This window comes from Alosa pseudoharengus, unplaced genomic scaffold (genome assembly GCF_046254945.1).
Source record: "Alosa pseudoharengus isolate Yale_2024_CS ecotype anadromous, Long Island Sound unplaced genomic scaffold, YU_APseudo_1.1 YU_APseudo_1.1_scf_15, whole genome shotgun sequence".
NCBI lineage: Eukaryota > Metazoa > Chordata > Actinopteri > Clupeiformes > Clupeidae > Alosa > Alosa pseudoharengus.
The window spans coordinates 14237251-14365998 of record NW_027468620.1 but is presented as its reverse complement, the minus strand read 5'-3'; the positions used below and the strand labels follow the sequence as shown (position 1 = coordinate 14365998).

Genomic DNA, 128748 nt, shown 5'->3' with positions numbered 1-128748 from the left:
TCATCTTTTGGTAGTAGTATTTATTGTTGTAGTATTAGTTGTTACCTAAGGTCCACTGCATTGTAGCTTGAATGTTATTCCTCTTTTGTAAGTCATTTAGTTAAATGCATCTGCTAAATGAATAAATGTATGTAAGTATGATGGACTTCTGCACCTTTACGTAGGTTTTAGGTACAAGCCCTTTGTTCCCCTCTGAGTCCTGTGCGAGCCACCATCCATCTTTGTTCTTTTTAAGGATGTGCAGCACAGTGCCCGTCTGAGGACAGAAAAACAAAATTGCATTGTTTGTATGATTATATGATAATATTAGTATGTACATAAATTCATACTACTATAACACAAATATAATGTGTTATATAAATGTGTAGCATGATTTACCTCCATGGTGAGGTCTCCATCCTGTTCTCCTTTGAAAGCGCTGATGGCAACAACTCTCTCCATCAATGCATTTTCCCCATCTTTAACATCATTCCTTTCTTCCTGTTCTTGCTCGTCCTCATCATCATCATCATCGTCATCATCGTCATCGTTGTCCTCATCTTCACTCTCCTCCTCTTCCTCACTGTCCTCTTCACTCTCCTGATCTCCTGATGGACCCTGGGTTGACAGTCTCTCACTAAACAGATAAACAGACAATAATATCTGAATAAATATAAAGCAAAATGTTCTAAAGTGTAACACTTAAATTGAACCCTACCCAAAACAGCCACGATATCCTAAAGTCGGCCTCCCTCCCAAACTGAGGCCTACACCTCCTGTGGCCTCTTGCATAAACTTCTACTGCAACACAAGCACGCTCCAAGAGCCGATGGGTGGGGCTGGGGGCCGGGAGGGGCTTCCTGTGTGTGTGTGTGTGTGTGTGTGGGCAGGGGGTTGTGTGAGCTACCTGGCCTCTGACGTCTCAGGGGACTGGAGGTTGAGCTCTAGGGCACGGAGCTGGTTGTGGAAGTCCTGCAGGCGTGTCTCCTCCTCCCGCTTCCGCAGCTCATAGTTGCCCACTGGTGCAGGCTCATCTGCCTGAGCAAAAAATAAAATAAATAAATAAATAAATGTTAAATACTGTATTTGCTTAGGTTATGATTTATATGATATCATTATAATTGCAGTTAAATAAATAACAATAATCAATTAATTACAAATACAAATCCTACTAATTTACTGAGATTTTTCAAGGTAAATTTTTCCCATACATTGACTTATTTGTGGCGGCCCACCACAATATCAACATTGACCACCACACAATGATTTTCCAGGTTGTACTAAATTGTGCTTAAATCTGGTTAGCATCATAACCACGCTGTGCTAATTTGTCAAAAACTGTTGCATTTAAGTTAATTCTGTGTATGTTAGTTTAAGGAGAATGAAGAGGAGTCAGAATTTATACTTTAGTTAATTTCTTCAAAGCCTGTGTGGTCTGCTCAACTGCACTCAGCAACTCAGAACATCTGTGGAGAGAGGAGGAGAGAATGAGAAATGGGAGCCACAGTTCTAACCTGTCTCAACAGAGGGCTGATTTGAAAGGATGCAGACAGGTAAACAGGAGGGAGAAAATCCCACAGTGCCATCAAATGCAGTGTCTGTGTTTGTGGTTTGATAAGAGATTTGGTAACCATCCACATCTGGAAAAATTATGAATGCAAACCAGGTAGGCCTAAACTGAATCATACACTGCATAACTTGTGTATTGTTGTCATGCAGGACAACACGCACATGCATAATAACAGAAGTAGAAACCAGACATTATCACTCAAAGGGTTCGTCAAATACGTGAAAATAGACGGAAATTCATTACACTCTTGGATATATTATGTAGCCTACATAGAGTAGCCTATACATCACACTTCCGTTAATCTAGCAATGTACGTTAGTCTAATATTAATGTACAAAATTGTGTACATACCTCTGTCTTAAATCAGCACGGTTATGTTCATTAAGCTGGTTGACGTCAACCACCAAACTGTCCAGCTGTGGGATACAAAGAATAGAATAACATTTAGGCTAGGCTACAAATAAGTAACGACAACGTTGGATGACTTCACAGGCCTGATTGAAAATAATCTAGACACTACTGCTACATCACCTGTAAATCATCATAACGTTTGATAATAGCTGATAGGCTACCGTTTTTGACACTATGTAATATCGTGCTAATCGACGTTAGTAACTGTATGTAATGTAACAATGTTGTCGATTTTAAGTCTAAAATGTAGCAATCTCCACTTTCAATAATAACGTTAGCCTAAGTTACCCCGATGGCTCATTAACTGAAATCCACAAACCATCTTCTTCAAACCATCTGCAATACAAACCTTCGTCTTCAAGCCATCCGCTTCTCTTTGAAGGTTTAGCAATGGCCCTCTCCGTTTGGGTGGCATTGTGTTAGCTAATTCGTTCAGATGCAGTCAAACTGACACAATAAAGTAGTCCTTAAAATATCCATATGTCATCATCAAATAAAAAGACGCACTCGATTTACTGGAAGCATCTGCAACAACGTAACCACACGGCAGACGCTACCGAGTGGTCGCTAAGATATTTAAACTGCGACGGATGTGTGTCGTCATAGGCTTGCGTCCGAGATTGATTGTGTGAGCGTACAAATCAGCGTTGCGTGCCAGTTTTGGATGTCGTATTACAGTGTTTTTGTTTGTTTGAAAGTAGATTTTATTAGATGACAATAGATGGAATGGAATGCTACTACAAATTGTACAGAAATCAAAATGTATCTAAACCATTTTAGTCTTACAGTGATGAGCGATCAGAAGATGTGAGGCCACTGACAGCGCCAAAGCGAAGACAACAAGGGGTCGAAGCATTTGCAATCAAACATGTCATAGTTGTGGAAACATGGGCACCCTAGCCCGTTATATCTGGGGGGTGATTCCAGTTTTGCGGTGGCATTCCTGCCATGATTTACATCCTTTTAATTGTTTCTAAAATGAGACAAAGATCCTATTTCCAACCAATTGATTTAATAATAGCCTATGAAGGTGATTATCTTCAACATAGATCAAAGACATTTACAAATATTTAGGTATGTTTTAGATATGGGGTACCATATGGGGTACAGTTGAGACAATGCACCTTCTGTTTATTAGCTAATTGTGGAAAATATAAACTACTTATAGGTATTATTGATTGATATCCTAGTACAAGCAAAGGAAATATGATGCAGAAACATGATGATTTCAGTAGTTTTTGGGTGGTAGTGGAAAAAACTAAAAGTTGATAAATGAAAACAAAGAGATGATAAATGACCACTATCCCTAAATAAAATAAATGTTTTATGCATGATCAGTCATATTTTCCACAACATGGCCAATTTCACAAATTCTGCCAGGGTAGCCCATGTAAACTTATGAGCACAACTTAATGTGTCAATGTCTCATTTGTAGAGCTTGTAAGACTTGATGTTTCAATCCATGTGGTAATAAACATTCTTGGTGCATTCTTGATGTTAGCAGTGGGATATGAGTGGTGATGGGGGAGGGTATGTACATCACTGGGGTCATCAGGTGGGCACCCTCCTTTGTCATTTTGTTGATGAACACACGGCAACTTCACCCCCCCTCTGTTCCATACCCTCCTTTCCTTTTTAGCCAAAGCCAATCCAATCCAAAGCTAATTCTCCACTGCACTTGACAAGGACTTTATTGCTTGTTGGTTGTTGGAGGGTCCGACCCCTCAACCCCATTTCCTTGTTGTAGACGGACAAATCTCCTGACCCCTCAACCCGTCTTCCTTGTTGTGTAGACAGACAAATCTCCTGCATCCCACCTCTACAAGGAAAATGTTGGTTCTCCAGCCTCTCTGATGTACAGCTACAGCTGCCAGTTCAGAATTTTTTCTCTCACAGGCCTCTTCAACAGTATTTTCCCATCGTACCAACAGTTCCACAAATATGCCTACTTGGCTGTTGTGGACCACAGCACCATGTCTGACTGGAGTGCTGTAGGGGGAAACACAAGCTTTTTTTCCAGATAAATCTCTTTTTTTCAGCCAGCTTCTACTATAGGATGTTTGTGTTCTTTGGTGTTCTGTGGTGCTCTGTAGGGTGGCTTGCTGGTAAAAAGAGTGTGAAGTAGACCTTTCCCACTTGTGGGAGGGAATTGATGGTGGTTCATCTCTGTTCCAATATTGACACCAGTTGCATGAGAACTTCAGTACATCTCCAAGCGTAACGCTCTTGAATGAGGCTTGTAATGCATGCAGATAAAATGTGATGTGATCCAAACCACTGCTTCAGGTTCTTGGGTGTGGGTAGGACGTTATGATCACATCACTCACATCACATTTTATCTACATGCATTACAAGCCTCATTCAAGAGCGTTATGCTTGGAGATGTATAACATGACTCTGATGACAAAACTTAGCCGAGATCCCTCCATCTCCCAGATGCCATGCCAACAGAGATTTATTTTTTCCAAGCTCTATCAGTTAGTCTATTAGCCATGTTTTGCCATGGAGACTGCCTTGGCATGTTGCTGTCTCCACCTTAAGTTTTCTCTCTTGCCTTGCTGTTGCCTTTTGGGCCCAAGACTAGCTCTCCCATACAAAACGTGGCCACATCCCTGAAGGGAAGAACAGACTTTGCATTTTGAATTGCTTCAGATGGGGGACCACTTCCTCCCTGTTGTCACCCGAGGGGCCGCTTTTCAAATAACAGCATCTTCAGTGAAGGTCATCATGAGTCAGTGAAGGTCATGACCAGCCTTGTTTTGGTGCATATTAATTCTTCCACACGGCTTGAGATGGTACAGTAACTTCAATTTGCTATTCCCATTGAGTCCAACTGGACTTGGACATTGTGGGAGACCAAGCCACTGTTTGATGTGTGTGCTGATCATTCTTTCCAAGTTTTCCACATTGCTGATGGAGATTTTGTTTACTGCTACTGTACAAAGCCACATGAGTCGCTGGAGAATGCCAAATTGGAAGCACCACAGCTTGAGTTTTCTTGGTAGCAAGGTCTTGTTGATGCAAGTAGAATACATGCAGGTGTCGTTCCTGAGTTGTTCAAATTGCTCGGTGTCATTGAGCTTTGCTCATACCATCGGCTCAAGCTTTTCACTGGTTTCTCTGAAACAATTGGGATTGGTTTTCCGTTAATATGTCTTAGTTTTCCATGATCTGGCCTTTCACAATTAGAGATGCTTCTTCATTTGTTGGGCTTGATTTTCATGTTTGCCCATGGGATGTTTTGATGCAGTTTCTCCAGAATTCTCTTGGTGCACCTCAATGTCAACCGACGAATGCAACGTGCGTCCAAATTCACACCCATTCTTCTCTGTTGAATTACTCATTAAGTAGCAATTATCAGATATCACAGATAGGACCTACATAACACGTGAAAGAGCAGAGTGTTCTTCTTTTAAATGGTGCTAGCCACTAGTTGCTGTGAAGCGGTTCGCAAGGAAATGAACTTTGAGAATGAGAATGAATTTTTATGTATTTATATTCTGCATTCAGCTCTACATTTATCTCCACACCCATTTGTCCCAGTGGAATATCTCACAAACTCTTCACTTAATACATGACAAACCATATATCAAAACAAATGGCAATCCATACTGAATACAGATATGTAAAACATTCCTCTGTACAATTATCCATTCCAGAATAATCTCGTTTTGAAATTGTAGCAAATTTCTACGTCTCCAACTTTGGTTTGGCTGAAATGCTAATGTTATAGCACCCCAACATTTGCTTTCCATATCAAATAATCAAAAGTTTGTCATAGCAAGTAGATCAACTGTGTGCTACATTGGGCTACATGACCAGTGTTGGGCAAGTTACTGAAAATTAGTAATTAGTTACAGTTACTAGTTACTTCTTTCAAAAGTAATTCAATTACGTTACCAATTACTGTATATCAAAAGTAATTAGTTACTAGAGAAAGTAACTTTTGAGTTACTTTTAAGTCTGCTTTTAAAATGTCAATATGAACAGTACTGACAAGTCACACACACAATAAACCTAATTTTTGGACCTATTTATTGTAGTTTCAACGGGCCTTCAAATCAATAGCCTTGTGCATGAGTTCTCAAACTTTTTCCGACCACAAAACATTCTACAATGCATGAAGGCCTCCCTGACCTTGTTTTGCGCCACCCTCACCATCTAGGTGGTTTGATAGATATGTACAGTACACTGCCTACTGCTTGCCTACTACTTGCCTTCTGCAATATAGTAATAAGTTGTTATTATCATTATTATTGCAATCCTTCTCTAGGCTACATGGAATTCGTTCAATGGGATGTAATGTGAAACAATGTTAAATGGCCTATTTTCAAAGCAGTTATTGTCTGCTCACACACGCATAACCTTAGGTTATCCTCATCCTGCTTTGAACACAGTTGTATTATATAGCATTTTAAGCACCACCAGTTTGGGAAAAGCCTGCGCTGCACAAGTGCTGACCTACCGAAATAAGTTCTAATGCATCCGAGAGTTTGGGATTGTCGCGCACTATGCAGAAGGTTACTCTTCAGCTGATAAGGTGTTCCAGAGAGAAGTTGCATGTTCCGTCGCAGACAAATGAATCCACACCATGGACGTCAATTCCGATGTAAACATAGCATACTGTGCAAATAACTCAAGTCGCTGTTAAGTACGGTAGGCTATTTGGAGGTTTCTTTATCTGGTAAGTGAAATCTGCATTTTCCTCTCGAGTTAAACGTGTGCTTGTTTGTGCCAAGGCTATATATAGGCTACCGTAGCCTATTGGTGTTGTGGCGTGGCTATGTTGTAAGAATGAGAAATTGATACAAGGAGGCTTTTGCGCAATAGGCGAAAAAGAGCGGAGATAAACAACACTGCGATTTTACTGTAGTGGAGCTTACGAGATGGAAACGAAAGGGAAAAGGCTTTTAAGATGCCCATTTAAATTGTAGCGTAATGCACTCTTGTGTGTTTTAGCATAAATCCGAAATAAGGAGGAATGTGAGGAGGCTCCTATTAACTGTAAAGAATGCATCTGCAATCTAAACATGAAACACAATCGCTGGAAACACAGCTAAGGTCGGGAGACAAAGCAGCAAATGTACATCTTGTCTGCAGTCAAGATCAACAGAGTAACGCAAGTAACAAACTCTTTGAAATTTCAGTAATTGTAATTGCGTTACTGGATTTACAAAAATACTTCGTTACATGCTCGTTACCACTAAAAGTAGTGGAATTACAGTAACGCGTTACTTTGTAACGCATTACTCCCAACACTGTACATGACATACAGTACATATATGCTAGCACAGGTTACTTCAGGTCAAATGCAGAGTATAAGGGACATTCTTCATCCATGGTTCAGTGACAAGACTTCAGTGAATAGAACAATTCATAGTGAGTAAAATGTGTATGTCAGTAGTACATATAGTTTTGTCTATATGTTTGCTAAGTGCAATTACTAAGTGCAAAGAGTATCCCATCATCATGATTCTTATATTGCCAGATTCCAGACAATCCCACCTACACAAACATGAATGAATATATTCATGGTGACATGAAATATATTTTGTGAGACACAAAATATGTTTTATAAGACACATGAATCATGAGACACAAATTACTTTTCCTTGAAGTAAAGGCTGGCATAAGAAATATGCAAGTATTATCACACGGGTATATGTCCTGAAAAAAAAATAGTTGTTTGTACTATAGTCCTCTCTCAAGATCCATCTCCACTTCATTCCTCAAATGTACATTTCCATCTGGATTGTTTTGATCCAGATCCACTGACCTCTTTCTCTGGCAAAACCTGTTAAACAAACAAACCAAACTTCATAAAAACATTCAGTTGAAAATGGGAAGACCAAAGCATACAGTAAATTCAGCAACATTACCCACCACTGAAGCGGTTTAACTTGACTAATGAGTTCTGGTAGTTTTTCGCCTTTGGTCTCTGGTAACAGCAGGCTTAAAATACCACAAACTATAGAGATACCACTCATTAGAATATACGGCAGGACCTTGTTATATGTCCCTAGAAACAAACAGAAGAAATTAAATTACTCAGTTGACAAAAATAACATAAAGGGCCCTATCATGCACCCAGCACAAGGGTGTAAAGCGCGATGCAAGGCTTATTCTTATCTTACACTCAATAAAGTGAGGAATGTGCTCCACTTTTATTAAACCTTCCGCCCAGGGGTGTGGCTATTAACGACATAAGGTGTGGTCTGGCGCATGATCCAAAAAACGCTATTTTACACCCTCTAAATTTCAGAAAAAGCGCATACAGTATAAAGCACAACTGAAGACGCACTATCACAAGATGTAAGCAGCAACTCCTCTGCAGAATAAAAATCCTTAAGATTATTATTCTGTTTTTCAAACATTATTGGGTTAAGTGTTGCTTTTCTCAGGCTACGTTTTCGATGGTAACCCATTGTCATTCAATAGTGAAAGTAATTAACTGTGTAGAACTGTTTTGTCGTTGACTATGAGACCACGGTGAAGTTCACTTTGTCTATGAGTTCAAAAAATAGGTGAGTGGAGATGTTTGTGACTACCAGAGTATAGCCTACATGCAGGTTTTAGTAAAGTGCAAGCACTTCAAATGTGCCACTTCAAATGTGCCAGATGCGCTGTTTAAAGTTGTCCTGCTTGCTGTTAAAGGGAATGACAGATTCTCATTGGTTTAGAGGGTGTTGTGCCTAAAACAGACCTATGACTGAGATTAAGAAACATAAGAACAACCCTTTCGCACCCAGCATTTGATCACAAAATTGCGCCATTCAATTAGTGATTGTAGACTGGCCACACCTTTAATGTCTATAAACTTTGCGCCTCTGACCATCCATTGCTGATTGTCAAAATAGGGCCCAAAGACAATTTGTGCTTCGGTCAACTGCTTTTGAGGATACATACCCATATAGGCTATATATGGGGAGAGTGCACTGCCAATTCTGGAGGCCATGGAGCTGACGCCCAATCCCATATTACGCACAACAGTGGGGAAGAGCTCCGTGGAATAGAAATAAACAAAGGTGAAAGCCCCAGTCACACAAAGCTTCCCGATCATCGCTAGGGTGACCGTCAAGACATTGAGATCTGGGGTAGGGAAAAAGATTGGGTTCAGTCAAGTCAAGTCAATTGATTTCTATAGTTCAGTTTAAAACAACCTGTGGCTGACCAAAAGTGCTTTACACAGTAACAGGGATATAGTTATCCACAAAAGCATACCTCAAGTAGTCACAAAAACCTGCTTTCTGTTGCTTTGAGATGTAAAGGCATGAGATAATATATAATATACACCACAAGGTACCATAACCAATGTACACTCAATATTGGATCAATTCAGCCTGGTGGTGAGAAGCTCAGTCCTTCATAGATATTACACTGACTACAGAGCACCGTAATATTCTGGCGTTCCTTAAAGTACATGATTCCAGACTGAAACATTCTACACACCTTCAGGAACAAACTTGATGAGCAGCAGCACTGCCCCACCAACAAGAAGAGTTAAGGGCAGAGTGAAACGACGTGGAGCGTAGAGCGTGGTGAACCACACAAAGATGTTGCCAACAAACTCAGTACTCGCAGCGATCAGGCAGTTGAGGTAAGGATCTCCATCCAAATTAGAGGTGTTAAAGGACAGTCCATAATATGTCAGGGCTATGGCTATCCTGTAGAAAGAGATATGATGACATTCATACTTTTTGTTGATGTGATTATCTGCCATATTTATGCTCTATGTCTGTTTGGAAGGGTAAGACAACAATCAATTGCCATTTTAAATAGATATCATGCAATATTCACTGGGAGTAGATGTCATTATGCTGCATTACCTGTCTAAAAGAGAGTCGAAAGATTTCTGCCCCAGTGCGTGTGTTTACATACAGCACTATGAAACACATATTTTCAAAACAGAGACATAAAACTACAAACCTGGATATGTACGTCTTTTTTAATAAAAATGTTTTTGTTTGTTTTCTGGTTAGCAATTTCGATTGACAAGATATTCAACTGTGCCTGCACAGTAGCTTGGACGGGTAGCCTAATCTGACACAACACAGTCTCTGTGACTACCCTCTTTGGCAGAAAAATTTGGGGGCCACGTCGACCCCCTTTCTGCCTCCTTCTACTTAAAAAAGGACAGGCGTTCCGCAATGAAGACATATACAATCACAGAAAATCTGCCAGTGTAAAAGGGGCTAATATAATTATTATTAGGTGCAAACTATGTTCATTCTTGTCTAGACTCCCTAAAAAGGACTAGGGACGAAGTGCAAGTACATAAAAGTGTTTCTGAAAGTTAAAACTGTCATGTCACAGCATGCAACATAGGCCTATCTATGTTTATTCACCAAATAAAGATGTTCAGAACTGTGATGTTCCTTATATTTTTAGTTTTCAGGAGATCCAGCCAGCTGTACTTATTCTGACCACTTAATTCAGGCTCAGTTATCTGGGGGAAAAACAGTAGAGAAAGACAGATTAATTATTATATTGGACACCACTGGTTCACATCAGTCCAAAAACACAGCATGTAGGGTGATGACACTAAAATGAATAAGTTAGATTGTCAGGAATCACCTTTGCATCAGCGCAGTGCTCTAGCTGAAAGATGTCCGCAGGAGAAGTGATGCCGTTCTTCTTGGCAGCAGCTCGAATGATGGCCTCAGCCTCTTGAAACCGACCCTGAGAGATCAGCCAGCGAGGAGACTCAGGTATAAACCTGAAGTGAGCAATAAAAGAGCAGAGAGGGCTGAAGATTTGAAAAAAGAAATTACTCTCTCAAGGGCCTCATTGATTAACTATGGGCTAATATAGGACACAGGGTTCAGGTGTGTGAGAGAAAATAAAGGACACACTGTGGCAATGCATTATGTAAAGAGCAGTTCAACAATGTACACTCTTAAAACGAATGTGTTAAAAATCAACACATTTCTTGCGTAATGGTGATTTCAACAAATGTTGTGTTAAATCTCAGCAATTTTCTGAGGAAAACTGCACAGAAGTTCTAGCCTACACAAAAATGTATTAAATGCAACGGCCAATCAAATCATCAGATGAGCCAGATTGCTGTATCCAGATGCGTGAGAAGAACCGGCTGCCTCCTCCTCAGTTTGATTTCTTACAGTAAGTGAAGCTGACATTAACTTAACAACGTTTATAATTTACTACCTAACAATTTACACTGCTGTATCGTAAATGAACACGAATATATTAGGTTTAGACCTACTATGTTTTTGGCGTACTGGTGTAACATACTGAGAACATAGTGTTAATCGTTCAATGACTGCACGCTAACGTTAGCAAACTAAAGGATGTTAACGTAGCTAGATATAGCTAGCTTCTAGCCTACAAAAACGTTGAGTTTCACCAGGCGATAATAGGGCTGTTATAATACAACATTAAGGCTGCTCATTTACGAAAGTAAGCCAATGACACTAATTGATAAACCTATTCAATTTTATGAACACGTTTGTTAGTTTGCTTTCGCATGCCTTGGATGCTAACTAATTTTACCTCAGTCAGTAACGACGATGTACTTGTGTCACACTGCTAGCGACATTTTGTTGCCTTGACATTAGTCGGCTTTACTGACTTTAGTTCGCATTAGTTCGGTAAGATAGGTAAGTTAACGTAATGGAGTTTGGCCAAGTTAGGATGTGTAAGCTATTTGCACAATACATTGTCTTATGAATACATTTGTCTTTTGTAGGTGTGTTTTTTTACAACTTGTTGGCGGCGCCATATCGGGACTTCCACAACCAAGGTATGATGTATTTGCAAAGTACATTGCCTTATGCTTAAATTCGCCTTAGATTGCCTTAGATGCTAAAATTGCCTCAGACAGCAATGTTATACTAGTCATGCTGATGACTTGCATTACTTTGCCAAACCAAGGGGGTAGGCACTACCTTGAGATGAGGTACGAAAAGAGCCATATATGTCAATGTATTAATGCAAACAGGAAGTTGATAGGGTAGTAAGCACAAATTCAAAATGAACTTGTGCATAGAGTGTATTAATTATGTTTCAATGTTTAATGTGTCTTAATTGTAAAAATTTGGAGGAAAATGTAATGTAAAGCTCTGAAAGGGGTGACGTGAACATTAGAGAAGCTTAAATAATCTTATTAAGCTGTCTGGTTTGTGATTTTTTCTCTGTAGAATCAAAGTGCTTTAGAGGTCTCAAGATGCTCACCTATTATCTGCCCCTGTGAAATGTAGCGTGAAGTCCACTCTGTCTTACATCTTGGACATACAGCCAGTAAGTTAACTTTAATGTCTGAATCAGTCAACTTTTAAAGATTTGTCCTTCTGTTACATGGGATAGGCATGGGGCGGTGGTGGCGTAGTTGCTAAGGAGCTGGACTAGCATGCCGTAGCCTAAAAAGTTTAATACCTGACTTTCACCGCTGTGCCCTTGAGCAAGGCACATAACCCCGAGTTGCTCTGGGAACAATGGCCTGCGTAAAGTAATTTGACATATGCAAGTCACTTTGGATGAAAGTTAAATATTAAAAAAATAAAACAAATAACTAAATGTGTGTTTTGTCTGCCCTTTGTATTTTTCAGACTGGAACAAGCATCAGTAATCTGACAAAATCCTGACGCCAACCCCGCCTTGTCAGTTTAGGACATCCCAGCACATCACCCCAATATGTCATCTTACCCAGAAGTGATCGCGTTGCAATTCCACTTCTGGATGAGGGCCTAACGTGCAGTCTGGACAAACTGTTTGAACTGTATTGGGTATGCAACCTGGCCTATCCTGTGCAACTTGCCTCAGTCTTTGGGTTCATGCAGCATGTTTATGGCCTGCCGATAACCTCTGGTGGGAAGAGGTCCAGAATCATGAAGCTTGCTGCAAAGCTCCAATTACTGTGAGTGAAGTTGCCATGTCCAAATGTGAGACAGATCTGGACAATTTTGACTGTACCACTGTGGACAATGTGGACATGTCTGTGTGTGAAAATGTACTCTTCATCTAACACTACACTGACTGACATTCAAAAAAGTATAACTTGCACCAAAGAGTTGCTTGTCAAAACACTGGACTGCTTAAAAGAAAAAAAAATATTTCTGTGCTTAATATGTACTCCCGTACTAACCGTTAATATGTACTAACCGTTAAATATTTTGAAGAGCACCTCCACAGGTAATAGAGACAAAATTTGAAAGATGTTGCTGACATCTTACTAATTTATTTATTAACTTATTTATTTAATAGTGATTCTGAAATCCACATAAATGAGATAAAAAGGTTTCATTGTATGATTAGTACTATTACTAATAAAAAATGATGGTAAATGTATCTGGTTTGTTTGTGATTTGTTTTCAATGGTAGTAATTATAGTAACTAGATGTACCGCATAGCGGTACATAATATGACCGCCGCTCAGTCCTGTACATCCGTTCTGCGAAAATAAATCACACTTCAATTTGTCTCCATATTTTACTCCATCCCCCACTCTTGAAACTTTTGTGTATGCTTGTTTGGCATGCCTGAGTGTGTGTGTGTGCGGCTGCACAGAAAGTAGTCTGCTGGTGCTGAAAAGGTGAATAGATTGTAGAATAGCCAAAGAAGATGTAGCATTGTTATAAAACCTTTAAAATCTCTAAACAATCACAAGTAGGGCAGTTCATCACAGTTCATCCATTGCAACTGGATTGATGAAAGGTCACTTACACCTGTAGGCTACATTGTATTTGGGAAAAGCAAAAGGTATCAGCATAATTTTATTTATTTATTTATTTATAAATAAACAAAAACATCTCTGTCAGTTCCATGCCGTTTTCAACAGCTATCAAAAACAAAGGTCATTTTTGGATGGATGGATTTTTTGTGAATGTTTCTTCTTCTAGGCTACATAAGATTTTAGTCATCTTTAGTTCATGTAATACTTTATTGTCAATGCACAAATTATGTAACAGTCTGAAACGTTATTGTTAATGCACAAATTAAGTAACAGTAGTCTGAAACGAAATGCTGTTTTACATCTAACCAGTGGTGCAAATAACTGACATGTCCAAATGGGCCTTGATGAAATGCGTCGCAGACTGTTCATACACATTTTAACGGGCCAAAGTTAAAGAGTTGTTGTCCGTTATTGTTAGTGCAAATATAGGCTGATTCGTGTTCCCTTGCATTGTGTAACTGAGGTCCATGGCTAGTCTGGCTTTCACCAGACCAAGCTCAATCTTTTAAGAAATCAAAAAATAAATAGCGGGCAGATCAGGCTGGGTTCACCCAGCCTAGTCCATAGGCACCCGATATTGTTTAATTTTCCGATTGAGATATCCACGCTCTGGCTATTCTAAATGCAAAAATGCATCAGGGAGTTATGACAAAGCTGTAACTAACAAACTAGATCCTAATAGAAAGCTGTTAGCTTCCCTAAGCTACAGGTAGGCTTATAAGGTAGGCCTATTTACAACATAAATTGTCAATAGGCTAGGCTATGCTGGCGACACAAATAAAATCTCCTTTGGAAACCAATGGCTTACGCCTTACAGTATCAAGCGGACTTAAACTGCCATATCGTGGCGAAAAGTTGTAATAAAATTCACGCAGCTCCATGAGTCAAGGAAAGCGCAAATGAAGTAGCCACTTCTAAATGGGACCCACTACACAGTAGCTTAAGGTGTGTTGCTAAAGCAGCCATAATGAAATCAAGGTGTTTGGATACTTCACACACACGTGCTTTTTAATTTCACAGACTACAACTACCAAGTTGGAATCAAAGCACATCGATTCCCCTCTCACACCCTGCATGCACTTAAAACAAAATAAACAGGCGTCTCAGTCTCACGCATGTATAGGCAAAACTGTATCAGACCGGTGTAACGTTGGTAAATCTTTCATTGCACAGAATGATTTTTGTAGCACGTGCAACAAATGACAGTCGAAAGATACAATTACAGTGCTGCTATCAATTTGCTTGGTATAACCGCATTTATAGTTTTCTACAAATGCAATCAATCAAATTGGCCTCCATCACTCAACCAACGCTAACGGTAACATTACCTAGGTCCTTATTGATATTATAAGATTAACGTACCTGCAGTAAAAACCAAGCATGTCCGATAAACATCCTCAGATTTATTTCGGCTTCAAGAAGAAATGGGAATTACATTTCATGTGAACATTGTCCTATCCTTATTAGACGTTCTCTGCGGTAAACAGTCCTTGTAGGAAGTCACTGTTTTTCCAATCCAACAAAATTACGTCTCACTGCAACGATGCGCCATCTAGTGGACAAACGACTACTTATCGCCAATACTGGAAATGCAGCCATGATGATGATGATGAATATTTATTTTTATTTATTTTGGCTTTCTTTTAATCCTACTGAATTTGTAATTATGTATCGGCCGTTCTAATACCGATAGTATGTGGGTGCCTGTGTGTGTGTGCATGTGTATATGTGTGCACCGCCATCTACAGGCCAATGAGTGTACAGTCACTAAATGTACACATAACCTAATTTTTTTAGGACCCCCCCATGGATGAAATTCTATGAAACTTGGCATACCCCCAGAGAATGCCAGGTCAATCATACACATAAAATTTGGTGCAGTTCTGAACATCTTAACTGAAGATAGGGGCAATTAAAGCAAAATTATATTGCATTTTCATTTTTTACCGGGGGGGTGCAAATCACAAATGAGTGATTATGGGCCAGGTTGATGTGGGCCCTTGAGACCAACATACCATAAAAGATTCTTCATCCTCAGTGCCACGGTTCAGGTAGTTATTTAGGAAAAACTGTTTTTTTTGCGGTTCGGGGGGCCCAGCACGGGGAGGGAGTGGCCCCCGGGGACGAAACGAAATTTTTCCGTAAAAGTCTAGTGGGGCTACATACCCACCAAATTTCATGTGCCCCGGTGGTTCGGTGTCCCGGGTATCGTTGACCAAAAATTCAGGAAGTAGATGACGGGAAAAAAAAAAAAAAAAAAAAAAAAACTTTGACAATCCCTATATGACCGCTTCGCTAGCTTCGCTAGCGGCGGTCATAATAATTACAGTATTGTAGTAGTAAATTTAGTAATTCAAGTTGACACACACGTGTTGATTTTGTGTAAGAATAACGCAAAAGTGTGTTATAAACAATTACACAAAAGCTGTGTAACACAATGTGACACTAGTGATGTGTTAGAAATAACGCAAAATGTGACAAGGGCCCTATCATGACATTCTAAAGTGCATCGTCACTCGTCAAAAGTCTATTCAAATTTAGTAGGATGTCCAGTTCACATTGGGAGGGTTTTCATCAGTGGCGTAACTATAGTAGGTGCAGCAAGTGCAGTCGCACCAGGGCCCGTGACCTCCCGGGGCCCGTCGCTACCCCCGCCCTGCCTCCTTTTTTTTTTTTTTTTTAGAACTTTAGAATGGCACGGAGAGTGAAGCGTCACTTTGACGATTCTATCGGAAGATGAGCGCTTAAACGATGCAGAGAGATACTTCAAAGTGCAGGTATTTAATGCAACTCTGGACATCATAATCAGTAAGCTCTCCCAAAGATTTGCAAGTAGCCTATGCGGGAAACTTGTCATGTGTTTGAGTCTTTACGTCCTATGACCCTTCAACTCGCAGGTGATGATGAACTGCTTGAAAAGGCAAGACGTTTGTCAGACCATTATAGCAGGGACATTGCACCGACATCCCCAACACAACTCCTCTCATTCAGGTCTTGCTTTAAAGCAGAGATTTCACAGAAGTCATCTATTTTTCAACTTGCCAAAATGCTGGTGGTAGATTATGACAGTGTAACATCCACATTCGGGGAAGTGTGTAGCCTACTCGTGTTGTTTCTGACATTGCCTGTGACTGTGGCAACAGCTAAGCGATCTTTTTCCAAACTCAAACTTATTAAGACCTATACCTAAGGAGCAGCATGGGGCAGGAGAGGCTCCGTGGGTTAGCTATCCTGTCCATTGAAAATACGAGAGCCAGAGCATTAAATATTGAGAACATCGTTGACGATTTTGCACAACGAAAGGCTCGTAAGATGGCCTTCTTCTAATGGCCTAATTCACGCATATTGGGGATTGTATGCATATGAATGATTTTATTTGGTTTCTGGACGGTTAAATAAGTTAGGCTACATTAAGTTTTGTTTCTGCGCAGTGCGAGTTTATAAGCAAGCAATCTACGCTTGCAGTTTCAGCAGAGGGTTGAAGAGGCGCATTGAGTGTTCCCATAATTCCATGCGAGTTGATGTTAATGCAGTAATATTAGATTACCCTGGCCTGCAGGCTGTCAATAAAATTATTTTTAAATGTTTTCACATGTAATGGATATGTAGTCGTGTGTTTTTTATTTGAAATTGTAATCTGTAACTACTAAACTACTTCGGTGCCTCAGGCACTTTACATAAACAATTGATGTCACCCTTAATGTGTATTGCATGTATCAGAGCTAATTCATCCTGGGCCTAAGTTTGTTAGTATGGGGCCCGCGTAGCGCTCTCGCACCTGGGCCCACCATTGGCTTGTTACGCCACTGGTTTTCATCCTCAAAAGTGGAGCGCATGGCGTAACAAGGTGTTAATAGGTCTTTTAATCAGTCATATGGGTGTGTTTGGGGCGTAACATCATTTTAAACCAATGAGAATGACATCTGTCATTCCCTTTAACAGCGCAATATGTCAAATAAATGCATCGGTATTTTGGCATTCAACGGCGCATTTGAAGGAGGCTGCTTGCGAGACCGTATGGAATAGTCATTCTTAAACCATGCTTTACTAAAACTTAGCATAGCCTTCACGCATTTGCACTCGTCTATTATTTGAACTCATTGGCAAAGTGAAACTAACTTCACCAAGGAGTCAGTCAACGACAAGACAGTTATATGCAGTTACTTTCACTATTGACTGACAATGGGTTACCATCGAAAACATAGGCTGGAAAAAGCAACACTTACCCTAATGTTGCTCAAATGACTGAATAAAACAACATTTATCCTGCAGAGGAGTTGCTTATATCTCGTGACAGTGCGTCTTCAGCTGTGCTCCATACGTGTCTCTCGCCTCTCCCCTAATCACTTTTAACCGTCATTACCAATTTGCAAATGATGGTGAATAACTACTCATCATGAGATGTACAGTATTTCGTAATATCTTTATTCTAATTATGTTTACCATTGTAATCGTGCAATTTGTAATGCTTTGCATGGACGTGTGCTGGTGTGCGTTCATGAATGATAGAAGGATGGTGCGTGCACCTGCCAATATGACTGTTGACATGCGCTCTTAAAATAGCATATGAACAACTCGCCATTGACTTCTGACCAGGTTTAGGTGGTGTATGATAGCGATTTTTAGACAACGCGCCAGGGCCCGCCCTAGGTTGTTAATTGCCACACCCCTGGGCGCAATGCTTAAAAAATAAAGGTGCAAAATACCGAATTCAACTTCGCGCGACTGAAAAACGAACTGTACGCCATGCGCTGGTGCCCCAAAATATAGCCCAGAGATGTGTTAAAAAACAACACAAGTTGTGTTATTTTCAACACATTCGTTTTAAGAGTGTATAATTTCTATATGCTCAACAACACATTTGATAAACGAGTGTTAAAGAAAGATGTAAAACTTGTGTGTACTATAAAATCACTCATTAAGTAACTAAAGAGTGCAAGTTTGGTAGTGATGTATCCCTGACAAATATGGTAGAGCATGCATAGTATTGCGCGATAGGATTGCGCAGAAGGAAGGTGTAATCAAAGGCAATACATGGGCAGAGAGTAGAATATTACAATAGTAGGCCTAGCTATCAGATAACTGTAGGCCTAGCTATCAGATAAAAAATCGGAATTGGGTCACTGTGACGGAATACCGTCCACCCTGACTGCCATACCAATGGGCTTGGCTCTTTAGCGTTGTGGTCAAGCTGCAGGGTTAGTACCCCACAGACCCGGGTTCAAGACTGGGTGGGGTCACTGCTCCCTCCCATCGCTACATATGGTGTCAGAAGTGGGATGGCTTGCTGTGAGTTCATCGGAACCTTACCCAATGTGTGAGCTGTAGGAGGGACCTCATGAACTTTTTCAACTGTGCTTGTGGTAGGTATATTTTAATTAACAATTGTCACATTGAGATACTTTGAATAATGAGGTGAAACCTCTCTGAACTCCAAATATAAATTCAGCAAAATAAAAAAAAAGGTTGGCTACCTATTGTTTTGGACACCCTGCCATGACACGTTGATGATAGACTATTTGCTGTCAATATTGCGTAGGTATTTTGGCTATAGCTCATGGTCTTAGTATTTCACATTGGACGGCAGAATGTCCCATACTTACCATAGAGGCACGGACATTTATTTCCCAATAAATAGATCAGAATTTAATATGCCTGGGCGGGAGAAAAGCACGTTTTCACCAGGATACATCGCTGCCAAACTCGCACCTATAGTGTGTGTGGGTGTGTATAAACTTACCACCAGAGCGGAATGTAAAGAAATCCCACCATAGACAGTGCTAACTGTAGCATTCTCCAGCTCCGGATGAAGTAAGCGAAGACTGGCAGAATGGCATAGCCAGCGGCATAACATGAACAGACTCCCAGAATCCCAAAGCTCATGCGGGCTGACTTACTGAGGAGCTCTGTGCCTAATGGTGGGAAAACGACAGGAATGTATGATGTGATTTATATCAATTTATTTCACCAGTCAAGGTCTCCTGAAGGTTTGAACAAACATTCCCAGAATGTATCATTATTGGCAAATTAGAACACACATAATTTACATTTACATTTATTCATTTAGCAGACACATTTATCCAAAGCGAATTACAAAACGAGGAAGATTTAAAGGAACCATATGTAAGATTGTGTCTAAAACTGGTACTGCAATCACTTTCAAATTACTGTAGAGCGGTGTATCCCCTCCCCCTCCCCCCTGACTCGAGGTTGCCAACTCGGATGCCGAAACACTACTGACTTTGTGATTAGTAGTTAGGTGGAGGGTGGTGCATCAGGCCAAAACATGACATGACATGACATAACAAAACACAACATCAACATCAGTTGAGGGCTGCAACTTCACTTTTTAATATCCTGGCCGGACTACTGTTGTCAGTGATATAAGTATTTGAAATTAACATGATTTCTTAATGTCTAGTGACATATCAGTAGCCTGGCCCTTACCGCCTTTGACTGCGTTTCTCTTCGTCATACAGTCTGGAACAAAGTAATAATAATCTGTCTCCGTAATGGGCGGATGCTTATTTTGAGGTTTAAAATCATTGGAGTTCCCTTAACCAATCAGCAACGTTTGGTAATGACGTATGCTGTGCGCCGGAGTTCAGGCTTTTACGCTTCCTACTTCTGCTCTCAGTTAGTGGTGTGCGATACTGTAAAATTTGGTTTCGATCCGATACCAATTAAATATAAGGCCTGTATTGCCAATACCGATACCAATACTGATATTTGCAACTAAAAGCAGTTTATGTACTTTTATGTAGGGGAGAACAGTGTGTCATGATTTATGGCGTGAATAAAACATCAATATACTACATTTGAATACATTTCCATGACCACTAATGATTTTATGATTTCCACTGTTAATAGTTTACAAACATTTCAGCAACAAAACATTGCAAAGCGGGCATGCAAAATGTGAAAGGAATGTTTGCATGACTGTAGGCTAGCCCTTGGTGAAACAGGAACAATGCATTTTGCACAAATTAAGAGATATTGGAAGTGAACTCAAATTAAAGTATCGATCTCATCGCGCTGGTATCGATCCGATACCAATACCAATGTTGGTATCGATACTATCGATATTTGGATCGATATGCCCACCCCTACTCTCAGTAGTAAACAGACCGCTGGCTAGTATGCAGGCTACCTGACCGCCAGGGCAGTCTCTTCGTAGTGGATATATCTCTAACTTGCGCCAGCCACAGAACGAGAGTTCTATACCAAAAGCGTCACGTCGCCGAGATTATATCAGCTCTTGTCACACGCCAGTTTTCCCTCTTATCTCTTCTCGCCGCTTATCAGACGATTGTTGTTCTACGCAGCCCGGTGGCTTCGTCGGAGCTTACTTCGTTCTCCACGGGCTGTTCAGACTACACTCTCGGATAAGTTGGATTGTACTGACGACCTACGTGTTATTTAACCTGGAGCTTGCTGAGTTAAACTAACAGTTGTTCGGCATAAAACAACGCAGCCTACCTTGAGCCACGCTCGGTGACTGGCTAACGTTACTGTCCACAAGCACGGTAGCCTCGCCTGGAGCCCAGCTCGGCCACACTAGCCTCTGTCAAACACGGAGCGGTTTACCTTGAGCCCAGCTCGGTAACCGCTAGTTCCAGTCAAGCACAATCACAGCAGCCTTGCCTTGAGCTCCGCTCGGTAACCGGCTAGCTCACGTCAAGACACACCGCCTCGCCTTGAGCCCCGCTCGGTAGGGTAGCTAGTAGCTAACATTCCATTCCTTAAGTAGGCCTATGCTGCATTGATTTTGTTAAGGTAATTTGAGTGTAGGGGGGAGAATAACGAGCAGCAAACGTTTATTTGAAAACATAATAAGTAGTGATGCATGTACAAGACGTCCTTGCCATTTATAAAATTGACAAGACAAGCCTCTTGTTCCTGCCTTAATTGCGTGATGCCCTCGAAAGTTGAGACTACTTCGCGGATAGCTTCTAGCGTCTCTTCCTCCGTCGCCATTGTTGCTGTGCTGTTGAACTACAAGCTTCGCTGGACTACAAGCAACTCGGCAGGCAAGTTCCGCGTCATCACTCAACTGTTCGCTGATTGGCGCGGCCGCATGCGAGCCGTATAGAGCATCACAGTCCCGCCCACAGGAGTTTCCGGAAGTAAGAATTCAATGCAATTTCTCCATTGACAATTCGGGTATAAGCCATACAAACTTAACTGCACATGGTAGACTCAAAACCAGCTACGGCTGTACTAAGCGATTGTGTATGCTCATATAGACGCCAAAAGTTCACGGGGCACTAACCTCGTTTTGAGATAAATGTCTTTTATTCGCGATGTCTTGGATAAGTACTTCATTACCCACAATCCTGAACAATCCCACAATCCCACAGTGATGCCTCTGATTGGTGGAAAGGCCGTTCAGTCATTGAATCAGCGAAAATTATTGACAAAGATGGCGAAAATCTTAATGTGAATAAAAACTTTCTAGACGAACATTGGTACTTGTATCAACAAGGATTGTGGTTTATATATCACACGAACTTAGTCAGGGCCAATACACCATCAAATAGAACACTGTAAATGCTAGTTTGAACACTTAACTTTTCAGGTAGCCGATAGGCTAGCTAATCATTAGCCTTTCAGACATTAGAATGTCATTATAATGCTGCTAACATTAGCCTACATGCTGCAACACAGGTATGAAATATATTATGTTTTAGTGACCTTGTTGTTTCTATGAACATGAATTGTTGTTTATATGAAACATCAACTTAGACGAGGCATAAAAAGCCCTGTATATCCCCATTAAGAACTTAAACCTTTCAACTAGCTAGCTAGCTGATAGCAAAGCTGGATGCTACCACCTGGTAGACACTGCAGTAAAATGGTTAGCAAACCGTCCATGCCCCCGGCCCGTGAATATTTCAGTTTCAAGGACGAAATCAAGAGTGTCCAAAGGGGTGAAAACCACTTTAAATCGGGTCACATTATTGACTGTTGTGTGTCGAGGGTCAGCTTGTGGGTTATGTATGGGCCAGCATGAGGAACAAGACCTATCAAACCTACGAAGTTGTGTGGTGAGTTTTGCAGGGAGGTTGGTAATGCTAGTTAACATTAGCTAGGCTACTGTAGCCTTCATACTGTACGAGCCATATCAATCATTAACCTAGAAATACTTCTTCGTACATTTAATGAACATTTTGTGTAATAATTCAAGTTAATAAACTGAATATGGTGGTCCAAGAGCAGACCATGCACCGGCCCATGCATCAGGATGGCAGTCAGATACGAAGCACTGCACAATGTTGCTAACGTTAACGTTAACCGCTTTCACACACACGATATAAAATACACGATGGTAAATATAACATTCAATACCAAAACACTATTATTTACACGATTACTCCTGAAATAACTGCTATTAACTATATAAAAATCATTGTTTGGAGGAGAGGGTTCGCTGCTGTCGCCGGTTGGAAATGAATAATTTCGCGCTGGTTCGTGCTGCTTATATATTTTTCAGTGAGGCCCGGTGGTTTATGGGATGAGTAGTTCCTTCGCTCGGAAATTAAAATATGTACACAGTCTTGTACCTTTGACTTTTTTTGGACTTTCTCTTCGTTTTTTAACTCGAAATGATATGTTGTGTGCTTATGAGTTACTCCGTAGCTGGATATCCTAAGACATGCTCTAAAACTCTTTAAATACGGATTTTTCCAGAACGTCAATGGGAAAAATGAATGGGAAAGCTACTTCCGGAAACTAAGCTCTCTCGGAGGAGGGGCGGGACTGTGATGCTCTATACTGTAGGTTGGGCCAGACTACGTGCGAGGCTGAAATCAAATTTTGGCCGGAAGTACGTAGGATGGTAACACCAGGCTAACATGTCATGGCTATTTTATGATTAATTGAAATACATTTCTTACATACGGTTCCTTTAAGCTACAGTGCAGAGGAGACCTATTTCTTGAGGATGAGAGTGCAGACATTACAGGCACAGGCATGACCTACCAAGAATAAAGGCAGTACAGTAACTGGAAATGTCCATCATTCCCACAACAAAGTAAAGAACACAGAACATTTCCCAGCTGTTGGAGACATACAGGAGTAAGGTGAAGATAGTCTGCAATGCCCTGGTGGAAAAGAAGGTGATCTTCCTGCCAAACCTGAGGAATGCGGAAGGATTGTTTTCAGACAATGACAGCATTCAGGTATGTCCAACTTTACTTATTTGTACAAACTTTTTTTCTGTCATGACTTATTGTAGTGTAGCCAGGGACTACGCCCCCAATTGATTACATGGACCGGCCCCATAATTTACATCACATGGCGTAAATCACTTCCTCATTTAGCCTAGGCCTTAAATCGCTATAACCCAGATAGCAAAATCTCTGGCCCACTACCTTGCCTCAGGGTTTTGTGAGTGTTGGCCCAGTTCTGGCTGGGCCTCCGGCCCAACAATGGCCCAGTTACTGATAACTGACACAAAGAATTTCCTCTGGCCCAGATGTGGCCCACACACTGCAAAATGACTCTCATTGTTTCTGTTGGCCCAGGTCTGGCCCACACACTGTAAAATGACTCTTATTGGAACTGTTGGCCCAGGTGTGGCCCACACACTGTGAAATGACTCTTATTGTTTCTGTTGGCCCAGGTGTGGCCCACACACTGTGAAATGACTGTCATGCATTCTGTTGGCCCAGGTCAGGCCCACACACTATATAACTGAGTGTTGGCTGAGTGTCGGCTGGGCCTTTGGGCCTGTACTGGCCCACACACTATAACTAGGGGGGGGGGTGTTATTTCATGAAAATGTTCAGATTCAACTTTAGCCCAGATTTTCTAATGCTCCCATGTCTTGGGAATACATTGATGTGAAAAAATTTCAAATCAAGCCCGAAAACCCCCCCCTACCCTGAAAATTACTTTTTCAACCCTGAAAATGTGTGTTTTTTGCCAACTTTCAAAGTACATAGTGGATTTATGTTCATGCTGGGTCCTTTAAAGGTATTTCATGTGGCATGCAATGCCGTAAGAGCACTTTGCACTACAAATGGTATAGTGGCAAGGTCATATTTTAGGTCAAAGGTCACAAAAATGGCTCAAAATGCCTATTTTTTGCAAATAAACACACAATATTCTAACATTTTGTTAAGTTCAATGTAGAGAAATGTTCATTATGGGCCCTTTGACGGTCTTTCATGTGGTATGTCATGCCATGAGAATAGTTTGCATTATAAAATATCCTATTTCAAGGTCATATTAAAGGTCAAAGGTCACCCAAAATGATCCAGAATTACATTCAATAAGAAACATTAAGCAGAGATCATTACAATGCACAATGTAAAACAAAGTTGACCTCAGTCATAATGTTCTGCATGGTTCACTTCAGCTTGAGCAGTGGAGATGTTTTACGAGCAGATTTACGCAAATGCTGATAACTTCTCTATCACTGTCATTGCTGTCAGTGTCCGTGGCAACGTGTACTTTTCTCCTTTTGGACTGGAGTTGCTCAGTTGCAGGGTTGTATGTATCATCCTTTTAGGCAAGTCCCTCCACTCGGCGGCCATATTGCAACGCTTTTTGGGCACTCATTGGGCATCCTATTCGGCAGAAATGCGTGTGCGCAAGGCTTCACGACACCAACCTTGCTCCAGCGGCGAGTTCACAACACATGATTGGCACGTTGTCTTCACAACAAACCATATGATTGGCTCACATCACACCACATGATTGGCTCAATGTATTCACATGTCGACGTTTTGCCGAGGAAGGGGTGGGATATGTGTAGACAACGGCCATGTTGGCGTTACAAACTAGCCCCATGCATTTCTATGGAGGATTTTTTGAGTGCTGTGTCTCCTCATTAGAAAGTCTCTGGTATCATCTGCTGTATTTACCTGCTCTGAGATACTATCAGTAGATTCAGTGGTGGTCTCTATGGTTGCCTCCCCCATAGCTTCTTCGTATGTTGACCCAACCAATGCTGTATCAGCCCTCTTCCGTTCCTCTTCCTTGTTCTGCATGGCCTGCAGGGCCTTTTCCCTCGCATTCTTTCGTTCCATTGTTCGCTCCCACTTTCTATCAACCTGCTCCTCACAGTAACCTTTGCGACCATTACGCATGGAATGCAAGAACTGCCATTTCTCATCCCCCATCTTGATCCCAAAAAGGTTTTCTTGGGACACTCGTGCCGATTTGTTCTCACAAAAAATGTCAACAGATTTTCCATATCCCCATTGTACTCCTTCATGTCAGTTTTCCATTTCTCACTTTGTTTGGACTGTGGCCAATTCATATTGGCGAGGAAGCGGGTATAACGGCTTCTACACACAGTTGCGTTCCATCAAGTGGGTGTTCCCGACGGTAGCTATGCAAATTACTTGAAGTATAACCGTAATTTGATTGGTTGGTGCCGTCCGTCGATTGGCTTGATTGGCCGGTGCCGTCTGTCAGTGCAGCAACAGCTGAACTTCTCAATGCGAGCGACGGAAGAAACGCGACGCAACGGACCCACAATGCAGTTCGGCAACGGATGACGTGAGCCCATGTAAAGTGAATGGGATGCGTCTCCAGCACTGCAACACACGCAACTGTGTGTAGGAGCCGTAAAGGGCTTCAATTCTGCTGGCAATGGTGTATATGTTGCAGAACAACCAGTGGTCTTTTAAAACAGAGGCGAGAATCTTTGCCGCCATAGACCTGGTTCGCAGGACTTTACCGGCCCTTGCAGGGCGAAGAAGATACATCATGCATTCAATGATATCCTTCTTACGGGGCAAGACACCATGAGGGAGGTCAGATTCTTCTATATAGGCCACATCTTCAAGTTCCTTCTTGGATTTTGACCTTGTTCCATGAATACAAATCGCCATTGTTAATTTGTTCGTCAGTACTGGACATGCCAAACTTCAGTTATGGTGAATGTGGGTTTTGTCACTGAATAAAAGCCACATCACATGAGACTGTTTTTTAGAAACAAAATATCTTAAGTGGTATGACACTTAACTTTTTCTGCCAGTACTGTGACACATTTCGACGAGAATCATGATTTGATAAAGTGTGGGAATGTTATTGATTTTTTTGGGGAAAAAGGCATTTCGGTGACCTTTCACCTACAATATGACCTTGACATTAGACTTTTCATTGTGCAAAGTACTCTTACGATATAACATGACACATGTGAGATCATTAAATGGTCCAACATGATAATATTTGTCGGTTGTAATAGGCCAAAAGTGGAAAAGTTGTGAAATATGGCAAAAAACACACATTTTCAGGGTTAAAAAAGTAATTTTGGGGTTTTTGGAAGAAAATTTCAAAACAATTACACAGGAGTGCTTAAAACATCTTGTTGCATCAGGAAATCAGGGCTATTGTGGTATTTGGTATTAACACCCCCCCCTACTATAACACTGATCTGACTGAGTGTTGGCTGAGTGTCGGCTGGGCCTCTGGGCCTGTACTGGCCCACGCACTATAAAACTGATCTGACTGAGTGTTGGCTGAGTGTCGGCTGGGCCTCTGGGCCTGTACTGGCCCACGCACTATAAAACTGATCTGACTGAGTGTTGGCTGAATGTCGGCTGGGTCCCCGGGCCACATGTGGCCCATTAACTACCAAAAGTACTTGAAAATAAACACAAATCCAGAACTAGTAATTAAAAGCACAAGCTACTTTTATTAACAAGTTTGACAAACACAACCTTGCAAATAAAAGAAAACATTTAAAAATTATACAAGCTTTTACATACACTTAAGAAATTTTAGAAATTAAACAAGTTAAAATATACAATCTACTTTTATCTACAACAATCGACATCTTTCATATACAAAAACACAAACAATTAAACATTTTAAAACTGTATAATGATTCAAAGAAATAAATTATTCTAAATTAACATTAAACATTTACAGAAATATTCTATCTCTCTCCCTCACTCACTCTAAAAGAGTAATTCCATTGTCAGTAGTTGTGGGTTGTGAGTTAAGTGTTGTGCTAGTGCTTTAAATTCTGTATTTTTGTACCATGTACCATGACCTACCCAGTTACATACATGCACACATACTCACTCTCAAAGTATTTTTCAATAGCAGCAACCTTTGCCACCTGCCTTCTCTTTCTGTTGCCGCTTCATTGTTGCCTCCACCAGTTTCAGCAGCAGGGTGTCTCCAAACTGCATTTAGGTATAAAAGAATATTATAAGATCATTATGAGGTCTAAAGCAAGATTTCAACATGTCATCTCTCAGAGAAGTTCTGTTTGTCCACTCAAATATACTTACAGATAGCCACCTCAGCTCTCTGTGGGGGTTGATCAAAGAGTTCTTTCCATCCATCCTTCAATTTGAGATGCATGGACAGCATGTCATTTCAAAAGAAAAGAAAAAAATCATTAAACTATTTATCCTTTACTGTCTGACAAAATATTACTAAAGCCCAGTCTTGCCACTCTGCAGCTGTCTTGGTAACACCTCCCTGGTAGTTATTTTGGGCAACATTGACATTGTGTGATTGTTAAATGCTGATATATTACCAATGACAATCACCAAGAGCAAGACATATTTGTCAACACATACAGACCTGAAGCACAAAGGCTTGTGGACTTCCTTCACAAGAGCCTTGTGGATGCTCCAGTTGGTTGGCCATGTTTTCAACAGCGCATGTTTCCTGCCCACTCCTGTTCTTTGCTGACATAATGGATGAGGCAAACCAAAAGCATCTAAAAATGACACATCACAAAACACAGGCCTAGATGAAAGCTGATTCCTATGATTTGGCTCATCTAAACAAAAAACGTATTACTTATTCTATTAAATCAATGTACAACTTACCAAGAGCTCTTCAGGTCTCCTGTTTTTCCAACACAAGAAATGGTTCACACATGTATACACGGGTAGCCTTCTTCATCCAAAGGAGTGCAGGCAGGTCTCTGGTCAGTGTGGCCTGGATTCTGAGGTGTACATTTTAAAAAAAAGTCACTGTAATGTTAGGTTAATGGAAGTATATGTGTTCAAAATGATTACATGATCATAAACAACCCCTCAGTACAAAATACAGAACGACCTTAAAATACAGATTTTGATGAGCTTTACATGACCAGGACAGGACCCACCCTGCTACCATCTCTCTCTCTCTCTCTCTCTCACTCACACACACACACACTCTTAAGGCATACAGTCTCAGTCCTGCCTGCCTAGTGCCTGAAGTTGGATAGATAACGACGAAATGCCCAATTACCAATCGCTATATTCTAAGTCATGCAATTAGGGGTTTGCAAGGCGTGTCATCTGATCTGGACGTCGCCATATTGGAGATACTCGCCTCATTAGAAAGCATTAGGCACTGAAGTAAATCCCTAAGATTGTCAAGGAAAATGGTTAATTATTGCCGTGTTTTAGGTTGTACCAATAGGTCAGACTGAGAAAAACATCTGGTGTAGGTATCGACTTCCACAAGTTATTAAAAAACCAGGGAGAAAGGAGAATAATGACAGAAGTTATCAGAGGAAGGGGGGCGCTTGTGGTTGAACTTGGTACTTCGTCTCCCTCACCCAACTCATATGGATCTGCGCTGCCAATAAACCGTAATTTCTCGAAATATCGCGCCTTTTCTTGTGGTCCAAGTCCTGCCCTATATGCCTTTGCATCTTACACGCATTTTGATGAGCTTTTCTGTTGTTTAGACACGGCTACAATCACGTAAGATATCCAAAGTGCATAATACTCCATTGTACTTCATTCACTGAGTACCGCCAATATGGCCGCGCGTGCTGGGTTACCATAGTTACCGGCCAGAACGTGACGTCCGTGCAAACCCCTAATAGCCTACTGGTTAACTGTTAAGCTATTTCTAAAATGATTAGATCACACTTTTCTTTGAAAACCACATAATTATGCAAGTATAGCTAACGTTACAGCACTGAACGTTTTTGACTAACCACCAACACTGACGTTAACGGTAAGTTAATTAGGCCAACAAAGTAGGCTAGGCTAAGAAATCATAACGTATGTTACCGCTAGCTTCGTCATCGTCAAGGGGGTTAGATTGAAACACCCATTCTTGTTATGCTACTTGTTAAACTTTGTCTGCAATAATAAGCCTACGTACATTCATAATGATTTACATGCAATAACAGGTAAAGGTAAAGTTGCATGTTACTTACCACAGGCAGTGTCCAAAACGAGACAGTTTCGCGCCGTCCTGCTGGTTTCAAAGTGAACAGTTGCTCTGCTCGTGGCTCTTCAACATGTAATGGGCCGACAGTCACTTTACAGAATTGGGCCATGTACGTTTAGCGTCCGGCTGTCGCTAAATGTTTCATTTTTGCCGCCAACAGCCGCGATACTGATCATTGTTTGTTCCTGAAGTATCGGGCCACACACTGTATGAAATCCGTCTGCCAAAATTTGATTCAAAAACTGGCAGTAGCCCATCAAACCTGTAGTAACCGAGTCCAATGTTTAATACTGGCTTTTATTGGTAAGACCATGTAACAAGGAACAGTATCATCTTGCAGCTTCTAGCTACTTCTTAGTCACTGCATTCTAGAGCACAGCCCTAAGGTTAACCCACCCAATAACTAGCGCCATCTAGTGGACAACAAAACATTTCAAAGAAAACCCACTTTACTACATCTCCCCCCTCTTAAGCATAAACATATTACCAAAGTTACGTATTAACCAAAATGACGTATTACCAAAAATTACAACCTCCTGTAACCCACCACCCACTGATCAGTATTAAACTTCAAGTTCTATATATATATATATATATATATATATATATATATATATATAGTCCATTTGTATTCTTTTTTTAGTTCATCTCAAAATCTCTCAAACGTGCAGGTGGTCTTCTCAAGCGGTTTGAGTGTCTTTCCACCTCCTGAGGTTTTTTCATCTCCACCTCCTGAGGTCTCTCCCCTATGTGTGGCACCGGCTCTGTCCCTGAGGTCTCTTCTGGATTTGCTGTGTGTTCTGGTGAGACGGGCTCAGGTAAAGGTGCTGATGGAGCTGTGACTAGACCAGGAGAGGCAAAGCTGCCGACGTCTGCATCCTGGCTCACTTCAGGTGACTCTTTCCGCGAATGAATCTGGTCCACATGCCTTCTAACTATTCGCCCATCCGCCAGCATCACCTTGTAGGAGACTGGTCCAGTCACTGCAAGGATGTTTCCTGGAACCCACCTCGGCCCCGGACCAAAATTCTTTGTGAGGACTGGATCATCATATTCAAAACTGCGTGCTTTTGCCCTCTGATCATGATGTTCTTTCAATCTCCGTTGTTTCCCTTGTACTCTCTGTTTCAGGTCAGGATGTATCAAATCCAGAGTGCAGCGCAGTTTTCGACCAACCAGTATTTCTGCGGGGGACACCCCAGTGGTGGTCTGAGGAGTTGTTCTGTAGCTGAATAAAACCCTTGCCACTTTTGTTGTTATTGATCCTTCTGGACACTTTTCCATCATCTCCTTAAATATCTGCACTGCCCGCTCAGCTAAGCCATTGCTAGAGGGATGGTAGGGTGCTGAGGTCACATGCAGTATTCCATTTGTACTGAGGAACTCCTCAAACTCTCCACTCATAAAACAAGTGCCATTATCTGAAACTAAAAGTTCAGGTAACCCATGGTTACTGAAGCTAATGCGTAAGCAATCAATGGTGGTGGCTGAGGTGGCAGAATTGACAGGATATACATCCATCCACTTTGAATGGGCATCAATCAGGATAAAAAACATCTTTCCCATGAACGGCCCCGCATAATCGACATGTAGCCTTTTCCATGGTCTATCTGGCCAGTCCCAGGGGTGTAGTGGGGCTGCAGGTGGATTGTGTCTCTGCTCCTGACATGTACTGCAGCCTTTTACCATGCTCTCCACATCATGATCCAGCTTGGGCCACCACACGTAACTTCGTGCCAATGCCTTCATACGGGACACCCCAGGATGGCACTGGTGCAGCTGTTTCAAAACATCTCTCTGTCCTGGTTTAGGTACAATGACCCGTGCACCCCAGAGCACACACCCGTTCTGCACACTCAATTCATGCTTCCTGACATTATATGGTTTAAACTCCATTCCCTCTAATTCATGTGACCACCCTCTCTGTACCATTTCTCTCACTCTCGCCAGCACTGAATCTCTGTTTGTCCATGCTCTCACCTGGTCTGCTGACACCAGTGTTACATCCGAGTTCTCCAGCATGAGTACTCTCTCTTCCGGAGCCACTGTTTTTGGTCCTTCTGGTAACGGCAATCGGCTGAGGCCATCCGCGTTTCCGTGCAGTTTCCCTGGTCTGTAATTGATCTCATATTGATATGCCCGTAAGGTCACTGCCCACCTTTGGATTCGTGGAGAAGCCATCTGTGGCACTGCCTTCAATTCATTGAATAGTGACAGCAGAGGTTTGTGATCAGTGACAATGGTAAACTTTCGGCCATAAATGTATTTGTGGAACCTCTGAACCCCAAAAATTACTGCTAAGCCCTCTTTGTCCAATTGGGAATAATTTATTTCTGCTTTGCTCAGAGTGCGAGACATGAACCCTATTGGTCTCTCTTCTCCAGTTTTCATCTTGTGAGAGAGCACCGCTCCTACACCATATGGAGAAGCATCACACGACAGCACAATCTCTTTTTCTGGGTCATAATGAACTAAGACCTCAGCAGACTGCAACAGTCTCTTTGACTCTTGAAAGGCAGCTTGCTGTTCTGTTCCCCAGTTCCATTTTGTCTCTTTACACAGCAACTTGTGCACCGGAGCCAAAATAGTGGCTAAGTTGGGCAGGAACTTATTATAGTAATTTAACAGTCCCAAATAAGCCTTCAGCTCGGTCACGTTTGATGGTGGGGGGGCATTCTCGATGGCTTGTAATTTCTCTGAGACTGGATGTAGACCCATGGCGTCCACCTTGTGCCCGAGGAAGACCACTTCACTCGCCATGAAAGAGCACTTGCTTCTTTTAAGCCGCAGCCCAGCATCCTGTAATCGCTGCAACACCAACTGCAGTGTCTCAAGGTGCTCTTGGTCATTCCGACCTGTCAGGAGAATGTCATCCAAACAAATGGCTACATGGGGGATGCCCTGCAACACCCCCTCAATCGTGCGCTGAAAAATCGCTGGACTGGAGGATATTCTGAAAGCTAGGACTTTATAGGTGAATAACCCCTTGTGAGTGTCTACCGTCACATACTTCTTTGACTCCTCATCCAAAGCAATTTGGTGATATGCGTGACTCATGTCTAACTTGCTAAATTTTTCTCCCCCTGACAGGTTTGCAAACAAGTCCTCTAGTCTGGGAATAGGGTATTGCTCAATTTTTCACACTCTGTTGACAGTCAATTTATAATCCCCACACAACCTTACTGAATTATCTGGTTTCAGTACTGGTACTATGGGAGCTGCCCATTCTGAATATTTGACTGGCTCAATTACCTTCTCTTTCAGGAGCCGGTCCAACTCAGCCTCCACTTTAGCCCGCATGGCATATGGGACTGGTCGTGGTTTAAAAAATCTGGGTGTTATCCACATATATCTTTGCAGGTGGTCCCCTCAGCTTACCTAATTCTTCTTTAAAAACCTCCTCATTTTGTGCAATGTTAGCTTTGTTGTGCCAGTCATGTGATTAATTGCACCCCACTCCATTCCCAGTTCTTTTATCCAGCCTCTCCCAAGCAGGTTTGGTCCAGTGCCTGGTACCACCACTAGTGGTAATTCTTTAATCGTCATCTTGTGCTTCACCGCAACTGTCACTGTACCTAGTATGTCCACTTTCTGTCCGGTGTATGTTTTCAGTTTTATGGGGCACCTTTTTAACTCTGGCAATCTCTCACTATTCCACAATTTCCGAAAGTCAGAATCCTTCATCACTGTCACCCCACAGCCTGTGTCCACTTCAAAATTTATTTATTTTTCATTCACTGCCAAAGTCATTGTGAGGGGTGCTACTTTTGGAATTCCAGTGTCCAGTATGCTATTCATAACAAACATGACATCCTCATCCTCCGAATCATTTTCCTCTCTCCCACCTATATGATGAGTTTTCTGTGTTTGTCCCCCTCTACTAGTCTTCATTTTCCTTTTACTTTTCCCCTGCGACGGCCCCAATGAGACTGTAGATCTACACATCTTTTGAATATGCCCCTTCTTGCCGCAGTTATGGCATTTTTCTGATATGAATCGACACTCATTTGCAATGTGTTGCTCATTACCGCACCTGTAGCATGCTCTACGGCGCTCACCACTCGCCTCTGATCGCGCAGTAGCCATCTTGTGCACCTCCTGGTGCCTTGCAGACAAAGTCGACTCCGAAAATTGAGCTTGAAGTTCTTGCACATCTTTGTTTGCTGCTTCCATAGCCTGCGCTATTTTCAGTGCTTTCTCAAAAGTCAGTTTGGCTTCTGACAATAATCGGCGTTGTATACGGTCGTCTCCAATCCCGCAAACCAGTCTATCCCTCAGCATTTCAGTCAATTTATCTCCATACTGGCAATCGTGCGCCAATTTTCTCAGTATAGCGACATATTCAAGCACTGTTTCCCCTTGTTTCCTCGTCCTGGAGTTGAATTTGAAACGCTGAACAATTTCACTTGGTTTTGGATTGCAGTGGTCTTTCAAACGTTTTACCAGTTCCTCATAAGTTTTCTCGCCCGGTTTGACCGGGCTAAGTAGATTTCTAATCAAACTGTATGTCTGACTTCCCACTGAACTTAACAAAATAGCCCTCATCCTCTCTGCTTCCGTAATCCCATTTGCTTCAAAAAATTTTTCAAGAACTTCGCAATATTCTTCCCAGGTCTGTTCCTGGCTATTGAATGGCACGGTGCTTCCTACCAAACTCGCCATGCTGCTCCTTTCAGTAGAATAGTCCAACGGCTAGTGTCGTGGTGTAACGTTAGGCTCCTTAACTCCCCCTCACGACAAAAACACTTTTCAGGCTAGATTCTCTTCCTCCAGATTAATCCTCGTCGCCATTTGTAGTAACCGAGTCCAATGTTTAATACTGGCTTTTATTGGTAAGACCATGTAACAAGGAACAGTATCATCTTGCAGCTTCTAGCTACTTCTTAGTCACTGCATTCTAGAGCACAGCCCTAAGGTTAACCCACCCAATAACTAGCGCCATCTAGTGGACAACAAAACATTTCAAAGAAAACCCACTTTACTACAAAACCCCAATCGGGCCAAATAAGACACTCAGTAATCAGCCCAACTACTGCGTGTCGGTGTCGGCCCATTCAAGGGGACAGTGCCTCAGCCGACCTGAAACTCCGCCGACAGTGGCAGCACTCAGCCAGGATCGGGCCGACTGTGTTTACTGTGCTTCAGCCGACTCGGACCTCAGCCGACACTGCCAGCACTCAGCCAGAATCGGGCCGACTATGCTTGCTATCTGGGAAGTAGCAGCGTTTGGATGTTGGTGTGTTGCTCGGCTCTTTCGGAATATAATCCTCCCTCCCCCCGATCGCTGCATGGAAGGTAAGCCAGGGGTTATTTTGGTGTCCAGCGGACGCTCGTATTAATTCCCCCTTAATTCACATTTATGCATTCACTCATTAGATTGCAGTTGTTGACGGTGAGCTTCCAGCGAACACTCGGCCACATTCCTCCCTTGTTCTAAGCCCTTCGGTCTGCTGATAAGGTGCGTTTTAATTCTCTGAATTTTTGACTAGATGATTCATTGTGTGTGTGCTAGTTTTAATATTATATTCTGGGAATGGTTAACAGGTGGTTTCAGCAACTACGACTGGTCGAATTGGCACTCAGTTTAGCGTGGATGCAAGGTAATACAGCATGTACTGTCATGGGTTGCATTGCGTACCTGTTGCTGTTCAAATGTAATGCGAATGCTACTCTGTTTGCCCTCAGGAAGAGCTACCTAATGCCATTGCTGTTTTGCCTTGTATTTTATTTATGATTTCTACAATTTGTTTTGTTTAAGTGTAGCCTACTATATCCCGCACACAGACGCGGCTGTCTGGGCTTGCTGATTGTGGGTGATCTGTCTCGTTACGCCTGCATGTCCGTGTGCTTTGAGAGGGGGGGGTTGTGTCTTGGCATCTTGGCATCTTGGATCATTTTATTGTTTGTTTTGTTTGTGACCAACAGTGTTCGTCTCGTAGATACAATTAAGCTGCATCAGCATCACCCTTAGTGGCTGTATATCGCCACAGCTGGAGATTGGTCGGGCCCACTGGTTGTTGGGTACTCTTTGCTCCTCCTTATTGGTCACCTGCATGCTTAGTGTGTTTCCTTATAGCGTGTTTGTGTACACTCTTAACTGCGTGTTTGCACCACCCTTTGCTGTGAGTGTGGCTATCAGCGTGTGCGTGTGTGTGACTATTTTTGCACAGGTAAATTGGTGTCTCTCTGGGTGCTTTCCCTCCCTCCAGTGGCCCACCTGACACACTTTCCCAGCTGGTTCAGTATTTATATCGGACTGTAAACTGTTGTGATAGTGCTTGATTGTAAACTACCTATTTAATGAACTCAATTTAGTGACAAATCTAATAAAATACATATATATTTTACTAACCATTTCCCTTCCAGCAGTTGATTTGTTTCCAAAAACATCAATAAAAGTTTGCATGAACTTGAGAATTGGGTCTCTGCTCTCTCTGTCCATATAAGAACTTGGGCCCTATCATGACATTCTAAAGTGCATCGTCACTCGTCAAAAGTCTATTCAAATTTAGTAGGATGTCCAGTTCACATTGGGAGGGTTTTCGTCCTCAAAAGTGGAGCGCATGGCGTAACAAGGTGTTCCTAGGTCTTTTAATCAGTCAAATGGGTGTGTTTGGGGCGTAACATCATTTTAAACCAATGAGAATGACATCTGTCATTCCCTTTAACGGCGCAACGCGCGATATGTCAAATAAATGCATCGGTATTTTGGCATTCAACGGCGCATTTGAAGGAGGCTGCTTGCGAGACCGTATGGAATAGTCATTCTTAAACCATGCTTTACTAAAACTTAGCATAGCCTTCACGCATTTGCACTCGTCTATTATTTGAACTCATTGGCAAAGTGAAACTAACTTCACCAAGGAGTCAGTCAACGACAAGGCAGTTATATGCAGTTACTTTCACTATTGACTGACAATGGGTTACCATCGAAAACATAGGCTGGAAAAAGCAACACTTACCCTAATGTTGCTCAAATGACTGAATAAAACAACATTTATCCTGCAGAGGAGTTGCTTATATCTCGTGACAGTGCGTCTTCAGCTGTGCTCCATACGTGTCTCTCGCCTCTCCCCTAATCACTTTTAACCGTCATTACCAATTTGCAAATGATGGTGAATAACTACTCATCATGAGATGTACAGTATTTCGTAATATCTTTATTCTAATTATGTTTACCATTGTAATCGTGCAATTTGTAATGCTTTGCATGGACGTGCGCTGGTGTGCGTTCATGAATGATAGAAGGATGGTGCGTGCACCTGCCAATATGACTGTTAACATGCGCTCTTAAAATAGCCATTGACTTCTGACCAGGTTTAGGTGGTGTATGATAGCGATTTTTAGACAATGCGCCAGGGCCCGCCCTAGGTTGTTAATTGCCACACCCCTGGGCGCAATGCTTAAAAAATAAAGGTGCAAAATACCGAATTCAACTTCGCGCGACTGAAAAACGAACTGTACGCCATGCGCTGGTGCCCCAAAATATAGCCCCTTGTGTCTAAGGTGTTATAATTGAGTAGGGTACATTTCCCAGTTTCCCTCTGGGTGGCGTAGTCGGGTTCCTTTGCGTGACTTTGGACTCTTATGGGCCCTGGTCACAGTAGAATGTATACTTGATAGGCCGTGAAAAGTCAAGGAAATTGCATTCAAGGAAATTGAAAATTGCAAGGGTGGGAAACCTGTTGACGGAAAAAAATTAGTGATATCTCAATGGACCACAACAGATGGTGTGTTTGAATTCCCTTCCTTGTAGCATCCACTTCTACATTCCACAGTTCCCCTCATTTAAATAAAACAAATGATTTCCTTCTTGGCAGCATAGTTGAAGTTGAAGCTGTTTAGGCATGTCAAGTTTGTCAACTTTTAAAGAAGCCCTATGCAACAATTTTAGCAAAAATGACCTTAATTATGCAGGTTGAGAGTCGTTCTGATGGTTCTACAACACTTTCTGGGTTGTTTGGTGGGTGCTTTGTCTCCCTCTATCGCTTCTCCACGGAAAAAACGAATATGCAACTTTCTGAACCCGGACCAGGTAAATCCGGATGTGACTCATTGGAAGTATCCAATCGCGCCTGGAAAATGTAGTCAGATTGTAGTTTCTAAGAAGACTGCAAAACAGACGCAGACTTGGCTTTGTTGCTGTTGAAATTGTAAGTAGCCTATCCTTGGGTGAACTTCGTCTTTGTAATGTGGTTTGATAGTCTCTTGAACAATGTGTGTTCTCGACCATTTTATTGTGAGCCCTGTATGTGTTTAGCTTGATTTCTTGATGGCTAGCTTGCTAGCTAGTGGGGGGTTAGTGTAGCAGTCACTTGCTACCGACGCTGCAGGGGGAGCTATGTTGGGGGAAATGCGAGCCCAAATCCGGCGAAAACCCAAAAACAGCGACGGAATAACCAGACCTGCATAGGGCTTCTTTAACTCATTGAATGCCAAGCTGTTTTCGGGAGCTTTGTCCTAGAGTGCCAGCAATCTATTGTTGATTTTTGTTCAGCCACAGCATATTCTGTGTCATAGCTATGAACACATACGATGGCTCGTTTAAAAGGTGAGACTTTAAGCTCTCGGTGGGTGCAAACCGTGTATTTCTTCACGCCTCTGTTCCTGAGAAATCCCAAGCTAAACAGTGGCTAGTTTTCATCAAAATCGCTGTTTTTTTTTTCTAGAAATGGAGATATAACGTCTTTCATGAAATATGAAGTGTTGCCTGTCAGCGAGACCTGGTGAGACTGCCACCTAGTGATAGACCCACAAAAATGGCCTGGTTTTGACCTGATGTGCATGCGTCACTGATTCGACCCAAAGCGGCAACAGAGTTATGATAAAATGTCCAGATAAAATGTCCAGATTGTGCGTTTTCATGAGTTTTTTTTTCGATCGTCATATATTTAATTTCCATTAATCACAGAGTTCCCAAAATCACATATAAGGTGTGTTAGAGTGTTAGAGCGAATATTACGTTTTTGGCACTCAACACATGGGAAGGAAAAACGTAATATTACGTTTTTGGCACATGAGTTAATTGCCTCACGTAGGCTAACAAGGCCAAGACTAGAAGGAGAGAGGGATATATTGATGCAACTGTATGTGCAAATAACACTGATTTGCACAGAATCAGTGTTTGCATATTTAACATGTTTTATACACTCCTTGCAACACTACATCTGCATTTTGGTCATTGCTTTTACCTTATTGTGTAATTAATGGATCTGTGATTTTAAAATTAAGTTTGGTCAAGCAAATTCTGTGAGTTTCCCAGGAGAAATAACAAAACAAGAGGGAGCCGGGATATGACCTTGTAATACGGGAGAAACCCGAGAACACGAGTGTTGGCAGGTATGAGGTAAGCAATGACGTACACCTGAACGTGTATGGAAGAAATGTCCATAGATAGGAAATGCCACTGAGTCTCAGAAAAAGACAATCAGAAAAACAACTGTCAGCAAGTTACTTGGGATAACACTACCAAGCATGGAACATATTTACAAAGACAGACTGGTGAGAAAAGCCAATAACATTGTATGTGACTACACACACCCCCTGGCATCTCATTTTAAACTGCCATCTAGGCGTCGTTTCTGTCCACCCCTCCTGACAAAGAACAGATCCAAATTCTCCTTTATACCACAAGCCATAAAAGCTTTAAATCAGTCAAAATAAGCTAGATGTCCAGCTGGCCTGGTCATACCCAAGGATGTGTATTGTAGTGTGTGATGTATGTTCTTCATGTTATGTCTGTGTCTGTGTACTGTATGGACTATTTGTTTGGTGTCATATGTCTGATGTCCTGTCATTAAGTGCCTTGCGACTGTGCCGCAAACCCAACTGCCCCACGGGGACAATAAAGTTATCCACTACTACTACGTTTTGTCACGTCTATCATAAGGTGAATGTTGCATAGACATAAGCAAATGTTACATCTTCAGCAGACATAAAGAAGTTGACAAATGAAATCTTTATGGCACAGTGTGCAGCAGTGGTCCACACCTTCACAAACTCTTCATGAGAGCATAAAAAGCATTTGTGCAGTGAGCTAGTTTGCTCATGCGTGTGTGTGTGTTGGTGTGTGTGTGCACGTGTGACCAAGAGACCAAGACATTTGTTGGTATTTCATGTGTAGGCAAGCTTTTCATCTGAGATGTAAATACTGTATGACATTAATGGCTGATCTTGTTGGCATGCTAGTATTGACCAGCTTAAAGGCGATGAATGGGATTGTTCGAGGGATTTGGCACATACCTGTCTGATATGATGCCTGAAGAGAATGATCCAACCAGAAATCCCACGAAAAATATAGTGAGCGTGAATGGAGCTCTCCAGGCATCATCACACACCAGATTCCACTGTGCATAGTGAGAAAAGACCGTTTCAGGAGGAGATGATTAAGTGCACATAAGTTCAGGATAGGATAGGTAGATTGTCTGCACAAAGCATAAATAGATATATATCTTAAGGGTTAAAAATGACAATTGATGATGACTATGGTAAATTATCAATTATAATTTATGATAATTATCAAGATATTTGATATTTGACAGCTTTTATATTTTTATTGCTGGAATCTGGAAATATAACCCTTATAGTAGTTTAGTTTTACTCTCAAAATGAAATATACAATTACATACAGTTTGCACATGCACTACATGCACATAATGTCATTTATAAATTAGGTATTAGGTATTAGGTAAAATCATTTGACCTTTCTTGCACAGATTACCACCTAAAAGTAATTGATAATATTTACCTCAGTTACAATAGTAGACACATATCTCTCCTTACTAAACACCCAGCCATCCAGACAGCGCTCTGTGCTTTGATTAGACTCTGCATCCAATCCCTCATGTGCAGTGTAGCGTCTGCATTGACTCAGAATGATTTCTCCTTTCACCTCTTCGGTTGGGATGGACAAATTGTAGCCCAGTCCTCCATAGCTGCTGCTGTTCAGGGATGGTAACCTGCAGTGGTGAGGAGGAATATCTGCCAGGAAAACCATGGATAATCGTGTAAACCCACAAGGGACAGCACTGAGACTCAGTAGTATGTAAATGAGCCTATCAAAAGGCCCCCACTGCCCTAAGAATGCAATTATTTCTTCATAATCAATCATCATGTGATTTCAGTGAGAGTGAAACTTCTTCGACAGAGTCTAAGACCTATTTCAACCTAAAAAAATCTAATCTAATCTATGCCCATTTCAGACTCTAAATATTTAAGTATGGAAAGGACAGAGGGGTGGAGTTCTATAATAGCCTACTCCCATAATACTACTATACTACTATGATGTAGATGTGAGTTGTGTGTGGGCACACTAAACCATGCTTTAATAAAACCTGTTTGTGACTAGCAGAGTGTAGCCTACATGCATCTGCAAAGTGAAACTAACTTCACCATGGACTCATAGTCAACAACAGTCTTTTCTAGTAGGTAAAGCAACTTCCTGGCTAGAAACATGCCAAGTTTAAAAGCTCTCAGAGCTTGTGTGATTGATCTGCACTAATTTATATGCCTTAACTCCAATACGGACAGGCTATATTTTAGTCCTTTTTTGGTTTTGGGTTGTATAACAATATCTGTTAATTAAACAATCTTAGCAGTAAAATAGTTTTAGCCAAGAATCCATTTCATATATGGGAGATCTTAGAGATGAGGAAAAACATTGTTGGGTTTAGTTCTACCTCCGGTTGAGGTATCTCAAAAATGTGGGGGGCACTGTGGTGCAGCAGGCTACAGCGCCCGTATACCATATTGGCCCGAGTGCCCACTGGGACCCAGGTTCGAATCCGACCTGCTGTCATTTCTTGATCCCGCCCCATCTCTCTGTCCCACTTGCTTCCTGTCACCCTCCACTGTCCTGTCCAAATAAAGGCAATGACTTGTCTGTCATGACTTATTGTAGAATGTATATTGATAGGCCGTGAAAAGTCAAGGGAATTTCATTCAAGGAAATTGAAAATTGCAAGGGTGGGAAACCTGTTGACGGAAAAAAATTAGTGATATCTCAGTGGACCACAATAGATGGTGTGTTTGAATTCCCTTCCTTCTAGCATCCCCTTCTACATTCCACAGTGGGCAGAAGTTCCCCTGGTTTAAATAAAACAAATGATTTCCTTCTTGGCAGCATACTTGAGGTTGAAGCTGTTTAGGCATGTCAAGTTTGTCAACTTTTAAAGAAGCCCTATGCAACAATTTTAGCAAAAATGACCTTAATTATGCAGGTTGAGAGTCGTTCTGATGGTTCTACAACACTTTCTGGGTTGTTTGGTGGGTGCTTCTTCTCCCTCTATCGCTTCTCCGCAGAAAAAAACGAATATGCAACTTTCTGAACCCACAAAGCCCATCATTGTCACTAGCCTACAGCTGCCATTGAAACTTTACTATTTGGTATCACAGGTATCACAACATTTTTTTATTATTTAAATATTAAAGGGCCTTGTTAATGAGTATGTGTGACGAATGACATACTGTAGATTTATGTTGAGAGTTTAGCACTGTAGCTGCCTGGCTACTCTAGCTGTTGGCTGCAGCAACTAGAGCTAGGTAGAACCCAGGTACAGAGTGGCCATCGGGACGATCGGGAGTTTTCCCGGTCGGCCGCCGAGGAATGTGCACGGTGCGGGTCGGCCCATAGAGCCTTTAACGCGACCGTGAGGCGTACGCGGCCATTTTAGTGCCCCACTCCACCCAGGGATGGGCAGTATTTCTAATACATGTATTTAAAATACGTATTTCTAATACAAAATACTAATTTGTAATTTGTATTTTATTGAGATAATGAAAATGCCTTTGTATTTTGTATCAAAATACTTCAGTGTTGTGTATTTTTGTATAAAGCACAGAATTTCTGCATCTGTCTGTCTGTGGTACCCTTGCATGGTCAAGCCCCTCTGCTTCAGTAGAGAGTTTATTTTCCTTTGCTGGACTGATTTTTCTGGACTTTAAATTTGTCTATGTTCTCTGACCTGTGAAATATTTCAGTGCTATGGTAACTAAGATACCTCAAACAATGACATTTCCAATTTTGCACATTTTAAATAAGAAATGGTTGATAATGTCATAATAACTAGATGTACCGCAGAGCGGTACAAAATATGACCGCCGCCCAGTCCAGCACATTTTTTCCACAAAAATAAATCACGCTGAAAGGCCTATATGATTCTAACTGTCTCTCTAAATTGCATTATCCACACTCAATTCTCACTGATATCTGCTAGACAACTAGATGTACCGCATAGCGGTACAAAATATGACCGCCGCTCAGTCCTGTACATCCGTTCTGCGAAAATAAAGCACACTTCAATTTGTCTCCATATTTTACTCCATCCCCCAAACTTTTGTGTATGCTTGTTTGGCATGCCTGAGTGTGTGTGTGCGGCTGCACAGAAAGTAGCCTACTGGTGCTGAAAAGGCGAATAGATTGTAGAATAGCCAAAGAAGATGTAGCATTGTTATAAAACCTTTAAAATCTCTAAACAATCACAAGTAGGGCAGTTCATCACAGTTCATCCATTGCAACTGGATTGATGAAAGGTCACTTACACCTGTAGGCTACATTGTATTTGGGAAAAGCAATAGGTATCAGCATAATGTTATTTATTTATTTATTTATTTGTTTATTTATTTACAAAAACATCTCTGTCAGTTCCATGCCGTTTTCAACAGCTATCAAAAACAAAGGTCATTTTTGGATGGATGGATTTTTTTGTGAATGTTTCTTCTTCTACATAAGATTTTAGTCATCTTTAGTTCATGTAATACTTTATTGTCAATGCACAAATTAAGTAACAGTAGTCTGAAACGTTATTGTAATGCACAAATTAAGTAACAGTAGTCTGAAACGAAATGCTGTTTTACTAGTGGTGCAAATAACTGACATGTCCAAATGGGCCTTGATGAAATGCGTCGCTAGACTGTTCATACACATTTTAACGGGCCAAAGTTGAAGAGCTGTTGTCCGTTATTGTTCGTGCAAATATAGGCTGATTCATGTTCCCTTGCATTGTGTAACTGAGGTCCATGGCTAGTCTGGCTTTCACCAGACCAAGCTCAATCTTTTAAGAAATCAAAAAATAAATAGCGGGCAGATCAGGCTCGGTTCACCAAGCGAGCATAGGCACCCGATATTGTTCACGCTCTGGCTATTCTAAATGCAAAAATGCATCAGGGAGTTATGACAAAACTGTAACTAACAAACTAGATCCTAATAGAAAGCTGTTAGCTTCCTTAAGCTACAGGTAGGCTTATAAGGCTAATAAGCTATGCTGGCGACACAAATAAAATCTCCTTTGGAAACCAATGGCTTACGCCTTACAGTATCAAGCGGACTTAAATTGCCATATCGTGGCGAAAAGTTGTAATAAAATTCACGCAGCTCCATGAGTCAAGGAAAGCGCGAATGAAGTAGCCACCTCTAAATGGGACCCACTAGCCTACACAGTAGCTTATGGTGTGTTGCTAAAGCAGCCATAATGAAATTAAGGTGTCATTGTTTGGATACTTCACACACACGTGCTTTTTAATTTCACAGACTACAACTACCAAGCTGGAATCAAAGCACATCGATTCCCCTCTCACACCCTGCACGCACTTCAAACAAAACTAGATGTACCGCGTAGCGGTACAAAATATGACCGCCGCTCAGTCCTGCACATCCATTCCGCGAAAATAAATCATATTAATGAATTTGTCTCCATCTTCTACTCCATCCCCCACTCTTGAAACTTTTGTGTATGCTTGTTTGGAATGTGTGTTTGCACACATTCCGCACACAAAGTAGCCTACTGGCGCTGCAAAGGTGAATAGATTTGTTTCTGGGCCAAAAAATCTGTAACATTGTTATAAAACCTTTAAAATCTCTAAACAATCACAAGTAGGGCAGTTCATCATAGTCCATCCATTGCAACTGGACTGATGAAAGGTACACCTGTAGGCTACATTGTATTTGGGAAAAGCAGAAGGTAGCAGCATAATGTATTTATTTATTTATTATTAAACTAAAACAATCCCTGTCAGTTCCATGCAGTTTTCAACAGCTATCAAGAAGAGAGGTCATGTCATGGATTTTTGTGAATGTTTCTTCTTCTACATATGCATAGGTTTAGTCATCTAGTTCAAATTATATTCAGCTTTATTGTCAATGCACAAATTAAATACCAGTAGTCTAAAACAAAATGCCGTTTTACCCAGTGGTGCAAATAACTGACATGTCCAAAAGGGCCTTCATGAAATGCGTTGCGAGACTGTTCATACACATTTTAACGGGCAAAGTTGAAGAGCTACTCTCCGTTATTGTTTGTGCAAATAATATGCTGATTCATGTTCCCTTGCATTTTGCAACCATGAGGTCCATGGTTAAGCTCAATCTTTTGACGCAATCTTTTGATTTTCACCCAGCCTAGTCCATGGTAGGCGCCCGATAGAAATATTGTTTAATTTTGCGATTGAGATATCCACGCACTGGCGCCCCCCCTGCGACGTGTTCGCCCCCCGGTTTTAGAGCTATTCTAAATGCAAAAATGCATAGACATTGCATGACAAAACCGTGACTGTTAACAAACTATAAGCTATATAAGGTAGGCCCTATGCTAGGCCTATTACACAACACAAATTGTCACCAGGCTATGCTGGCGACCCAAATAAAATCTCCGTTGGAACCAATGGCTTACACCTTACAGTATCAAGCTGCCACCTCTTGGCGAAAAGTTAATAGTTTTGCATATCAGTAGTAATACATTTCACGTAGCTGTGAATCACGGAAAGGGCGAATGAAGTGGACACTTCTAAATGGAACCCAACCCACTGTACAGTAACTCAAGGTCTGTGGCTAAAGCAGCCATAATGAAAGCGTTATCATTGTTTGGATACTTCACACACACGTGTTTTTTAATCGCATAGACTACAACTACCAGCTGGAATCAAAGCACATCGACTCCCCTCTCACAGCCTAAACACGCACTTCGAACAAACAAAAAGCGCCTCAGTCTCACGGAATAGCCATAGGCAAAACTGTATCTGACCGGTGTAACGTTGGTACTAAATCATCCATCGCAAAGAATGATTTTTGTAGCACGTGCAACAAATATGTGTAGGTACAGCCCTGCCCTGAATACATCTCAACGTGCGCTCTAAAACATCTGGTTTAAATGGAGATGTAGATCATCACGGGATCATAGACAGGTTATCTTTCAGGTAGCCTAGGCCTATATATTTTCCATTAAAAAACCATCACGTAGCGAACGTGTTGTGGCTAACTCACTTAGCTCCTGTTAGTAGCCTAGGTTATGGTCATAAGCAAATGAGATGACAGTCGAAAGATACAATTAGTGCTGTTATCGATTTGCTTGGTAGCCTATAAACGCATTTATGGTTTTCTACAAATACATCAATAATCAAATTGGCCTCCATCACTCAACCATGCTAACGGTAACATTATTTTACCTACGTTCTGCTATTGATAGGATTAACGTAGCCTACCTGCAGTAAAAAACAAGCATGTCCGATAAACATTCTCAGATTTATTTCGGCTTCAAGAGGAAATGGGAATTACATTTCATGCAGAAATCATCCTACCCTTAGACGTTCTCTGCGGTAAACTACTGTAGCCTACAGTCTTGTCCTTGTAGGAAGCATAGTGTCTTTCTAACCCACTTTAGATTAACTTCCAACAAAATTACGTCTCACTGCAACGATGCGCCATCTAGTGGACAAACGACTACTTATCGCCAATACTGGAAATGCAGCCATGATGATGATGATGAATATTTATTTTGGCTTTCTTTTAATCCTACTGAATTTGTAATTATGTATCAGCCGTTCTAATACCGATAGTATGTGGGTGCCTGTGTGTGTGTGTGCATGTGTATATGTGTGCACCACCATCTACAGGCCAATGAGTGTAGAGTCACTAAATGTACACATAACTTAATTTTTTAGACCCCCCCATGGATGAAATTCTACGAAACTTGGCATACCCCCAGAGAATGTCAGGTTAATCATACACATAAAATTTGGTGCAGTTCTGAACGTCTTTACTGAAGAGAGGGGCGATTAAAGCAGAATGATATTGCATTTTCATTTTTTACCGGGGGGGTGCAAATCACAAATGAGTGATTATGGGCTAAGTTGATGTGGGCCCTTGAGACCAACATACCATAAAAATGTCTTCATCCTCGGTGCCACGGTTCAGGTAGTTATTTAGGAAAAACTGCATTTTTTGGGTTTCGGGGGGCCCAGCGCGGAGGGGGAGTGGCCCCCGGGGACCAAACGAAATTTTTCCGTAAAAGTCTAGTGGGGCTACATACCCACCAAATTTCATGTGCCCCGGTGTTTCGGTGCCCCGGGTATCGTTGACCAAAATTTCAGGAAGTAGATGACGGGAAAAAAAAAAAAAAAAAAAAAAAAAAAAACTTTGACAATCCCTATATGACCGCTTCGCTAGCTTCGCTAGCGGCGGTCATAATAAACAGGCGTCTCAGTCTCACGCATGTATAGGCAAAACTGTATCAGACCGGTGTAACGTTGGTAAATCTTCCATTGCACAGAATGATTTTTGTAGCACGTGCAACACATGACAGTCGAAAGATACAATTACAGTGCTGCTATCAATTTGCTTGGTATAACCGCATTTATAGTTTTCTACAAATGCAATCAATCAAATTGGCCTCCATCACTCAACCAACGCTAACGGTAACATTGCCTAGGTCCTTATTGATATTATAAGATTAACGTACCTGCAGTAAAAACCAAGCATGTCCGATAAACATCCTCAGATTTATTTCGGCTTCAAGAAGAAATGGGAATTACATTTCATGTGAACATCATCCTATCCTTATTAGACGTTCTCTGCGGTAAACTATAGTCCTTGTAGGAAGCGGCCATTCTTATTCCAACCCACGTTTAATTTCCAACAAAATTACCTCTCACTGCAACGATGCGCCATCTAGTGGACAAACGACTACTTATCGCCAATACTGGAAATGCAGCCATGATGATGATGATGATGAATATTTATTTTGGCTTTCTTTTAATCCTACTGAATTTGTAATTATGTATCGGCCGTTCTAATACCGATAGTATGTGGGTGCCTGTGTGTGTGTGTGCATGTGTAGCCTATATGTGTGCACCGCCATCTACAGGCCAATGAGTGTACAGTCACTAAATGTACACATAATCTATTTTTTTAAAGACCCCCCCATGGATGAAATTCTACGAAACTTGGCATACCCCCAGAGAATGCCAGGTCAATCATACACATAAAATTTGGTGCAGTTCTGAACATCTTAACTGAAGATAGGGACGATTAAAGCAGAATAATATTGCATTTTCATTTTTTACCGGGGGGGTGCAAATCACAAATGAGTGATTATGGGCCAGATTGATGTGGGCCCTTGAGACCAACATACCATAAAAGATTCTTCATCCTCGGTGCCACGGTTCAGGTAGTTATTTAGGAAAAACTGCTTTTTTTGCGGTTCGGGGGGCCCAGCACGGGGGGGGAGTGGACCCCGGGGACGAAACGAAATTTTTCCGTAAAAGTCTAGTGGGGCTACATACCCACCAAATTTCATGTGCCCCGGTGGTTCGGTGTCCCGGGTATCGTTGACCAAAAATTCAGGAAGTAGATGACGGGAAAAAAAAAAAAAAAAAAAAAAAACTTTGACAATCCCTATATGACCGCTTCGCTAGCTTCGCTAGCGGCGGTCATAATAAGTACCAAAACATGATTAGTTCATAGATTTCACATGTAAAATTCATTTTATACAACCCCACCTCCATCTTGCCTGTTCATAATTCTGAGAAATTCTTGAATTGTGTGCATGTGTGCATGTACATGTTTATGTTATGTGTGTGTGTGTGTGTGTGTGTGTGTGTGCGTGCGTGCTTGTGTGTGTGCCTGCGTATGTGCCTGTGCAAGCGTACATATGTCTACTGTGTGAGTATGTGTCATACGTATGATTACTGTGAATGTATGTGTGTGTGTGTGTATCTGTTTGTGCACATGTGTGTACATGAAATGGGTTAACATGACCCCTGGAGGCAAACATACGGAAAAAAATGGTCATCCTAGTCCCTACAGTTCTCAAGATATTCACAGAGAACTGTGTCTGCCCTACCCTCCTTTCGGGGGTCCAGTCCAGCGGGGGGGCTACAGATCAAAACGAAAAACGACGGTTCCATGCTATCCATGTGGGGTTACATGCCCACCAAGTTTTGTGTACCCCGGTCTTTCAGTGTCCCGGGAATCCTTGTTGGTGTACGTCACTAAATGTACACATACATTATTTTATTGTAAGGCCCCCCATGAACGAAAGTACACAAAACTTGGCATGCATACAGAGGGTGTCATAATGATCCTACACTTTTAATTTCGTGCAGTTTTGACCTTGTCAGCCAGAGATATTGTGATGAAAACACCTAATTTTATGCTTTTTAATTTTTAACTAGGTGGCGCTATACATGAAATAAGTGGTAATGGGATGGGTTGACATGCCCCCTTAAGACCAACATACATAAAAAAGGTGGACCTCCTAGGCCCTACGGTTCTCGAGATATTCACAGAAAACTGTCTCCGGCCACCTACAGGCCAGTTGGTGTATAGTAACATAAATTAATTTATTGTGTGGCCCCCCATGAACGGAATTCCAGGAAACTTGGCGTGCATACAGAGGGTGTCATAATGATCCTACACTTCCAATTTCGTGCAGTTTTGACTATGTTAGGTCACAGATACCTGCGATTACAACACCTCATTTTTACTTTTTTGTGTTTAACTAGGTGGCGCTATACATGAAATGAGTGGTTATGGAATGGGTTGACATGGCCTCTTGAGATCAACATACAAAAAAAAAATGGTCCCTACCCTCCTTTCGGGGGGTCCAGTCCAGCGGGGGGGCTACAGATCAAAACGAAAAACGATGGTTCCATGCTATCCATGTGGGGTTACATGCCCACCAAGTTTCGTGTACCCCGGTCTTTCAGTGTCCCGGGAATCATTGACGAAAATTTGGGCATGCGAAAAAGAAAAAAAAAAACAAAGTTACAAACTTGAAACAAAATGTCTTCAAAAGTATGTTGAGTGTTGTTATTTATTTCCATCCATCCACACACTACATTTCCGTTCGCACTTGTATGCTGCTTAAACTGAAAATTTAGCTACCATTGCTATTCTACATTGAGATTGAGCGGGATTTGGCTAACTAGCGGTAGCTTGCTATATATAATAGTTATTTGTCTGTTGCCCACATTATTTGCCATTGATTGATCTCACCTCGTTGCCCCGTATATCAGGTACACTGGCTGTATTAACAAGGAATAGTGGACATATTGTAGGCTACCAACATACCTCAAGGAATACAGGAAACTAGCGTGCTCCAAGCGTAGACTCCATGTTTGGTTACACCCACAGACAACGACGGCGCTGCTCCTGCTCTGTGATTGGTTTGTGAACTGAGATTCATGGTTGGCTAGACAAACCTGAGGATCGCCATTGGCTATTCAACAGGAAGCGCCAGAACAGTCTCAAAAGTATTTGTGTACTTGTAGAAAGAGATTTGTAATGGCAGAATAGTTTCTTAATTGAAAGACAGCAACTGTGGAATATTTAATACCTGTGGATATATTTGTAAGTGAACGACATATGAGTAATGCTTAAAATTGTTCGTGTTATTTTTTTTGTTAAATCACAAATCATTTTTACAGTTACAAATCCTGTTACACACACACACAATACATATGAGACACTTCTCATCCCTAAGGTGGTGCAAAAGTCTGTACACCTGTAGAAAAGATTTGTAACTGTAGAGCAGCTTTTTGTGCGTAGAATATTGATGTGTAATTGTAGAATATATTTGTAATTGTAAAACATTTTTAACTGTAGGATGATTTGTAGCTGTAAAACCGATCCGTACCCGTAGAATAGATTTGTAAGTGTAGGGCATATTTGTGATATTGACAATTACTTGTACAGATCATTTTTACAGTTACAAATAATTTCTACAGTTTCAAAACGTGATACACACGTACAAAACTTTTGAGTCTAATATTCTTCCATAGATAACAATGTTGACAGGTTTGGCAGGAACCTGTTGTAGTAGTTGAGCAGGCCTAAGTATGCTCTCAATTCCGTTAAATTTGTTGGTGCAGGTGCTTTCTGTATGGCACTGACCAGGGCTCGAATTATCTTTTTGTCTTTAAGGGGGTCTCTCTATCTCATAAAAAGTTGGCACACCCCGCGCATAGCCTAACAAGGCGATACAATGAAATAGCCTAGGCGCAAGTGGCGCTTTTGCGCAGTACAGTATATGCGCACGGTAGGCCTAGGCTTTACCTTGACACACGCACACAACAGACATAGATTTTTCATAGAAATTGATTACTTTTAATTAATTTCAACATATTATTGATTGTAATAGTTCATATCTCATTTCAATTTCACAATACAAAGAAATAGACTAAACGATTTAGTCTGTGCCATTCTCAATTTCACAACGTAACTCATTTAAACCAGACCATCGTCTCAGATAGGCTATCCTCAGTGTCAAACACAATAATGCATGTAGTGTAACTTATACACAGGGGAAAAAGCACTAACTGGCAGAAATGAATAAAGGTTTAAATAAATACGGTTTGCTCATATAGTCTAGTGGTGTGGTGGTGAAGTGTCATGCTGCGTTCAAGAGCGTAGTGTAGGTCTACGTCCCGTAGTAGCCTATATTTTAATTTAACGTCTTTAATGGTAAGAGATCGCACAGGGATGGATAATGAGCGGTTGTTTAAGATTAAATTACAATGCCAGACACTTTCAGATATGAGAGACCCCCTCAGGTTTTTGACTTTGTTGCTTTCATGAGAGCCAGTCCTCACTCTATGGGAGCTCGGCTCCCTCTGGCTCCCACGTAATTCGAGCCCTGGCACTGACCTTGTGTGGTAGAGGATGTAGTCCAGAGGTGTCCACCTTATGTCCTAGGAACTCTGCTTCCTGTTCCAAGAACGCACATTTGTTGCGTTTTAGGCGAAGGCCCGCTTCCTGGAGCCGAGTCAACACCTGGTTCAGTGTTGTCAGGTGATCTTGGTCGCTCCGGCCCGTTAGCAAAATGTCGTCCAGATAAACAGCCACATTTTGAATGCCCGCCAGCAGATTCTCCATCATTCTCTGGAAAATTGCGGGGCTGGAGGAGTGGAAGACGATTAATGGAAAATGGAAGACGATTAACCTGGAACAGACCTAAGTGCGTGTTTATAGTGACATATGGCTTGGATGCTTCATCAAGTGTCACCTGCTGATACGCATGGCTCATGTCCAGTTTACTGAACTTTTCCCCACCTGCCATTGGATACTGCTCAAGCTTTGACACCAGGTTGACGGTGACTTTGTAGTCTCCACAGATGCGCACCGAATTATCAGGCTTTAACACCGGCACAATCGATGCTGCCCACTCCGAGAATTTCACTGGTTCAATAATTCCTTGTTTTGTGAGTCTCTCTAACTCCATCTCCACGTTTTTTCTCATGGCATAGGGAACTGGCCTAGGTTTATAGTATTTTGGAGCAACGCCTTTGTTGATATATATTTTTGCTGGTGGGCCTACCCAGGTTCCCAGTTCCTCCTTGAAAACGTCCTCATGTTGTCTTAGCACATCCTGTAATGTCAGTTGTGGCTGCTCTATTTTATTCACAAACACACAGTTCATTCCCAGCTCTTTGATCCATCCCCTGCCTAACAGTTTGGGCCCTGTGCCTGCTACGACCACTACTGGTAGCTGTTTGGCTTGGTCTTTGTACTTTACGGTGACTTCCATTGCTCCCAGTGTAGGTACTTGTTCACCTGTATATGTTTTCAGAGTCATTGAGCAATCCTGCAGTTCTTGTGTGCGCCCTGATGTCCATAACTTGCCATATTCAGTCTTTGACACAATTGTCACACTGCAGCCAGTATCCACTTCGAATTCAACAATGTTGTCATTTATGTTAAGCTGGGTGGTAATGGGGTCTATTTTCATTATGTTGGACTTTGCAAAATGGTGAATAGTGAACACCTCTTCATCACTTGACACCTCCTCGGAAGATTCCCTTATGTGATGGGCAGACTGCTTTCTATCATTTCTGAAACTCTTTTGCTTGTGCTTCTCTCTCCCCTTAAGCTGCTGCTGGTCTAGAGACGAGGATCTGCACATTCTTTTCACATGTCCGATTTTACCACAGCCATGGCACTTTTCATTAAGAAAGTGACAGTCTCTTGCCATATGCTCACCCCCACACCTATAACATGTTAACAAAGTTGTTTTTTCTTGGCCCTTAGTTGTTGCCTTCACCTTGTATACTGCCCCTTGCGATGCAGTTTTACTCACTGTCCAGCGCTTTCGGCCGAAGCTGCAGGTCCCGCACATCCTTATTTGCAGTCTCCATGGCTTGCGCGATTTTCAAGGCTTTCTCGACGTCAACTCAGGCTCTGCCAGCAATCTCCGCTGCATGCGATCATCTGCTATGCCCCAAACAAGCATGTTGTGTAGCATCTCCGTCAACTTATCTCCATAGTTGCATGTTGAGCGAGCTCACGTAGCACTGCCACATATTCCGTCACATTTTAAATCGTTGAACAATCTCGCTGGGCTTCGGGTTATAATGTGACTGAAGCAGTGCCGTCGATTCGGCATATGATTTAGCACCCGGTTTTACTGGGCTTAACAAGCTTCTTATCAAACTGTATGTACGACTGCCTACAGAACTTAACAATATTGCCCGCTTCCTCCCTTCATCTGCAATCCCATTTGCAATGAAAAAATGGTCCAATACTTCCACGTATTCCTCCCAAGTCTGGGCGTTATTGTCAAAAGCCGTGTGTGTTCCTACCATAGCCATCTCCACGTTTCGGTTAGCGTTAGCTTTATCGTTGTCTGACATTAGCCGAGTCTACTGTTGTTTTCAACTTCTTCTGAGCTCACCGTTTTCCTCGTCGCCAAATGTAATATCTTCTTTGCTATACAAGAATGGACGGGCAGCTGAATAACCTTTAGGTTGGCTTTTACTGAACATTAGTAATTGCAGTACAATGAGCATAACCCTCACTGGCCTACTACCATGCTATAACTACCCAGTGCTACCTATTACATGGTACTTACAACCCTATGCCGCCACCTAGTGACAGAACCGAGATAAACATTCCCAACTACTACACACTGGATGTTAAAAAAAACTTTTAAACTTTTTTTTTTATTCTTTCGAGACGCTAGTTCGCTCATTATCTCAGATCAGTGAAGAACTACCAGAGAAATCGTTGGGGAGAAAACTCAAACAATGTTAGACTTAGACTAGCTGTGTTACAGTTTCTCGTTGCAAAATTAAAATCTCCATGCGCTTTTGTAGGCTACACGCAGTCTCAAAATACGGTTTACAGCTCTTGAGTCATGTACTAGGTCATTTTTTTTATAACGATAATAGACCTCTCCAGAATAAGTCCCGCCTCCAGAATAAGTCCCGCCTCCTAACTTCCGTATCCATCCAACGTTCGGTCCAAAGTAGAAAAAGCTGGTGGGCAGATTGGCCTACACACTTCTGCCATCTAGTTTCCACTGTATTTTTTAATGGCACCGACAATCAAAAAATCCTGTGGAAACTAGATGGCAGAAGTGTGTAGGCCAATCTGCCCACCAGCTTTTTCTACTTCGCAACCTACAGATGTTTTACCGGTATGATATTTCGAAACGCCATGTTATTTCCCATAGACAATCGACGCCCGGAAGTTGGATGGATACGGAAGTTACGGAGGCGGAACTTATTCTGGAGAGGTCTATTTAGATAGGCCTAGGCTACACTTATAGGGTGGGTGCTATTGCGTTTTCTAAAGAATCTCCCGTCTTGGTTTTGTACAGAAATTAATATTAAGTGACACATACGTAAAAAGGGAGGGAAAAAAGGTCACCTTCCGATATTTAGCAGGCTACGGTCTAGAATTTAATTTAATATGGTTGTAATGGTAGGATAACTACACAGTTTACATGATATTATGACTTAATATGCTGAGGAAAAAAATTCAAAAGTACTTCGGAAATAAGTTTTTTTCACATACAAGGCATTTCAGGTCACAGATATAACTTAAGGTTACTCACGTAACCCCGGTTCTCTGATAGCATGAGTGAGGTATCTCACTATGGGACACGCCCCCTCGCGAGTTCCCCAGAAGCCATTATTTCATTACGCCAGCCACCAAACACACAAAACAGCTGCTCCGTTTTCCTTAACTCCGCAGTTTTGTCCACGTACACACCCAACGCCCTGACCGGACAGAGCGCATTCAGCCGCTCCTGCTCCGGGGAGGTGAAAGACGGTGGGTTAAACGCAAATAGTTCAATCGGCCGACACGACAGTGACGGGTTGAAAACCTTTGGAATGAATGCTGGGTTGGGTTTTAATACAACCCTCGAGTCACCCGGGAAAAATTGCATACAGGCTGTATTCACAGATAGGGCATGAATATCTCTTACACGTTTAGCCGTAGCCAAAGCCACCAACAAAGCCGTCTTGAGTGAGAGCACTTTAAGATCCAACTGTTGTAATGGCTCGAAGGGAGGGCGAGACAGAACATCCAAAACCATCGGCAGATCCCATGAAGGGGCCAGTGGTTTAGAAACCGGGCGGAGGCGTCGAGCCCCTTTCATAAATTCACGTATGAGAGGGTGCTGGCCCGCTGTTTTGTCCCCAAAGCCTACATGGTAGGCCGAGATGGCAGCCAGGTAAACTTTGACAGTGGAGAAGGATTTGTTTTTATCCAGTAAGTCTTGCAGAAACGTAAGGATAACGTCCACAGAGCACTGGAAGGCTATCGTCCCTGTTTTAATACACCAATCATTAAATACACGCCATTTGCTATCATACAACGTCCTAGTTGATGACGCCCTAGCGCTCTGAATGGTCGCTATGACATTGCAGGGCAGTCCTGCAGCTGTCAGATTCAGCCTTTCACGGGCCAAACCCAGAGGGCCAGGCGCTCTGGATGAGGGTGAAATATTTCCCCGTTCGCTTGGGACAGCAGGTCCCTGCGGGGGGGCAGCGGCCACGGTGGGGAGTGGAGTAACGGGATTATTTCTGCGCGGGGCTACAAGAATGAGTGAGAGGCTCTGTTCCCGCACCCTGGCGAGCGTTGGAGTGATCAGTTCCAACGGAGGGAAGGCACAAGGATTAAAGTTCTCCGTCGTAGGACGGATTTCCGTCAATTTGATTTTAGAAATGTCATATTTGAGATCGATGCAGATCCGATGAGAAAAAAAAATAGGAGGGGGGGGGGCTATCACCTTTTCTTTTCCTTTTTTTAAGGCAACTACAAATATTAGGTCCGATGAATTAATGTGTGTGATGATACATGTTTAAAGACCTAGCTGCTAATAGTGTTCTTGAGAACTTTCTGTGTCTCAATCAGTGACGGCTCAAGAAGATAGCCTAGCCTACCTCAGCCATGAGTTCCGCTTTGTTTATGTTGTAGCTACACGCTTGTCTCGTTGGCCTGGGGCGTTTGCTTAAAAAAAAGAACACATATGGAGGACTAATAACGGTCTAAAAGTTGGATTATAGTGACACAATCGAGACAGCTGATGAGGTTGGCAAATCCGTTTAACTTTTTTGGATATGATATTGTGAGCTCTATGTGCGAGAAGAGGCTGTTCTTTCCGTGCATCAATGTAGACAATTTCTTACTATCGCGAACTCTTGTCAGGGGAGGTCATTCATTTTGGGTGTCACCTATGACTTGAACAGATAGCCTGCTATGCCACCCCATGTAGGCTACTATTATTGTTACAGTTTTTAATCAATGCAACTAACATTATGTGTAAAGCGACGCAATATAAACCGTATGCAATGTATTATCCCGTCTGTTATGACATGTACAACAATGTTTTTCACAATTTGCAACGGAAGGTTTTGACAGCGTGTTAATTCAAGTCCAGTGCAGAACTGAATAAGAAAATCATAAGGCTATGTATCTTGAAGTTCCAGTATGTGAGAAACTTGATATGCCTTAATATCTTCAACCTCAAGTATGCAGCTAATAAGGAAATATAATTGTTATTTAATTAAACAAGGTGAACTTGTCCCCACTGTAGAATGCAGAAATGGATGCTACAAGGAAGGGAATTCAAACACACTCAACACCTTACCATCTATTGATGTCATTGTGGTTCATTGAGATATCTGACATTTTTTCTGTTAAAGATTGGCATGGAGACAATAGGAGAGTCAATATCACTATGAAGTGCCTTTGGTGTCCTCATCAGACTCACTCAGTCATCATGAAAATGTAGCAGAATAATGAAAGTCTGAGGTCTTATTATAAGTGGCCAAACACTTGCACACATATCAGTACAATGATAAGTCTCTTAAAATGTGTTTCCTTCATTTTATACAATTTCTTTTCATTGGATGTACGTGATTTTGGCATGTCCCACACACTGCTCGGCTAACTACAGTGTGTGTAATAAGTGGTTAAATGATACTAAATCAAAAAAATTTTAACATGGTTTTATTGTCCACAATAAGTTATTTGATAAAACAAGTCATTTTGATCATGTATATTGTATTTTCATAATCATATTGAACATTTTGCATGTGTCCCTGAAATTGCGGTCCACCCTGTCATTATGGGGTAACTGTCCCTTTAAGAAACCCACTGATGTTTTCAGTGACATCACTACGAGCTTTTTTTCTTTCTTCAATGGAGACTGAAGCATTGGCGAGTTGCAGAGTAAGTATTTCCACTTATGTTTCATAATTTTCATCATATTATGTGTGTAGTTGGATGTTGTCAAGCTTAACATGTCCACTCTGTCATAGTGAAATATCAATTGATAGAAAAACCTATCAGAACTTTGAAATATATTTGTAAAACAGTACATAGTCAGCTTGCTGACTGTAGCATGTTGCTAAGTGAAGGTCCACCATGTGCTCATTAAATGCTAACATTAGCCAAAAATGTCCACCCTGTCATTGTCCACCCTGTCAGCAAGCCTTCCATGACAGGGTGGACATGTGCATAGTTTAGGCCACATGCTGATAATGTTACACATATTACAACAGCTATTACACACATTTTATAACAGTACATGCTATACATAGTAAATTTGGACAATTGGACAATTTGGACAATTTTTTTGGCGATATCGGTATCAGCAAGCCTAGTTTGATAAGGCAAGCCTAATTTACAGACTGCCAATTAAAATGTGTAAGGGAACATTTTGAATCGTCTTTTTCAAGGAATGAGATCAAAAGGAGCTGAGATAGCAAGGAGATATCGGGAACGTCGTGATGCTGACCCAGACAGAAGAAGAAAGTACCTTGAGAAAGAAAGGGTCAAATGGAAAAAAGACAGAGAGACTGGAAAGAAGAAAGGTGTCAATGAGCTCAGTGAGAGAGAGAAGAGGGCAAAAAGAAGGAAATGGAGAGAGGCAAAAAGTCAAGCCAGAGCCAGAAACAGGGCCAGTGCTTTGCTACAGTCACAGCCACCCCTCCCCTGCTGAAACTCCTGAAAATCAGCGTGAGCCAGGGCCCTCCAGGTTAGATCATTGGAAGTTTAGCTGATGAGACTTATTAGAAAGTTTAGATGTATTTGAAGGACAATTATCAACTGTTTATGTCCCCATAAAATGACATATGAAGGGTTCAGATGCAAAAGCCTCTAAATGCCACCTACGTCAAAAATGAGATAAAGATGGTGAATGGATGCTCTCCACACATAGTATACGTTAACCTTCTAACACTGTTCCGGTCAAAAATGACCGATTTAACCATTCCCTGTACCATAAATATGGCATTTTTCATCAGACTGCCTCAAGATCTTATGATATCCTTCACAAAAGGCTTTTGAACGCATAGAATTTATTTTGACTACTTTCTTTGAATTTTGAGTGATTTATTCAACGTAGAAACACTTTTTTTGTTTAAGGTCAAAAATGAGCGCCATAGGAAATGAATGGGAAAGAGTATAATTTTCATCCAGGAGATAAAAGACATCTCCTTACACACACTCCTACAACTTACCACCAATGTTCCCACACACATGCATGCATGCACACACACACACACAAACAGACACACATACAGTACACACACGTACACCCACTCACAGACACACACACTCACACAGTACATGTTGTCAGTTCATGTTGTCATGTTGCCACATGTACGTGTGAACCACCAATGTTCGCACACATAGGCACTCACACACATACAGAAACACACCCACCAACACACACACAAACAGACACACACACACACACATGTACACACACTCACACACACACACACAGTTCCTGTTGTCAGTTCATATTGTCATGTTGCCACATGTGCAGGAAAACCACCAATGTTTGCACACACATGCATGTACACACACGGAAACACTCACACCCACACACACACACACACACATACACATTTACACCCACTCTCTCACTCACTCACACACACACACACACACAGTTCATGTTGTCAGTTCAAATAATTTAACTTCAAAACCCACTAAATACCACTCTTTCCTGGTCTGACATATTGATTTATAGGCAAAAACCTATAGGAGCCTGATTTTAAATGCTCATTTAAAAGAAAAGTGGTCAGATGGATTTAGAGGGTTTTTGCATCTGAACTCTTCATATTGATAACTAACTTGCTAAAATCGTATAAAAAAATCCTTACAAATATTTTGTGTTTCAGGCAACGGCGTCAAGGGGAAAGCATTCTAAGGAGTGCGAAGAGAAAACTGAAAAAACAGATTGAAATATTAGAGGCACAGCTCAAAAAAGAGAAAAGTAAAACTGCATTGTTCCTTGCATTTATGGGGCCATTCAATGACATTCCACAACATGTCCACCCTGTCATGCCCAGGGTCCACCCTGTCATGTCTCTGTCCACCCTGTTATTTTCATGTTCTATGAAAATAAACAAATTATTTCCACAAGTTAGCAAAATATTTTGTGTGATTCCTTTATAAGCAAATGAGGGCCAAATAGTATTGTTTGAAAATTTGACCAGATATCTTTGTTGTTAGATTTTATTTAGAAAAGAAAGTGCAACTCTCGCAGATTTTATAGAGAAACAAATAGTTTGCCATAATTTCATTATTATCCCAATACTTTTCCCATTAACTAAAATGTATTGTTGAGAAAGGGACTAAATAGTTTTCTGAAAATGTACATTTTATAATCACTATGTAATTACAATGTATTTACTCTGTTTTGAAATTGTCCATGACAGGGTGGACATATTTTGCTGTTTGCATGTAAATTGTCTGCTTGCAGTTAATTTATAAAAAGTGTGGGAGCTTGACCAATATGTATTTCTAACAGCATAACATATACTTAATACAATGAATATGAAGTTCAATGGAAAATCTCAGCTTTTTTGGGGGGGATGGGGAAGTCTCAAAGGCACCTTATGGTGATATTGACTCAGGACATGGTTGCCTTTGTCGGTGCCCTTATGTGAACTTACACAGGTAAACTTGCTCATCTTTACTTGCGTACGACTTCACACCAGTGCTTCAGACCAGAGCTGATGCTTCAACAACAGCCGTCACTGAAAAGCTGTTAGTGTCTTTGAACACAGCTGTTCTCACATTAGCTGATTGCGATAAAAATAAACCATTGTTGCCTAATTACCAATTATTAATTACACCTGTGTGTAGTATCTACTTTTTTTAGTGTGTTTCACATATAGTATTTTGCAGTATTTCTAAAATACAAAAATACACACCAATAAAGTATTTTGATACAAAATACAGAGCCATTTCCTTCAACCAAATAAAATACAAATGACAAAATACTATTTTGTATTTGAAATACATATTACATGTTTCAGAAATACTACCCATCCCTGGGAACAGGCAGATTAGCCTACATCTTTATAGTTGACCATATGATGACATACTTAGGTTAATACTGTATTTCACCAGTTAGGGCACCAAAATGGCCAGCAGCGGCACTGTGTAGCCTATCTTGACAAGTTCTGGGTTACAATATACAGGTAGTGGGCTCTCTGTTGATTTTAATGAGTAGGCCTAAGCCTAAAGTTACAGCATTTCTATCACAATTGACCAGACTTCGACCTTTTGTCTGCTTTTAACAAAATTCTGGCTATGATTGTTCCTTGTATTGCATCATGAGCCATCACTGCGCCTATTGCATTCTACTGTTGTTAGCCTTAAGCCTAGCTTAGTCATTATGTTATACCACATCGCCCTCCATTAGAAGTGCAATGAGCTGCATTGAGCATAATAAACTGCATTTAGAATTCCAAATCCATATTTCTAGATATTTTGGTAAAAGTAACTTAAAAGTAATACAATAGTAGTGTAATGCCTTACAATTCAGAGACAGTAATATTATAATGTAACAAATTACTTTGACGATTTTGAAGTAACTTGCCCAACACTGCCTGTAGGTGGCATTAATTATATAGTAAGTGTACCCTGTAGCCTCGTTTTGGTTTAAACAATGGCCGTCGTGTGAATAAGGCGAATACTCCCTTTACTTTGCTGTTTGCATCTTTTTGTACATTAAAAACCAATAGGTCGCGACCGCAAAAGGGGTGCTATCTCTATAGGTATATATGAAGAACGTATGACTTATGGCCTGAAAAAAGTTCAGTCAAACGATTTTTTTTCACTTTAATCCCTGAAGGCATAGAGCAGGACGTGTGGCCACTGGTGTGCCACACGTATCTATCTCTAATGCATCTATCCCTAACGGGGCTTTCTGATCGCGCAGGGAGAAAAACATTGGACATTGCGCATTCTCCCCGGAGGCGAATAAGTCCACTTTCACTCGACCCGTTCGCAACCAGATTTGAGCCACCACATTGCTGTGGAGTTTCCAGTCTCCGTAGCGGGGGTTGCCCCTGGATAATAAATCTGCACCCAAATTCAATACACCGGGGACGTGTGTGGCTTTCAACGACAGGAGCCGTGTGCTGCTCCATAAGATCAGTCTGTGTGCCAACGTGTGCATATGACGAGACCTCAGTCCCCCCTGCTTGTTGACATAAGCCACCACAGTGGTGTTGTCTGTTCTGACCAAGACATGATGCCCTCTCAGGATGGGCAGAAAATGTCTGAGTGCGAGCCAAACCGCCATCAGTTCTAGACGGTTTATGTGCAAAGATTGCATGTGTGAGTCCCCCACCCCGTTTATCGACCTGCCCTCGTGAGTAGCTTCAATCCCAGCGACGCCACCCATCGCTGAACAGCCATTATGTATAAACGGCCGAGGGGTACGACCACCAAGGCTGACGCCATGAGGCCCAGGAGTCTGAGGCAGACCCTGAATTTCACAGTAACCCCCCTGCGGAAAAGCGTGAGGCATGCGCGGAACGCTTTGACTCGTTCCGCTGACAGGTGCGCTCTGAATGAGACGGAGTTTAGAGACAGCCCTATGAAGGTGGTGATCTGACACGGGCGCAGCACGCTTTTTTCCCAATTTATTCTGAAGCCTAGTAACAACAGGTGCTCCGTTAGGAGAGCTGTGTGCTGCTGCGCTTCCTGGTATGAGTGCGCGGCCACCAGCCAGTCGTCGATAAAAGTAGCCAGACGTAAACCCTTTTCCCGGAGCGGCGCGATAGCCGCTTCGGTGACCTTGACGAAGACTCTGGGGCTGAGCGCAAGGCCAAATGGGAGGGCAAGCCACTCGTAGGCCACACCTCGAAAGGCAAACCTGAGGAACTTTCTGTGGGGCGGATAGATCGGAACGTGTAGGAACGCATCGGTCAGATCCACTGAGGTGACCGGGCGCACGAAGCGCATTAATGCGTCATTGGTTAGCATCCTGAACCTGTACTTTCTTAGGTATCTGTTCAGTGCACGCAGGTCCAATATCGGGTGCAAGCCCCCCCCCCCCCCCCCTTTCTTTGGAACCAGAAAATACCTCGAGTAAAAAACGTGATGGCTTTGCTCGATGGGGACTACTCTGATCGCTTGTTTGTTTAACAGGGAAATTATTTCCCCCTGTAGAACACGGGCAGATTTCCCTGTAGCGTGGGATTGTACAATCCCATTGAACGGGGGTGGGGGTGTAGCGAACTGTAGGCGGTAGCCTTTCGCTATAATCTTTATTATCCAGTCTGACTTCACGTGCATCCGCCAGTACTGGATGCGCTCGGTCAGTGGCGAAATGACGCCATCTAGTGGCGCTAACTGGCGCGACCGAGCTGGCGTGGGCTGCAACGCTAGCGTGCTTATAATGCCCATCGCCACCGGTGAAGCTTTGGCTCCGCCTGGTGGCGTTATTAGGGAGTGATTGCACGCCATTTCCACTGAACATGGCTCGTGAATTTTTGTGAGAGCTTTTTTGTTCATTTGACAATTTTTTGCATTCTTTTGACGGATACGCCCTCGGCCCTCGGCCTGACTGCGCACCGAGACATTTATTTTTGAAGGGGGGCACTGGTGTGTGCTTGTGAGACTCTGTTGGGGCTCGAACTGGCACTCCAGGTCTCTTCTCTGCTTCAGTGGGCTGTGAACTGCGAGCGCTTCTGTGGCCTCAGCATGCCTCTTGGTGGGCAGTGAACATGCCTCTTTGAACAGGCCCAGGAACGGGGCCGGTGTGAGTCGAGGAGGGGGGAGCGTCTGGCTGGACTCGCCCCCCCTCGGCTGCAAGGCGCGTACTAGGCGCGCTTCTTCTTCCTCGCTCCCTGCACGGGTGGGGGGTTTTGCTGACCTCCCTGTGTCGCGTTAGGGTTAAAGGGCTTTTTAACCCAGGCACCTTTGAGCTCGGGGGTCTTACCAAGGCTCTGAGTGGCAGTCTGGGTCGGGAGCTGACGTCTCGGTATCCGGTACTGCGGCGGGCGTGCCGCTGCCTCGGAGAACGTCTGTCTGGGTGCTTTGGGAGCGGGGGCTTGTGCCTTTCTGGGGAGGCACAGCTGCAACGCTTCACTGTCCCGTTTCTTTTCCTCACACCGCTTTTGCATAGTGGCCACGGCTGATCCAAAGAGGCCTTTGGGGTCCACGGGCACATCTAGCAGCTGGGTCTTCTCCTTGTGGAGAGGCTGGAGAGGTCGAGCCAGCGAGCTTGGGAGACCATGTGGGCCATAGCCCGTCCCGCCGTTTGCACCGCACACCTGTGTAGCCGTAGGCAGAGGTCTGTGACCACACACATTTCGTCCCACACAGCTGGCTGGTTGGGGGCGGACGAGAAGTCTTCCTCCAGCTCGGCTTGGTAGGCCATGAGCAGAGATGAGAGAGCTCTCACGGCCGACGCCACTGCTTTGTAGCTTTTTTCAGTCACGGCGGACTGGAAATTGTCGGCTTTGGAGGGGAATGCGGGTCCCGAGGGGGTCATCGCAGACTTCTGGGTGGGGTGGAGATGGGAGGCCAGGAGCGGTTCGACAGGGAGCAGATGGGAGAATCCACTGCTTTCCATGTCTGGCCATTCCAGCGCCGCGAGCCCTTGAGCCGGGTTTTTCGCTGAGAATGGGCTGCTCCATGAGCGTGTGGCTTCCTCGAGGCACTCAGCACCCAGTTCTCCAGCGCCGGCCGGCTCCTGGGTGACTCAAGGGGAGGGGGGGTCATCCGCTCCTAGCATGGGGTCGTCGTCGGTGAGACTAGCTAGGCGTGCTAGCCTACGTCGGCGAGACCAGAGGGAAAGTCGGGCGCAGTGTTCACACACTTCCAGGGATGTGGTCTGGGCGTGTACGCGGCACACACCTGGTGGGTGTCAGCGGCCGAAATCTTGTTCCCACACAAACACATCCTAGCCGGGGCTTCGCACTTCCTCGCGGGGAAGGGGGGGCACAGGCGTCGACATGTTGTTTCGCTACTGTTTGAGGACAGGCTAGCGGTTGCTACTGTTTGGTGACAGACTAGCTTTGGAGCTACTGTATGTATGGAGACAGACTAGCTTTTGGGTTTGGAGGCTACTGTTTGGAGACAGGCTAGCGGGCTACTGTTTGGAGACAGGCTAGCGTGCTACTGTTTGGCGACAGGCTAGCAAGGGAGAGGCTACTGTTTGGCGACAGACTAGCCAAGTCCAAACCAGTGCTCTTCGAAGATGAAGCGGCGTTAAGGTAGCGTTCGGGGACCGAGTCGTTACCTCGCTCAATGAACAGTTAAGCCACCAAGCCACAGCACCTGTACACGAGAGAGCACGCCTCTGGGGGCGAGAAGAGGTTTTAGACTGAAGCAATGACGTTGCGCCGTAGAATATAAGGGAGGAGGAAGTACCTCCTCCACGTCGCATACGTCAGTCGTCCAGCCAATGGTGGCTGGCGTAATGAAATAATGGCTTCTGGGGAACTCGCGAGGGGGCGTGTCCCATAGTGAGATACCGAATGAATGCTTGAAAGAGAACCTGGACACAATGAAAATAAATGAACACTCCCCTCAATGTCAACACTATTTCTTTGCATTGATGTGAGACTTTAGAGTTGACGAACTCCGGTGATATGCAAATTCCTTGCTGCAGACATTGCAGAGGACTTTATTTTTATTTTTAACACTTGCACTAACACTATGTGTATCAATACCAGGCGCGCGGGAACCTATTTTTGACCAGGGGTGCTGAATAACAAAAATAATGGATGTCCGACGATCTCCCCGCCCCCCCTCCCCTCCCCTGGACATGTTTCGGATTTTGACTGCTAAATAGCCTACGTCATTTTAGTGCGGTGTGCGGGTGATAGCGAGAAGTTTTAGAAAAGTCCTGGGCAGCCACAAATTCCAATGTTCCGCGACAGCACTCCGAGTCCACTGCGCCCACCCTAACCCCACAGAAGCGCACTTGACATCATTAGCCTATTTCAGTATAGCTAAGGAAAATTACTTTTCTGATCGTCAAAACCACACCAGAGATGTTAGGTAAGGGATAATGCCCGACGAGGTGTCCATTATCAGAAATAAATGGATGACGCGGAGGCGTGAACTGTCCGACGCGAAGCGGAGGACGGTTGCCTTTTGCGAAGTCCATTTATTTCTGATAATGGACCCATCGAAGGGCATTATCCCGTTTATACCATGGTCACTTAAGAAATAAATAAATATGAAATCAATTATTAATACTAAATTAGTTTTAGAGTTAAAATCGTTCGTTTTTTCAGCTGTTTTTGCAATGCTGTGGAATGTTGATAAATCACAGCTGAGCGGACTAACTCAGGCGTTGTCAAGAAACGTAATAATAATTTTATAGGTGTAGTAGGCTATATCACTTTTTAAATGACACCCTTTTCAACCTAGACCATGGTATAAGCTTTAAATATAGGCTAATAATCAGGCTGCAATGATCTCGCAAATAATTTCTGAATAGCCTAAAGTGTGTCGTCTCCACAGCAAGTAGGCCTATGTGTTCTAATAATTTCTATCTTAGCGACTAGGATAGTGAAATGATTTCACTAGCTATACATTTATTAGTTTCTTTCAGCTTATCCATGCTTTTTTTGAACGTGTAAATCGCATAGAATATGTAGGCCTATATCAACCATAGGGCTACACACTTGATCGCTATCACATAGGCCTAGCTGAAACCACGCTACGGTTCTTACAGTAGGCTAACTGACTCACGTTCACGTTGATCTCTATAACTGTTAATTTTTAGTAGCCTATATTCGAACCTATCCATAACCCGTTTTTGCTATTTGACTCATCATTTCACATACAAAAATATAAATAATGTCAGACAGCGAATTAGTAATTATTTAAAAAAAATATTTAAAAATCTATCTCCTGCCAGCAGGGGGTGCTGCAGCACCCTTAGCACCCCCCTTCCCGCGCCGTTGATCAATACCATCAGGCCGTTTTTTAAAAGTAAATGTTCCAATCAGTGATCTAGGCAGCACACTTTCTTCTCTCTCCTTTATTTTACAGTCTAATGGTTACTGACTAGAATGGCTCGGGGTCAAAGGTCATACGGAATCAATTAATCTGTGTTATTTTTTTTAATCAGTTATTTTTTCTCAAATTAATTAATCGAAAGTAATCAGTTATTTTGACAGCCCTAATAATAACACGACTTAGTTGTGGAGGTAGTAACAGAAGTTTTGGTGATATTACCTTGCCATTTTTAACCGTTCTCCTTACCACTAGATGGTGTTCATCCTCTTTTAACCTGCCATAGACGCAATGGATGATTCTGCCCTGCAGGGGGAGCAGTTGTCATTTGAGAGTAAACTCCTACTGTATATTTTTACAGACTAGCAGCACAACTACAGGTAGCCTACTGTCAACCGTCATCACAATGTATACATGTTGACCACCATTATATTTCCATATCAGCAATACCTTTATTATCACACTCTTCAACTTAATATGAGCTTTATATTGCCCTTTATATTGCATTGTCCTCTGATGATCAAAGCCACTCGTGAACAAAGACAAATTCATGTGTGACAACAATAAAGCTGAAGCTGAGTAAATAGAAGTGTTTGCCTGGTCACATACATTCAGACGTTATCTTCTTTGACTGATTTCTTTGACTTTCCGACCTCTGCCCGCTGTTATCCCCCAGCTGTAAGGATAGATAGATATATACTGTAGATAAATAGATGAATAGATAGACACTTTATTCATCGCGAGGGAAATTTTAGAACAGATTGTTCAAGACTTAAGGTTGTTGATTTTTAGAAAAAGGTGTCTTAAGAGAGGTTCATGAACAGATAAATAGAAACACTGCTGTCCACTGAACATATCTGATTTGCATCACATTCTTTTTGGTGATGTTTTTGTGATAATTAAATCATGTCTGTGTCAAGTGAGATCAGCAGAGGCGGACAGAGTACACAGCTTCATTACTTGAGTAAAAGTACAGATACCCTTTGCTAAATTTTACTAAAAGTACAACAGTCAGATGTCTACTTAAGTAAAAGTACTGAAGTACATGTTTTTAAAAGTACTTGAGTATCAAGAGTACAAGAGTAGCCTACATTTTCTAAATATTGCATTACTACTGCCACAGTGCTTACATTTATCTACAGAAACGTCCTACATTGAGTTATGAAAAAAGTTAATGTTAATACCTTGGAGAATGTAAAAGGAATTGAAAGTAAAATTAAGTCATTTTCATCTTTTTACCATGTTGCCAGGGATGGGCAGTATTTCTAATACATGTATTTAAAATACATATATTAAATACAAAATACTATTTTGTAATTGAAACACTTGAAAACTATCATTAACTTGTTCAGAACATTTAAATAGTCTGGTGAGGTGGGGCCACAGGTTGGCACATTCCCGGTTGGCACATGCTGTGTGTCTTCATCCATTGTTTCGTCCATGGTTTTGTCTCTTATGGAGTTGACTTTGGCAGAAGGTGATTGCTGATAGGCTGTCTTAATCAGTGCCGCCTGCACAATCCAATCACGTTTGAGAGGGAAACAACAAATTGAGGGTTTCCGAGATTTTTCTTTTTTCCTTTTTTTTTAGAAGAAGAAACGGATACTCACGGTTATGGAAAGAAATGTAGTGGAGTAAAGAGTACAATATTTGCCTCTAAAATGTACTTGAGTAAAGTCATGAGTACTCCCCAAAAATGATACTTGAGTAAAGTACAGATCCCTCAAAATTGTACTCAAGTACTGTACTCAAGTAAATGTACTCCGTTACTGTCCGGCTCTGGAGATCAGTCATTATGCTACTAATTGCTTATTATTAGTCCTGTATCTGGTAAGTCGCTTTGGATAAGGGCACCTGCTAAACGCCATAACCATAACCATGTTCCATAGGCAGGCCTAAAACAGCACTCTCACACACATCTCTCTCTCTTCCACTACCGCTGGGAGAGGAAGCTGCTGTGTCTGTCCCATCTGTCTGGCACTCACTGCTGCCTACCACACGTCTGGAGACAGGAGTGAAGCCTCCTCATCACCAGCGCGTCTCTCTCTGTGCAGGCCCGAGCAGTGCCAGCATGACATTCCTCTGTGCGTTTGCGTCAGCAGCAGGGATCAGTCTGTCTGTCAGGATGTCTGTTGCTCTGCCAGGCAGGCCTGGAGCCATGGGACAGCAAGCAGAGCAGAGTGGCAGCCCAACACAGAGACCAACGCCCTGCTCTTCATCTTATTCACCTGGGATATATCACTCATTGAGTATGACTCATTGCCTCTGTAATTCTACCAGCAACTGTGTTGTGTAATTTCAGCATATTGGCACAGTTTTGGATGGAACTGCGAATATCCTGTCTGACCCAGAGAGGAGAAGGAACACTGCCATCAAAAGCAAGGTTATTTAAGAAGTTAATACAGGTACCAAGCCAGTTTGATTATACTAGATTTCAGAAAACATGTCAGGGAATACTGCCGTGGCATGGGAAAACAAAATGTTTACTTGACTAAGAGCAAGCTTATTTAAGTGAGCAATTCCAGAGTAAATGCCACCTTATATATAATTACCATATTATGTTCCGATAATACCATTTAGTTTAACCTCATGGCAATCCATATTGGTCATTCACCAGTCCATATTGGGCATTCAGGATGAGTGATTTTACAGATTGTGTAGGGCCCAGTGTTGATAGAAACGTAATCTGAATTCATAAATCATAATTCAATTTTACATTCGGCATACACAAAGGCTATCTGAATAATGTGTGTGTGTTTGCGTGTGTGTGTTTGTGTGCGTGCGAGAATCTCCAAGTGGATGTTTGCACAGAATATGTAATGATATTGAGCCGCAGAGACAGTATGTCCAGCCCTTCATTCAGCCAGCCTGCTGTTTACCCTAATTTCAGCTGCCAACACTGATGTCTGCTGTGGGCAGAACCATGAGAAGTGTGTGTGTGTCAGTGTGTTCAAATATGTGTTTGTGCACAGCACCCCCCTCACACACACACACACACACACACACACACACACAATAAGCTCATTAGTGGCATCCTGAAGGAGGAGATTGTGTGTGGAACACATGTCTGTGGATCTTTTTTTCACTCCACACACAATGCCAGGCCTGTTGCAGCCTCTTGTCTGTCTGTGTGTGTGTGTGTGTGTGTTTGTTTGTGAAAGAGTATGTGAGTGTGGTGTGGGGGGTTGACAAGTCCAGTATAAAATCTGAAATGAGAACGCAGACATCTTGGCCCACAGAGGGCATTTGACCTCCCCTGTAACAACTGCAGTCCAAAAGACCTCCCCTGTGATGAAAGTCCTCTTGTGCAAATGCAAATGATTAGCTCCTCCTTTCTTTAATTCTATGGGAAATACTGAAGCGAGTTGTTCTTTGTTAGTCTTTGATGTGGAATGCCCTGTTAGTGACAGCGTCACAAGGCTGTTCCACTGACACATATAAATCACTACGGTAAAACGCTGGGAATTTCACTCCAGTCATGAAAAGGGCTTTTGTTGGATTTCTTTTTTCAACCTTACATAAGGTCAGCCTACTGTTCACACAGGTTAAATGCCCAGCTGCACTCTCTTCAGTGAGCAAAAAATGAGACCAGTGCAAAAAATGTTACTGGAGGAGAAATGTCTGCCTTATCTGGACAAGCTGAACATCTCAAGTTCATCAAATGTATACAATGCCTTGTGGATTTTTGCCTTTAAAGATTACACCAACAAAACACAACTGTATCTTTGTCACGGAAACATTACACTTTATTGAAAGCCAATAATAATGATGATTATAATAATAATACAAAATAACTACTTAGAAATAACTTAAACACCATCTAAAAATGCTGTTGGTCTTGGTCTCGCAGGGCCACCTTAGGTCATTGATTCCACCATCTTTGCTTCGACTGGGCAGAAAGTGGTTTGTTGTGCTTTACTGAGACTCTCATCTCATTTCTTGCTAATCTCCAGAAGTATGGGGGAAATCAATTGGTGGGGTGACTCTCCAAAACCAGAACCAGACACAGCTGAAATACATACTTTTTTTCGGTATAGCTGTGACAGGGTTTGGTTGTTTAACTTCAAACCTGTGCCTTATAAGAATCCCATGGCTATTGGCAGGTTTTTGCCAACACGTGAAACCGCCGACGGGGTGAGCTTACTGTTACCTCTATATTGGGCAGTGTCAATTCCATTTCTCCAGGCACTGTACAAACCATTGGAGCCACAGTACACAAACACAACTCTCAAGTAGTTACCAACATCAGCCTATCACCCTCCCACATATAGAAAGTCTGTTACACAAGCATCTCAGATTAGGCCACACACATATTTTTCTGTCACCTCCTTCTTTTGTCTTAGTGTTTATGTCAGTTACCAGGCAACCCAAGTCCATTTAAGAAGTGCATGTATATCGGTGGGTGTGTTGGTCTGTATAAGTGTGTGTGTGTGTGTGTGTGTGTGCGTGTGGGTGTGTGTGTGTGTGTGTGCGTGTGTGTGTGAGGAGAAGACTAAATAGAGGACGGAGGGTGTGTGTGTTGGTGGTTAGGTACAGAGAGGACTTTGTTATCTCTCAGTGAAGTGTTGTGTTATTCTTTCTCTCTCCCCCCCCCTTTCTTTCTCTCTTTCTCTCCATCTTCTCTTCCCTCTCACTCTCTCCTTCTATCTTACAGAAAGAGGACACTTGAAGCTGTGTGTTGGTGGGTGCCTGAGGCCGCAGCGTCAGGGGCCTCTCTCTCACACCTCCAGGAGGCCCTGTGGTCCCTCAGCACCCTGAGGGGGGTCTGGCTGGAGCCGGCAGATGGGTTTGTTGCACATGGGGCAGACACTGCGGATCTCCAGCCACTTCACCAAACACCTGAGAGATGGAGGGAGAGAAGAGAGACGGAGAGAGGGATTAGAGAGAGAATTGGATGGGGGGAGCAAAAAAGGAGAGGGCAGGGGTGACAGGAGAGAGAGAGAGAGACCAGGCAAGAGGGAGAGAGAGAGGAATAGAACAGATAAGACAGACGAAGAGGAAAGAGGAAAATTAGAGAGATAAATTAGAGGTTAATTACAATATATTTGATAAGCTTGAGACAGAGGCTTCAGCAACAGTCTAATCAAGAGCTTTCATGTGTGTAGAACACTGTGTACTCTTTAGAGCCAGAGTATGAAATGGCTGTAGTGTTGTGCTAAAGTGGTGCATGTTGGTGCAGGATATTCCAGATCTGTTTCTGGGGTTGTTTGGTGTGTAATCTTTGGTGGGTGCTGGTAAGAGTTAATGGGTGTATGTAGGTGACTTTACATGTTTGATGATGTGTTCTGGCTCTTATATGTAAGGAGTGACCACATCACCAAATGCATCAGCAAAATACAGCAACTAGCAAGCTAAACAGCTTTCATCAGTGCCAACAGTGCTATTGTTGCTGTATTCAAGGGATGTTAGTTGGCTCTTAGCTTGTTAGCACACTGTTGTTATAACTCTGCTCCATAGAATATAGCGAAATACATCTAGATCCGAAACCACATCTCTTGATTTGTAAAAAGGTGCCTTCAATTTGGACACAACCTTCCTCAGTTTCTTTGATTGTTGTGTGGCTGCATACCACGTACAAAGCTTTCCTTGTGATGGCAAGGAGTTTTGCATTCTTGTACAATTACATTTACTTTTGTCGGTTTGTTTTGTAGCTGTAGGTGCAAAGTGTAGATATTCAGATTATTGTTATGCAGTCATACAAGCATGCAAAACCTGCACTTGCAGTGAAGGCTGAGCTGGCAAATCCCCAATAACCTCTTTAAGGTAGCAATAAACATGCCATAGAACAGGTGTCATGGATATTACTTTATGAGCCACCAGGGAGCACAATATAAGTGTGAATGTACTGGATAAAAGATGGTGTTTAAACATTAAAGAGGGGATGCAGAGAGAATGACACAGAGAAGAAGAGAAAAACAGAGGTAGGCGATAAAGACGATAGCTATTTTTTACTTTTTGTGAAAAGCATGTGAGCAAGGACACACGCCAAGTTCATCTCGACTCCTGAATTCCTCCAAACACACTGCACAGGTTTGCTGTAAGTCAAACACACACACACACACACACACACACACACACACACACACACACACAACACAGAGAGAGAGAGAGAATGCAAGAGAGATTAAAAATGTTAGTCCTTCATGACATTCCTTTGTTGTTGTGTCTTGTGGACAATTTGTTTGAGTGGAAAATTCTCTCTTCAATCTTTAAGCAAGGTAAAGCAGGAGGCACCCTGACTGCGTCACAGCACACTATCTTACTCAGGGGCCAAATGTGTTGAGACGTGTCCACATAGTTTGGCAACTCTTTCAAGATTACAGTTGTACATGAAGAAACTGAACTTACTCCAAGAAGACTCAGTTTCTTGCTTGCTCCTTTCAGAACCACCTACAGACAGAATGACAAAAAACTCAGTAAAGAAGTAAAACCTTTGGGATGCCTGATGACTACATCAATCTGTCTTCACTTAGTAATTTTAGACAATTTAGACTTACCTCATTGTATCCATATTGTTCTCTTGTGCCTTGCCGCCTCAACCTGTAAGTGAACCCATTTTTTAATTGTGCTGTACTGAAATTATACTCTGAAAAGTCATGCTACTTCACCACCACAATGAAAAGCAGTAAGAAAACATTGTCTATCTTTGCATAACAGGAAGCAAAGGCCTCACTTTACTCTCCCACAGTGAGACAAAGTCATTTTGGAAACAACAAGAGATATGCCACCTTTGAATGGCAATAAAAGTAGATTTAAAAAGTGACACAAACGTCCCATCCCTGGTCCCTTACCAGCCCAGGTGACAAGAGTGAGGGTCCCACCTGAACAGGTAGCAGCAGAAGATCATGCTGAGCAGGAAGATGAAGAGGCCAATTCCCAGGATAATGACGTAGACGTTGAGGGGGAGGCTGTAGATCTCCCCCTCAGAGGTCATCTTGCAGAACGGGTCGATGATTTGCAGTCCTGGGCCACACACACATCCTGCAAGACAAAAAGACAAAAAAAAATTGAGATTGAGAAAAAAAAAGAAAGAAAGAAGAAAACCAAGTTGAACAAATGAAACACAAACGCGAAAAAACGTGGAGAGAGAAAGGTCACTCGGGCCTTACTCAGTGTGTGAGTCACGAGCAATCGGCAGTGGACATGAAACGACGGGAATGTCATTAGCTTAGCTGACGTCGACCAGAGGGACAGTGGGCAGGATAATGGAGCAGCGGAACCCAGTGGGCCACTCGGGGATGCAAATGCCTGATTGTCATCACCATAAATCAGCGTGCGGCCCGAGTAGACACCCGGGGGACTCGGTTACGGCCAAGAGCTGAAGGAGCGCATGTTCTGCTGTATAACAGAGGAGCTGGGATGTAAATATGTCTGGCTCTGTTTTCTCTCAGTATGTCCTCACAGCACTGTGTGTGTGTGTGTGTGTGTGTGTGTGTGTGTGTGTGAAGATAGCAGCTAAGTGGGAGAGATCAGGGCGGAATCCATTCCTGAGTATATATGGAATATGAGTTTGCGTGTTAATGTGTGTGTTAGCACTTAGTTATTTGAGTGGGTGTGTCTGTGTGGGTGTGTCTGTGCCTGCACTTGCTTTCTCTTCTACAGCCAATGCATTAATGTTGCATATTTGCTAGCGTGTCCTCGTGTTCCCCACATTAGTGCAACACTGCGTTCATTGTGGTCTGTTACAATCTGTCTGGTGTAAAGAAGTGGAGAAGTGGGTCTTTGTGGCAGGGAGCCAGCCAGGTGGCCGAGGTGCCTCAGGTCAGTAGCAGATAGTTCGCTTTGCCACCCCCAAATCATTTCTCCACAAAAACAGGTAGCATCTCTGCATTCTTGAATGTGACAGACACACATACACAGACACACAATCTTTCCTCTTGAGAGCCAGGTAGTTTCTCCAAACTTTTAGTGCTGGTGAAAACAAAAATAAAACTTTGTGACCTACATTTCTGCCCCCACATGCATTCTCCCCCACTAAGTGCCTGTGCACTCCTAATGTTTTATTTATGCTCTTTATGGCGATTTGCGTCCACCCAGACACTCTATGGATAGGTCCTCACTCCATTTGAGGCACTTAACAACATGGCCACAGCACATACGATAACCTAATACACTCTGTCAGATTAACATATTCCCTCCATAATCTGCTTACTTCCAGTCAGGGTAGCAGCATATCACTGGAATAAGAAAATATGATGAAGGCATGTAAGCAGTCATGCTGTACCATTTCAATCTGTGCAAAATCAACAAAAGTTTGTTACTATCAAGCTATGAAATGCAATTGTTTTTCAGCATTATTTGCCATCATTCTGGTCTTATCTAAAGTGTTGACCTCACATGATAGTTCATCAGTTTATCTCTTCTAAACCACCCAAATTCTCATACCCCTCAGTTCCAATATGTTTTTTTCAGCAAAGCAAAGCAAACAGTTTAGGTAAACTTTTTTTTTTATCAAGATTTAACAAGCACATCTGCAGTGTTATATTGGGGGGGGGGGGGTGCATTGAAGGGGGGTGTTATAGCTTTTTCTGCTGAGTGAGTCATCAGCCCGTCTCTTAATGGGTGAGGTGGGTCCGGGTACGTTCGCCCTGCAATCTGTCTTCTGTGAAAAGTCCCCCCCCCCCCCCCCTAATCTGTAATCTCCCCGCAGAGAGTGGTGATATCCCGATGGCACGTTCCTAAAGCATCATCATAATGCATAACTCGGCACAACAAATGACCCCTGCCAACCAGCCTGCTCTGATCCTTGGGCTTCTCAGCGGCACTTATCCCGGGCACACACATCCAGTATATCCTCCATGCCCTGGGCCTCTGTGTAGTGCCCCACACAGAGAGAGGTCAGGCCAGACCTATAGGATACAAACAAACGGTACTGTGCGCTGAATCACCAGCTACCACCAACAATGGCTCGCCATCTGTTGCATGTCAATGAAAGATTACTGGTCCACTGGGCAGATTGTGAAGCTATTGCTGAGGCTGGAGCACATTTGTTGTCCAAAACAAGTTATAATATTGACTTGGATATATCAGTCAAAAAAATTCAAAAATACAAAATTAAAAAAAAAAAATCAAAGGCAAGATCATCAGATGTGAGAAAGTAAAAATCTCATTCAAAAAAGGAATGACAACTGAACGCCCTGTGTGGTTACGTCCTGATAGGCCGAGACAGTCAGTTTCTTACCCAGCAACAGGCATCTCCTCCTGTCCACTAATAGCGTCACATTGTGAAGGCCACAGGTCCTGAGCGCGGGGGTCATGCCTTCACGGACACCACTGAGTTTAGCACCGGGAAACGGTCGCTTCGGCCAAGCAGCAGTGTGCACTTGTGCCATGCGAATGCAGACCAACCGGGAGCCGTCACTCTGCCTTTGTGTCCACAACAATAACACTCAACAGCCATGCTGTCACATGACTTCTTTGAGCACGTGCAGAAGCATTCAGCGCAGCTACCATTTACTCCACACACTGTGTGTTTCAGGTGTTTGCATTGAGCATTACCAGAGCATTTAACCTCCTAGGGAACCGGTTGCATTCTGGGAAACTGCTGTCTAAGAATATATAGAATGTCGCCATTGTCTGGAACTGAAACAAATGTAAGCTATCAGTCCAGTTGTGTTGAGAAATGATTTGGTTTTGGCTTGTGTAGTTAACTGGAGTAGACCTGAGCTGATAAGCAACGGGTTCTGTTTGAGCATCTGTGAGATGAGATGATACGACCTAGAGCCTGAGGCTTGTCAACAACTAGAAAAGTCCCTCAGGCTCACTCTCATTTCCATATATAGTTCAGGGGTTTTCAACAAGTGATCATCGTTTCAATGTTGGAATCAATATTTCTGTTCAGTGGTGGTCCTGGGGTTGCTTAAATGGTCAGAATGATGGTCCCTGGTTCACGATCAGTTGAAAACCTCTGTTCTAGTCTATCAGTGTCTGAGTGCAGGAGAGTCAGACACTATACTGGTCTGGCCGAATGAATTCATTCATTGTTACAGTACTTCTGTATACTGGCTGGGTCATAATTAGTGGTGTACTTAGTTATTCTCCTGTTGTTTAACTGTCTGTTTAGAAGTGAAAAGGGAGAGTTGCGACTTTAGTTTGGTAAAGAACCTCCAGATATTTCCATGGAGTAAAGAAGGAAATCTTTTGAATAACCAAATAAGATACAGTAGGAGAGGAGTCCAAAGGTTCCAAAGCTGGTTTGTCAAGGCATAGTCAGTACAATTTGCAGTAGATTTTTGTTCAATATACAAACAGACTGTGTAAGGAATTTGTGAAACATTTCGGAGAAAGAACTAACATCCTGTTCATTGACAGAGAGAGGAAGAGAATGAATCCAAACAAAATGGAAGACAAATCAGATCAGAGCTGTAAAATTAGATCGGATCATGTCAACAGCACAAACAATCAGACGTGGAACAACTGAGGAAAGAGAAAAAGGGGCCAGATAATAGATACTTACTCATTTGGCTGATAGATAGATAGATAGATAGATAGATATAGTCAGATCAGTGTTCCATGCAGAAAGATAAAGAGGCTGTGTGAGGGTGGCTTCTTTGCCATGTCGTCCCCACCATCTGCCCCTCTGTGCTGGGTTGGGGGTTGGTGTGGAGATCAGATCAGGACCCAGCTCTGCCAGACTCATGACACTCCATGGGGGGAAGGAAGCACAGTTTTGGGGGAGACAATGGAGGCTGACCCAGAGGTCAAACAGAGCCTGTGCACAGCGTACTGCTCAATTGGCCCAATGGAAGGCTTGTAATACAGGGGAACAATGAGTCGCTCCAGCTCAGCCACTGGGGTACATGATCGGGTCAGAGTGGTAATACTGACCGGCTGTGCCTGGAGGGGGGAGGTTTGTCTAGTGTGTGTGTGTATGAGTGTGTGTATGTGTGGTGTTTGTGTATGTGTGTGTGTGTGAGAGAGTGTGTGTATGTGTGGTGTTTGTGTATGTGTGTGGGGGGGTGAGGGAGGGGTAGTTGTAATCTTAGGAGGATGTTAGTGAATCATTGATAGAAAGTCCAGGAGAAGACTGCAGACTCTGTGAATAACACATGCATCGTACAGACTCAGTATTGGGCTGGAATGGGCAAAGCAAATAGCCACTCAGGCCGACAGACAAACTGAGACACAAACACACATATTACTATATGTGTGGCGACAAGCTACCAATCATGAGCATAGATGCAATCCTGCACACACACACACACACACACACACACACACACACACACACACACACACACATACACACACACAATCACGCGTACACATACACACACAATCACGCGTACACACACACAAACACACACACACACACAATCATGCGTACACACACACACACACACAAATACTCACCGTTACACCACAGGACTGGGTGCATGAAACAGAAGCCCCTGGTGATCACTTCCACCAAGTCCACTGGGGGGTGGGCAAGTCAATACAAAGTGTCCCAAAAGAGTGTGATGAAGGGGGGGTGAGCTTGTCTGAGGAAGTCCCTCCCTTTCTCACGCAGAACCACCTTCCAAAGTCCCAGTTCAGATGGCAGGGCCAACTTTCCAGCCCTGGGGGGGGGGGGGGGTCTAGCTTAGATATGTGGACTCCAGGCTGAAATCTGGACTTAATTTTTCAGTGTACCAAAGCACAGGCCGTGGCCTTGGCTGGGCATGCCAGTCGCTCTCGCTAGTCGCTCTCCACTCCTCTCCTCCGATGAAACATTTACACGCATGAGTCACTCATTGTCAGGAGCTGGTTGTCAACACTTGCCACATTGAACCAGAAGGCATCAACACACGCGTGCATTTCTCATAGAAAGCAGAATACGAGAATGAGGTAAATCAATACTCAGCATTGTTTTTTGACTTTGCCCTGTTTTGTGCTCGTCGGTGTACTCGTGAGAGGTGGGGGAGAAAATAAAGAGAGAGAGGGAGAGAGAGAGAGAGAGAGAATCAAAACACAGATGTAGGAGGTCTCGGAGTCGTGAGGCAGACTAGAGTAGACACAGTCGTTCACGTCGACAGAATAACAACAGTGTTTCCTAATAGCGGTTACCTTCTGGTCCTTTGGTTTTGGAGCAGATCACAGTTTCAATCATCCAAGAACAGAGAGACCACGATGACAAAGTCAGTTCTCCAAATCTTCCCCCTCATAACAAGTGTTTTTTTCCAAGAACCTTGCGGCTGTTTTGCTTTTGTCTACCTTCAAAACATAGTCACAAGCCTTCCTTCCCCCTCCTCTTCCTTCAGAGTTTCAATCCTCCACCTCCTGCCTATTTTCTTCCTCTTTCTCTCTCTCTTTTCCTCTCTCCCTCTGTCGCTCTCTCGCTCAAATCCAGGAAAAACCTTTTCCACGTATGTCACTCTCTTTCCTTCCTCTCCCTCCCTCTCTCTCTTTCCCTCCCTCTCTCTTTCCCTCCCTCTCTCTCTTTCCCTCCCTCTCTCTCTCTCTCCCTCCCTCTCTCTCTCTCTCTCTCTCTCTCTATCTCCCAGCGCTCACAGTAGAAATCCTGACCTTGTTTGCCAGCGCTGGAAAACAAAAGGGGGTGAGGGGAGGGGATGGCACAGCACGGCGGGCGAGATGACGACGGCAGCAGGCGGTGAGCTCCGCGCAGCCCCCCTCTTCAAGCTGTGGCTGGCATTGTGCTGCCGCTGCCTGCCCCTGTCTCTGCTCTACACCATCTGCTCAGGACTCCTAACGCCGCCGCCGCTGCGGCGCTGAGTTACACAGACACACGGAGAGACAGAGAGAGAGAAAGAGAGAGAGAGAGAGAGAGAGAGTGACAGCAGACGAGACAAAAACAAAAGGAACCCACCCTTTCAGACACGGCTCCACGTCTCCTTTCCTTCCTCTCCCGTGCTTGCCTCTCTCCCTTTCTCTCTCTCTCTCTCTCTCTCTCTCTCTTTCCTCTCTCTCTCTCTGTCTGTCTGTTTATGTGTGTGTGTCTGCCTTGGTCAGCTGTGCGTCGGCTCTGTGTAATGGTGCCGAGTGTTTTCTCCAGCTTGCGTTGGGCTTGCGCAGGCTCCTGCTCAGTTTGTACACACAGCCCTGCTCATGTGATTCGCTGCCTGCATCATGGCTCTCTCCTTACGCCCGCCCCTTCTTTCCCTCCCTCCCTCTCTCCCTCTCTCCTTCCACCCTCACTCCCTCTCACTCTCTCTTGCTCTCTCCCTCCCCCAGCTTCCAGCTGCAGGCTGTTAGGAGGTGACAGTGGAGGCAGACAGGCAGACACACTGAATCTCGTCAGCCCTGTTTTTCCTGGTGGACTGTGACTGGCGCCGTGGGTGACAACCCAGGGCAGCCGAACGAGGAAAGCACGGGCAGACACTGAGGTGAGAAAGTCGACCCGCTGCCGAGAGACCCTTGGAGAAGAAACACAGAGTGCTACTATGTGTGTGTGTGTGTGTGCTTCCCATAGGACGCGAGAGTAGAAAGGACTGGATTTTCTCTCTTTTGTTTACACTGTAAATCTGTGCTCTTCTTGGTGATGGAGTTAAATTCAAGTGTTTCACAGGTGTGTCTTTCTTCACAGGCACCACCTGTGTTTAGTATAGGCCCAGCTCTGTAAAATAGATAGGATATGTGGATAGGATATGTGACTTGCAATCCACCTCTGGGGGGTATTCCAAGTACGTGGTTTATTGACAAACCTGGGTAAATTAACTCAGAGAAAGTGGTAAACTTCTTACAACAAAGCCCTATGGCATTGTTTTGTTAGGAGAATGAAGCCATACAGCTCTTCTATTAGGTTTACCCCATACTCTGAGTTAACTTACCCAGGTTTGTCACTTAACCACATACTTGGAATACCCCCTTGAAGTGCTTTTAATCTCAACAATAATATAATGATGGTGCATGTGCCTTAACATGTTTGTCTTCAGTCTGCTGCAGAAGGACATCTAGATCCACATCGAACTGAAATACAACCCTCCCCCACATGGCCCCAGATCAGTGGCCTCTAGTACCACATGGCTTCTGTTGCCAAATGGAACATTTTTGTTTCCCAAAATGAGGGTCCTTCATGGTCTTCTGTGGGGTGGGGTTCAATGGGCATAAAACCGCAAAAGCTATTTGATTTGGAGAGTAGACAATGAACTGGTCAACCACCACCACCAACAACCCGCCCCACCTCACACACACACACACACACCCCTCTGTCTACTTATCTACCGAGTTTAATCCACTCCTGTGATTGTACTGGGCGGATGGATGCTGCCTGCTATTGTCCTCCAAAGGCTAACAAAGCCATCATCTATATTACAGCATTAATTACACACAGGCTGTAGAAAGCCCCATTGGTTGAGTGCTGGTTGTTTACCAAAAACAGCTGAATAAGTGCAATGTCTCAATCTGCATTTAGCTCCATAAGCTTGCCTAGGATCAAACCCTGAGTTAAGGTCACTCAACATGAGTTATAATATGAGTTGTAATATAGTAATGTAGTTGTTCTCAATCACAGAAAAAATATTCAAACTCAACATCGTAATCTCCTTTTTTTGTTTATAATGTAAGATTTCATGTCAAGGTTGCTCCATTGTGTTCTGTTACAATGACATTTTCATGTCATAAATATGTAGGTTCTAATCTCATAAAAACAGGTATGTCATTTTTGCCTGAAACAGTCTCAATCCTACCCACAAATTGCCAAGAAAAGGCATAGGGTGAGATTGTTTATATCTGAAATGACAGTTTCCTTGTATGGTCATTCCATGGATGACGTGGTTTTGCAAAGGTAGATGAGCTGCAAAGTCACAGGAAAGTGGCTATTTTTAGTACCATGCAACTGACAGGAGCATAACAACTGCGCCTCCAAGTGGAGAAAGTTTAAAAATACAAGCTGTACTGTGTGGATATTCTCAGTTCAGTTGGTGCCATGAGCTATCAAAATTGAGGCTTACAAATGCAGTTACATGTCTATGTCTCATTTGTAAACATCATTTTGTTGAGACAAATTGGCATATTCTAGGAGACAGTGAATATTAAAAATGAGTACAATTTTCACACAAAATGTAATGATGTTAACATACAATGAATGAATGCAAGAAAGATTTGTATGTTGTCAAGGCACAACCTTGGTCTTGTTCTTTTATAGATTGACTCGCCATTACAATCATAAATGGAGGAAATGGCCAATGTCCTAATAGGGCTGCATGAGAAGGCCACAAGAGATTGGTTTTGTGCGTCTATCTTTCGTCTGAAAGATTTCATTACATGCTGAAATTCATCACACAACATGCATTCATCTTCAACATCTTTCATACTGCAGTTGTATATGAAACGAAGGTGCAGTTGTTTGCCATAAGGATGTGTCTTTCTCTATGGTTACTGACTGACTTTAAAGAGGAAGTCAATTACAGGAACAGAAAACATGAACTAGTACTAGTAGATGTGTGTATGTTTCAAGAGAAACTAAAGTAACTGGTCTCTCTTAGCAAAAGTCTTTCTCCATAGCCTCGATGTTGTTCTGCAGTGTGTAGTTGGACCACTTGTGGAGGCGGCTGTAGAGGGGCGCTCCCTGGTTCTCCCGGTATAGGTACACCCCTGTGATGCGGTTCCACTCCAGGCTGGGGACCTCGGCCTTGACGTCGGCCGTGCTTTCCAGAAGCTCCTGCTCGTCCTTGTCCAGGGCCACAAAGCCGAAGAAGCTGCGCACGTTGCGGATGGCCTGGATGTGCGCGTGGGCATCCATGGTGCTCTGGAAGACTTTGCTCTCCTGGGAGCGGAAGTGGGACCAGTACGCCTCCTGCTGGTAGCCCAGGGGAGAGCAGCAGCGCCTGAGGCACAGCATCAGGAACACGAAGAGGGACACGAAGCCCACCAGTATCCAACCCAGCAACTGTAGGGCAATGACAGATACTCAAATACACAAATATAGACACACACACACACACAAGCAATACTGCATATTGCATATTGCATTACATTAATGGACTTTACATTATTGGTACATTATTATATTACTGGGTTCTATCAAGTCAGAGACTGTTAGGCAAAAAGGCCATAGCTATTATGTATTTCACAAGTTCAACAACCTCACTAACAACATGGATTGTTACTGCTTGCCTAAACATTTTTCCATTTCTCTTAAAGTAAAAGAAATTACTGTAACTTTCTGGAAATGCCAACATTTTCTCTTAATGATAGACAGATTTTCCCTTTAAGATGTCGGATGATGTTTGTTTATGTTTATGTTTCCTAGCAGACACTTTTATCCAAAACAGCTTTCATCATATCTGAACAAAAGAGCAAACAAATCACCCCAGAGAGGTAACTCACTCTTTCCTTCAGTGCTCTCCAAGAAACTACACAGTGTTTTGTTATTGTATAAGTAAAGTAAAGTATATATACTCTTTCGTTCCGTGAGGGAAATTTGGTCTCTGCATTTATTCCAATCCGTGAATTAGTGAAACACATTCAGCACACACAGTGAACACTAATCCCGACAGTGAGCTGCCTGCTACAGCGGCACTCGGGGAGCAGTAAGGGGTTAAGTGCCTTGCTCAAAGGCACTTCAGCCGTTTTTACTGGTCAGGGATCAAACCGGCTACCCTCCGGTTACAAGTCTAAAGCCCTAACCAGTAGGCCACGACTGCCCCATGGCTGCTGGTTGTTTGGAGGACAGGCTCCCCTCACTTTGTTTGTTTCCAGTTTATGGAGCCAAGGCTGTGTAAGAAGACCAGGGAGGTATTCCAAGTATGTGGTTTAGTGACAAGCCTGGGCAAGTTAACTCAGAGTAAGTGGGGAAACCTTCTACAACAAGAGCCCTATGCCATTGTTTTGTTAGGTGAATGAAGCCATACAGCTCTTCTATTAGGAAGTTTACCACTTACTCTGAGTTAACTTACCCAGGTTTGTCACTAAACCACGTACTTTGAATACCCCCCTGGAATTTTTACATACTCCGAGAATGGAGAGCTAGCGGATCGGGAGGAGAAAGTTGAATGTTACAAATAGTGTTAGATGGTAGAAATCACCATTGCTTACCCTAGCTTACCCAACCCAACCTTGCCTATTTAAGATGTTAATTTAATTTAGTTTATTATAGGGACATGTGTATTTTTGCTATTCATTTATTTGTTTATTTATTTTCATGTGAACTTAATTTGCACATTATCAGTCCAGAAATGTATAGGCCTATGCTTTGTGGCACTGTGCACTTTGCAAGGCAGGTTCATCTGGTCAGTTTTTGAAACAGACGCCCCAATGTATTAAATACAAATACTGTGAACAAACACTTTTTGTTCCTTTCCAGGAATATTTTTCCCTTCTTCTGTTACACATACATCATCATGATATATCATAGATCAAATTGTCTTGCAATGAATAATTGCAATGAAGAGTAGAATCACTGTATCATGATACCATCGTTATCATGAACAAAATTGTATTGTAGTTTAGAGTAGGCCTACACCAGTGTCTTATGTAATTATTCTTGCATCACTAAATGTCGCAAAAAGTGTCCTCCTTTTTGGTGTTATGGAAATGGTCACTCTACTAATGCAACATCAACAAAACCTAATCTTCTGACATTTAATTGTTGTGTTGTTTTTGTTCAATCAATATTTTCTTATCCGAAGCTGTGCTCCAGGATTTTATGTTTAATTATTTTTAAAGCACTCCAGAAAAAAAGGGCAGTAGCTCAAGCCCCCTTTGATGTGCACATGCTTGCTAAGGTCCGATAATGCCACATTTCTGCCATTTTTATTGCCTGACTAAAATTTGATACCAACTATTGAACACCCTGAAAATAGTATTTTACATCTACAGAATTACATCACAATTCACTGGTTTGGAAGCAACAAAATGGCAAATCACACCTTTAAGAGGAAACTGGTGTTTCCGTTACCACTAAGATATTATCAAGGGAGTCTACACTACAGGGAAACAAATAATACTGTTAATATGCCTGCAAGTGATCAAGTGGGTTAACTCAGTGTCAGGGCTGTTCGATGTCAAATTATCATGTCTGTATTTAGAACAGTCCCACTTCACTCATGCAAATGAGAAGTTAGATAACTGAAAGAAGTTGCTGACCACTTAGAGTTAAAAATAAATTTAATCACTTTTGATGATCTCTGCCTCCCACAAGTGGTGTAAGGAAATCCCCCGTGACACATTTTGTTTAGATTCAACAATTACAAACAAAAACCCCAAAGACTTCTCACCATTAGTTTAACAAACATGCCACAAAAATCAAGAGGTTTTAAGTAGGGACAGAGTCAGTGTTACAAACATGAAGTTATGATTACTGCGTGACTATTACTGAGTTTGGCAAACTACTGTACCTGAGACTCGTACCGTAGTCTCCTTTCAATCACATTCCAGAAATGTAACAGCTCCACAGGAACATGCTGGCATGGAAAGCCAGCCATGATTTCGTGCACATCCGAGTAGTTACTGGGGAAATCCTTAATGGACGCCGGGTCCACAAACTCACTCAGGGCGCAGACGTACGCCTCGCCCCTGAGCAGCGACAGCACCATCCAGGTGATGGGGGCCACGGCCGCCCGTCCCACGATGGAGGCCAGCAGCGCGAACACGGCCACCCCCGAGAGCTTCCGGCACCTTCTCAAGCGACACTCGGACAGGATGTCCCACGTGTTGTGGTTCAGCATCACCCCCACAAGGAAGAGGGCCAGGGCAGGCACGCCCATGGCTGTCAGGCCGTACAGGTAGTTCCGTGCCGTGGAACACGGGCAGCTGAAGGCAAAGATGTTGTAGGCCGTCTGTCCGCCGACCGTTCCCAGGGCAACGAGCCCATTGAAGATCATCACATCCTTGCTCTTGAAGAAGAGGGACATGAATTTGAAGTTCTCACGGACCAGGTCAGCCATGGTTGCAGATTGTACAGGGTTTTGTAAAGTATAAAATCTAGACTGGCAGACGTTCCTGGTTCCTTCCTCTAGTTCACTTCACACTTTAAAATATCAACCAATAAGGGAGAGGCAGTGAAAAGTAAAGTCCCAGAGAGAGAGAGATAAAAGAGAAAGAGAGAGAGAGACCATGAATGGATCAGTTTTCAGTGTACATGCCAGTCATTGCAAACATGCAGAGACCCGACTCAGGGGTCAGGTTGCAAAGAAACTCATAGTGAGAAAACAGCTGCAATATGTAATTATTCAATACCTATTCAATAGCCTTTTCCCATACACAAACACAGACACACACATAGGCTACAGAGAGAGACTGAGAGAGAGAGAGAGAGTTACCCAGGGCCGTAGTCACCATAGACATTGAGGGGGACGTGTCCCCCCCCAATATTCAAATATGACCAAAATGTCCCCCCCAATATTCGGACATAGAAAAATAAAGAAAGAATAAAGCGCTATACTAGGCCTAAAGGAAACCAACACGTACTGTATCTGAAATGTAATCAAACGTAAATAACGCACAAATTAGTGACCTATGGTTCCAGAGTAGCCTACACCCCTGAGTGGTTTGTCCAGGTGATTTTCCGTTTTTCGTTAATGGAGTGCGCTATCAAAAGCTTCCATTTACTGCACCCTACTGCGGTGAGGTAGGGCTGTTAACAATATCGCAAAAGCTACTGGTACAATTTTCACAAAACTTCTTGAAAAGGTGTAGCACATGCTAAGGAAATCCCATACATGTTTGGAGCCGATCAGACTGAAAGGGAACATTTTCCATATTGTAGCCTATTCTCGCAATGATAGCGAAAGTGAAAAGTTTTATTTTAAATGATGAATTTGTGCAAGCCTGTGTCATTTCTTTCACATCTTTCAACATAAATAATGCATTCATATGCTAGTAGTAATGCCAGAAATTACCGTTTATAGGCCTCTTAGAAATGATTGTTGCATCTTGCCATGGGCGGATTATGAACTTTCGGACCCCTGGGCCCAGATGTATTAAGGGCCCCCCACAAACTTTTAATTTGTTTGAAGTGATTTCCTGTATTCTGGTGCATTTTGGGGATGGCCAATACTAAATTCGATCAGATTCATAGCTTACATCCTGATTTGTTGATATTGAGGCAATGATTCCATGCAAAGGCTTGGGCTTCAGGGCCCCCTGACCCCTTGGGCCCCTGGGCCTGGGCCCGCTAGGCCCGTGCAGTAATCCATCCCTGCATCTTGCATATTATTTAGATGCGCACTCAATCGTGCATCCATGCAGGCAAAACGATCAAATGTGGCGACGTTTACAATAGGCCTACGTGATAGCCTACAGTTAATGTGAATCGCGGACAATAACCAAAGAAAGGAATTTGCACCTCCATTCACCAATTAAAGGCTGTAGTAGGCCTAATGTTTCTACATGTTGGCACAAAACGTCATTTCTGTCAGAAGCCAGTCTATAATGCATACAGGGGTAACATGAGGTGGGTCAGACAGAAGAGGGGCCAGTCTTAGTAGCCTATTCCTGAATCCTGTCCCTTTCAAACTATGTTAAAATTGTGTGATTAGCCGCCAGCATAATAAAATCTAAATTAAAAGACAAAATCTTATTAGGCTCCAAACCTATGAGTCTAAGCCTTAGTTTAAAAAAATCTTCAGGTGTAAGTAATAAGTCAAAGAACCACAGTGTAATATGAGGTTATCACAAGATACTCTAGTTTGTAATTTCTTTTAAAGTATACATTTTGAACACAAATGGAGTCACGGGTCCAGGGATGAACCAATGAAGTTGCTTCTTCTCCACCCTTCTCTTTTCACAAAACTCACCAGAAGGGGGGGGGGGGGGGCATCTGTGTCCAGGGGTTCATAATCCATCCATGCCATGCCTATGTCCGTCAAAAGTTTGGAATAACCTAATTGACTGACCTAACGACTTGTTTGTGATTTTTAATAATATTTTTGCATGGTAGGAAATGTATTGAAATTCTGTTTGGGGGTCCCCCAGACCCCACCACAGATTTGGTCCCCCCCAATGTTGACATCATGACTACGGCCTTGGAGTTACCTAATGAAAGCATAATTGTCACCCTTAACATTTTCTGGGTAATAAACACTCAGCAGCCATTGCATTGTTAGGGACTGTCAATGGTCCGACGCGAAGTCCATTTATTTCTGATAATGGATGCATGGAAGGGCATAACCCCGTTTATACCATGGTCACTTAGGCTACGAAATTAATAATACAAAATGAGTTTTAGACCTAAAATCGTTCGTTTTTTCAGCTGTTTATCGCAACGCTGTGGAATGTTGATAAGTCACAGCTGAGCGGACTAACTCAGGCGTTGTCAAGCAACGTCATAATAATTTTAGGTGTAGTCAGAGCCATAGCCGCTCTGGGTATCACTTTTTAAACGACACCTGTTTCAACCTAGACCATGGTATAACAGTGGAATAATGTTAATGTGTCTTTTTTTTCTGACTAGGTTTTTCTTGGTCAGACACTGGCAACAATGTATCTTACCACACGCCTTGTGCTTCCACCAACACAGCCATAGGTCCACATATGGGCACAATTGATTTGCTATTTAGACAATGTGTGAACCAGACAGGAAAATGATTACTGAATTGGGCACAAAATAGCAAAACCACATTGTGTCCCACTTGGGTCATTACTGTGTTGGGCAAGAGATAGTGCCCTTTGACTTACCACAGTAATGTGTATGAATTGAGTTAATAGACTTCTCTTTCCTTGTGTACAAAGCCGTTGGTCAATCGCCAGCTCTTTTCAGAAGCGAAATTATCATCCATTTCCAGTCAAAACATTTTCAACAAGATAAACCACACATCCATAAACTGGACCACATTAACTGTTGTTGTTGAGTTCTGAACTGCACCAAATTTCATGTGTCTGATTAACCTGACATCCTCTGGGGGTATGCCAAGTTTCGTGGAATTTCATCCATGGGGGGGTATAAAATAAATGCATTTATGTGTACATTTAGTGACTGTACACCCATCGGCCTGTAGATGGTGGTGTTGAGCGAAGGGTTACTGGTAGAGGATGATAAGAGGAGCTACAAGGCAAGACCGTCTTACACACACTCTCTCACAAACACGCACACACACACATGCACGCATACACACACACGCTCACATGTACACACACTCTGATCTGCATTTACAGTATTGGTGTTACGTAGTTTGTCCACCAGATAGCGCAGCGTCTTGCTGCAAGACAGAGCCATATAGGGCTCTGCTGCAAGACACATTTATTACTCCACTTCACTTCTGAAAACCACTATGGATAGCTTACGGTTTCACAGCTTGTGGCTTGTGTATTCATGGTAGGATGATTTTCAGTTGAAATGTGATTCCCATTTCTTCTTGAAGCCGAAATAAACCTGAGAATGTTTATCGGACATGCTTGGTTTTTACTGCAGGTACGTAAATCTTTCACCAGCTTAATATGATAGGTAAAATAGCGTTAATGTTTTCATTGGTTGAGTGATGGAGGCTAGTTTGATTGTTGGTGTAGTTGTGAAACATAAACGCGGTTATACCAAACAAATTGATGACAGCACTGTATTGTCTCTTTCGACTGTCATCCCATTGTGTTCTGACCATACTGACAGGAGTTAAGTTAGTTAGCCACAACACTAACGTTTGCTAATGCTATAGTTTGCTGATGGAAGATACAGTATACAGGGCATCAGTCTATGATACACCCTAAATACCAGGCTAGGACATTTCTGCTTGCTAAATATGGTTTTCTGCTGTTGACTCGCTCACAGTCCTTGGTGGCCCTGTCAGCTGCTTTGTAAAATGTTGCATTAAGACCACAAAAAGTCTACACAAAATAAATGTGAGCATGAGCTAACGTTCATTCCCAAACTGCAGTGCCACATTTGACATTGTTTTGATAGGATAGATTGATAGATTAACTAACCACTTGTAACTCCTGAGTTACAGTTTTTCTCAGTCGCTTTGGTGCTTTTCTGACATCACTATTAACATTTGCACAGCAGTTCTCAAAACAATTAGTGCAAACTGCAAAACCTAGTGAATAATCTGCAAGAGCACGTCAGTTGCTCAAAATGGATAGTCCATTCCTCAAAAGCAAGTATTTATGTCAATGAAACTGCCAGTGTCATCAAAATGAGAAGTCTTCACACCATTGTTTATGAACAAGATAGTAAATGGCTTTGTCATGTTTTCATTATGGCAGTTTATTCTCTCAGTGTTTTTCCATGCAAAAAAAGGTCAGAACTCGGTGACACTACCTGAACATGCTCAAGACAGCACTATACAGTACTTGTACAGCCATTTGAAAACTACAGTAAAGTTAGAAATTGCTGGAGTTGGGAGAGTAAGTGAGTACAAGACACTGAATATGTACGTTTCACATTTTTACTGTATATGCTCTTTGCAATTCTACAGCATTGTAACATAATTTGATAACTAGTTGACCAATTTTGTATGTAATGACTCAAGCAATGAAATGAAGACTATTAGTTTTATTGGGAACAACTATTCAGCATCCATAAGTTAGTTCATTTTGACTGACATGACAAAGCAACTGATACATGTCCAAAAGCATTTGCAATTTGTTCAGAGAAAGGAGAAATTGCTACTATGATGTGCACAAATGACTAAACGTTGTGGAGGTTGAACTAATAGTTATGAGAATTTTCATTCTGATCTGAGAAAAGCACCAAAGCGACTGAGAAAAACTGTAATCATGAATTATAGTATCAGGAAGTGGTTTATAAAATATGTATCCTCACCCTAACTAATCATTAGTGCATGCGTATGTAACAACGTAACAATGGAAATATTACTTCATCAACAAAATATTATTGCATATAAACATATTTTAGATATAGGCTTGACAAATGATGAGTTGTGTGTAGTTATTATAAAGTGTTACCAGTTAAGGTATTATAATATAATATTCAACATTCATTATTAAATGCTTAGCTGAAATTATGTTTTTCCCTATCATCTTTCCCTATCATTTTTAAAGCATGCCTACCTGCAGGCATGCAATTGGGCTGTGGGTTTTCTACAGGAATAGCATGAGGGATCGGATCAGAGGACAATACAGTAGACTACAGTAAACAAAAAGCAGAGACAAATCAACACAAAACACTTGCTGTGTTAGCTGTGTGTGTGTGTGTGTGTGTGTGTGTGTGTGTGTGTGTGTGTGTGTCTATGAGTGAATGTGCGAATAGTATGAAATTACTTGATGTAGCAGACATTTTTTCACCCGGATTAATAGGCCTACTCATTTTATTCACAATAAGGCTAAACATGCATTACTCCTAAAGGACAGCATGCAGACTTGAGATATAATTAGCAAGCACATTCCCTGTAAAACAGCCAGACAAACTCACGCCTCATAGTCCTGAGATGAAGTTCACCGCTCTTCCCAAACACTCAGCTGTCCGTGGAATCAACACTACCCTCCCTCAGGGCACTGCTAATTGGCACGATTAGCTGGATGAATACTAGATGTATCTGCTAGTATTTTTGTCTCAAAAACTTGGTGCCCATGATTGGGACAGACAAAGAAAGAGGGCAGAAAGATGGGCTGGACTATGACTCAAAGGAGGCCGGAACTGGCGTCTGGTTTCCTCCCCGGTGGAAAAAGGGCTTTTTTAAAGTGGAAACATGTGTGGTATGGCACGGCATCACGTGGCTGTTCCCTCCACACGCAGAGAGAAAAGTCCCTCCAGTATGCCCAGCAAGAGAGCTAGCTGTGATTGTAAGACCATTTCACCAAACAAAAACAACATACCAACAAACACAAAAGTGTCCATACTTTCATTGGTTTTAGGTTTGTGAACTCGACACAATGTTTGCCTTTCCCCTTAAATTCCTCTGCAGTGAATCACAACATAACACTAACAGTAAAACACTTCAATGCCCTCAGCCCATTGGGACTACATATGGTACCAATACACTATTTACAAGAAACCCATGATCATTTACGTTACCTCAAAACAAAGTTCTGCATCAAGTAAGTTACATGAAAGATTCAGACTAGATATTATCTTCATGCAGCAAAGTGGAATTATATGTTTCTTAGTTCATTAAGCGCTTCTTATGCGTTATGGTTTGTGTAGTATTGTTTATTTTCATTAGGCTGTTGATTGACATTGTTGTTTTTATTGATATTCTTCTTAATGTAGTCCATGCTATTGTTGTTGTTATTATAATATTGATTGAATGGACATTAGTGTTTATTATTGCTATTTTCTTTCATTTTCATTGTTTATTTCATTAGGCTATTGATTGAATTGATATTGTTGTTTATTATTGCTATTGTAGTCTGATCAACATTATTAATTGTTCCCTGTTAAATGTAAGTATTATATTGTTTTGTATTTGTGTGTCACTTTGGACAAAGGCATCTGCCAAATCCCATGACCATAACTGAGACTAGAGGGCGATAGAGGAAAGTGTAGAAACACACACACACACACACACACACACACACACACACACACACAAAACACTAACCCAACTTTTTGCTGAGAAAATTCACAAATGTTTTGGAGCATTTTTATGTCATGTCATGTTCATGTGTAAGACAAGTAATGGCTTTTTGTAGCTGTACAACCAACTACAGTGAACAAAGAAAATGTACGTTCCTCCGCAGACCAGAACTGTATCCACCATTTATAGACCATGACATCAGAATCCACAAATTTCCATGCACTTGTCCCTGAAGAAAACTTTTTCATTTTATGAATTCTCTTCTGAATAGGAGACTGGTCTAAATATTTAGATTATAAATGTTTTAGATCATACGGCCCTTTCAGAGGACAGTCTGAGTAAGGCCTGCTGAACTTCTATTATTCAGACCAAGCCTTTGAACAAAAGAACATCTGTTTATTTATAGTGGTTTTCGGTGCATTTGTACACGTTGAATAGGTTATGAATGAGACATTATATGACAACCTTTTAAAAAAGGATATCAACAACTTCTGCTTTACATTCCTTCAACTCATCTTGAAGTCTAGCCTCTACAGACATGGGACTAGGGTGATGTCTCTACTGGAATGTGTCTGTTCCGAATTTTTAAGTCTTTTTATTCTCCCACAAAATCTCATAGAAGTGGCTGGCCGAGCAGTCACGTTGCTCTGTTAATTTCAAGATGAACAGAGAGACACTCCTCTGTTGTTTGCATCCCTATTCAAGGTCATAGGCTGTGGAGGCAACACATGCAAATTCAAACAAAGTAAATCTGAGCCACCTCAAATGACTCAGCAAGAGCAGCCTAATACAATTTGACACCATAACCTCAACCCCAGTCACACCCAGCCACTCATTATTCAATTGTAATATATATTTATCTATCGGTATATGTCTACCTCTATGTTTCTAGATGTAAAGCCTTCACTTTCCTTTGGTCCTGTCCATAAAGGTGATGAAAGAATACAGGCACCTACTCACAATCTACCTACTAGTAGATTTATCATAGGACAAAGTCACAAAGTCTTTTGCGTCTGTGTGATCTCTAGGATGCAAACTCAAGTCTTTTATGTTCCCACGACTTGGGCTGTCAGTTGAAGTGGAAGTAGCTTCATGAAATGACTGAAGGAAACCACCATATGATATCCACAAACTTCAACCAGTTTCAAGCCCATTCGTTCCTATACATCCGAGAAGACTGCCCGTCCCTGGTCATCTTCCCAGGTGATACAGGCTCTGGGTCTGTACGCCATCTTAGTCACGTCCAGCTCAGGCTTACTCTGGTACCAAGCGTGCAGCAGGTGGTCCACCTGGTCCTGACGGGTGATGCCGTGGAGGCGCTCCTCCTCGTCCTCTTCCTCAAACTCATCCCGTCGGCAGGGGCGGGTGATGAGGGCGCGGGCCAGTGGCAAACGCAGTACGGAGTCATCACGCCTGCCTTCGAAGAACTGCACAACACACTTGCGGGCGAAGTCACGTGCATGCAGGACGCAGGTCTCGTCGAACAGCTTCTGCTCGATGTCCAGGTAGTTGCTCCAGTATCGCGTCTGCAGAAAGCCGGCATGGTTGAAGCAGGGCTTGACGACGCGACCCACTGCACCCAACAGAATCAGGAACAGCAGAATGGACCAGCCTATTGCCTGGGCAATGGTCAGAGAGAATACAAACAGAAAGGCATAAGAACAAAGGGTCATGTTGTGTAACTCCACTTTGTTTTGTAAAGCATGACACTATTGTTGTCTGTCAGTACATATTTATTGTTTCAAATGACTTGTCTTGAGAACATTATTTTAACACATATAGCTTCAGTGAAAACACATAGTGTGTTAGTTTCGACATTTAACCTCTTCAATAACATCCATGAAGCCAGTCACCTGAGAATAGCAGCGGACATAACGTGACACGGCCTTGCGGAAGGTGGTGTTTTGGAAGATGGCGTCCTCCTTGCAGGGCACCTTTGCCAGGATCCTGGTCATCTCTAGCCCTGTGTTGTTCGGAATGCCACTGAAGTAGTTTGGATCCACGTTCATGCTGAACGCACACACAAAGCATTTCCCATCCAGAAGGGTCACCAGGATCCACACCATGGGGGCCAGAAGGCTCCTCTGGATCATGGCTGAAAACAAATGTCTGACAGAGACAATATTACACCATTCACATATCTTTTGTACAAATCAGCTATTCAAGAAAAGGTTTCAAATTACTGTTATTAAATGAACTAATGAACTAAATCCAATGCAAACACCAACACTGACTCAATATATAAAAACAAGACACTGTTGCATATGTGAATTACAGGATAGATTTCATAATATTCAGTCTACAAGAAAACGCTTAGAAGACTCACTTGATCACAGCAGGATTTTTGGATCGTTTCCCTATGGGTCTTAGCCATTCTTCCATCATAACACCCGTGTGTCGGTTGATTAGCACTCCCAGTAGGAAAAGTATGAGCGGGGGTACGAACATGACTCCTAGTCCGTATAATTTGTTATATTGAGGCATGCACGGACAGTTAAAATCAAAACTAGTATAAAGTTTTACACTGATAAGTGCCAAAATAGCACAGATTCCGTTAGATATTGACTCAGAGTTGGACTGAAAGTATTGCAGAACTAATTTAAGACGCTCCATAATTTCGCAGAATTGAAAAGTAAAACGGCCAGAACTGTTTATTTGTGGAGGTTAGGTTTCTTTCGCCTAGAATCTCCCACAACAGCCGAAAACTGCAAACTAGTCTAATCCCTTAAACCAACGTCAATATCAGCCAAACCAAATCGCGAAAGCAATCTGATTTTTGGATTTTTGTCTAATTCACACGGAATCCCTGCGTTCGTTCTCCAGAGTCTATATGGAGAGAACGCAACGGATGGAAAGACGTGAAAGGCTGTTCATTTGCTAAGTTCCGATTTCACACAACAGCCGAAAACAGTTAGATTAAATAAATTACTCGGGTGTCCAAATCAAATAACTCAACACAGTCTGAATTTTGCACTCGTTTGATTCCAAATCGAATTCCTACGTTCGTTCATCAGATCCTGAGCGAACGCTCGATATGGCTGCGCACCTGTGATGTATCCTCCACCGCACCCTTGTAACCCCAGTTCCTGGACTGAACAGGTTCAATGCAAACTTTGTTCCTTTGGTTATTGGCCTAAACATCAAACCATTGGTTGAAGAAACTGCAGGATTTACGGATAGTGATCTTCTGCTTGAAAAATGAAACAAATCGAAAAACTATTGCACATTGTCTATTTTATTTTCCATACAAGATAATCCCAAAACCAGTTGGATTTACTTGATCTATTTTTGCCCTCTTGTGGTGCCATGTTCAGACGACAAAAATCACTGGCACTGCTTACAGAAGAGGCAGAAAGATAGCTAAAATTGCTTACAGAACAAAGGTATAGGGCTAATGTTTCTGATAGAAAGGTGTCAGAACACACAGTGCATGGCAGTTTGTTGTCTATGGGACTCCATAGCCGCAGACTGATCAGGGTGGCCATGCCGACTCCTGTCCAATCGATCCACTTGATCTTGATCTTTACCTTCTCAGCCCAACAGAAGTCATCTTTTGCAAATGATTTAACACATTTTCATTGGTTTAACACATGTTTCACATCCTTTTTCAAAACATTTAACACAGTTATCATACAAAGAATCCAAACTTCTTTGGATTAAGTGTGTGAGACAAATGGAAAATATTTATTCACAGCTAATAGATATTGCTTGCAAAATTATGAACTTGTAATGTCAATATTTGAATCCCCTTTGCACTATTCTTCAATCAGCAATCATTCATTATCCATAAGAGATGCCATGTCTGTTCTGTGTTGCTATTTGCAAGTATGGATAAGGCACATTTAGAGAAGGTACTGTATTGTCTATTTAGTGAAGAAAACAGTACAAAAGCTGAGAAGTCCAGGTGTTTACAGTTTTTCTTGATTGCTTTGACCTGCTTAAGGAAACTGGGATCCACTTGGTCTTCGTGAACACTTTCTTTGCACAGCAGAAGTCATCTCTTGCGAATGTGTTCACATGTTTTCACTGGGTTCACACAGTTCTCACATCCTTTTGCAAAACAGTTAATACAGATGTAAGATGTTTTGCAAGCAAAATGTGTCATTTTGGCCAGAGTGCTTTTGTTCAGACATGGGTGTTAACTGTTTTGAGAATGTGATGTAGGAGGAGAAAAAATGTAATGTACAGTAGGTCTATTTTAATTACAAGTTGTAGTTCAATGAAATTTGTCTTGTCTAGGTGCTTACTGTACAGTAGGTATTATATGCCAATGACAATTACATCTTGGGAGGAATGAATTCAATTCATTTTTATTCAATGTTGTCTTTTCACAGTTTTACTATGGCACTGAGTAAGCAAAAATGAAGGCTGAAATTCATAATTTTGAGAACTATGTTTTGCATTTTGATGTCCAGTGTGTAATGCTTGATTGAAATCACACAGTGATTTGACTACAAGATAGATAGATAGATAGATAGATACTTTATTTATCCCCAAGGTCTGGAAAAGATGTGTTGTTTGAAGGCAAAATTTGCTTTTGCTGCATGTTTTAAATGTTTTGAGAGAGTAAGAGCCTTTTGCAATCAAAATGTGTAATTTTGGCCAGAGTGCTTTTGCTTAGACCTGCGTGTTAATTGTTTTGAAAATGTGATGTCAGAGTTGACACAAGCATTACAGTTTTTCTCAGTCGCTTTGGTGCTATTCTCACATCACTATTAACATTTGCACAGCAGTTAGTGCATTTCTCAAAACAATTAGTGCAAACTGCAAAACCTAGTGGATGACCTGCAAAAGCACGTCACTTGCTCAAAATGGATAGTCCATTCCTCAAAAGCACGTATTCATGTCAATGAAACTGTCAGTGTCATCAAAATGAGAAGTCTTGACATCATTGTTTATGAACAAGATAGTCAAATGGCTTTGTCATGTTTTCATTATGACAGTTCTCTCAGTGTTTTCCAATGCAAAAAAAGGTCAGAACTCAGTGACACTACCTGAACATGCTCAAGACAGCACTATACAGTACTTGTACAGCCATTTGAAAACTACAAAGTTACACATTGCTGTAGTTAGGGGAGTAAGTGAGTACAAGACACTGAATACGTACATTTTTACTGTATGCTTTTTGCAATTCTACAGCATTGTGACAGAATTTGATAACTAGTTCAACAATTTGGTATGTAATGACTCAAGCAATGAAATGAAGACTATTAGTTTTATAGGGAACGACTATTCAGTATCCATAAGTATAGTTCATTTTGACTGACATGACATATGCAAATGATAATGTTAAAAAACAGCAGAGAATTGTATGAAAGCAACTGATACATGTCCAAAAGTATTTGCAATTTGTTCAGAGGAAGGATAATTTGCTACTATGATGTGCACAAAATAAATGACTAAATGTTGTGGAGGTTGAACTAATAGTTATGAGAATTTTCATTCTGATCTGCAAAAAGCACCAAAGCGACTGAGAAAAACTGTAAAGTGATTGAGAAAAACTGTAATGTGGATTCTTAAAATGTAAATTAAAAAATACATCCATTTAAACATTTTAAATTAACATATAATTTAGAATTTATACCTGGCCTTGAACCAATACTAAAGGAGTCCTTACTCTTCATTCACCAGTAAATATAGAACAGTCTGCAAGACGTTAAAGAGATGAAGAGGTTGGTGGAGGCTTTTTGGTTCTGGGCTGTAGTACCACTATTGGTCAACGGGGGGTGAAAATGAGCTGGTATTGGTGGGGCACATTGGTGAAGCTGCTGCGCTCTGGCTTTATGTCAATGCTGGATGGTCCTCCAGAGGTGCTGAGGTGGAACTGCTGCACTATGGACACCATGAAGAGCAGAAGCTCCATCCTCGCCAATGACTCACCTGCACACACCCGTTTACCTGAGAAATACACAACACAACACACACACACACACACACACACACATAGATAACATTTACTCATTATTTATCATCTGTCGACTTAGACGGTTAAATGGAATGAAAGGAGTTTTACCCTCTCTCTAATATGTATTCAAGATTCAAGATTAACTCTATCCTTCTACCTGCAGAGAAGGGAAGGAATGCTGGGTTCTTCTTGAAGTTGCCGTTCTTGTCCAGGAAGTGGTCAGGGTTAAAGGTCCAGGGTTTCTCCCATTGGTCCTCGTCCCGGAGCACAGAGTGCAGCATGGGGATGATCACAGTGTCCTGCAAGGGGTCAGAGGTCAGGAAGTGTGCAAACACTGGGGTGTTTTAAAGTAACCCCACTCTGAGTTCTGAGTGAAAAGTCTTATGCTTGTGGATGGATAAACATAAGGGCTGGTTCAGACAGGCTGTGTGGCGTGAGCCTGTCAGCTGCGTGGCGTGTCCATGTTTTTATTTCGGCTCCCATGTTAACAGGCTATAGCTTGCAGACTGCCTGCGTGACACGCTCGAGCCGCGTCGAAAAAGCGTGCCTGCTGGAAATAGGACCAACGGCTATTTTTCACGCAGCACGCAAGCGTGTTGGAAGCGTTTCCATTCAAAACAGTTCGCCACGCGCAACAGACACACCACATTCACGCCACACAGCCAGTCTGAATCAGCCCTAACATATCTTATGGATGTTTATGTTTATGTAACTTAGGTGTACCTTAGGAATGGTGTAGCCCTTGAATGAGATGTCCTTGGTGGCATAGTGGGGAACATTGAGAGGTACAAGGTCCATATAGCGCTGAACTTCATGGATGACAGCATCAGTGAAGGGGAGGGACTTCCTGTCCTCCATTTGCGGGACACCGTGTTGGCCAAGCAGCGAATCAATCTCCTTATGCAAACGTTCTGCAGAAATGAGGAAAAACAGATAAAACTTCCATATAGACATATGGATTGGACCCATATGCACTTAAACCTAATCCATATCTCTCACTTTCCCTAAGTATGTGTGAGTTTGTGTGTGTGTGTGTGTGTGTGTGTATGTGTGTGTGTGTGTGTGTGTGTGTGTGTGTGTGTGTGTGTGTGTGTGTGTGTGTGTAGCCCATGGTTTTACCTTGAGTGTCCGGGTGCTTTATGAGTATCGTAAGGGCATATCTGATGGTTGTGCTGGTGGTCTCAGTCCCAGCCAAGAAAAGGTTCATAACCGTTGCTACCAGGTTATCATAGTGGAACTCTGTTGTTGCGATGTCTTTCTCCTAATAGTTAGACATAAGTTCATCATATTGATTCTTTTGCATAGCACCGGAATGACAGAGTTTGTACAAAGATGTGAAATAAGAGGTGTGCTATCTACATTAAGCAACTTACCTTCTCGAGTCTGATGAGGAAACAGTCGATGAAGTCTCGAGGGTTGTCTGGGTCCAGAGTTTCCTTGTGCTGATGGATCTTTTCTTTAATAAAGGCTTTCGTTTCCTCCATCTGTTTGAACATAGTTTGATGAGGGCCGGGGAGGTGATCCATCAGCTTGGGGAAGATGTTGTACAGCTGTTTGGGGGAGAGGAAAATGGAATGGCTTACAAGGTATGCTGGTATCTCTACTAGTCATCAACTGAATATTGAACAAGACTGATTTGATTGACTGAAGAAAAAGGTGGACTGTGTTTTTGTGTGAGACTTGTTGTGTGAGCATATTAGTGGCAGGCTTCTGCAAAATGCATAATTCTGAATTTGGCCATTCAATTCATGAATTGAATTGGAATTGGAATAGACCTGAAGTTCGCCTACAAAAAAGTTGCCCGGCATCTGGCGATTTTCCCCACGGGAAAATAACATGGGGATTTTGAATTATTGCACCTGTTAAAGTCTCTCGTGGGGATGAAAAAGTCTGAAATGCAGAAGTTTTCCTGAACACACTTTTTTGCTACACCAGAGGTAACTTGCTAACTAACTTAATGGAAAGTTGCATCGCACGTTAGCTCTGGGATAACAAAAATCAAAGTGTGCCTCCTTCACGTACTGGAGATCACAGTATCTACTCGAAGGCAGAGGACAAAAGTGTGTAGAGCAAAACGTTTCAGATTTCCCCATGTTATTTTCCCACAGGAAAAATCTCAAGATACTGGACCTCCTTATATGGGGAAAGATGGTAGCTTTTTTTGTAGGCGAACTTCAGAGGTCTATTGGTATGACAGGAAGTGGAATCAAAGATCCTTGATTCCACTTCCTAATGAATTTAATTCTACCAGAGAGGTTAAAGCAGATTATTTCCAATCCTCTCCCATTCCCTTTGTTTTCTCTCTTTCCTTCTCTTTCTCTCTTTCCCTCTGTTTTCTCTCATTCCCTCTGTTTTCTCTCTTTCCTTCTGTTTTCTCTCTTTCCCCCTGTTTTTTCTCTGTTTCCTTTTTTTCATTCCCTCAGTCCATCCTCTCTTCATTTTGTAACCCAGGTTAAAATAGCCATAAACAGATTCTTGAATAAATAACAGCAAAAATACTTTTGAATAAATATTCTGATATTAGAAATAAAAGTTAATGATTTAGTGTAATAAATAGGATTACAAATATTTCGTTTCAATATTGATTCTTACAGGAAGTTTTGTCACTTAAATTAGTCAGCCAATCAGAATAGCTGGTTGCAACTTCCTGTTTGCGGGAATGCAATGCCATGCAATAATTGAATTGCATTGTTTACTGAAAGAACTGATTAGCGTTTAGCTTGATACTTGATACTTGATACTACACGTGCATAGCCTTAATGTTATGCTGAACAGTGAATGTTTTGTTGATATTTGATGGTATTATTCCTTTTGCATGTCAGTGCTAAACTGTTTTGATTTTGTTCTGAACTCGCTAAACCTAGCAGCTCGCTGGTTTAGATATAAACAATAGGAGATTAATACCGGATTCTAAAATAGGCCTATAGATTAAAAAAGCATTTGTTGCCATTGATAACTAGCATTGATATTATTGAATTCAGCACTTAATGCTATTGATAATTAGATTTGTAATTCCATTAAATCAAAGTACGTACTCAACTTAAACTTAGATAAAATAAGACTTTTTTGTTTAAAGTTTAGCTAATCTAAACTCATTGCTACAATGCATAATTACATCTTATAAACCAAAATAAGAATTTATGTTAATTGCATTAAAATAGAATTTAAAAGAAACTGAGTTAACTCTAAATAGAAACCAAATAGCAATTTAAAAGTAACTTTAAATCTAACTGCTAACTATACCCTTTGAATTAAATAGCTTAATAGAGATTAAATTGTTTGACCCTTATTACCTGAAAGAAGAGGTAATTACTAGAATACTTGAAAGTGTATTGAAAGTATTTGAAGCACTTAATTTCAATTCTTTATACATATTGTCTGTCTAAATGTCTCATGTGGTACCAATTTATGTTTTATACTCTTTCTCTACTTAAATATAAACAAGCCGGCATTTCAAACTTACTTGATGGTCTGTGGTGTGTCTGATATTATTTTGCTGTTATTACTGTTTTAACTACTTCTACTCCCTACGAACCTAGACACTGGTCCTAACATAACATTACTTATCTACAATTCGAGGTAAGTGTTACACTTTCCATACCGGTCCCCAGGGGCTGCTCCCATTGCGAACTACGTTATTAATAATCTGCAGCAGACGCAAGAAGTTGACGTCATCATAGCTGAAGCGCTGTCCGAACACCAGAGCACAGATCACATTGGACACGGCACTGGCCAAGAGGAAAGTGGGGTCAAATGGGACCGCTGAAGGCATTTTCAAAAGAGAGGGGGGGGGGGGGATTAAAATCTTGTACAAACTTGTGTAATATTCTAACAAGAAACAAACTTACAGAGGCCAAAATGTATTCAAACATTAACACGACATGATGCATCTTGACAGGACAGCATGCAGGACTGCAAGATGATCCATACTCAGATGCACACTATTACAAAAACACACCCACACAGACTCACACTTGGTTTCTCTCAGGCTCTCCAGCAGGTATCTGCTCTCCTCCTGAATCCACTGCTCCATCTTCTTGCGGCCCATCCCAAAGTCTCTGAGCGTGCTCACTGTGAAGCGTCTCAGCTGACGCCAGCGCTCACCATTACTGATGCCCAGACCTGTATTAACCAATTAGCATGCACAAGTAAAACAGCACGGTACTGTATTAGTGAACCGGCAAACACAAGTAAAACAGCATGGTACTGTATACGTCAGTTAAAGGATAATTCCGGTATTTAGCACTTTGAGTCCCTTTTCTGGTTTGTTTTGGATGAACTAGAGTGGTGGACACCGGAATTTTGACGATGGGTCCTGTCTCGACTTTCTGACTCGTTTTGAATTGCCTTTGACTGGCAGGCTATGGGCATGCACAAACATGTCCTTAAAACAACCCTTAACATTTGTTTTCTAAACTGTGCAACTCCCATGGGATTATACAAAATGGCAAATAAAACACGACAGAAACTGTATTTCACTACGCTCCTTGTTTTGGAACATCAACGAACATCACAAACCACTCGGTGAGTTGCACAGTTTTAAAAATGAACGTTAAGGGTTGTTTTAAGGACATGTTTGTGCATGCCCATAGCCAGCCAGTCAAAGGCGATTCAAAAGGAGTCAGAAAGTCGAGACAGGACCCATCGTCAAAATTTCGGTGTCCACCACTCTAGTTCATCCAAAACAAACCAGAAAAGGGACTCAAAGTGCTAAATACCGGAATTATCCTTTAACAGGTCAATGAGTGACTCTTGAAACGACCCTCCTTCCGATGAAACCTCCGCAAGCTGTCTCCTTTCCATTTTCCCCCTCTAGCTGCCTCTGCTCTCACACCCCCCAGCTCATTCTTTTTTCAAGTCTACCATCACTGCTACAAAGAAGGCTTTTTACAATAACAAGATCCACAGTGCCACTGAGACCCAGAAACTACTCTAGTCCTCATTTTATAAGTCACTTTGGATAAAACATGTCTGCTACATGAATAAATGTAAACGTGAATGACGAGAGTAAACAGTAATTCTGAGGCACTTACAAGGAATATACATTTAAAAGCCTCTGTGGCCTATTTCAGGGCAAATTCAAAATGACAGTGAATGACGAGAGTGTTTCAAACAAGGACACGGTACGAGGTGACAGGAGTGTTTGGCGTCCAGAAGTAAGACAGCTCACCGTATCCCTTCAGAATTCGAATGCTAAAAGGCACCGGTGCCCTTCCTGCAAAGTCATCTGCCTGGTCCACCAGAGCCTCCTTTACGATTTGGTACCCACTCAGAATCACAAAGCGCTTGGGTCCAAGATGCACAGTGATGACTGGCCCATACTCTTTACTCCACTGGGATGGGGGAGAAAGAACATGGTTACTGATATAACACAACCCTGAGTGGTTAAACCAGCTAAATGGCAGACACTGCTAACAGAATTCAAACATACAGTGTTCAAAGTTAAAGTTGATTGGTATTTAGCCGGTATTTAGCTAATGCTTTCATACAAAGTGACAGACTCACAACGGTCCGTGGTTCTTAAGGGAATCAAGCCTGTGAGGACCGATTGTCAGTGACAAATGATGTAAAGCGGTACAACATATGACCACCGCTCAGTCCTGCACATTCTCTCCGCAAAAATAAATCACACTTGTCAATTTGTCTCCATCTTCTACTCCATCCCCTACTCTCACAACTTTTGTGTATGTAAATGAGTGTGTGCATGTGTGCGTTTGCTTTTGTGTATATGTGTGCTTCTCTGTGTGTGTGTGTGTGTGTGTGCATGTGTCTACTTGCCTGCTTGTGTGTGTGTGTTTTATGTTTGTGTGTGTGTGGGTGTACGTGCATGCCTGCTTGTGTTGCTTGTTGCATGTGCTTGTCTGCATGTGTGTTTTTTATGTGTGTGTGTGTGTGCGTGCCCTTTCAATTTTGCCTGCCTGCAAGATGCGCGCATCGTAGACTATTGTTGTTTTAGATCACTACAGACAGTCTTTTTCCAAAACCATTTAGCTGATGTTGAAAAATAAACTGTAATATTCATTTCGTTTTGTATTGTCATTTTGAAGCAGGCTTATATGTTTGCCAGTAAAAGCTTTTTAACAACCATAATTGAATTGATCAGTGAAAGTGCTACCACTCTGGGGAGCGTTTCCCAAAATCATCGCCGTTAGCAACTAACATGGTTGAAACTATGTAAGTACGACACAACTGTTTCCCAAAACTATAGTTTGAACTAGGGTGGTGGAACTTAGGGACTGTTCGTTATTTATAAACGGGGCCACCGGAGGAAAATAGGGGAGGGCCATGTCTTTTTATTCTTTGTTGAGGGGAGGGTCACCTAACTTTTTTTTGTGTCAGGACCCTGTCAGACCTGCACCAAACCCCGCCCCTGTTCTGTAAATATTTCCATCTTCCAGCAGGGGGCTGTAGCCGTGCAGGTGTGGACAGGTGTGCTGTCGATTGGTCCTAATGAGCCAGAGGTTAAAATGTCCCGCTCTCAGGATGCAGACGGACTCCCTCTCCTCTCGGCCGTCGTCATAGTGCTTATGTTATGTTTTGTTATGCTGTCGAACACTTGTACTCATACCCCTATGCACTACACTTTAGTTTTTAGCTTCCACATACTGACTTTTCTATAATTATTTAATAAATATACTTTATTGTTACTCTTGCGTGGACCTCCCTTTATGTTTCATATGCTTGAGCCAGCATGTGTGACATTTGTCTAGGAGGGGGGGGTCACCCATCTTTTCTATTAATGAAAACAGCAAAAAATCAAAGTGGCTTGTTTGATTGTTGATTTCTTTCGCCATATAACGTTCTCTTTCGTTCCATAGCTCTGTCAACATTGAACAATGAAAATAAGGGAGATTTCCCGGGTTTCTCACGCAAAATACGGAAAATGTCAACATTCGTCCCCATTAACGTTGGAAGGGTTGGTGCAACAAAGAAGCCTACTTTATTCACGCCTAACAGCCTATATCCATTTGGTCAACTTTATCCAGCCCTAAAAAAGCTAAATTTAACTTTGGTTTACTTGTAGCCTAACTTTAAACAGTGTGCATGCTTAACATAAAGCATACTTGTGCTTCATTCATCCACACATCCAGCTCCTAACATTTTGACAAGCATTTCTACCAATTGACCTTGTTCCTGTCCATCTCTAGCTTTGCTGTCTCCATCCTTTCTGTTTTTGTTGTTCGCAAAAAAATATATAGTACAGTAGGCCCTATTTATTGGTAACCAGCAACAAGTGCAATTTGTTAATCGCTGTCATTCTCTCTCCTGCCAACAAAAATGTGTTACGTTCCAAGTAGCAGTGCGTAATTCTGCTTCATAAAGTTGAACAAATACATTGGTCATATAAATAGCCAGTTTATGGTCTACAGTGTAGAGTTGGTAAGTTATGGTAGGCCAACTTGGAGTGAATAGGCCTATACAGGGGGAATTCTTTGTCTAATCGTAGCTGAGTAGCCTGGCTGGTGCGCACGTAGACATAGCCTACAGCCGAACACTGCAAGCGTCAATGAATCGTGCTCTCACGACAACCACGTCGTTAACTTAAATAGGCCTAGGTTAACATCACTCTGAGTTCCCATTCAAGCAAGCAAAACGATGATTTGAATACATCTATTTCACTGGAAGGGCAAGGGATAACAACAGGACAACACAGAGACAGGCCAGAATGCAGGACTAATGTTATGAGAGTATTACAGTAATATGGGATATTCTACGGGAAAATATTAAAACAGCAAGACAGCGGGGAAAAGTTAAAATGATAAACCCAGAAAAAGTTGGCATGTTAGGTATTTTTCGGTCCCTGTGATTATTTGTGAAATTGTGCAAACCAGTGGCGATTCTAGACATTTTTAACAAGGGTGGCCCTAGTGGGGCACTGATTAATTCAAGGGTGGCAAAACATCCAGATAAACAGAAACAGGCTCAAGATATTAAATTAGCACAAATACATTAGGAAAACCATGCACCAAACACCATACTCATCAATTTAAAGGCAAAGACCATACTCTCACATAAAATGTATTTGAATAAAATGCAAATACAAATAAACAAACATATTAAATCTAAGTTGTCTATCAATGGGTTATGCTGTGCAAAAACAAATTCCATCATGGGGACATTAAAATATATTCTATTATATTATATGGCTATCTATGGCCATCTATTTTTGTAGCTGTTAAAATAATTTGACCTGCTTTTTTTGTCTGAATTGGCAAAGAGCTATAACAAAGTCATCCAAAATTAACAAACACCTCTGAACTAAATGCTTAAAATACTTTTGTATGAAACATGAATGAAATAAACACCAATTAAAGACTAATCTTAATCTAAACATAATGTTACATTCATAATGCTACAGACGAATAAAACAGGCATGGGGTAAGAAAGAAACATACAGTTTAGCCCAAGCTACGTAAACTTCCCAAAATGTAAATATTTCACAACAAATCCTTGACTGGTTGAATGGTCACCAGAATTCATATCGCTACCTGTAGCCTATGCGACGAGTGTTTATAATGAGTGAGATTGATGAACAGTACAGTAGACCTGCATCACTGTATGAAACCTGACAAAAACATGAAACATTACATATTACATAGACCTGTAAATCATCTGATTTTAATATTTACAAATATCTAGGCTATATTTAACATTTATGTTTTATTTGGCCTGTTTGCTATGAAATGTAAAGCCCACAGTTGGAGACATGTAGAAATTTGCTGCAAGTTCAAAACCAGATTACTCTGGAATGGCTATCTGTACAGGGGGATGCTTTACACCTTTGTGTTCGGTAAGGTCCGCTGTTTATTCTGATATATGGTTTGTATGTATTGTTTGTATATGGGAAGAGTTCGCAAAGCATTCCACCGAGATGAATGGGTAGGGAGATGGGCGAGGAACTGTATAATAATATGATTCAATTAAAGTTACTTTTCTCACGAACCGTTTACCACAGCAATAAGTGGCTCACATCGTTTAAAAGCTGAGAAAACGCTCTTTCATGTGATGTGATACATGTAATGTCTGTGTGATGAGTAGGCTACTTTGCGAGTAGGCTACGGTAGTTGGACACTCTTTCTTTCTTGCCGTGCGCTGTCACTTTCTCCACTGCGTAGCCTAAAAGACTAAATTAATTTGCGCTGTAAATGCTAAGATTATTTGACAGGCCATAGGTTAAATGAAAATCGCTATTAGTCAGATGCAAAGAATATTGAAAGAAGGGGGCACCAAGTTCACAGTGGCCTGTGAACCTCCGATTTTCCAACCTTGATTAGGACAGTATTATCATTAAACGCTTTTACAAAAGTAGGCCCACAGTTAACACTTAATGACCTAGCAAATGTTGGCTGGGTAGGCTAGGTAAAATAAGCAGGTAGGAAAATTAGTCTAGGATGATGCAACTTGTGTGTGTGATTAGATAAATAGGCACTGGCAGATGCGATAGGTAAATAGATATCTTTGCGTGTTAGCACAAGCAGGCCTAAACTCACATGCTAAAAACAGTAAGTCATGTATAATGGCAAGCGTGTTTGCCACTTTCTGATGTCTGTCTGACACTTCAAACTAGCGCTGCAAGTGCATCAAGAAAGGTCCCGCCTTAGACCGTCATAATAGCCAACCGTAGACTAGGATTTTGGGGTGGCACCTGGGGTGACCAATCGAATTTCAAGGGTGGCCTGTGCCACCCCGAGCCACCCCTCTGGCTCCGCCCCTGGTGCAAACGACTTTTCAAGTCATTTGAGAAGGAAGGAGTGTAGCAAGCTCCCAAATTAACGCTCGTCTAAGAAATTGAGTTTTGGATAATGTTCAGCTTCAGCAGCTTTACAATGACTGAGGAAGCCTAGAGACGAGTTCATAGCAACAAGTTCGTGTGTTGAATTTGTTATTACCCAGTGTGCTTTGTTGAATGGTCTCAATGTTTTATTGTTTTATTTCATGTGAATACTTACTAGAGGAGTAACTTATTTCAAGTATACTAATGCAGTTGCAGGAAGTGTGCATTTAGTTTCCATGCTTATTGTGTTTCCACAACAATGTTAGTGAGTAAATCTACTGAAATGGCCACCATCTTGGTGAAGTGTGATGTGTAAGATCAGAAAGCAGAGGTTGATTTTAAAACGGTAGGTTAAGTTGATGTGTTTTCATAGTGCTTAAAAGCGTGGGCGGAAGATATCGACAATTGGCTGGGGAGGGTCATGTCTTTTTTGAAGAAACTGCTGGAGGGTCGTTGAAAATTTTCTTGCAGGCAGGGGAGGGTCATGCAACTTTTGATTGAAGCACTCAAAATCCCTCCAGTGGCCCCGTTTATAAATAACGAACAGTCCCTTACATAGTCCGATGCATCGTTACACTACTGTACGTTACAACTACACCTCTCGACCTGTGGTAGAATGATAGTAGAAGCATAGTTCCGGGGATCTTCATGTCAAAGACGTCACTGACGCCAGTTATTTGTTTGCAAATGAATAATTATAAATAGATTTAGGTTTCTAATTGATATTTACACTTCTAACCACCATACATCCATACTTTAAAATCCCCAAGGCAGAAAAAACTGACAAAACCTATTATGACCGCCACTTTGCTACGTGACAGTCATAATAATCAACAAACAAAAGCAGAATGTAGTATGTGCCTACACCTCACCTTCATAAAGGTCTTATAGGGTGCACTCTTGTCCACTTGGGGCAGGTTTCCCAGCAGGGGTAGTCCAGCGGGGCCTGGGGGCAATGGAAGCCCCCGTACCCCCCTCCTCCTCCAGGCCAGCAGCAGCAGGACCATCGCCAGACCAGCCAGCAGCAGCATGCTGGACTCAAACATGACGCACACACACCTCCTCTACAGCCAGTGACTGCTGTTAACAGGATGTAGATACTGTTAGTCTAAGATTATAAAATAGCATTTTGTGATGAGAATGTGGTTCACTGCACATTCCATTGTATGGCACAATAAAGGATGCACTGAGATTTTTCAAATAAATGTCAAAAAATACATACTACAACCCCAAATCAGAAAAAGTTGGGACATTGCGTAAAATGCAAATATAAACTCACTCCACAAAGGGTCAAGGCACCTTCCTCTTTCTGAAGGGGAGATTTCCCACACTGCTGTCTTGGTCGGTCCTTCAACCTAATCAATTACTCTCTCTCTCTCTCTCTCTTGCTCTCTGAGTATCCTTATCTTTTTTCTTTTTTTACCTTCACTGCCTCTGAGTGTCTGTCTCTCACTCTGGCACCCTCTCTGTTTTTATCGTGAACTGAGAGGTTTTATTTACTCTGTGATGGAGGAAGCCAGTGGGTGGAGTTACTGTCAGCAGTAGGACAGAGGTAAGTCAGTACCGTAACCTCTGGCACAATGCGCATCTTTAAATCTGTCACCACACCTCCAGCAGTAGGACAGAGGTAAGTCTGTACCGTCAGCAGGCTGTCAGCCTGCAAAGCCCTCAGTCCAGATTTCAACACAGAAGCAAGCAACCCTGACAACAGCCTGGCAGCATCTCCAAAACTATAGGAGCATAATTGAATGAGAAATTATGTCAGACCTCAAATGGATGTAAACTGGGAAAAACTTAATTATGTAATATGAAACCAACTGACGTTGCAAAGACATTTTCTAGGTAGGCATGTAGTATTATTAATATAAAACTAAAACTTTCATAAATATGAAATAGAAAAGAATTAAAGTATTACATTGAAACAGTAAAATAACTACATGAACCGCAAAGCAGTACAAAATATGACCGGTGCTCAGTGCACATTCTCTCCGTAAAAATAAATCACGCTTGTCAATTTCTCCATCCCTATGTAAATGAGTGTGTGCCATGTTAGCCTAAATAGACACCTTATAATTTGACTTAAGGAAAGTTTACTTGTTTATTGATATTGTAATTGCTTTGGAATAGAAAATATCATTGCCATATGTTTAAGTGAATGAAATCTGTGTCCAAAATAGACAGACGTTTGTAGGAATGTCAAACATCCTAACCAGCAGGCTACCTGCCTGTAGTGTTGACAGCTGTAGTGATCTTTGTGCAGAGAAGCAGTACTCACCTTTGCACACCCAACCAGCCTGCAGTCCATACCTCAATATCAAAACAAACAAAGCTTACAACAATGTGAGACTTTCTCCAACACCGTTAATGAGAGGAAGGTTCACTGGGGTCAGTATGGACAATTTCTGTTCTCTCACCTCTGAACACACTGGGACATAAAAGGCAATAAATTAAAGACTATGTATGGGGTTAAGACTAAGAGCACCTCACCAGATCAGGGGATTATGCAAGATATACTGTTTTTTTTTATATTGTTTTGTCTGGGGCAAAAACTCTAAAGGGGGATCTCTATGAAGGTATATTGGGTGCAAAAGTGGCGAGCACATTTAACTGCAGATTTTGCATGTGCACACTAAAGTCATAAATGTGTAACAGTAAAGTTGAAGTTGTACATATTTTTTTATATCTTGTTAACACAAAATAGGGGCTACGGGTTCACAAATCCTTTTTACAGGGACACAAATCCTATCCTGTGAGTCACAACTTTCAAGAGTCACGCACTCGACACTTTTGCTTCAATCGTTGCAGCGCAGTTGGTGCGAAACACATTTGCACATCCGTGTTTCATAATCTGAGAACATGCACAACATTCGTGCATTTGTAAACCCAAATGTGAACTAATGCATCCTAAGTTGTGTATCTGTGAAATAATTTCTCATTAATAAAATTCTACAGATCGCTTTGATTTTCTTGCACGACTACAAGTCAATTGATACAAGTGCTCGAATCTGCTTCTACGAGTGACGATACTTTTGCTCCTGGCTAGGTGATATCAGAGAATGTCTAATAAGGGGAGAACTGCCACTCTCGGAAAACTTCCGGTTTCTGAACTGGTTGCCGTTCCTTCTGTGGTTCCACATGAGGGCGCTCGTCCACGAGTGCAGAATGCATGGAGGTCTATGGAGCTGTACCCCTCAAAATCCACTTTTCTCGGGATATAATTTTTTTTCAAGTAATTTGAATATTGTATTCGAAAGGGGAGGCAAAGGAAATACACTTGGTGGAGTATTATATTTTTTAAAGTCACTTAATTGTTCTAAAAAGCTTTTCAAACATGTCAATGACGTCACTCATTAGCACAATGCTAGCGTGTTATGGGCAACAACGACCCAAACTGTAAGAAATCAAAAGGACATAAGTACTCGTTCATTCAACTTTTGACCTATAACCCATGTTGAAGTTATATAAACTACAATAAAATCTGAGATTTGTCAACGACAATCAGGTGAAAGAGACAAATTTAGCCGTCTAGCTCCATTGACTCCTCCATTCATTCTGCACTCATGGCGATCGCCCCCATTGGAAATCTAGTGGAACTGCAACCAAAATTCGGTACAATGGGACTTAAAGGTGCGATTTGTAGGATTGTTAACGAACGTTCTGTAGGCCAAAATCAAAACACTGGTGAACGTTCTCAAGACTACCAGACGCGAGCCTCTTCTGGGTTGCCAGATGTAATGAAGACTTAGCTAACGTTAGTTGACCTGCAGCTGCTTTAACGTTTCTCCAACCATGACCCAGCTACACATTACGGAAACAGTGAAAACAAAAAATACCTCTCTAACCAACACATATTTAGCTTAAGTTAGCGATGCAGATGAAGTTTAGCATAGGCTACCTGTTGTGGAGAAATATGGCCAGCTCTGCGTCAGACTTGATATTCTTAGTTTGACGAAGACGTTACCATCTCAGGAAGCTCCTCCAATGTCCACTTAATTTGTTTCTTGTTTTAATTTTGGAAATTTGCCTGCCTCTTGTAGGCGTTCATGACTACAACTGACAGCTGTTGACAGTTGGCCTTTGCTAATTTGGCAACCCAAATAGGAGGTCGCGCTAGCCCATTATTAATACGCTATTCTAGAATTAATCGTTCAAAACAGAAACGAAAATTCCAAGAGATTCCGCCCCGTAAATAATTTTTTTCCATGGGTTTTACGGGGTTTCACGGGTTAGAGTAATGTTGTCAAATAAGCCATTACTTCAATTCATCGTGTTTCCTCACTCTCTGACAACATATGGTGATCATTTTTGGAATGGTTACAGTTTATTTTCCATTATTTCCTACATACTGGACCTTTAAAGGTGCGATTTGTAGGATTGTTAACGAATGTTCTGTAGGCCAAAATCAAAACACTGGTGAACCGTTCTCAAGACTACCAGATGCGAGCCTCTTCTGGGTTGCCAGATGTAATGAAGACTTAGCTAACGTTAGTTGACCTGCAGCTGCTTTACGTTTCTCCAACCATGACCCAGCTACACATTACGGAAACAGTGAAAACAAAAAATACCTCTCTAACCAACGTAACATATTTAGCTGAAGTTAGCAATGCAGAAGAAGTTTAGCATAGGCTACCTGTTGTGGAGAAATATGGCCAGCTCTGCGTCAGACTTGATATTCTTCGTTTGACGAAGACGTCACCATCTCAGGAAGCTCCTCCGATGTCCACTTCATTTGTTTCTTGTTTTAATTTTGGAAATTTGCCTGCCTCTTGTAGGCGTTCATGACTACAACTGACAGCTGTTGACAGTTGGCCTTTGCTAATTTGGCAACCCAAATAGGAGGACGCCTAGCCCATTATTAATACGCAAAACATAAACGAAAATTCCAAGAGATTCCGCCCCGTAACTGATTTTTTTTCATGGGTTTTACGGGGTTTCACGGGTTAGAGTAATGTTGTCAAATAAGCCATTACTTCAATTCATCGTGTTTCCTCACTCTCTGACAACATTTGGTGATCATTTTTGGAATGGTTACAGTTTATTTTCCATTATTTCCTACATACTGGACCTTTAATACGGAGTGGCAAGGCTCTCCGTAGACGGGCTCTGGTGATATAATAGGAGCAAAAAGATTTGTATGTGTGCACGTCGAGCGAATCGATCGAGAAAACAAGTGGCCGGATCTGGATCGCGCTCAGACTACCATTGCCTGCTCATAAGGTAGGCCTAAGTAACATGATAATAATATGAAGAAAGCAGGGCCGTAGTCACCATAGACATTGAGGGGGACGTGTCCCCCCCCAATATTCAAATATGACAAAAATGTCCCCCCCAATATTCGGACATAGAAAAATAAAGAAAGAATAAAGCGCTATAGGCTACTAGGCCTACAGGAAACCAACACATATCTGAAATGTAATCAAATGTAAATAACGCACAAATTAGTGACCTATGGTTCCAGAGTAGCCTACACCCCTGAGTGGTTTGTCTTGGTGATTTTCCGTTTTTCGTTAGTGGCGTGCGCTATGAAAAGCTTCCATTTACTGCACCCTACTGCGGTGAGGTAGGGCTGTCAACAATATCGCAAAAGCTACCGGAACAATTTTCACAAAACTTCTTGGAAAGGTGTAGCACAGGCTAAGGAAATCCCATACATGTTTGGAGCCGATCAGACTGAAAGGGAACATTTTCCATATTGTAGCCTATTCTCGCAATGATAGCGAAAGTGAAACGTTTTATTTTAAATGATGAATTTGTGCAAGCCTGTGTCATTTCTTTCACGTCTTTCAACATCAATAATGCATTCATATGCTAGTAGTAATGCCAGATATTACCGTGTATAGGCCTCTTAGAAATGATTGTTGCATCTTGCATATTATTTAGATGTACACTCAATCGCGCATCCATGCAGGCAAAACGTGATCAAATGTGGCGACGTTTACAATACGTGATAGTTAATGTGAATCGCGGACAGGAATTTGCACCTCCATTCACCAATTAAAGGCTGTAGTAGGCCTAGTGTTTCTACATGTTGGCACAAAACGTAATTTCTGTCAGAAGCCAGTCTATAATGCATACAGGGGTAACATGAGGTGAGTCAGACAGAAGAGGGGCCTGTCTTAGTAGTCTATTCCTGAATCCTGTCCCTTTCAAACTACGTTAAAATTGTGTGATTAGCCGCCAGCATAATAAAATCTAAATTAAAAGACAAAATCTTATTAGGCTCCAAACCTATGAGTCTAAGCCTTAGTTTAAAAAAATCTTCAGGTGTAAGTAATAAGTCAAAGAACCACATTCTGTGAAATATAGAGGTTATCAAAATATACTCTAGTTTGTAATATCTTTTAAAGTATACATTTTGAACACAAATGGAGTCACAGGTCCATGGATGGACCAGTGAAGTTGCTTCTTCTCCACCCTTCTCTTTTCACAAAACTCACGGGGGGGGGTCCCTCAGACCCCACCACAGATTTGGTCCCCCCCAATGTTGACATCATGACTACGGCCTTGGAAGAAAGTTATCTTGTTTGTTGGTTTACATTATCATGACAGCTATGTTTAGCTTAGTTTACCTGCTTGCTAAATCCTCCAGTGCCAGATCAAGCTAGCTATCGCTAGATAAATAACTAGTTTTAGTTCAGAAATATGACACTGCCCGTCCAAAATCGTTAGGACACACAATCTGACACAATCGTTCTGCAATTTTCAAACAGCTGATTTGTATCTTGCAGGAAGACTATTGGATAGTGCTAGGCAAGTTAGCAATTGTTTGCTGTGCAGACATTATGAATAATAATTATACTTAATTATCAATGCAGACTGCATGGTGCTTGATTAATACACCTGTGGAAAGGGACCTGCTGAAACCCATGAATAGGCTACTGCACATTACAGACATGTGTAACAAAAGTAATAGCTTTATTGAATGTAGATCATGTAGATTAAGGGGCAGCCGTGGCCTACTGGTTAGTGCTTCGGACTTGTAACCGGAGGGTTGCCGGTTCGAACCCCAACCAGTAGGCACTGCTGAAGTGCCCTTGAGCAAGGCACCTAACCCCTCACTGCTCCCCAAGCACAGCAGTCGTTGCAGGCAGCTCACTGTGCCGGGATTAGTGTGTGTTCACTGTGTGCAGAGACCAAATTTCCTTCACGGGATCAAAAGAGTATACTTATACTTATATATAGTGCAGATTGAACGCAAACCATCTTTAATACACTAAGCAACAGTTTAGACTGATAGAAACACTGCAAAGAGGGGCAATTCAGCCGAGTAATCCTTGTGATAGTAATGGTAATTGCAGTAGTCTGGATTTATGACCTGAGATTCTAGGTATACTGTCCTGTAGTACCATGGCTAATCAACGGGGGGTGGCGATAAGCTCGTATCGGCGGGGTATGTTCCCAAAGCTGCTGAACTCGGGCTTTATGTCAATGCTGGATGGTCCTCCAGGGGTGCTGAGGTGGAACTGCTGCACTATGGACACCAGGAAGAGCAGAAGCTCCATCCTCGCCAATGACTCACCCACACACGCCCGCTTACCTGAGAAATACACACACACACACAGACACACACACACACAAACACACACACACACATATTGCATATTGTTGTGTTTTCCTGTTGTTATCCTTTTATAGCCTATATTTATATATTTGAATAAAATCATCTGTCAAGTAAACTCAGCAGTTAGCCAACCGCCTTGTGTGTAAACCACATGACAGTATTTTCTGTAAAATAAAAACGCACCTGTGTATTAACTGTGGTGCCCATATATTCAAATAAAATAGAAATTCAAATTGTGCTTCAATCAGAAAGAAAAATGAAAAGAAATGCATTCCCATGTATAACCCATCACTGTGTATTAACCTCATATACATTTTGATGAATCAATCAATGTAAATAGCAGGACATTATGGTACTGTGCAGATTTGTAACTCATTATTCTGTATGTAAATAGCTTCCCATGCTGCCTTAATGTGACACTATTGTTAGTGTGTTACGGTAGCAATAACCGCTAACTGTTTTACGAGTGCAGGTGTATTCATTAACCTACATGCCGACTCATCAAACAGTGCCACACCAACATACCCATATTTTCATTTTCACTGTTGGTACTTGCAAGAATCACAAGATTGTGCTTAATGCTTAACTCATGTGAGGCAATTTCTGCTCTGTTTTCACACTGAGATTAAGGGCAGAGTGAGTGTCTAGAATAGACTACAAATTAAGATTTGTGAAGCTTTTCAATATAGCAAGCAAAGAAATATTTTTATAGCCAAAGATATATCTACCGTTAATGTTACCTAGCCTACATTTGCCAATATAATGCCTAACAAAGTTAGAATGAAGTATGTCTTTACAGACTTCTTTCATAAACAGCAAACAAACCAAACTCTCCACACCTGCCGAGAAGGCAAAAAAGGCGGGGTTCTTCTTGAAGTTGCCATTTTTGTCCAGGAAGTGGTCAGGGTTGAAGGTCCAGGCGTTCTCCCATTGGTCCTCATCCCGGAGCACAGAGTGCAGCATGGGGATGATCACAGTGTCCTGCAAGGGGTCAGGGATCAGGAAGTATAACAGTAAGTTTTATCTCCACAGCTGTCTGTACTTAGGCTTTTATCACTTTTCTCACATACGCTGTAATCTCATTAGCATTTTTTCATTAGTATTTTACAGATGTGTCGCTAAAGAAGAGCCAAATAAGTATATATACTCTTTTGATCCCGTGAGGGAAATTTGTAGCCTAGAAATCTAGACGCGACCCTAGCGGCAGCCAGGGCTAGTCTAGCAACTCTCCGTTGGCTTGTGAGCTCCAGATATCGAAACTTCTCCGGGCCAATTACATTAATACACAGGATTAGATGTTAAAATCCCTTGTGCCAAAATCCAAGGTAAAAACACATTCAGAAGCCCCTGCTCAAGTTTAACTTTAAAAAGCACACTACCCACAAATCCGCCAACAAATGGTCACAAGCACAATGCAAATGGCCTATCCAACAGCAGTAGCCTATATAGTATGCGGCATGTCATTGGGGTTATCAAGTGGGCACCCTCATTCACCGATGTTTCGTTAAGTTAGGCCCACGACACCTCATGAAGGCTTAACAGTGAAACCAGCGTCCTGGAGACACTCCCCTCCATGCTGCCACCATATTACCACATTGAAATATCCAATACTCAAAATACTCTTAACCAGCCCAGGCATGGTCTAAGTTGGCTAGGTCGGTCCGTCCCGTTGATGTGGACTGAACCATAAACCATAAAGAACCTTAGCCAAGTACCATCACCCTAGGCACAGCCCATCACAAACACAAAACAAATTAGCCAGTTAGCTTAGCCCATTATCTTAGGCCCCATCCCAAACACAAAACAAATTAGCCAGCAGTTAGCTTACGCCCCATGCTGCCCCATATTACCACAACAAGCATCCAAATACCCTTAACCAACCTAGGCATGGTCTAAGTTGGCTAGGTCGGTCCGTCCCGTTGATGTGGACTGAACCATAAACCATAAAGAACCTTAGCCAAGTACCATCAACCTAGGCACAGTCCATCACAAACACAAAACAAATGAGCCAGTTAGCTTACCTTAGCTTGCGCCCCAGGAAGGGTAACTTCTCCTTACCCACCACCAAAACAAATGAGCCAGTTAGCTTACCTTAGCTTGCGCCCCAGGAAGGGTAACTTCTCCTTACCCACGACCAAAACAAATGAGCCAGTTAGCTTACCTTAGCTTGCGCCCCAGGAAGGGTAACTTCTCCTTACCCACAACCATTCGCTTGCCCGTTCTGCTGCTAAGGACATGTTACTAACCACCTGCCTTAGACTTCGACCACAAATGCCCAATTCAGACAGCAAGCCAATAGCAGATCTGGCCACAAACCCACGTGCACCGATTTCAATAGGCCTTAATCGTGCACTCCAACCTCGCTTAGCTGCCTCCTCTGCTATTTCAGTATATTTAGCTCTCTTCAGCTCATTGGCCACTTCCACTCTGTCTTCCCAAGGAACAGTGAGTTCAATGAAGTAAACTATCTTCTCTGAATCCGACCATAGAATTACGTCAGGACGTAGCTTAGTACTCACTATATGTGGAGGTACCGCCATCTGCTGGCCAAGATCAACCTTCATTTCCCAACCCGCCCCATTTTTCAACTGGCCGGTTTTACACCTGGCCTTCGCGGAACAAGGTTTATCCCCCTGACGTACAAAGTTAATTTGCCTTACCCCTTTACTAGCTGCTAATGAATTGACTTCTCTTCTTTTATCCTCTATTGCCGCTGCCACACATTTCAATACCTGGTTATGACGCCACGTATACCGCCCCTGGGTGAGACTTACCTTGCATCCTGATAGGATATGGTGGAGACTGCCCACACACGAGCAAAGTATGCATTTATCATCCTCACCAAACCATTGACTTAAATTCTTGGGAGATGGGAGCACATCATATGTAGCACCTAACATAAATCTGATCTTACCAGCTTCCATGCCCCATAGATCTTTCCATTTAATCTGTCTTTTTTCCACCCCTTCCCAGTTCACCCACTGCCCTTGTTTTGCCTGCGACACTGCCTTAGTACATCTTACAGCCTCCTCCTGTCTATGCATTTCCTCCACTACCATTTTCCTCTTTTCTCCTGCAGAAGCCTTACTCCACAAGGGTTTACTTGCACCAACCCCTAGACCCCCCCGCCCGTGCTGCACATGGCCCATTATATCTCTATGCTTCAATGCTGATTGAGCTTGCTTAACTGCCTGCTCTGGGTTCCACTTCCTCCCTGCATTAACTGAGGGTGCAACTTTCCTCACCACTGGGTCCTTGGACTGAGTAAGAGTCAATTCCAATCTAGCCTTAGCACACTTAAATTCCTCTGTCAGACTAGATATTGGCAACTCTACAATACCCTTCCCATACAAGGCTACACTGCTTAAGCAGCGTGGGACTCCGAGCCATTTTCTGACAAAGGAGTTGATCATTTTTTCCAACCTCTCTACCTTTGACAGAGGAACTTCATAAACTGTCAATGGCCACATTAGCCGAGGCAACAAACCAAACTGCAAACACCACAGCTTGAGCTTACCTGGCAGCCCCGACTTGTCAATTTTTGCAATACCTTGCCTAGTGACCTGTCTCAAGTCTTCAACCTGTGATTTATCACTAAGGCTTGCATCATACCACCTTCCCAGGCTCTTCACTGGTTTCTCCAGAACTGTGGGAATCACCTCCTTATTTATAGCAAACTTCTTATCTGTTACCTTCCCTTTAATAATTGAGAGACTCCTAGACTTACTTGGTTTCACCTTCATTCTGGCCCATTGCAGATTACTATTTAACTTACCCAGCAACCTGTTGGTGCATGGAACGGTTGTCGTCAAGGTTGTCATGTCGTCCATGAAAGCCCGAATCGGGGGGAGGCGTAGCCCTCCCTGCAACTTCTCCCCGCCCACTACCCATTTTGAGGCCCTAATAATGACCTCCATTGCCATTGTAAAAGCAAGTGGGGAGATGGTACATCCGGCCATGATTCCTATCTCAAGTTGTTGCCAACCTGTGGTGTAATCAGCTGTAGTAAAACATAATTGAATATCCAGAAAGTATGCTTTTACTAGGCTTTTAATGCTACCTGGGATTCTGAAATAATCAAAGGCCTCCCACAACAGACTATGCGGCACAGACCCAAAAGCATTAGCCAAATCCAAGAACACAACGTGCAGGTCTCTCTTCTGACGCTTTGCTAATTGAATTTGGTGCCAAATCATGCTGGTATGCTCTAAGCACCCGGAGAAGCCAGGAATTCCAGCTTTTTGCACCGTGGTATCAATTAGTTTATTCCTTTCAAGGTAATTTGTCAGTCTCCGTGCCACCACACTAAAGAAAACCTTCCCTTCAACATTCAGTAGACTAATTGGCCTAAATTGATTAATCTCCACTGCGTCCTTTTCTTTGGGAATAAATATTCCCCCAGCCCTCCGCCAAGCCTTGGGAATACTCTGCTTTTTCCAAACTATCTTCATTAATTGCCATAAAAATCTTAAAACATCTGGTGCACTCTTATACAACCGGTAGGGCACTCCATTAGGTCCCGGGGCTGAAGAGGCCCTTGCACGTTTTATTACTTCTTGCACCTCTTTCCACCTTGGTGGACTATCGTCGCATTGGCTACTTAGTTCACCAATAGGTGGGATATCAGCAGGAAGTACCATCTCCCTGAACCTCTCCCTATCTTTGTGCACTCCCTCTAAATACTCCTCAAGCTTCTGCTTAGGTTCCAAAAGACTACCACTCTTCTGCATTACGAATAAAGACTTAACAAACTTAAATGGGTCTTTATAGAATGCTAGTCGGGCTCGTGATTTCTTCTTCCTATTTTTCCTAATATTTTCAGCTCTTCTTAGCACTACTAACCGCTCCCTCACATCTGCCTGTAGACAGTCAATACCTTCCTTCTCATCATCTGTAGCTTTTCTCCACTGCTTCTTAAGCTGCCTCCTCTCCTTGATAAGTTTATCTATCTCCTGCTGGCGCCTAGATTTAACTACCTCATGTAGCCGTTTTGTCCTTCTCTCAATAGTCCCAAATCTTTCCTTACCATAGCTATAAATAATGTCTCCCATTTTCTCTAACTTGCTTTCAGCCGTCCCCTTGAGCTGACCCAGGATACTGACCAAATCACTATTAACATCTTCCCACATTCTACATTCTGCTGCGCCTGGCCATCTAACCCCAGGCCTATGACCATTAATCTTCTCCCTCCTTGGCTGACTGGCCTCTCTCTCTGCCTCAGTGCTAGAACTTACCTCAACAACAGGGGTACTGATGTCTTGCGAACTGTGGGTTTCTTCCTGTCGCTGGACTTCAACCGACTGACTTGATGCACTTCTTAAGAAATAGCTATCAATGCGGGGACCCTGTGTTCCCTCTACCAAGCACTTCTTTTTCCCTTGATGAATTTTCAGGCCCTTTAGACTTGTAACCTTCTGCCAACCACACACACACACATCTGCAGCTTTTTCTCAGTTTTCTCTGAACTAGTGGCTTCCACAAACATGTTTTCCTTACTCGTAATCAAATTCGTTCCAGGGTCAGTAACCATGTCTATCACAAGTGAGTCATCCTCCGCCCCTGCTCTCGCTGACTCTAGGGGTATTTTTTCATTATGTCGTACTGTAGCTTAGTAGGGTGCAGCCCATAGCTTAGTGAAGCCTGGGCTACTGCCACAATGAGCTGCTAACCCATTGTAGCCCCGGCGGGGTCTATTCCCTCCTGTTCATGAAATCGTGTATAGAGTCGTTAGGTGGGCTTAACATAATGATTGATGGCAGAGTTGCAACGGTTTGGCTTGAATTCCCTGCTACTTGAAAACAAATAAGATGGATGTTGCTGTTGCCGAACAGTGTGACACGAGTTAAGCTTTTATTAAGTTGGCAAACGTTTATACTAGCCAACTAGCTCCGCTGGTGGGAAACGCATGGGACTCATAGCGCTGCCGCTGTCCTATTGCGTGCAGAGGGAATTTGAAAGACAACTGATTATCCCGCCCCTCGGACTGAGCACTGCGAACGGTGAGTGTCCAGACCCTACATGTTAATGTGGGTCTGGCTCATCAGGCTAGGAAATTTGGTCTCTGCATTTATCCCAATCAGTGAATTAGTGAAACACACTCAGCACACAGTGAGGTGAAGCACACACTAATCCCGATGCAGTGAGCTGCCTGCTAGAGCAGTGAGGGGTTAGGTGCCTTGCTCAAGGGCAGACATGTTTTGTTTAATCAGCCGTGTGAGCACTTTACTCTGCCAGTGACAATTATGACACATTACGCCATTAATCAGTCTGATTGATCAGCTGATCAAACAGTCTATCACTAGTGTAATCAACCACTAGATAGATACTATTATCCAATTCTTATGCTACATTTGACACATCTGTGGTTAGTGAACACACACACACACACACACTAGGAGCAGTGACCACACAGTGAGTAGTACACACAAACACCAAGATCAGTGGACAGCCATTGCTGCTGCAGAGTAGTTGAGGATTCAGGGGCCACGTATGTGTGGAAATGGAACAGCGCTGTTTCTGTAAACCACACACACGTTTCCTACCGGTCGCGGTCGAGGATCGAACCGGCTGCCCTTCCGTCTGATTCACTAACCAGTAGGCAACGGCTGCCCACTCGATACAACAGTCAGTTGTTACTGAACATCAAGCAATCGCAAAGATCCCGTTACAAAGTAAACCTGTTCTGGAGCCAAACCTGGGTTGTCACACAGGCGTGTTGGCTGTGTAGTACAGTGGCAGAGAGCAGAGCAAGAGGTGTTCCACTGACATGTGGAGTGGACAGACCTTGGGGATGGTATAGCCTCTGAAAGAGATGTCCTTAGTGGCATAGTGGGGGAGATTGAGGGGCACGATGTCCAGGTAGCGCTGGGCCTCATGAATGACAGCATCAGTGTAGGGGAGGGACTTCCTGTCTTCCATTTGTGGAATGCGATGTGCGCCAATCACTGTCTCAATCTCATTATGCATGTGCTCTAGAAATCAGACAGACAACATAAATTGTTTAAAGTGTTATAGGTATGCATAATTGTTTATAAAGTACTCATAATGTATCTTGGAAACTGACATAAGTCTGTATAACTGTTAGTATATGAACATGCCTGCACTTCTAAAGCATTATGATATTCTAGTACAGTGTTTCCTCTATGTTGATTTGGTAGTGGCGGCCCCCCACGGTTTAATTTTCTTCCCCCACGGTATCAGAAATGGGGCAGACGTACAATAGTCGCAGTTGCCTTTCAAAATTCATTGTGCAGACCTGTTGTAGATTCTCCAAATATACAGCTCAATCACAACTGAAAATAATGCCTCATTGTGTGTGAATAGAGGTGAATACATATAATTGTTTGTGTTGCAGCGAAGTGTCAGTTGTCAGTTCCGTGGGACGTGGGGGGGGTGGGGGGGTTCGGACAGGCCTGCCCCCACTGCTTAAAAAAATCCTAGAGGAAACACTGTAGTAGTGTGTGTGTGTGTGTGTGTGTGTGTGTATTCGAGCCCTACCCTGTATCTCTGGATGTTTGATAAGAAGCATGATAGCATATCTCATGGTTGTGCTGGTGGTCTCTGTGCCAGCAAAGAAAAGGTTCAGGACAGTGGAGACTAGATTATCATAGAAGAACTCTGTGGTGGGAAGGTCTCTCTCCTAAGACAGTAAAAAGACACATATGATAAGTGAGAATGATTGGACGTGGTTAGCTTGCAGCAGGCTATACACCATGTCTATCTGCTCTGCACACTTTGTAAAGTTTGATTATGCATGTTGTTGTAGGCTATCTCTCATTGAATGTCAGACATGTAACTGAAGTCCATGCCAGAGATGAATGATTAGCAGGGTACTTGATAGAACGTAAAGTTCAAAAGCAACATGAGCAAAATGTCTCAAATACAGCCTATGCATTGCTGAAGTGAACTGACTGAATTCACTTCTCAAAATTTTGGATTTGGCAACAAGGTCACTCAATATCCCACTGATCCTATATGGAAAATGTATATTAGTATAATGTTTTTCATATACTGTCTGTCAGCATGTTCACACAAATCATTTTGGCCACTTTCATGCAGAAATAGAAAAATGTATGTTTAATTTTTGATCAACCATGCATGTTAAAGGGTATCATGGCATTGTAATATGAAATGTATTGAATTATATTGAAATGTTTTGAAAAGTATGATTACTACATGATTTTTGTAGACCTTTTTCATATGGGTTTACTCAGCTAGCCCACTATAAATCATATCAGTTGTCTCCTGCCTACCTGCTCAATTCTGATGAGGAAACAGTCGATGAAGTCTCGAGGGTTGTCTGGGTCCAGAGTCTCCTTGTGCTGGTGGATCTTCCCTATTACAAACTCCCTAAGTTTGTCAATGCGTTGGAAGAATTTTTGGTGGGGGCCGGGTGCGTAAGTCATCAGACGGGGGAAGATGTTGTACAGCTGTGGGGAAGAAGGGTTGTAGCCTGGATCAGGAGAAACATATTCCAACACTAGGAACACATGAGTGGACAAGTAATCCTTTTGGAGCAAAGTGAACATGCGCCCACACAGATTTTCTTTTTAATATGTGGATCTTTTAAGTTTTAAAAGAATCCATTCTTGTCTTTTCATAGCCATACTTAATATTTAATAATAAGCAAAGTTATTTCACTGTTCAATCCCTACCAATTTGCCTACCGTCAGAACAGGAGAACACAGAGGATGCCATCTCTATGGCACTTCACTCTGCCCTGTCCCACCTTGACAATAGCAACACCTACTAAACTAATCACCAAACTCCGAACTCAGTGAACTGGCCATCAATACCTCCCTCTGTAATTGGACAGTTTGGTATGGCAACTGCTCTGCCTACGACCGAAAAGCACTGCAGTGGGTGGTGAAAACTGTCCAACGCATCACCAGTTCCTCACTCCCCTCCATCGAGGCCATCCAGGGCAAGCGATGCTTGCGCACAGCATCATCAGAGACTCACCCCAACCACAGAGTGTTCACCCCACTCCCCTTTGGGAGGCGTTATAGATCTCTCCGCACCCGAACCAGCAGGTTTAGAAAAAGCTTCTGTCCTGCGGCTGTCACTCTACTGAACTCTAGCGCTGCATCCCAGTGACAACCAACCAACTACGCCCCCATTTATTTACAGATGTACATACTGTAATTACACATATACATAGTAATATCCCACTGCTCTTCATACTATTTATCCTGCACATACACTTATTCTTACTACTCTTATAATGTTACTGTGTCATGAATTATGTGACTGTTGTTCCTTTTTTGGCCATGTGAGGTCCTCAGTGTTTTTGTTTGATGCCTGTCACATGTTCAGATCACATGTTCTCATTATTGATTTGTTAGTTTCACCTGAGCCTTGTTAAGTTGCCTATTTAAACCCCCTGTTGTTTTGAGTTCTTTGCTCAGTCTTGAGTTGACACTGGTGCAGTCCTGTAGACTAGCCGTTCCGTGAGTTTTTCTCAGAGTGTTTCCCTGTGATTGTTTGCTTGTAACTGACCTTACCTGCCTGTTTTCTGGATTACGAGTTTGCCTGCTACTTTTGGATTGTTCACTGTTTTCTGACTGTTTTGGATTGGACCTTGCCTGGATTGTGACCTTGGATTTTGCCTGTTCCCTGTTTGGATACCTTTGCCCTGCTTTTCAAGTAAAAACCTTGAACTGAGTTAACGTGTGTCTCTGCATTCTGAGTCTCAACACACCACCTTGTGGCACCGAGGTAGGGCTCCCGCCTGCTATGCGGGAGACCCGGGTTCGATTCCCAGACGAACCTTACAGCAAGACTGAGCCATGGACGTAGACTCAGCAGAGACCCAGCAGGCACAGCCGAAGCCGCAGACACCGCCTCCCCGTCCTTCGACCATGGAGCAGATGTATGCAGCGGTGGTCAGTCATGATGCTACGGTGCTTCGTCACGAGGAGCGACTACGGGCTCATGACAGTTCCGTTAGCCGCCATGAACAACTTCTCCACCAGATCCAAGGGACATTGACCACATTAGTCAATCGTTCTCCTCCAGCTCCACCGGTTCCAGTCCAGCCTGCCTGCGAGCCTCGTCTGCCTACTCCCGAGAGATTTGACGGTGACCCAAGAGACTGCAGGGGGTTCCTGACCCAGTGCTCGCTTACCTTCGAGCTCCAGTCCTCCACCTTCCCTACTGATCGTGCCAGGATTGCTTACATCATCACCCTTCTGACAGGGAAGGCCCGAGCTTGGGCTACTGCCATTTGGGAGCAGCAAGGTCCTTCCTGTAACTTCCTGTTACTGCTGAGATGCGGCGAGTATTCGACCATCCAGTTGGAGGGAGAGAGGCTGCCAACCGGTTGTTCCAGCTGCGTCAGGGCAACTCTAGTGTGGCTGAGTATGCTGTGCACTTCCGCACTTTGGCGGTAGAGAGCAGGTGGAATATGGAAGCACTCATCGCCGCTTTCCATCACGGCCTGTCTAATGGCATTAAGGATGAACTGGCTACAAAGGATCCGGCCACAGATCTCGATTCCCTGATCGACCAGACTATTCGGCTTGACAACCGAATGCGAGAGAGGAGACGTGAACGACAACCAGAGCTTCAATCCACCCACAGAGCCAGTGCCCCAGCCTCGAGTCCACTGCAGGGGTTCCAAGAGTTCCAGAACGTGTCCCCTTGTCCAGAGGAACCAATGCAGCTAGGAGGCACCCGACTTTCCCAAGCCGAACGAAACCGCAGGATGAGGGAGAGATGCTGTCTCTACTGTGGGAAGCCGGATCACTTTCGCTCATCTTGTCCTGAGCTTTCGGGAAAAGTGCAGTCCCGTCCAGGAGGGGGAGTACTGTGACGGGAGCAACTCTTACTCCCACAACTTCTACCACGTGCCTGCGGATTCCAGTCAAGATTTCCTGGGGACATCAACATCACCACACCCTGCAGGCTCTCGTGGACTCCGGCGCTGCTGGAAACTTCATGGATTCCTCCCTAGCTAGTGACCTTCGTCTCCCTGTAACCAACCTGGACCACCATCTCACTGTGACTGCCCTTGATGGAAGACCCTTGGGAAAAGGTACCGTTGATCTTATTACTACTCCTCTTCTCTTGTCAGTGGGCGAAAGACATCATGAGAGGGTCCAGTTCAATCTCATCCAGTCTCCTGAGTTCCCTGTTGTGCTTGGTTTTCCCTGGTTGTCTCACCATAGTCCCCATATCAACTGGTCTTCAGGGACTGTGGTTGAGTGGGGCCCTAATTGCCAAGCTACCTGTCTTCTCTCCAGAGTCTCCCCCTGTGCTCCTAAGTCTCTTGGTCCTCTCGAGTTGTCCCGAGTCCCTTCCGAGTACCATGACCTGCGTGAGGTTTTCAATAAGAAGAGGGCCACATCACTGCCACCTCACAGACCTTACGATTGTGCGATTGATCTCCTTCCAGGGGCCTTTCCTCCACGTGGTAGAATCTTCTCCCTCACATCCGCTGAGACCAAAGCCATGGAGGAATATATCACAACCTCCATAGAAGCTGGAATCATTCGTCCATCATCTTCTCCCGCGGGGGCTGGATTCTTTTTTGTTGGTAAAAAGGATGGCGGTCTCCGACCCTGCATCGATTACCGTGGGCTAAACAAGGTGACTGTGAAGAATCGTTATCCTTTACCACTAATGTCTTCAGCCTTTGAGTTGCTTCAGGGGGCAACAGTTTTCACCAAGCTTGACCTTCGCAATGCCTATCATTTGGTTCGGATCCGAGACGGGGATGAGTGGAAGACAGCTTTTAACACGCCAACAGGACATTATGAGTACTTGGTCATGCCCTTTGGGTTAACCAATGCTCCAGCTGTCTTCCAGGCACTCATCAACGACGTCCTGAGGGATATGTTGAACAGATCCGTCTTCGTTTATTTGGATGACATCCTCATATTCTCCAAGTCCCTACATGAGCATGTACATCATGTCAGACTCGTTCTTCAGCGTCTTCTGGACAACCACCTTTTTGTGAAGCCGGAGAAGTGTGAATTTCATGTTTCCGAGGTGTCCTTTTTGGGGTTCATCCTGTCCAAGGGAAATCTTTGTATGGACCCCAAGAAGACTCTAGCAGTACGTGAATGGTCTCCACCCACCTCGGTCAAGGAGGTCCAGCGCTTTCTTGGGTTTGCTAATTTCTACAGGAAATTCATTAGAGGATTCAGTTCAGTGGTTGCACCACTGACCAACCTAACCAAGAAGCGATCGGGTCCTTTTGTCTGGTCTCCAGAGGCTGAGCGGGCCTTTCAAGCTCTGAAGGTGAGGTTTACTTCAGCTCCAATACTTACCTTGCCTGACCCTTGTCTTCCTTTTGTTGTTGAAGTAGATGCTTCGGATGTGGCAGTGGGTGCGGTCCTCTCCCAGCGTCTTGCAGATGGCAAACTCCACCCTTGCGCCTTCCTCTCCTCTCGTCTCTCTCCTGCTGAAAGGAATTATGATGTGGGTGATAGAGAGCTTCTGGCAATCAAGATGGCCTTAGGAGAGTGGCGGCATTGGCTTGAGGGGGCACAGCATCCTTTCCTGGTTTGGACGGACCATAAGAATTTGGAATATGTGCAAAAGGCCAGGCGTCTCAATCCTCGGCAGGCAAGGTGGGCCCTTTTCTTCAATCGTTTTGATTTTGTGCTCTCTTATCGTCCTGGTTCTAAGAACCAGAAGCCAGATGCTCTGTCCAGACTCTTTCAGAACACTGACCATGACGACACCCCGGCGACAATCCTTCCGGATTCCAAGATTGTGGCTCCTGTGCAATGGGGAATTGAGACGGTGGTGCGACGAGCCCAGAGGATGGAGCCGGGTCCTGGTAATGGTCCTTCGGGACAACTTTTTGTTCCAACCTCTGTGCGCACACAAGTTCTACAATGGGGACATTCCTCCCAGTTGACTAACCATCCAGGCACAGGCAGGACATTGGAGTTTTTGAAAAGGCGGTTCTGGTGGCCCAGGATGAGTACTGACGTTAAGTCCTTTGTTGCTGCCTGTCCTGTTTGTGCCCGAAACAAGAGCCCCCACACCCGCCCCCATGGCCTGCTTCACCCCCTGCCCATACCCAAACGGCCCTGGTCCCACATCTCCATGGACTTCATTACGGGTCTTCCCCCCTCCCAGGGTCACACGGTCATTTTAGTTGTTGTGGACCGTTTTTCCAAGGCCTGCCGTTTTATTCCCTTGCCCAAACTGCCCTCCGCTCAAGAGACTGCTGAGCTTGTGTGCCAGCAGGTTTTCAGAACGTTTGGCCTTCCTCTGGACATAGTCTCGGATCGTGGGCCTCAGTTCACATCTCGGTTTTGGAGAGCCTTTTGTAAACTGATTGGGGCTGATGTCAGTCTCTCCTCTGGCTTTCATCCAGAGTCTAATGGTCAGACAGAGAGGCTCAACCAGGACCTCGAGACCACCCTCCGATGCCTGGCCTCCACCAACCCTTCTTCTTGGAGCAGGTATGTCATTTGGGCGGAATACGCTCATAACACCCTGTGTTGCTCTTCTACAGGTCTCTCGCCCTTTGAGTGCCAGTTTGGGTTTTGGCCTCCACTGTTTCCGGACCAGGAGGCAGATGTTGGGGTTCCTTCAGCCCAGAACTTCGTCCGGCGGT

General features: G+C 42.6%; 7 protein-coding genes, 1 long non-coding RNA gene and 1 pseudogene across 14 annotated transcripts in view; all 9 read right to left on the bottom strand.

The window, feature by feature from the left end:
* The window catches only part of nphp1 (nephronophthisis 1), a 10773-nt gene extending 8250 nt beyond the window's left edge, over window positions 1-2523 (bottom strand). For both annotated transcript variants that reach the window (XM_076285676.1, XM_076285677.1), the window contains exons 1-6: window positions 2310-2523; window positions 1901-1965; window positions 1385-1445; window positions 887-1017; window positions 379-616; window positions 155-256 (exon numbers count right to left, since the gene is read on the bottom strand). In XM_076285676.1, coding sequence (XP_076141791.1) covers window positions 155-256; window positions 379-616; window positions 887-1017; window positions 1385-1445; window positions 1901-1965; window positions 2310-2375 — 663 coding nt within the window. In that variant the 5' untranslated portion in view covers window positions 2376-2523. The remainder of the gene's footprint in view (window positions 1-154; window positions 257-378; window positions 617-886; window positions 1018-1384; window positions 1446-1900; window positions 1966-2309) is intronic.
* A 5039-nt stretch (window positions 2524-7562) lies between these two features.
* LOC143124764 (organic cation/carnitine transporter 2-like) lies at window positions 7563-40911 on the bottom strand. The gene is made up of 10 exons (XM_076286469.1): window positions 40546-40911; window positions 40041-40144; window positions 23631-23785; window positions 19390-19561; window positions 10541-10676; window positions 10306-10406; window positions 9410-9624; window positions 8867-9049; window positions 7844-7979; window positions 7563-7584 (listed from the first exon to the last, which is right to left on the bottom strand). The coding sequence occupies exons 1-10, from the start codon at window positions 40909-40911 to the stop codon at window positions 7563-7565; spliced, it is 1590 nt and encodes a 529-aa protein (XP_076142584.1).
* LOC143124259 (uncharacterized) lies at window positions 27882-28757 on the bottom strand. The gene is made up of 3 exons (XR_012987005.1): window positions 28454-28757; window positions 28203-28341; window positions 27882-27959 (listed from the first exon to the last, which is right to left on the bottom strand). It is a non-coding gene; the product is annotated as an uncharacterized LOC143124259 (long non-coding RNA).
* A 14661-nt stretch (window positions 40912-55572) lies between the features above and the next one.
* LOC143124763 (uncharacterized) lies at window positions 55573-64515 on the bottom strand (annotated as a pseudogene).
* A 5792-nt stretch (window positions 64516-70307) lies between these two features.
* Window positions 70308-79589, bottom strand: LOC143124258 (RING finger protein 122). 5 transcript variants are annotated; one of them, XM_076285672.1, is made up of 7 exons: window positions 78631-79589; window positions 77938-78143; window positions 73377-73566; window positions 73083-73125; window positions 72934-72975; window positions 72538-72620; window positions 70308-71424 (listed from the first exon to the last, which is right to left on the bottom strand). In XM_076285672.1, the coding sequence occupies exons 2-7, from the start codon at window positions 77960-77962 to the stop codon at window positions 71304-71306; spliced, it is 504 nt and encodes a 167-aa protein (XP_076141787.1). In that variant the 5' UTR covers window positions 77963-78143; window positions 78631-79589; the 3' UTR covers window positions 70308-71303. The 5 variants fall into 5 exon arrangements, with proteins under 5 accessions (XP_076141787.1, XP_076141786.1, XP_076141790.1 ...); XM_076285671.1 differs by lacking the exon at window positions 77938-78143 and having other exon boundaries at window positions 78631-79588; XM_076285675.1 differs by lacking the exon at window positions 77938-78143 and having other exon boundaries at window positions 79391-79587.
* Window positions 79590-81623: 2034 nt separating this feature from the next.
* Window positions 81624-91015, bottom strand: calhm2.1 (calcium homeostasis modulator family member 2, tandem duplicate 1). 2 transcript variants are annotated; one of them, XM_076285668.1, is made up of 3 exons: window positions 90827-91015; window positions 84861-85492; window positions 81624-82411 (listed from the first exon to the last, which is right to left on the bottom strand). In XM_076285668.1, exons 2-3 carry the CDS (start codon window positions 85407-85409, stop codon window positions 82004-82006), a joined length of 957 nt encoding a protein of 318 aa, XP_076141783.1. In that variant the 5' UTR covers window positions 85410-85492; window positions 90827-91015; the 3' UTR covers window positions 81624-82003. The 2 variants fall into 2 exon arrangements, with proteins under 2 accessions (XP_076141783.1, XP_076141784.1); XM_076285669.1 differs by having other exon boundaries at window positions 84861-85358.
* Window positions 91016-92741: 1726 nt separating this feature from the next.
* On the bottom strand, window positions 92742-94715 carry calhm3 (calcium homeostasis modulator 3). Its single transcript, XM_076285667.1, has 3 exons — window positions 94258-94715; window positions 93785-94040; window positions 92742-93550 (listed from the first exon to the last, which is right to left on the bottom strand). The coding sequence occupies exons 1-3, from the start codon at window positions 94542-94544 to the stop codon at window positions 93092-93094; spliced, it is 1002 nt and encodes a 333-aa protein (XP_076141782.1). The 5' UTR covers window positions 94545-94715; the 3' UTR covers window positions 92742-93091.
* Window positions 94716-96225: 1510 nt separating this feature from the next.
* Window positions 96226-110499, bottom strand: LOC143124254 (cytochrome P450 2F3-like). Its single transcript, XM_076285666.1, has 10 exons — window positions 108891-110499; window positions 108484-108691; window positions 103007-103169; window positions 101809-101958; window positions 101438-101598; window positions 99210-99386; window positions 98956-99097; window positions 98560-98747; window positions 97994-98135; window positions 96226-97829 (listed from the first exon to the last, which is right to left on the bottom strand). The coding sequence occupies exons 2-10, from the start codon at window positions 108655-108657 to the stop codon at window positions 97648-97650; spliced, it is 1479 nt and encodes a 492-aa protein (XP_076141781.1). The 5' UTR covers window positions 108658-108691; window positions 108891-110499; the 3' UTR covers window positions 96226-97647.
* Window positions 110500-114507: 4008 nt separating this feature from the next.
* The window catches only part of LOC143124252 (cytochrome P450 2G1-like), a 17805-nt gene continuing 3564 nt past the window's right edge, over window positions 114508-128748 (bottom strand). Inside the window, exons 5-9 of the mRNA XM_076285665.1 lie at window positions 123425-123601; window positions 122670-122811; window positions 121956-122143; window positions 116012-116153; window positions 114508-115148 (exon numbers count right to left, since the gene is read on the bottom strand). Coding sequence (XP_076141780.1) covers window positions 114967-115148; window positions 116012-116153; window positions 121956-122143; window positions 122670-122811; window positions 123425-123601 — 831 coding nt within the window. The 3' untranslated portion in view covers window positions 114508-114966. The remainder of the gene's footprint in view (window positions 115149-116011; window positions 116154-121955; window positions 122144-122669; window positions 122812-123424; window positions 123602-128748) is intronic.

Bases quoted from the DNA above. Each gene is read 5' to 3' on its own strand.
- calhm3 (XM_076285667.1), bottom strand. From the start codon at position 94,544: ATGGAGCGTCTTAAATTAGTTCTGCAATACTTTCAGTCCAACTCTGAG. The intron at 94,041-94,257 runs GTGAGTCTTCTA...TGTCTCTGTCAG, and splicing joins AAAAATCCTGCTGTGATCAA to ACATTTGTTTTCAGCCATGA. The intron at 93,551-93,784 runs GTGACTGGCTTC...ACCATTGCCCAG, and splicing joins ATGTCCGCTGCTATTCTCAG to GCAATAGGCTGGTCCATTCT.
- LOC143124764 (XM_076286469.1), bottom strand. From the start codon at position 40,911: ATGATGATTGATTATGAAGAAATAATTGCATTCTTAGGGCAGTGGGGG. The intron at 19,562-23,630 runs GTAGGTCATGCC...TCCCACCATTAG, and splicing joins CTGTACTGCCTTTATTCTTG to GCACAGAGCTCCTCAGTAAG. The intron at 10,407-10,540 runs GCAAAGGTGATT...TTTTTCCCCCAG, and splicing joins AGCTAGAGCACTGCGCTGAT to ATAACTGAGCCTGAATTAAG.
- calhm2.1 (XM_076285668.1), bottom strand. From the start codon at position 85,409: ATGGCTGACCTGGTCCGTGAGAACTTCAAATTCATGTCCCTCTTCTTC. The intron at 82,412-84,860 runs GTACAGTAGTTT...ATTGCCCTACAG, and splicing joins GACTACGGTACGAGTCTCAG to TTGCTGGGTTGGATACTGGT.
- LOC143124254 (XM_076285666.1), bottom strand. From the start codon at position 108,657: ATGTTTGAGTCCAGCATGCTGCTGCTGGCTGGTCTGGCGATGGTCCTG. The intron at 101,599-101,808 runs GTGAGTCTGTGT...AAATGCCTTCAG, and splicing joins GAGCCTGAGAGAAACCAAGT to CGGTCCCATTTGACCCCACT. The intron at 98,136-98,559 runs GTACACCTAAGT...GACCCCTTGCAG, and splicing joins AGGGCTACACCATTCCTAAG to GACACTGTGATCATCCCCAT.
- LOC143124258 (XM_076285671.1), bottom strand. From the start codon at position 78,673: ATGATTGAAACTGTGATCTGCTCCAAAACCAAAGGACCAGAAG. The intron at 72,621-72,933 runs GTAAGTTCAGTT...TTTGACTTACAG, and splicing joins AGAAACTGAGTCTTCTTGGA to CAAACCTGTGCAGTGTGTTT. The intron at 71,425-72,537 runs GTAAAAAATAGC...TCCATCTCTCAG, and splicing joins TCACATGCTTTTCACAAAAA to GTGTTTGGTGAAGTGGCTGG.